At 38.6% G+C, this 144,179-nt stretch overlaps 2 pseudogenes; one reads left to right on the top strand and one right to left on the bottom strand.

Moving 5' to 3' along the window:
- The first annotated feature begins 24,690 nt into the window (after positions 1 to 24,690).
- On the top strand, positions 24,691 to 43,685 carry LOC149187270 (uncharacterized; annotated as a pseudogene).
- A 1,203-nt stretch (positions 43,686 to 44,888) lies between these two features.
- Positions 44,889 to 96,402, bottom strand: LOC149187271 (uncharacterized; annotated as a pseudogene).
- Positions 96,403 to 144,179: the final 47,777 nt, after the last annotated feature.

Here is a 144,179-nt window from a genome sequence, read left to right on the forward strand (position 1 = left end):
TTTTAGATTGGGTGAAAGGTTATACTTGTACACTTATTTATTGGATCAAAGGATGATTAAAATTATGGAGTTTATTAGAATCTTTAAGGTCATATCACTGATCACATTCATAGGGAATCAAATTCAAAGGTTGACAAATTATCGAAAAGGGGAGTGGGCCAACACCTCCTTTTGCAACACGACATGACCACCTATATATGTTGCAACAACCTTTCCAACTTATTTAGTTGGTTGCACATATATTTCACATTTCTTCTTCGTCTTGCAAAGTGGTAGTGCTAAGGAGAGGGTATGAACTTTGATCAAAGAATGTTCACTTAGTACCACTACCAAATTTCCTTCATGCAACTTGCATGATGATAAATGGATGACATTTGAATGTTACAAATGTGTAAGTAGTCCACATTCAACTTTGTTGTCTTCATTGTCCTTAGTAACAATGACAAGTTTGAATATTTCCTTTATTTATCATCACAAACTGTTGTGGGGAAAAGTATCCGATGCGGATGACCCTATCCCTACTCTAAAGGTGACAGTCTTTAGCAACAACTGAAAGTAAAGCTTTGATATTTTCCTTTATGAAAGTACAGAGAGGGGGAAGAAATGATCAACCAACCTGGTATCCTTCACTTAGTCGATCTTGATCCTTTCTCTTTGTCTCTTGTTCCTAGCTCCTTGCTCTCTTTGCCGGTCCAGCTACACACAAGCCCTGCACAAAACGAGAGAGGAAACTACAAGATACAAGTACTCATAACTGATGCATGGATTAGAGTGAATCAAATATACATGTAAATACAATACATCAATGCAATACAAGTATATAGGAGAACATGCAAAACTTTATTGATAGAAGTAACAGGGTTCTGAGAAGGTTACAACCAATGATGGCTCCAATCCAGCAGCACCTCCCCAGCAGCAAGAACTCTCCTCTTCACCTCTAGTAAAACAATCACCCAATAGCTCTAACTGTAATCCAACAGCACCTCCTTGCTTTACACAAAATTCCAGCCTCCTTAGACCTCATAGAAGAGCTCTATATATAGGATAGAAGAAGAAAGGATGAGTCAGCTTGAGACTGACATGAAGCTGCCTTGTGTCCTCTCCCTCTTCAGTTAATCTTCAGTTCTTGAGTCCACTTGGAGATCCTTGCTTACACATGGTGATCAAGTACCTCTTACTCATCACAGGGCGAATCTCATGAACCAAGTGTCAGTTTGGAAGCTTCCTGGGCAGTTGACACCTTGCAGAATGACTGTGCCACTTGGCCAATCTCGCCCAGCGCAGGTAGCCTTCATTAGATTTGACTTCCAGCGCAGGTACAAAGAGGAGCAGTTGACATTCAGCGCAGTTGCTCAGTTAAGCAGCTGACATGATCCAAAATAAGCCTGTTTTGAAGTGTTTTCAGGTGGAGAACTGATTGGAAGTGCTGTTGTTTGATGACCTTGTTCTTTTAGGGGTAAGAACAACATTTTTAGGGACTGAGGATCCCTGTAATTATTGACATTCCATGCTCCATGATGCGAGGCACAAAAATGTCTATAACAGTTGCCCCCTAAAGTATGAGGCCGTTTATCGGGTGAAATGCTTTATCTAGAGGATCCGAAGTTCGTTCCAGTGCTGAGGAGAGTGCCCTGTAATACAATACAATACAATACATTATTTTTCATTCATCATTATTCTCATGATCTAGCTGAGGCGGGCATTCCCATGCTCTGCTTTTTATAAATACATTTTGGTACATATGACAGACGATCGTCTGAAGATAGACTGATAATTTTCTGCTGAAATTATCATCCTTTGAGTAGGATGATCATCTGCTGCAATGATGTACATGGCAAATGCTTTTATATTTCCTGAATATATATCGCAGCCCGGATGGATGAAACTAGATCCGGGGTCTTCAAACTCGTTCGATCTTCACTCTAAGTACAAGTCGATCCATGTGAGAATTGCGCTGAAGTCGAACATGGAAAGACATCGCTTGATTACCGGTCAATAATGTAAACCGTTAACAAGCGCGAGAGGAATCACCAATAATGACGATGACCCTCAAGGTACTGCAGTACAATTCACGTGGCGCGAATAAAGGACTTGGCGTCGAACGCCACGCAAAATCTTCTGGTCGAAGGTCATTGATGTATACCTGTCGCCGGAAGTGAGAAACTTGCCATTGAGGCATGCAAGCTTCAAAGTACTGATGGGGGTTGTTCCTAGATCAACTTCTTGGATAATGAGTTGAAGTCGACAAGAAGCGATCCGTCAAAGGAGGGCCTTAATGAATCCCACATCAATGACACGGAACGGAGCTAATGACTTTAGTGGAGGTGAAAACAAACTGTGACATATGATTCAGGGTGGCGATCATGAATGGATGAAGGATAATGTATGGCAGTGGATGGGACACGGTTGACACTTTCAGAATGACCCCTCTTGAACATATAACGACACTGATGCGATGGATCGGTAGCATTACCCCAAACGTGGATGGTGTGGCGAGGACCATGGTGATGAGACCGGTGAATGAAACAACCCAACCCGATGTGATACGGAGGAAAAGTGTCATGTTCAAGAGTGACTTGCTACCATTAAACTTTGAATGTTCTCCCAATTTTTCCCCAGTCATTTCTGACCAGTACCTCTTTATTTTTGTCAAGCTTGAGGAGGATAACATATGCTTGTTCTATAACCTGCCCTTCGGGCAAGCCCATCGCTATGATTTAACGAGCCTAGCGATAGGGAAACTCGTTCTCGTCTAAAGACAAGTTTGTCGCTATTTAATCATTTTAACGAGTCTAACGACAAGGAAAACTCGGTCCTTTTCATTTTTAGAGAGTCTGAAAAGGTACAGAAAGTCAACTCCATGATTTCTTTTTCGTCAGCAAATCCCTTAAGTCCGAAAAAGTATAAAACAATACAGAAGGGATGGCTGTTCGGTACTTTTAACGAGCCGAACAAGACAAGCGCTCGATCCTTTTGTGCAATAATCCCTCAGGTCCAAAAAGATTAAAATTTAGAGGAGGGATAGCGTTCCGGTCATTTAACGAGCTGGAAGGCCAAAACTCGGCAAAATTTTCATATTTTACGAGTCAGTGAAAAGAGCTGAAAGAAGACTCGTCTTTTGAGGAACGAGTGATAAACATGGATAGCTACAGATTCCAGGTACAGGTTGGAATTTTCCAATCACGGCAGTGTCGCAAGGATGGCTAGGTGAAATCACTCTTCACAGCTGTTTCTCAAAAGAGGTAAACACACAAATGGAAGTGAATGATCGGCCAAATGAACAGTGGAGGTGATGGATGAAAACACGATCAAGGTTCTTATGGCTGATGAATTTACGATCTCAAAAGGTTATTTACCGGTTCATTTTTTCATGAGCTTGAACTCTAGGGGAAACTTTTGCTCACACTTCTCTATTTTTTAACGAGCTTAAATTCAGTCCTAAAACTGCTCGGATTTGCGTTTATTTTTTAACGAGCATGAACTATATGCTAAAACTGCTCGATATACCAGTCATATGAAGAACGCCTCTCGTAAGGACCAATTTTTATAGAGCTTATGCCTTACCACAGCTGTGCTCACTTTTGGCAAATTTTACTTCTGCCCCACAGGCTTTCTTTTATGCAAGTTTGGAAACGGCTAATCTTAAAACCAGATAAATAACCGCCCCTAGCTTGCACTCCAGAAAGTTTGCATGCCCCCAGGTATAGGATAGAATTTCGAGGCTGCCCCTCCTCTCCCCTACTTTTGTTTTTCTTTGGGTGTTCACACTTATTTGTCATCTTGCTAATCTAATGCTAACGATACTTGTCTTCTCGTTATTTTAAGGGGTCTTACGCAGTACTCAGGCTTCCCGTCGGCCCACTTTTAACAAACAGCTATTTGTGACAATAGAAGAACACTACTCAAAGACAAAACATTGGTATTATTGAGGGAGGCTTGCCTCTTTCTTATTATCCGAAGAGTGGTTCTATTCGCTGCCGCAAATCAATCTCTTTCTTCGGCGGTGTCTATCATTGGGTTGTCCAAAGATGGTTACCCTCTGTTACAACAATACGGTCTCCTTCTTAGTTGACTGCCCCTGCTTATCCTTCAAAACATATGTTTCGATGGGCGAGGCTTGAATTTAAAGATGGTGACTACTTGTTACAATAAGGGAATTCCTACTTGGGCATTGCCCACTTTTTTAGACAAAGGTGAATGATTCCCAAACACATAACTTTAACAAAAGATCATTATTCCAGAACAACCCCACTTCCTTCGGACGGGGTACGGACTAGTCATGTTCTTCTGCGGAAATTCTTCCTTATACCCGGAGTTTCTTCTGCCCGAAGCAGACCAGGGTGCATGCCCCCTGGGTCCTAGTCTTTCTTTCCGAATTACTCGCGCTCATCGGGAAGGAGGACTGGGGGTGGAGGCGAATCTTGAGTGAACAGACCATTTAGGATTGGTATTTGACTATTTGCGATGCGAGATCCCGGAAATGAAAGTTGGTCTACGAGCTTGACCACCTTTCTTTCATGTGGAAAACACATTACTCTAAAGAGTGAGGAGACTATCGCTCCCATGCAATAAATATAGTCGTGTCCAAGGAGTAGGTTATAATCCAAGGGTCCTTGAACTACCAACACGTTCATCTTGACGGTCTTCCCTTCAATGTAACAGGTACATCGGGGAGGATCCCTAATGGTCGACTGGTTCCTTTATCAAAACCTGAGAGATTTCTCAACTCAGGTAAAAGCGCCGGGGAACCCAGTGCTTTCCAAGCAACAGAGGAAAGGATACTCACAGACGCCCCTTCATCAATGATAGTACCTGCCATAATCATTCTATAGATCTGGACAATGATTCTGAATGGTACACTGGCTGGTAACCGGGGTCTGCCTAGTTGATTCCAATCAAAGGATACAACCAGGTTGCTTGGCGGTGGGACCGAATATACGGCCAGATACGACTCTGATGACGTTCCTTCCTGCGATAAAGGAATGGGCGCATTGCCCTGATGCTCATCGGAGTCGGTGCTGATGAAAAGAACCTGGATGGTGTCATCCTTGTTCTCATCAGTGAGGGTGTCGCATGAAGACGACTCTTCGGCGACGGTGTCATTTGAAGACGGGTCTTCAATGACGGGGTCATTGGACGATAGAACCTCTGAAGGAAGAACCGGGCCAACTGCCGTATCGACCTTTAGACTTTCGTCTAGTCTAGATTCAGTAGGTTCACTCTCAATGACCGACACTTCAGCTGACCACTTGAGTGGTTCAACCGGATTTTCAACTATCGAGGGACTAGGCGCGAGTTTTTGATATCCAGGTGGAAGTCGCACCGGTGACACCGGGCGATCTTCCAAAACTCTCTTGGCCTCATCTAAGAATGGACATTTGTGGATGGCATGATGACCTTCACACAATAGACAGGGTGATCTTGATCCCCTTCTTCGTCCTTCACTCTCGCTAGTTGACGGAATGCAATCAACTTGACAACCAGAGGTTGATGCTACCGGATTGTGCAACCTTGGGGACCAGTCCCTTAGTATCCGGGGAATACAAGGACAATCACGATGGAAATGGATCCCTTTGCAAATGACACATGGCGATTTAGGCCCGGTCGGTGCTGTGTGTGGGTTTTTGTCAGCTTTCTTCTTCTTGCCCCCAGTCGCCTTCGCCAGAGGCTCCTTCTGCTTCTTTTCTTTCTTCTTCTTTTCCTTCTTCTCCTTGGGAGGCTGACTTTTGCCGGCTCTACCTTGCGAAGATGAAGGATCAGAGGAAGTATCATAAGAAGTGGAAGGCTGGTGGGTAGTTCTAGATTGTTCTGACTGTTGATTCGACTGCTCAGGATTAGTGGCGATCTGGACTACATTAGTTGAAAAGAGCCATACAGGGAGACCAATTGTCAATCCTGGAAGAGACAATGTAGCCATATGAGGCGCACCAACATCTCCCCAAGAGGAGAAGGGATTTGGACTTCCGCCAAGGTTACTTCCTTGGTTGGTGGGCTCCATACTTTTCAATTGAAAGATCAACGTGGGAATAATAGGTGATTATGTTCCGCTTAAAATAAATTTTATTAACGACGCTTTTAGACACAAACTTGCTTTTTCATGTTTTAAGAGTCGAGAAAAAGCTAAAGATGACTCTAGTCGCCTTCGATGTATTAACGAGCCCGAAGTGACAAATGCTCGGTTGGACTTTTTCAGTTATAGAGTTTGAAAAAGGCCAAAAGAAACTGCTCTGGAGATCTAGGCAGAGGGTGTGCCAAACCTTTCGCGAAACCACAGAATACGTTTTACGGTACGGGTGGTCGATCTTCGTGAATGCTGTGTTCACTGCATCGCGATCAGTAGGGCGGCCGACACGGTTTCCTAAGGATAAAGGATAAAAACCTATAGGGGTCTCCCAATATACGCGACGGTACGCGGGAGCTCAAGTCCGTGTTAGTGCCACCGACTCTCAGGAGGAATCACCCACCTTCGTAGAGATCGACAGTCACTATGTTTAACGACGCCGGAACACGTCTCTACCTAGACCTCTAGATGTTTGCGTTAAATTCCAAAGCATTGTTATGTAAATTGAGTTTATTTTAATGTTGATCTTTCTTAACAGTTTGCCTTTCAGGTTCGCCACGAGATGTATATATACAACTTCCTATATGCAATCTAAGAATGAGAAGCAAATCTTTTCAATCTTTCAACTTTGAAAACCTTAATCTACTTGAGGGAAAAGAAGGACACAACTTTTTCCACATATCAAAGAACACACACTAAAATGCACATCTTCTTAAATCGTCAAGCATACAGTCAAATGCAAAATGCACAATGCATGTATTTCTTTTCGTTATCCTTAATGTTGATGCTAGACAAAAAGGAAACTGTTGTATAATTTTGAATCTAATTTCAAGTAAAAATAAACAAGCTTGTCCACAATCAAAAAGACACCTTATGATAGACTTGTTTAAAAACACGGGAAATGTCTAGATTCAAACCATGAAATGAAAAGCAAACAAACTCAAACAGCCATGAACAGTAATAAAACTAGCTCATAAGATCACAAAGACACTTTTACAGTTCAGGATCTAAGAGGCCACAGCTATACTGGTTCGCTTTTCACAATGGGAAACTGTAACTGCAACAAGAAATACTGAAAGAACATTCACAGTTTCATCACACAACTGAGGCAGAATAATGTCAAGGAGAAGTGGCTTACAGCAAGTACAATAACCAGCAAGCAATCAGCCAAAAACAAGTGCAAACAGGGCCAAGACACAATAGGAAGACTGAGCAAGACAAGGGCTAACTGGACCAGCGCAGGTTCTAGTTTGCCAATTTCACTCTCAGCGCAGTTCCCGAAGGGAGTACCTGCGCTGTAATGCAGACTGCCTGTGTACAGCCTGCACTGACTCACGAGAGTTTCGTCTACAAAGAATTCCGGGTCATAAAAAGCTCAAAAATGCACTGTTTTTGATGAAATAAAAAGCTATAGGTCAAGTACAGGCTAAGGGATGATCAAGAGGATGAAGATCTATCACAAAGAGTAAAGAGTCTTTTGTAGATAGGCTCTTCAAATCTTGAATTTGCTCAGCAAATGAGCAAGAGTAGCAGTCCCTCTACTTCGCTTTTGATATAGTCAAAAGCTTTTCGATTTGGTACTCTTTTCTTCAAGAAATGAATAGCAAAATACTACAAACACCAACAAGATACTAGGCTCCCCAGCGGAGTCGCCAGTTTGTTGTGGGGAAAAGTATCCGATGCGGATGACCCTATCCCTACTCTAAAGGTGACAGTCTTTAGCAACAACTGAAAGTAAAGCTTTGATATTTTCCTTTATGAAAGTACAGAGAGGGGGAAGAAATGATCAACCAACCTGGTATCCTTCGCTTAGTCGATCTTGATCCTTTCTCTTTGTCTCTTGTTCCCAGCTCCTTGCTCTCTTTGCCGGTCCAGCTACACACAAGCCCTGCACAAAACGAGAGAGGAAACTACAAGATACAAGTACTCATAACTGATGCATGGATTAGAGTGAATCAAATATACATGTAAATACAATACATCAATGCAATACAAGTATATAGGAGAACATGCAAAACTTTATTGATAGAAGTAACAGGGTTCTGAGAAGGTTACAACCAATGATGGCTCCAATCCAGCAGCACCTCCCCAGCAGCAAGAACTCTCCTCTTCACCTCTAGTAAAACAATCACCCAATAGCTCTAACTGTAATCCAACAGCACCTCCTTGCTTTACACAAAATTCCAGCCTCCTTAGACCTCATAGAAGAGCTCTATATATAGGATAGAAGAAGAAAGGATGAGTCAGCTTGAGACTGACATGAAGCTGCCTTGTGTCCTCTCCCTCTTCAGTTAATCTTCAGTTCTTGAGTCCACTTGGAGATCCTTGCTTACACATGGTGATCAAGTACCTCTTACTCATCACAGGGCGAATCTCATGAACCAAGTGTCAGTTTGGAAGCTTCCTGGGCAGTTGACACCTTGCAGAATGACTGTGCCACTTGGCCAATCTCGCCCAGCGCAGGTAGCCTTCATTAGATTTGACTTCCAGCGCAGGTACAAAGAGGAGCAGTTGACATTCAGCGCAGTTGCTCAGTTAAGCAGCTGACATGATCCAAAATAAGCCTGTTTTGAAGTGTTTTCAGGTGGAGAACTGATTGGAAGTGCTGTTGTTTGATGACCTTGTTCTTTTAGGGGTAAGAACAACATGTTTAGGGACTGAGGATCCCTGTAATTATTGACATTCCATGCTCCATGATGCGAGGCACAAAAATGTCTATAACACAAACACATAACTCTTTGTTGTCCCAAACATAGTTAATATCGTTGGTGTATGATATCTTAATTGTGGAATGGTCTCTTGATGATGATAACGAACTCTCAATCTCCAATGCTCATGAATACGATGAATGAATGATCTAATTCCTTACTTGTACAGACAATTTATGATTCATTTTCTATTTCTATTATTCCATTGTATATATGCTTCACTAGCATCTCATGCTATATGGTTAATTGAGCAAGCTTTATCTTTCATTTTCCAAGTATAATTTGGTTGCATGAATAAGCATAGTTGTGTAATTAAAATCATTCAAAATTTGGTAATAATTCATGGTTCGTTTGACTATTCGCACACGTATCCCTGACCTTTTAGTTTGAGAGTGAGCAGTGTCAAATCACTAGTCTTCGTTAAGGAACTTCCTTTCATTACTAAATGACCTAGCTTAGCTCGATATTTAAGGATTCCCCCTAGATAAGGCTATCCTTCTTGTATTCTAAAGAGTGAGAGAAGGCCACCAAGGTGACATTGGGTGGCTTTCTTGATGGGTGGGGTCAAGACCTTTTTTTTCTATGAGATTTTTCGAGTGGAGATACAATTTAAAAAATTCTTACAAGAAAATTAGTTTGCTTTATTTCCATCACCTAAACTACTTCCAATAAAATTATGTGCTTTTAATAAAATCTAATTTTGATAAATAATTAATTCAATAAAATTAAAAAATACGATTATTATTATTATTGTTATTTCTTTGTATATGAGAGAATAGACAACTATAGCATGTTTGTACTTAAGGATCGATTCTATCCACTACCACAATCACCTCCAAGTGTACCCACATTGCCTCACACGTGGCACACTGAGCTAATCGAAGTTTAAACCAATAACATCATAAGAAATGCCTTAACAACCCATTCTATCATCAACTAATCTACACCATGGGGAAAATTAAAAATAACTTTTAATATTAAAAAATATAGCCAATTTATTTTATTTGAAAATCAATTTTAACATCTAATTTGAGGAAACTCCGTAAAATAAAATTTAATGTGAAAAATGTTAAGCAAAATAAAGTTGGGGTAAATTATAAAAATAAAAATAAGTAAAGTGAAATATAAAATTAATAATTATAATTATAATTAATAATTCAATCATATTACTCCTAATTTACCAAGTGTAGACATAAAATCTCTTCATATACAAACCTTTTTTAAAGTGAAAAGAGATTTGATCCCCTCTGCCCTTGGTAAATCCAAAATTAAGATATAAAATTAAGATAGATCCAAGCTAGTTTTATATCAATTTATGTAATTGAAAGTAAAGAATTATTATTTTAATGAAAAGTTACTTTAAAAAATATTTGTAATTTCCTCAATTTTAAAATAAATCCAGCCTAGTTCCATCTTAACTCCAGATCTATCAAGCGACAAGAGGGATCACATCTCTTGAGGTGCAAACCTCTTTTTTGAGTGCAAAACTTGAGGAAAGGTTTGTACCTTGAGAGATTTGATCCCTCTCGGTGCTTGATAGATCCAGAGTTGAGATGGATTTAGGTTGGTTTCAGTCATGTGTGGCCAAAGAAAATCTAATGAACATATTATTATTTTTTATCAATAATACGTAAATTGATCTAATATTAATATAATCGTTTTAAATATGCTAGTATGTCTCAGATTAATCTGTATATTTTAATTTTAAATTTGCTTAGTTGCCTCAGTTTTTTGTGATGATAATAACTTTAATGATGAAAAATGATGAAATATAAATTTTGAATGTAAAGGGACAATGTAATAGTGTTGAATGATAGAAAATGTGAATAATAAGAATATAGTCAATTACAAATAGTCTTCATTGTGGTTAATCTAAAACTATTTTCTTCTATTATTCTTATTCTCACCTTTTTTTTTTTCTAGGTTAGGCTAATTCTATTACTGAAAAGATATTGTACACTGAGGCCTTAGCCTATGCATATCCATGCTTGAGTGTTGGCAAAAAACAACAGAAACAGAGTCTGGACTGCCCATAATGGGAAACCAGTTTGAATCAAAAAATGATTGCAAAAATTAACTTGCTGCCCATGCAGGGGAAACCAGCAATTGCGCACAATTTTTTATCAGTTTTTCAAGGTGAAATAGAAACCAACCAAGTAACCAAATACCATCAGTTTTTCCGGAACCCCCATTAAAGAAACTAGAAAGAAAAAATCCCAAAAACTTGAGAATAGCAGACACGTGGCAGGCTGTGTGGCAAACACGTGGCAAGCAGTGTGGCTGACTAGGAGCGAGGTGGAGACGATGGGTGTTCCTCCACGATGAAGCACCTGTAATCCTCCATGATGAAGCACCTGTAATCCTCCATGTTGACACCTGCCTATTGTGAAGCCTTCGTGTTGTCTGCTTAGTGCACCGGTGACTCCTCGATGAAATAGCGATAAGGATCCACGTCTTCTTCTTCATGCTGGTCCTGGTCCGTCTCCTTCCTGTTTGTCCCATCTCCTTCCCAGTTTGCAGCGTCCCTACTCTGTGGGTGCTCATCTGAGCCATGTCTAGTTCTGCTCTGGTGTGGCCACCACCTTCAGTGGCCTGCTCCTTAATTGCTCTGGTGTGACCACCCCCTTCAGTGGCCTGTCCCTCAATTGCTTGCTCCATATCGTGAAAGGTAATGGAGATGGTGGCAGTGATGATGGGCGTGTACACGGATGAACGAAAGGTGAATTGGGCGGAATGGAGATGCGGCTGTGGGGTGGATGGAGAGCCCTTGGGAGGCGAAGCAGGATTGGAAGGAATGACGTTGGGGGGCAAAGCAGGGGATGTCAAATGGTGGTGCTGAGGTTGAGAGTGACCTCTTCCACTACGGGTGTTTGGGTAGCACCCAGTAGTCTGCTGGGCCAGAGAGGAAGTGGAATCAGAAACCGGAGAATGAGGGGGACGAGTCAAGCTTCCTCTGCTTCCTCCCCTATGACTGCGCATACGATGACACATTCTTGGCATGTTGGCACCAAATGTTTGATAATTTCTTCCTGGATTAGGCTCAGAGTGATGCAAAGGCTCAATAGAATTTATGGGCGGCTCAGAGGAGGGACTAGCTACAGAGGCCGAGTGGAAGACGAAATGGCAAGCTAGGCTCTGAGTGAAGTGAATTCCCAGGCCTAAATCAATGCAGCAGAGGAGGTGGCAGTGCCTCCCAGTGGTAGTGCGAGAGCTGGGTGCTGCAGCAGCTTGAGGGCAGAGGCATTGCAGAGGCAGAGGATAATGGACAGGTGCAGTGGTAAGATTATCACCGGAGGTCATTTTTGCGTGGAGCCGAGGTGGGTGGTTGCAGACAGGTTGGAGACGACGCCCCCTTAAATTCCATTTTTAGACTGATGTGCCAGATTACGGAGGGCCATGTGGTCTGGCCACATGCCGTTCCGTTCTGCCACCACCTTATTGTCCTTGCTGAGCACCCACATCCAGGAGATGTGCTTCCTTGTGCACCAGGTCAGTGCAGGCTTGTAATTGAGCTTGGTCATGTAAAATATTGATTGTTCCAGATTGTAGGACCTGATCATGTTCAACTCCTATGTTTGCCAAAAGATCAGCCACCTTGTTGTTTTCTCTTTTGACGTGAATGAAGGTGGTAGCTCGTCTGTTTTTCATCCATTGCTCTATTAGTTTGAGCCTAGCCACTAGTCTCCAGCTGGTAGCGACTCTCGAAGCTGTGGTTCCCAGTTGTATTTGGGTAACCATGTGTATCAGAATTTGGGAGTCCCCTTCTATTATAATAGGATGAAAATTATGTTGATGCGCTAAGTTCATACCTTGCCACAATCCTTCCAGTTCTGCAGAGTTATTCGTGTCCCATCCAATTGAACCAAAGTATATTAGCAGAGGTCGGCCTTCTTGATCTTTGAAAATTCCACCATGTCCTGCTTTGCCTGGGTTGCCTTTTGAGGCCCCATCAAAATTTAGTTTGATCACATTTGTTGGAGGGGGGTTCCAATGTGATGGCTGCTTGTTGATAATGCTTGCTTTGTTGGGATCAATTTGAACCTGTGGGAGCTTTAATTTCCAGTTGTCCCATATGCTCTGTTCCTGTGCCTGAGTGGGAAAGTCCTCAACACTCCACTGTTGGAGAGCTAGGGTTTCTTGAATATTCTGACATAAATTGGTCCAGATGATCTCCAAAGTAGTGCTTTGATTTTTGAAAATTCTTTTGTTTCTTTCCTTCCAAATTGTCCAAAAAAGGAAGCCCGGGAGAATTGTCCATAGCGCATTTAGAAGTTTGCTTTTATATGGCGCAGGGGTCCAATTGCGGATGGTGCCTTTGATATCCCCTAAGATTCTGCAAGGTCGCTGACATCTGAAGGTGAGTTTTTCCCATAATTGGTTAGCCATGTAGCAGGAGTCCATGAGATGTTGAATAGTTTCTCCTTGTTTTTGACAATTAGGACAATAAGAGGGTCCCTGGAATCCTCTTTTAATTAAATTATCCCAAGTGAGAATTCTTTGATGATAGAGCAACCAAGTGAAGGTAGAGATTTTGGGCCATATTCCTGTAGTCCAGAGACGAGTCCAAGCAGGATCAACTGGTTCCTGTGTTTGGAGCATCAGCTTATATGCTTCTTTTGTTGTGTAAGTTCCCCTTGGAGTGTAACCCCATCTCAGAACATCTTTTCCATTGGTACATCTGATTTTCCTGCTGGTGAGTTCTTTGTGTAGATCTAAGTTATAGCCTTCGGTTTCATGCTTGTTATAGACATTTTTGTGCCTTACAGCATTGAGCATGAAATGTCCATAATCTAAGGGATCCAAAGTCCCTAAACATGTTGTTCCTACCCCTAGAGGAACAAGGCTAACAAACCACAACAATTCACAGAAGTTCTCCACCAGAAACTGCTCAAAAACAAGTCAATTCAGGATCATTTCAGTGGCTACACTAGCTGTTTGCGCTGAATGTCAAAGCCAACACTGGCTACCTGCGTTGAATGTCAAAGGGAACACTGGCTACCTGCGCTGAGCGAGAGTGGACATGTGGCAAGTTCATTTCTCAAGGTGTCAAAACCCAGGAAGCTTCCAAAATGACACTTGCCTCAGGGAATTCGACTGGTGATGAGTAAGAGGTTCCAAATCTCCAAGTGGAAGCAAGAACCTCCAAGTGGAATCAAGAACTGACAGAGGGAGAGGACACTAGTCAGATCTCAAGCTGACTCATCCTCTCTCCAAACATCTATATATGGATCTCTCCTCCATGAGATCTGGGGGGCTGGAAGTTTGTTATTGCAAAGAATTGCTGTTGGTTTGAGATTGGAATCATTGGGTGCTTAATGCTTTGAAGGGGGTGAAGATAGGAATTCCATTTGCTGGGAAGGAGATGCTGGATTGGAGCCCTTTGGGTTGTATCTCTTCCTGAACCTTGTTATTCATCAATAAAGCTATCTTGGTTTCTCCTATATACTGGTGTATTCTTGATGTGTGATTGCATTAGTATGTTTAGTTTATTTCTAATCCTGAACTAGTTATGAATATGAATCCATGTCTTGTGTAGTGTTCTTCTCTTGTGATATTGCAGAGACCCATTGAAGCTGGGCGAGCGAGAAGGCAAGTAGTTGAGAACTCTCAAAGAGAAGAGAAACTGGATCGAGAGACAAACGGAAGACACCGGTTAGTCCATCCATCTCTCTTCATTCTAATTCATAAAGGAAGAATACTAGAATAGCTGTCTCTGTATGTTGCTAAGGCACTGTCACACCTTAGGTGGATAGGATCGTCCTGCATAGGCATTTTTCCCCACAACAATGATGTATTATATGTTCAATAGGTTTCCATTGCCTAAAGCCTTGATTGGTACTTTGAGTCCAGTATTGTGCTACATGGTCAGTTTGGTTGAGGTTGTTTCCATCATGATTTGTAGGGGGAAGGATTTCTGCAATTTTTGGCCTCTATTGCCATGAGTCCATCCAAAAACGCACAGTCCTCCCATCGCGTATCTCCCAGAAGCTGTGCTTTTGTATTAGCTCTCTATGCTGTTTTGCTGCATTCCAGATTAGAGATCCTGTGTCTGTAGTGGTGATTCTAATCAGCTCTTCCTACGAATGATTGTTCGCATATTTTGCAGTCCATATTTGGGCCCATGGCTTCTGTGGGCTTGAAACCCACTGCCACCATATTCGTGCTCCCATTAATGTGTTACTGTGTTGCGGGTCTCGCAATCCTAGACCCCCCTGCTTTTTTGGTGTGCAGACCGTGACCCATTTTACTAACACCCATTTACGGTTTTGCCCTGTGGAGCCCCATAAAAAGTTGCATTGCAAATTTTTGATCTTTTTGAGTGCCCATTTCGGTGCTGCAAGAACTGAGAAGAGATAGAGAGGCATGGATTGTAAAACCGCCTTTATCAGAATGAGCCTGCTTGCCATGTTGAGAGTTCTGTAGGTCCAGGACGATAGGCAGCTTTTGATTTTCTCAATGAGTTGTTGCCAGGAGGCATGCTTTAAGGCTGAATCTATCAGTGGAGCGCCCAAATATTTAGATGGAAGTTTAGCTTGTGAGAATCCTATGATTCTGGCAATTATTCTTTGAGTGGCAGGAGGAGTGTGGAATTTTTTTTTTTGAGATTTAGCAGTATTAATGGTGGTTCCTGAGGCCCTGGAAAAGGTTTCTAGCAGAGCTTTGAAAGCACGGGCTTCACTGACAGAAGGATGTCCGAACAACATATTGTCATCAACAAATTGTTGATGAGTTATAGCAGAGGTTCCATGGGCAGAGATGCCTCTGAGGTCATGAGATTGAACAACATTCTTTATAAGGCGACCCAGACCTTCTGCCATAATAATAAAGAGGAAGGGGGATAAAGGGTCACCTTGACGAATTCCTCTGGATGGGGAGTAGGGTTTGGAGGGGATTCCATTAACTAGGATGGAGTAGAAGGAGGAGGATATGAGATTCATAATCCATCTAACCCAGGTCGGGCTGAAGCCAAAGGCAGTAAGCAATTGTTTTATATAAGTCCAACTTAGTTTGTCGAAAGCTTTAGAAAGATCAATTTTTAGAAGCATACCTGCCTGTTTGTTGCTCTTCAAGGAGTGAATAATTTCATGAGTCAATATGATGCCATCCAAGATTTGACGTCCTTCAACATAGCCAGATTGTTCCGGCGAAATAAGAAGGGGGAGAAGCGGTTTGAGGTGATTGGAAATGACTTTCGAGATGATTTTGTATATGACATTGCACAGAGCGATGGGCCTGAACTTCTCCGGAGTACTCGACTGATCTTCTTTGGGAATGAGAGCTATGAATGTTGCATTGAGAGAAGGAAGTAGCCAATGCATAGCTCGTGATTCTTCTACCACATTCCAGACTTCCTCTTTGATTAAATCCCAAAAGTGATGGTAGAAGTTAGAGGTGAAGCCATCAGGTCCTGGAGCCTTCCCATCTTTCAGTTGATCTGAAGCTGATTCTACTTCCATCATAGTTACCGGTCGCAGCAAGAGTTGATTGTGCTCTTCTGTTATAATTCTAGGAATATGCTGGAGTATTTCATTTATTGCAGGCTGTCTATCTATAGGCGGCTCTTGATGTACTGTTTTGAAGTGATTAGTGAGCTCTCTCTCAATATCTTCCTGTTTCTCCATTCTCTCTCCCTGTGGATTTTGAATATGTGAAATGGTATTATTCATTCTTCTTTGGATAGTTGTGCGGTGAAAGAATTTGGTGTTTCTTTCCCCTTCTTTTAGCCATCTGATTCTTGACTTTTGTTTCCAGAGCATTTCCTCTTGTTTCCTTCTTTCTTCTAATTGTGTGAGAAGAGCTTGTTCTTGACTTGCTAAAGTCTCGGTTCTGCCTCCTGTAATGATCTTCTACTGTAGCTCTATCATACTTTTCTCGAGCACTTTTTGACCTTGAAAGATATTACCGAATGTGGTGTGATTCCAGTGCTTGATTTGCCTTTTGATATGCTTCAACCTCTGCTGGAATTTATACATAGTTGAGCCGCTAGAGGGAGTAAAGCTCTCCCAAGCTGATTTGACTAAATTTTTGAAATCAGGGTGAGTGAGCCAAAAAGTTTCAAATCTAAATGGTTTCCTGTTTGAATTTCCAGGACCCGTCCATTGCAGGGAAATGGGCCAGTGATCTGAGCCTGCAATGGGGAGTATTGAGGTGGTAATATCACCTCCTAGATGTACTGAGTTATCTGAGATGAGGAATCTGTCCAACCTGGATGTGATTTGTTGAGAGCCTGACCTTTTATTATTCCATGTGAAAAGACCATTATCAAATGGTAAATCAATTAGCCAATTATTTTGAATGTATTCTTTGAAGTTGCTGCTTTCACTGTCCAGCTTCCTTCTGCCCCCTTGTTTTTCCTCCAGCCGAGTGATCATATTGAAGTCACCGCCTGTGATCTAGAGTGGATGTGTTCTTGTGGAATTGAGAGTTTCCAACGATTTTAGCAGCATATTCTTTTGCATAGTATCTTGAGGGAAGTATACATTTGTCAAGTGACCATGTATATTGGTTCCAATGATGTGAAAAGTGGCTTGGATAAAATGATGAGATGCATGGAAGTCTGTAAGGGAGATGTGCTACGTGTTCCAGGCTATAGCAAGCCCCCCCGAAGCTCCCGTTGCATCTACCGTGACAGTTTGGCATCCCGACCAGGCTTTGGATAAAATGGAAGCTAATGTGCTAGTATTACATTTTGTTTCCTGCATGAAGAAAATATGTGGTCTTTCATGCTGTATCATGTTCTTTATCATCCTGTATTTCCCGGGACTATTAAGTCCTCGAACATTCCATGAGATGAGCTTCATGGTTGACCAGTAGGTAAGGATCTGTAGTATTTAGTCAACTTGGAGCACCTACCGGACTCCACTAGCATTTCCCCAATGAGGATGGTGCGTTGTAAATCTGTCTTTCTGCCTCTTTTCTTCCCATCTTTGGTGATGTGTTTCCCATCCCAGCTGCTTCCTTGTTGTATGCCCAGTGTGTTGTGCTGGTGCACTCTTGAGAGTACTACTTCCAGATTTTCAAGTTGCCTGTCTGGTATTTTGTCGAACTCTTTCTTTTTGCATGCTTGTTCTAGACTGAAAATGTCTAGGTCTCCTAGATCAAAGCTTTCAGGTTCTTCTTCCATGTGACTTTGTTGACTGCTCTCATCCATGTGGTGGGTTGTGTTGTGTGGGTCTGTCAGCAAGTTGTCAATGTCCATTCCTTTTGTGGACCAAAGGGCTTTGTTGAGATCTTGAAGGGGGATAGGTTGCGAGGTTGTTGGTTGCGGATCTGAGTTATTCGCTAATGATGGTTGACTAGCATCATTAGGAGTAGGTACAACAAAAGGTTTGGTGGATGGCGCAGAAGTTGTCTTAGCTATATTGGAAGGATCTGATTCTGGCATATCTAGGTTTGACAGAAGGTCAAAACTGTTGCTGGAGGATGGTGCATCGGAGGATGGTATTACATTTTTTGGTGTTGTAGGGGGTTTTTTGTTATGCTTCTTTCTATTAGCAACTTTGGTAAACCCTTCCACATCAGATTTTCCCCCATGGTCTGTAGATTTAGGAGGGGCATTTAGAGGACAATCACAGAATAGATGTCCATGGGCATGGCATTTCCTGCATCTAAAGGGCACATGTTCATAATCTATGGGTTGAATCCATTCAAAGTCATCGTGAAGGAGACTTACTAAATCCGTAAGTGCCTTGCCGAGTTTCATATAAACGCAGATGCAAGCATATGAGGTGTACCGGCGAAGCTTTGTTTCCTCTGCAATATTTATGAATTCTCCTAGCCCGTTGCCAATAGCTTTGAGTGATTCTTCATCCCAGTATTCTAGAGGTAAGGAATACATGTGAATCCATACTGGTGCCCAGCTGAAGTCTTCCTTGTCTGGATTGAATCTTTCTATCCAGTCTCATAGATATAGACCCGCAGCATTGAAGAAATAGGGTCCTCCATCTAGAACGTGATTTTTGTCTTCAATGCAGTTGAAGATGGCTGTGAAAAAACCTTTGGGGCCTAGCTGTAGGGTTACATGTCCCTTGGGCTTCCACTTTGAGGTTATCCATCCTTGCAGAGCTTTTTCGGTAGGCCAGTAGCCTATAAATTTACCTATCAGCGCATGGTCTTTCATATATTGTATTTGTGCATTGATTCTATGACTGGGTAAATCAATCTTGGGTCATTCCACTGCAATGGGCTTGCAAGTGGAAGATGATGCCTTCTTTGGTTCTTCAGGTGTTGCAGGGTTGTTTTCTTTTTCATTGTTCAGATCTGCCGTTTCGTTCTTCTCCTGCTGCTGCGCAGGCTATCCCGATGGTTGTTCTGCTCTTCCAGTTGAGGGCTGTTCATTTTCGTCCCCATGAGGCTGATTTCCATTGTTGCGGCCTGTGGGGGGAGGCCTTGTGGCCTCCCCCATCGGGATGTTCATTGGTTGTTTCTACCAGTTCAACCAGACCCGCGCTGGCAGCAGTACTGCTTGATTCTGAGAGTCTGCTTTCTCTTTCTTTGCGTCGTGTAAGGGTTTGTTAGAAACCCTACTCTGCCATTTTCCTATGCTTGCATTACCAAGAATACATAGCTCACCTATCAATCTAAACATGTTTCTCGACATTAGTTGCATTCGTAGCAATCCTTTGTCACCCTTTTTACTTTTGTCATCTTTTTGTATTGATTGTCATATTTTCATATCGATTATATGAAAAGGACAGGTTAAACCATAAACCATTTAAATATTTAGCTCAATCTATTGTAGTAAACATCATTCCTTGTCTCTCCTTCTCTCCAATATTAATAGGTTGAATTACTATAACACAAAAATCAATGTAAATTGTCAATAATTTTTTGTGCTTACACTAAAATCAATGCACAATGTTAATCCAATCACTTTAAAATTAATGTACCATCATACATCCAATTACATCAAAATAGAAATCAACATTTACACTGAAATTAATGAATCTAATGCAAGCAATTAAATAAGATTAGAAAACAACATTTACACTAAAATCACTGCATCTAATGAAAGCAATCAAATAATATTAGAAATCAACATTTACACTCAAATCAATTCATCTAGTGCACGTAAGAAAATTGGATTATAAACCAACATCTACATTGAAATTAATGCACCTAGTGCAAGTAAGAAAATAGGATTATAAAGCAACATCTACACTAAAATCAATGCATCTAGTGCAAGCAATCAAATAGGATTAGAAATCACCATCTACATTGAAATCAATGCATTTAGTGCAAGAAATCAAATAAGATTAGAAATCACCATCTACATTGAAATCAATGCATCTAGTGCAAGCAATCAAACATTATTAGAAATCAACATCTACATTGAAATCAATGCATCTAGTGCAAGCAATCAAATAGGATTAGAAATAATCTACATTGAAATTAATGCATCTAGTGAAAGCAATCAAATATCATTAGAAATAAACATCTACAATAAAATCAATGCATCTAGTGCAAGAAATCAAATTGGATTAGAAATCACCGTCTACACTGAAATCAATGTATCTAGTGCAAGAAATATTCTTCCCTCTCTTCCCCCCCATATATATCTATATCTCTCTCCATCTTTCCTTATTTTCCACTCTATCTCAACCCCTCAAACACACATGCTATTTCAATTCATATCTATCAATCTCTTTGTCCCTCCCTCCCTCTCTCCATCTCTCTCTTCTTTCCTCTCTTCACTTTCCATCTATATCTCTATCTCCATTTGCCTCTCTATATCACCGCCAAAACATACACTCTATTTCTTCAATATATCTACCTATCCCTCCCTCCTCCTCTCCCTCCCTCTCTCTCTCTCTCTCTTCCCCTTCTCTCCCTCTCCCCCACTTCTATCTCTCTTCCCTACTTATTTCCTCTCTCCCTCTCTCTCCATCCTCTTTATCACTCCCTCTCTCTCTCTCTCTCCACCTTTATCTCTATATTTATTTCTTCTTACCTCTCTCTCTCTCCCCCTCCAACTCCATCTCTCTTTCCCTCCCTCACTCCACTCTCACATTGTATCTCTCTTCCTTCCTTTCTTTCTCTCTCTCTCTCTTACTCTTCAGCCTCCAACTCTGTTGCTATATACCTCCCTCTCTCCTTCTCTCCCTCATTCTCTCCATCTATCTTTCTTTGTCTTTATCTCACCCCCAAACATACACACTCTCTCTCCATCTCTCCATTGTTACTCCCTCTCTCTCTCTCTCTCCACTTCTCACTCTCTATGTATTTCTTCTTCCCTCCCTCTCTCCCCCTCCAACTCCATCTCCCTATCCATCCCTCTCTCCTCCTCTCTCCCTCCCTCTCTCCTCCTCTCTCTCAAATCTTCTCTCTCGTACTTCCTCTTTCTCCCTTTCTCTCCTACCTCCCTCTCTCTTCCCCCATCACTCTCTCTCTCTCTCTCTTTTCCCTCTAATCCTCTCTCTTACCCCATCACTCTCCTTCTCTCTCTCAAGTATTATCTCTCATTCTTCCTCTCTCTCTCTCTCTCTCTCTCTCTCTACCTATGTTACTATATCCCTCCCTCTCTCCTTCTGTCTCCTTCTCTCCCCCCTTCTCTCTATCTCTCCTTATTTATCTCTTTATCTCACCCCTAAACATACACTCTTTCTCTCCATCTCTCCCTTGTCAGTCCCTCTCTCTCTCTCCACTTCTCACTCTCTATGTCTTTCTTCTTCCCTCCCTCTCTCCCCCTCCAACTCCATATCTCTATCCCTCCCTCTCTCCTCCTCTCTCTCATCCTTCCTCTCTCGCCCTTTCTCTCCTACGTTTATCTCTCTTCCCCCATCTCTCTCTCTCTCTCTCTCTCTCTCTCTCTACCCTCCAATCCTCTCACTATCTCCCTCCCACTCTCCTCTCTCTTCCCCCTCCATCTTTGTGTCTCCCTCTCCCTCTTTTACCCTTCTCTACCTCTCTCTCTTTTTATTCCTCCTCTCCCCTCTCCTTCAGTTTATCTCCATCTCTCCCTTGTCACTCCCCCCCGCCTCTCTGCACCTATATAACTTTATGTCTTTGTTCTTACCTCCCATATATATAGAGTTAATATATATCGTGATATATTAATATATATTATAATATAAAAAATTTAATATTGGATTAAAACAAAGTTATTATATTTAATAATATCAATATTCTGATATATTAATACGAATATTAGATTTAATAATAATAATAATAATAATATTTTAATATTAATATTATGGTTAATAGTATTTTTTGCATGGTATTAATAATTATTTTGCCCATAGGCTTCACCTAAATAAAACTTATTTTTTGAGTGTTAGTAAGTGTAAAGAGGTTTATGGAGCAAATATAAAAAGAGGTTTTATTTATTTACCATACCTCTTGCTTATTTATTTTTTATTTATTTATCATATTTCTTTTATTTACAATGGTATTTGGCCCATAAGCTTGGTATGTAATTAGATGTTGGTTTCTAATCTTATTTGATATGTTTTTTTATTTATTTATCATACATTTTTATACCCCTTTTATATTTATTTATTTATCATACCTCTTTTATAAATATGGTAATTGGCCCATGGTATTAATAATTATGTGTCCACTAGGATCCACCTAAATAAAACCTATTTTTTGAGTTTTCATAAATATAAAGAGGTTAATGGAGTAAAGATAAAAATAGGTTTTATTTATTTACCATACCTTTGGAGTAAATATAAAAAAAAAGTCTTATTTATTTACCATACTTCTGGTTTATTTATATTTTTATTTATTTACCATAGCTCTTTTTTTTACTCTTCCTCTTTATATTTTAAATTTATGTTGTGTTTATACATAATAATAATTATATTGATTTTTAAATAGGGCCGACATTAGATTAACAATGTTAAATGTTAAATATTACATTTAAATTTACATTTAAGTTTATATGTTTACATTTACACTTAAGTTTACATGTTTACATTTACATTTAAGTTTACATGTTTACATTTTTACAAGATATCTACCCCATGGGGGCAATAATTATTTTATTTTTAATCTGAAATTACAAATAACTTTGAAAAATACATATAAATAACCAAAAACAATTTTGTATTAATTAAAATACAATAAATTTCAATTAATTGAAAGTTAAAATAATATTATTTGAATGAAAAGTTTCTTTCTATTTTCAAAGAGAGTAGAGAGATTTGTAATTATTTTATTTAAACTTTGAATTACAAATAACTTAATAATTTAAAAATTTAAACTGCCGTAAATTTGGGGTTTTGGGTGATTTTTCCAGAAGCCGTAGGGGTTATAGATCATCTTGCATTCATAATTGGCAATGTATAGGCATTGTTTTACATTTGGCACTATTTCTACCAGGGTAACACCTATCCAAATCTCTTGAGGATAAAAATGACCCAGATCGCGCGACTTGATTTTGAGTGGATTCATGTGTTTGGTGCCCCTGAAAACTGACATATCAACCATCAGAGTGATTGCAGATTCTATCGGCATTGAACTAGCGACAACTAGTTGGGAACGAGAGAAATAGAGATGCAGTGAGTTGCTGAAACCTAGAAAAAAACTAGTAAGTTTTTAGATTCGAAGTTCCTTATAATGGAGACATGGTGGGTGATTCAGATGTTGGTTACATGTTTGGCAGTTCGTACCATTTCCGACGGATCAATGGATGCCGAGGTTTCATGAAAGTCAGTCTTTGACAAAGTTGAGGAAACCTTCGGATTATGCTCGATTACTCTCACATTATTGTTGAGCTAAATCAAATATTCATCTTGCAAAATGATTGATCCAATTGTTATGCACTAGGGAAAAGGTCAACTATCTTGCTTCTTGGCCAATCTAGATACTGTGTTAGATCTGGTGAGTAACTCTTAACAAAGTGTGAAAAATCATTTCGTAATTAATTTTAGCTTTTCTGGAGTATTTCCATATTAATTTTTTTTTATTAGATTAGGTTTTTCATCTATATCTGGAAGATGACTTTAGATGGTTCCAAAACTTAGATTTGACATTTTTTAATTATTTAAATCATATTTATTTGGTTTTTTTTGGAGCTTCTCTACATTATTTATTTCTCTTGGGAGATCAGATCTTCCATATATGTCTTCAAAACATCGACCCAAAAAACCATTATCATTTTTCTCTTAAATGTGTTATTTTTTTTTTGAATTCAACTTGCTAATATCGGCATACATGGTTGTGAGTGAAACTTTAGCATCCATGGCCAAACACGTAGGAAAGCATGGATTAAAGGTTTATCAGGTTGCTTCTTCGGTGGTAAATCCCATAAAAATTCAAGAATTTTAAAAAATAATATTTCAACATTTTAAATGTAATCCGTACATTGATCGCAAAGGAAACCTAGTAAAACTGTTGAAGTAATTGACCTGGGTTAATTATGGGCAGTAGTTAAACTTAATTTTGAGGAATATAAGTGGAATTTGAAAAGTTAAAAATTTATTCATGTAAATTTTACTTTGCTTATAATGTATTCATATAATCTTTGTTCAAGGAGTAGATTTGTTATTTAATATAAAGAATTATGGTGAATCATTGCAAAGTGATAGTCATATTGTAGATAGTGGGGTTGTCAAGATCATCTAAAAATATATGTTACAAGAATTGAAGCACATGAAAAATATCTATAAGCCATATGCATTCTACGAAGGAAGGTGAATTATGTGCAATGGAGATGAAATAAAAATTTATTGGTGTTCTATTGTTTTAAACATTTTGATTGCTAATGAAGAAAAATAAATTAATAATTTTTTTACTATATTTGTGCACAATTGATACAATTCTGAAAAATTGTTTAAAGAGCTCTCTGAAGATGAACGAGACAATTTCAGATTTGATGTGAAGATGAATGAGATAGTTTCAGATTTGATGTTAAGATTATCCAGTGGAAAAATTACATTAGAAATATTCATATTCCCTGACTTGGTGAATATATCTTAAATGGGTGAATATGTATTAGTGGATCACAATGGTTGCAATGGCCATGAAGACATCAATTTTCACTTCACTGGGTTCACTATTTCTGGGAGAGTGATGGGGGTTGTTGGAGCAAAAAGTTGTCCAGATATAAATGGAGGTCGTGCCAATGTGAACGTTGAACTCATTTCCACCAGCAATGATATCATTAATGATGTGTTTACGTCACAGGGAGGAAATTACACGTTTACAAATATTACTCCAAGGAAATATAGGTTGGTTGCTTCCCATCATGAATACATAAACTTCATCAATCCTTGAGTAGTATACAAATATCAGGTCATATCAAATCCCACTACATTTTTTTCAAAAAGGAAAGGCCATGATATTTTTCTCTCTTTGCCTTTGTTTGATACACAAAATAAGTTTGGAGATTCCTTAAGGATGAGTGTCTAGAGGACACAGTAGCCCTCCATGAAATCAAATGTGAAGAAGTGGAAAGAGCGGGCTCTGTGAGCCAATTGTTAAACATAGGAAGAAGATACAAGGTCATACCTAATGTCGATCCTAGCTAGGATGGCGCTACACATGAGGTACAATGATTGAGGTTTATAGAGTATACTTTCTATAATATTCTCTTTCAAAGACGTGATTCTCATGTTCTCTTAACAACTTTCCAAAGAGGCTCTCCAAAGATGGAGTTGGGCTTTGGAAATCTGGTAGTATATGACATATTTTATGTACCAAGATATGATATGGATGGCTTATTTGTTTCTTAGGGTAACCCTATTTTAGGTGTTCATGTATACCTTTATTCAGATGATCTCCATAAGGTGAAGTGCTCTCAAAGAAGCTACTTGGCCAAATCAAGTGCTTTCTCATGCAATATCTGATGCATATGAGAAATTTGCTTTTAATTTTATTCCATGTGGAAAATAAACATTGTTGCCATTCTACAAGGGCGAGAATACAATATTTGATTTTTCGCTTCCATATATAGAGGTTCTTATTGAGCATATTCATGTCAATATATCTCAGCCATTTCAGGTCACAGGTTTCTCAGTTGGAGGACTTGTGGTGACTTTGGAAGGAGTCTGTTTTGAAAGTGTTAAGATATTAGTTGATGGACAAGAAAGATCTACAACAAATGTCTAGGGATATTACAAACTTGATCATGCAACATCAAAATCCTACACAATCAAGACAAAAGGATCACTTCGGGTTTAGCAGTTTGGAGAATTTCATGGTTGTGCCAAACATGGCTTCAATCCCAAAGATAGAAGCAACACATTATAATATTTGTGGTTCCCTAAATTTAGTGACTAATGGATATTACGGCAAGCGTTAAGTTGGCTTGACACATGGGCCAGATAATGTTAAGCCTCAACTAAAGAGGATTGATGATATGGGAAACCACGGGGGATTCACTGACAAAGCAATACCATATCACGTGCGTTCATATTGGGGCATAAAAAATGAGGAAAAAATGAAATAATATACTGATCATATAATAGGAGGGTAAAAGTTTTTTATATGTTGTATAACAATATGTGTATTATAATGTATTTTTTATACAATACATTGGCCATGCAGAGGCCAAAAACAAGTGGGATGGAGAAACAGAGGTTCAAGAGTATTGTGGGAGTTTCGAGAGTGGGAGGGAGAAAGAAAAAAATATGGTAATATTAGGTCCATAGTAGTATAATATTCAAATCTATGGCCCTAGTATTGACATGCAATTCATGGTAATGTTAAATTCTTAAATTTTTAACATTACCATGAAATGACTCAGGATGTTTGAGAGTGGTTCTAACCTCATTAGATTTCATATGGAGAAAGTAGAATTTTAGATCTCACTTAAAATCCAGCAGACTTATTAATTTTTCAGGATTTCAGGATTGGGGGGATTGCAATGTTTCCATTGGATTTTGTCATGTACTATGGTATGGAACTTGTATTTAATCAAGAGAACCAAGCCCTCTATGTGCCTTGATTACAGTGACATTGGTTGTCAAACTCCTCTATCATGACCCTACTAAAAATGTACTTGTCACTCAAACGAAATATTGACTTGACATGCTACGTTTTTTCTATCTTATGTTAATGCTTAAAGGGTGATATTAAAGACAAAGATCCCAAGATAGGAAATGAATTTGATGATATGTAGGGATTTTTTGTTGTTATCGGGAAAACTAGTGTCTATTCAGAACTGCTAGTCCCACTAAGACTGTTGGGTCCTATAATAGTAGTGATTACCCCATTACTATTGTAGTTGTATCCCTTATTAATATTGTTGTGCCCCTATTATCCCCATATTGTTATTATTGTGCCCCATAGAATCCCTCTATTGTTATTTTTGTGGCTTTATATTATTATTGTTAGGTCGGCTGGGTTATATTGTGACTCCTTAGACTCCTATATATAGAAAGGAGGTTTTGTCATTTGTATCATCCAAGAATTGTTCATTTATGTAATGTAAAGGAGGTTGACCCCTCGAAGAGGCTGAATTCTAAGGCGTTGTTCTATCTTTTCTATCTTTTCTTGAGCTGGTTTCATAACATTTGGTATCAGAGCTTTGGATTCTAGGGTTTCGCTGCTCCAAATAGGTCATCGTGGCATTTTCGCTATAACTTTTTTTATGCGATGTTTCAGAAGCTAAAAAAAAACCCATTTGAGAATAGCTTGCGCTGAATCTCGGGTCCGAATTTCAGAGATTTTTGCACTATATTTGTGGAGATATGATCTGAGAAAGTTGGTCTTTTTGCAGACTTTTGAATTACATTCCAAACGGGTGACCTGGGGAAAATCGTCATAACTTTCTCTCTGAGCATTGGATTAGAATTTCATCAGAAGGTACAGAAAGAGGACGGACTGTAGTTTCTTGTATATATTTTTTAGAGCCAAAGGTCGAAACAGTGACTCGTGGCACATCGTACAAGTTCGCTCTACTGAACTAGTCTATAATCAGGTCATCTTGGGAGATTGTGCATAACTCTTTCTTGGAGAATCCAATTTGGATCAGACTACTGGCATTGGAAAGAAGACATAGAGGGCTACTTCAGGGCACAATTTCAAAATTGGATGATCCAAAATTGCAAAGATACATCAGATTCAATATCAAGCTTCTACAAAGTAAAAAAAAGGTGTGTAGTTTTTTTTAAATTTTTGCATAAGCTTGGTTTGAAAAATTAGTTTGAATCGGTAATTGATGCCCCGAGGAAAGAAAATGAAAACACCTAGTAAGCAACCTGAAATATCTAGCATGACTCATGAAGAAGAGGAATAAATGCAACATGATATATCAAAATTACGAGACCAAGTGCAACAAGTGTCACTTGCACAAAAAGCAACAGAATCTAAGATGGATGGTTTAAGGAATGTAGAAGCTAAGATGGATGGTTTAAAGAAAGGTGTAGAAACTAAGATGGATTGTTTAAAGAAAGGCGTAGAAGCTAAGATGGATGGCATGGAAGCTAAGATGAATGGCATGGACGGTAAAATTGATGGCATGGATGATAAGATGGAAGAATTGAAGATAAATATGAATAAGTTGCTACAAGAAATGGTCACTAATGGTGAAAGGGTAGTAAAGGAAACTCATGATGAGAACAAAAGAAATGTTCATCATGATTCCATAGACTCTAATGTTGGATCGAAGACCCACAATATTCCAAAAATCGATATGAGGAAGTTTGAGGGCAAGGATCCCACAACATGGATATTACAGATGGAGCAATTTTTCGATCTCAATAATGTGCAAAACACACAAAAGGTATGTATTGCAACTTTATATTTGGAACCAAATCAGTTTGTATGGTATCAATGGATTTGCTCTCGTAAACAAATTATCACTTGGGCAATTTTTACGGAAGAATTGACAGCACATTATGAGGATACAAAAAGCAAAACTTTTTTTAGCCAATTGATAAGTCTCAAACAAAAGGGTTCAATAATGGAGCACATTGAGGAGTTCCAAAAATTGAACATAAGGGTAAAAATATTCCAGAGGAGCATAGGATTGATGTGTTCATAGGGACTTTAAAGGATAATGTCCAACATGATGTTCACCTTTGGGAACTTGATTCATTAGAGAATGTGTTCAGGTTAGCAAGAAAAATGGAAAGCAAAATTATGGCAACTAGGAAGCATACCACTCACAACTATAAAGATGTAATTGTTGTTGCCCCTAGTCTTCCACAACCTATAAAGTTGACACCACAACAATTGGAAGAAAAAAGAGCAAAAGGGCTTTGTTACAGTTGTGACAGAAAATACACTAAAGGTCATAAGTGTGCTGAGAAGAAATTATTCTACATAGATTGTGAAGAGGAAGAAGAAAAGGAGCAAGAAAGGTCAAAAGAAGAGGATATACTCCAGGAACAAAGCCTAGATAAAGAAGAAATGAATCTGACCATATCTTGTAATGCATTGGCGGGAATTACCACTCCTCAAACCATCAAGATAGAAGGACAAATCAAGAAGAAAAAGGTAATAGTGTTGATTGATTCAGGAAGTACCCACAATTTTATTCATTGTAAGGTAGCAAAAGAATTGAATTGCTTCTTATATCTAGCACCAGAGTGTCAAGTGATGATTGCAAATGGAGGAACAATAAATTGCTTTGGAAAGTGCCATAATATCAAGCTATCCATGGGAGAATATGTATTGACTAGCCCAATGCTTTCCATTCCAATGGGAGGTGCTAATGTTGTACTAGGAGTCCAATGGCTACAATCCTTGGGTACAATAGCTTTTAATTTTCAAGAAATTTTCATGAAATTTTCTATGGAAGGAAAGGAAGTTGAATTAAGGGGTATTGCAGGGAAACTGGGAAAGATAATCAGCTCTAACGGTATGACAAAGCTTCTAAAAAAGGAACAAAGAGGTGTAATTGCACAATTATGTTCGCTAGATGTTTCCACATTGGAATCATCTATTTCTCCAGATCTCCAAAAAGTCTTGAACAATCATTCCAAGGTATTTGAGACTCCAAAGGTCTCCCACCTATTCGTGATCATGATCATGCTATTCATCTGATTCCAGGAAGTGTTCCTCCAAACATCAGGCCGTACAGATATCCCTATGCCCAAAAGAGTGAAATTGAACGTATGGTTGCAGAAATGCTAGAGGCTGGTATAATTCAACCAAGTCAAAGTTCTTTCTCGGCTCCAGTAGTATTGGTGCACAAGAAGGATGGATCATGGCGCATGTGTCCGGATTATAGGGAGCTCAACAAGCTCACTATTAAAGATAAGTTTCCCATTCCTGTCATTGATGAATTACTGGATGAATTGCATGGATCAATTTACTTCACCAAGTTGGATCTTCATTCAGGATATCATCAAATCAGAATGAAGACTGAAGACATTCCAAAAATAGCATTTAGAACTCATGAGGGTCATTATGAATTTTTGGTCATGCCTTTTGGCCTTACCAATGCACCTTCAACATTTCAAGGTTTGATGAATTCATTTTCAAACCATTCCTTAGAAAATTTGTGTTAGTATTTTTTGATGATATACTAATCTACAGCAAGTCTTGGAAGGATCATGTTGAACATGTTGACAGGGTGCTACAACTATTGGAGGAGAAACAATTATATGCAAAAAGATCCAAATGTTTCTTTGGAGTACAAGAGGTGGAATATATGGGTCATATTGTATCTCATGAAGGAGTTAAGGTAGACCCTAGCAAAATTAAAGCCATTAAGGAATGGAAAATTCCCACATCCATAAAGCATCTGCGAGGATTTCTCGGGTTGACAGGGTATTATTGCAAGTTTGTTAAGAATTATGGGAGAATAGCAACACCTCTAACAACATTATTGAAGAAAGATGCATTTTCATGGACTCCAGAAGCAACAAAGGCCTTCGAACATCTTAAAGAGGCAATGTGCCAAGCACCAGTCTTAGCTACACCAGACTTCACAAAAACCTTTATTGTGGAATGTGATGCTTCAGGAAATGGAATTGGTGTTGTTTTAATGCAAGATGAAAGACCCATTGCTTTTGAAAGTCGTCCAATCAAGGGAAAGTTTTTACACAAAGCTATTTATGAGAAGGAAATGTTGGCAATACTCCATGCACTTAAGAAATGGCGACCCTACCTAATGGGAAGACACTTCAAGGTAAAAACGGATCATGATAGCCTTAAATACTTTTTAGAACAAAGATTATCCTCTGAAGAGCAACAAAAGTGGGTCACAAAGATGTTGGGTTATGACTTTGAAATCATCTACAAAAAAGGGAAGAAAAATGTGGTGGCAGATGCACTCTCAAGAAAGGATGAGGATGTGGAAGCATTGTTGTGCGCCATTTCTATTATCCAACCAGATTGGATAAATGAAGCAAGGGAGGAATGGAAGAATGACGAAGAAGTGTGGGCACTTATTCAAAAGTTACAAAAAGATTCCAGTATGTCTGATACATTTAGCTGGCAAAATGATTCGTTATGGTACAAAGATCGCTTATACCTCTGTAAGAATTCCCAACTAAAACAAAAGATTCTTATGGAATTGCACACTTCTCCCTTAGGAGGGCACTCAGGATTTTTAAAAACTTACCACAGGGTTAAGAAGGAATTTTTTTGGGATGGCCTTAAATCAGATATTCAAAAGTTTGTGGCGGAATGTTTGGTTTGCCAACAAAATAAAGTTGAAACAATTAAGACACCGGGTCTATTACAACCTTTATCCATTCCAAGCCAACGTTGGGAGGAGGTTTCAATGGATTTTATCACAGGTTTACCCAAGTCTGAGGGAAAGAGTGTCATCATGGTGGTAGTTGACAAACTTACCAAGTATGCACACTTTTGTGCATTATCACATCCATTTAAATCCAGTACAGTTTCTACTGCATTTATGGAAACAATTCAAAAGCTACATGGAAACCCAAAGATTATTGTAAGTGACAGAGATCCCATTTTCACTGGAAATTTTTGGACAGAATTATTTTCTTGTCTTGGTACTCAGTTAGCTCATAGCTCATCTTATCATCCTCAATCTGATGGGAAAACTGAGATAGTAAACAAATGTTTGGAAGGATATCTTCGTTGCTTTGTATCTGATAAACAGACACAATGGGTCAAATGGTTGCCTCTAGCTGAATGGTGGTATAACACTTCCTTCCATACAGCAAAAAAAATGACCCCATTTATGGCACTTTATGGATATCAGCCACCATCCATCACATCATATTTAAGAGAAAATTCTAAGGTTCAAGCAGTGGAACATCACATCGAACATCAACAACAAGTCCTCCAACTCTTAAAGGATAACCTCGTGTTGGCACAGAATAGAATGAAACAACAAGCAGATCAACATCACAGTGAAAGAAGTTTTGATGTAGGTGATTGGGTATTCCTACGGCTACAACCATATAAGCAAATGTCCCTCAAGCAAGCTAAGAAGGATAATAAATTATCACCAAAGTATTATGGTCCGTACAAGGTGTTGCAAAAGATTGGTACTATGGCATACAAATTGGAGCTTCCTGCAGCTTCTTGATTCCCAGTTTTCCATGTTTCATGTTTAAAGAAGGTTATAGGCGACAAGCTCCCAGTTCAAACAATATTTCCAGAACTTGATGAGGAAGGAAAAATTATATTGGAACCAGAAGCAGTCACAGAAACAAGAACTCGACAGCTACGAAATCGATCAATTTCGGAGTATCTTATCAAGTGGAAGAACTTATCCGCTGAAGATTCCACATGGGAGGAAGAAAATTTTATACAGAAGTATCCAGAACTACTCAAGCGTTGAGGACAACACTTTTTTGAAGGAGAGGGGCATGTTGGGTCCCTATAATACTAGTGATTACCCCATTACTATTGTAGTTGTATCCCTTATTAATATTGTTGTGCCCCTATTGTCCCCATATTGTTATTACTGTGCCCCATAGAATCCCTCTATTGTTATTTTTGTGGCTTTATATTATTATTGTTAGGTCGGCTGGGTTATATTGTGACTCCTTAGACTCCTATATATAGAAAGGAGGTTTTGTCATTTGTATCATCCAAGAATTGTTCATTTATGTAATGTAAAGGAGGTTGCCCCCTCAAAGAGGCTGAATTCTAAGGCGTTGATCTATCTTTTATATCTTTTCTTGAGCTGGTTTCATAACAAAGATGGGTAGCTATCTTAGAAATAAACAAACTAAAGTCACTTGTGTTTTCCTTTTCGAGAGATAGATGAGAAAGAAGCAGAGAGTACCAACCTCAGTCTTTCGCTTGGCTCCTTACTTGTTTCCTTTCCCCTTTGATAGAATCTCGCCACTCCCTCCTTACTTGTCCCGCTTCAGAGAGAACCTGTAGAGTCAAAGCAGCATAATACCATCAAAGCATAGAGATCTATCACTATAAACAACATAGGATCAGATATATATTCACCATACAAATGCATATAACAACACAATATTCAGAGATATACAAGAATATGGAGGAAAACTCAAATAGCTTTATTGATATAAGTAGTAGAAGAGAGAATTACAACCACTTGGTCTGACCCAGTGCCATCCCCCCATCATGAAAGCCCTCTTCACCTCATACAAAGCAAGATCACCCCACAATATCTTCAAAGAGAAACCAATAGCACTTCCTTGCAAATTACAAAATTCCAGCCTCCAGCCTTTGGATCTCTTGGATGAGGGATCCATATATAGATGTTTACAGGAGAGTGAGTCAACTTCTGGGATTTTGATTAGTGTCATTGCACTGATAGTTCTTGGTTCCACATGGAGATTTCAGATCTCTTACTCATCCCTGGGTGAACTCAGAAGGGCAAGTGTCAAATGGGCAGTTTCTAGAAGATTCTCTGGGTTTCCACCTAGCAAACTGCTTCTGTCATTTGTCTACTCTCGCTCATCGCACCCTATAGAAGGGCTTTCCAATATGCATCGCACTTTTTTCATGTGGTAGGTGAGATGCATCGCACCTTTAGCACTGGGCAGTCTGTATGGTCCTGCTTTGACCAGTTCTGAGTAGTTTTTCATGGAGAACTTCTGGGAGATGATGTAATCAGCTGACCTTGCTCCTTTACGGTATGAAACAACACTTTTAGGGACTTAGAAGCCTTGGTTTTATGGACATGTATTATTGGGGTTGCAGTGCCCAAATATGTCTATAACAGTTGTAGCATGATTTCTTTGGATGTTATAGGCCATCGAGAGCCTATTTGTTGATGTACTTTTTGTTAAGAGATGGGTTGCATTAGATTTTATTTTGGTTATGTGCACAATTACATGCTATATAAATGAGAACTTGTAATTATGGACCTGTGGTTGATGAAGATTATAACTACTAGATGAATGATGTTATATGGTTTGATCCATGTTTTTATGTTTTTAATCATAAATTCATCATTCTACAAGCTTTTTTTGACATATATGTATCAAAAAATATAAAAAATATATATATTATATAAAATTCACTCCCAAAATCTCTCCCAACCTGGGAGCTTTTGAAAATGTCACTCCTCTCTCATGCTTCCACTCCCACTTCCCGCTTCTACTCTCGCTTCCTGCTTCTGCTCCCGCTCCCAAACAACCTTTCTCTAGAATAAGCATGCATCACATTACTAATACCTCTATGATATATGTCTAATGTGTGTGTTAAGATTTTTTACCTGTTTCTACGCTAGTGATCCTCCAAATGATGGGGCAACAGAGAAGATAACAAATATGGTACCTTCATCCTTTCCTTACATTAGTGACGAATAGGTTGAATGAAAATGAAGGAGACAGTGATACATACTATTGCTTGGTGGAGGGAACATGCATGCCATATGAGATAGTAAAATAGACTATTGTTTGGAAGAGAGTGCATGCATGCTAAGGGCATGCATGTCACACCTTCAATTAATTCTAGTTTAGATGTTGTTTCAAATTTAGGAATTTCAGTTTTGGATAGATTTTTTCTATTATAATGTTAAAATTAGTGTGTTCTATGCTAGAGCAATTTATTTAAATTTTCACAGTTAGCAATCACATTAGCATTACGATAAACTGCAGATAGAACATAAATATAATATGCAGAAGACAAGCCAAGACAAGAGGACACAAGATATGGCGCAAGCCAGGGACAAACCCCACAATGTGTGGGGAAACCCTTTGATCAAATCTTCTTTTATCTTCAAAGTTCAACAGAGAAAGAGAGAGAGAGAGAGAGTACAATTACAACAGAAGTCAACACTTTGACTTGTCTAGATCTAAGCATAGATCATCTTCTATAACAATGAGATCAGTTGAAGACATTCTGCTTCAACTGATTCTCCAAGGTGATGACTTCACCTATCGTAGTGCTGCATCTATGTCCTTGCTGCACCACTACATATGACACCATGTTGCACCAATCATCATGTTGCCTATGTCCATGATCTTATCATGCTGCCCATGTCACCGAGATCCATATACCAGATCTCTAATCCTCTTTTCCGTTGCTGCTGAGATCCTCCTTATTTCAGCACTAAGACAGTCATTACATTATGTCAATGAGTTCTTCATTGAAGTCATCATTATGTGGACTGTAGCAATATACCTTTGTCATCACTGTATATTTGTTGAGACAGTGATTCTCATTACTACTTTATTATGTAACCTTTATGCTGTTGAGACTACATCATTCCTTTATCATTTGTACCAAACAATATGATAAATCCTGTCGAGTGGATCTACTCCAATACTCACATGAAAGTATGTGAGATAACTCCTTCAGATCATAGGTATGCTGAGACTCTTCTTCACTATGATGACATTATTCATTGCTCCTAGCATCGAGGTTGTGACTGCACCGAAACCCTAGGTGCAGTCAAACCTTACTGCGGCTCCTTTCTATGAGATTGTGGCTTGCAACGTATTCCATATCTGTGTATGACCTGAATTTGTTGCGTATGACAGTGTATACAAGTATATATAAGAGTAGCATATATATGTTTCCACGATGTCAGATCCACTGCGTGCCTTTTGTGTAATCATGCTGCCAGATCCACTGCGTGCCTGTGAATGTCTTCTGGACAACGTTTATCATGACTGCGTATATTAGTTTCCATGTATAGCCATGCTAATAGATTCACTGCGTGCCTTGTGTAACCACATTGCCTGATCTACTGCGTGCCTAGGTATATCTTCTGGACAGTGTATATATGTTTCCACGTATCCGTATAAGTGGTGTGTGTAACCGTCACCATTACATGTGTATATATATGTTTCCAGGAGCAGCTTATATATCTCTGCATGAACAACGTATGAAAAGCGTGTAAACTAGTCTTTATATATGCGTTGAATATCCTCTATGATTTGCGCAGAGGTATCATCAATAACCAGCATGTCTTGAACAGCGTATAGGGTTGACCATGAACAGCGTATGAAAAGCGTGTAAACCAGTCTTTATATATGCGTTGAATATCCTCTATGATTTGCGCAGAGGTATCATCAATAACCAGCATGTCTTGAACAACGTATAGGGTTGACCATGAACAACGTATGAAAAGCGTGTAAACCAGTCTTTATATATGCGTTGAGATGCCTTAATGACTGCGGCTGGGTCTCATAATTGTGTATAAGGTCTTCCATTCCAGCGTATGAGATTTGTTGCATAGATCGACCTGCGGCTAGGGAATCACCATGAGGCCAGCGTATTACTCTTGGTGTCTCACTCCTTCTCCAAAAACCCAAGACGTGGAGAGGAGGAGATCACTCAAGAATGTGTGTTTAAATGACATAAAATCCTCATCTATTTATACTAAAAATGTAGAGGTTGAATAGACACGTCGGTTGGGCTTCTAGAGCCTACATATGTGCTGGTCGGCTTGATAATAATTACATAAACAAAATAAATTCATATCTCTATAAATACTTATCGGAATCGGATGATCTTTGGATCAATCCTACACCTCTCGACGAGAGGGATCCAATAAAAATATCAGCTGCCAGAAATAAGCCAACCCACATGGAGTTTGGCCCTAGTTGCCAATTCAACACTCCCTCTCAACTAGGGAGAATCCATCCGGTGATCCATATGTCCAACTGTACTATCTTGGCCACTAGTGCCTTGCACTGCTCTGCCTAGCTTTGCTCAGCTCTGCTGGCTCTGCTCTACTCTGCTCAGCTCTGCTGGCTTTGCTCTGCTCTGCTCAGCTCAGCTCTGCTAGCTCTGCTCTGCTAGCTCTACTCTGCTAGCTCTGCTAAGCTCAGCTCTGCTAGCTCTGCTCTGCTCAACTCAGCTCTGCTAGCTCTGCTCTGCTCATCTCCGCTGAACTATGAAGAAGAAGAATTGATCGAGAATGTCTCATACCATTCTCCACTGACCCGAAGTCAGACTCAGAGTGCGTACCACTAGTCCCAGACCAGTCTCAACCGACCCAAAGTCAGCGTCATAGTAGGTACCACTCCTGGTCCCAGACCAGTATCGTAGTCTCAGAGAGTGTACCACTGGTCCCAGACCAGTCTCAGCGGACCCGAAGTCAGCGTCATAGTATGTACCACTCTCACTGGTCCTAGACCAGTACTGCACTGACACGAAGTCAGTCTCGGAGTATGTACCACTGGTCCCAGACCAGTCTCAGCCGACCCGAAGTCAGCGTCATAGTATGTACAACTCCTACCACTGGTCCCAGACCAGTATCATTGATCCCAGATCAATGGAGGACATCCTAGCGTAGGGAGTACGGTAGATACAATGATGCGTCCATCGATACTACTATGGTCCCTAACTTCATTTCCCTGCTCATTGATCAGATGAGAGGTACTTCCCATGAGTCCGAGGCTGCATGGGTAGGATGCCTCGACAGGAGAACTTAATCAATCCTGTCCTCACAGGAGAACACATCAATCCTGCTATAATTGCCATGGAGAACACATCAATCCAGGCTGCCATGGAGAACACATCAATCCAGGCCTCACAGGAGAACACATCAATCCTGCTACAATCGCCATGGAGAACACATTAATCCAGGCCTCACAGGAGAACACATCAATCCTGCTACAATCGCCATGGAGAACACATCAATCCAGGCCTCACAGGAGAACACATCCATCCTGCTACAGAAGAGAGCGAATCATCTTGTCCCACAAGAGAGCGAATCATCTTGTTCCAGTGCGTACCACCAGGGGAGGGTGAGTCACCCTGTGGTCGTATGTTGCTCCAATAGAACTGCAAGCCCCCCAAAGCTCCCAGACCTCAATGTATGCAACATGCAGGACCCTTTTACAAAGGTCTCTCGATGACTCCAAGTCATTCGGGAAAATCACAAATTTGATCTTTCCTCAGGGCTCTGTCCTGTACATCATCTCAGTGCGATGGAGCCTCCTTGATCATCGACTTACCATATCCCAGATAAGGCAGTATTTGATGTCTATCTGCTGGAGAAATTGTCAAATACGAGATTCCTCAATAATCGAATCCCATCTCTGGTTGTCACAGAGAATCACAGTGGTATTCATCATGTGTAAAAACAGCTCACTGAAGAGCTTCAGCAACCAGACTGCCTCACAGAAAGCCATACTATCAGCAATGTATTCTGCCTTGGTGGTGCTCAGAGTCACCGACTTCTGCTTCCTGCTCATCTAGGATATCGAGGCAGATTCCAAAGAGAAACAACACTGAGAAGTGCTCTAGTGATCCTCCATACTGCCTGCCCACTCATCATTCGAATAATCATGTGGTTTCATATTTCCGGCAGTGTATATCAATCCATGAGAGATTGTGTCCCTGAAGATATCTCAGAAGATTCTTGGTACCAATCCAGTGAGGCTCAACCAAATATGAGCTCACCATGCTAACTGCAACACAGATGTCCGGACGGAGGTTCTCCAAGAACATCAACGCGAATGAGTTTATGAAACTCAGAGGCATTTCCCAAATCTGGTCCGACATCATTACCATATAACTTCTGAAAGTTAAGATCCTCGAGGTAGTCACAAGCTTGCAGCTTATCTTCTCACATTCAGAATCCAACTCCCTCTGTCTCCTATAAATGAGAGGGTCTGCACTTGTCAGACATAGGTGCCGGTAGGAGAGGTTTACAATCTTCGAGTAATGGTTTGGATCGGTTTCACTCCTAGTGAATCTCAACTACATTAGACAACTATCAATCCTCTCATACTATGCCCGAGGTGTTTTTCTTCAAGCCATAGAGGGCTTTCTTCCACCTGTATACATGAGATTCCTTGATCATGATTCTCAAACTCCTCGGGTTGTTCCAAACCTATGAACCTGCTGCATGAGGGGAATGGTCCCCTTATAATATTTTCCTTCGGTACATTTCAGACATGTACCTTCATGCTTCTTTTTGAATTCAGGCATCCTAGTCACCATCTGTCTCATAGACCTCCGGTGCTGAGTCAATGGACATGGTCCCCAGTGGACTTCCTGCAACTTGATACAACCCTGAACTCAAAAACATCTTTAAAAGATCTATTTTCAAACATGTACCTTTCCATCGATAAGTGCCACCCTGCAACCTTTGACTTCCATTTCCGAGATGGACATCAGGTTCGATCAGGTACATAAAATATATTTTAGGGTTCCTTGCTTTCGTGGAAGAGTCAACCATTTCCTTCATGACCTGCATTACCAGTCATTCTTTTGATCATTGAAGATGTCCCAGGAATGATTGTTATCTTCATCAAGAGATGTGTCTCTGCGATTCGGACACTCCTTCGCATAACGGCTGAACTTATTTCAACAAGGCATCTGCCTTTCCTTCCACCCTTAGATCCGAACTTCCCAATGAAGTGATCTTAAGATGGACCAACAAAATATTCTGCTGCGCCATTCTGATAACATTCTTTGCTTTGAATTCACCCTCGGTGAAGTATGAGGAACCCATTGATCCTTCTTTCTTGTCCCAACTGTCTTCGGTGATTGCTATTTCACTCTTGCTTGGGCATTGTCTTCACCTAAGCTCTGATACCATGTTAAAATTAGTATGTTCTATGCTAGAGCAATTTATTTAAATTTTCACAGTTAGCAATCACATCAGCATTACGATAAACTGCAGATAGAACATAAATATAATATGCAGAAGACAAGCCAAGACAAGAGGACACAAGATATGGCGCAAGCCAGGGACAAACCCCACAATGTGTGGGGAAACCCTTTGATCAAATCTTCTTTTATCTTCAAAGTTCAGCAGAGAAAGAGAGAGAGAGAGAGAGAGTACAATTACAACACAAGTCAACACTTTGACTTGTCTAGATCTAAGCATAGATCATCTTCTATAACAATGAGATCAGTTGAAGACATTCTGCTTCAACTGATTCTCCAAGGTGACGACTTCACCTATCGTAGTGCTGCATCTATGTCCTTGCTGCACCACTACATATGACACCATGCTGCACCAATCATCATGTTGCCTATGTCCATGATCTTATCATGCTGCCCATGTCACCGAGATCCATATACCAGATCTCTAATCCTCTTTTCCGTTGCTGCTAAGATCCTCCTTATTTCAGCACTAAGACAGTCATTACATTATGTCAATGAGTTCTTCATTGAAGTCATCATTATGTGGACTGTAGCAATATACCTTTGTCATCACTATATATTTGTTGAGACAGTGATTCTCATTACTGCTTTATTATGTAACCTTTATGTTGCTGAGACTACATCATTCCTTTATCATTTGTACCAAACAATATGATAAATCCTGTCGAGTGGATCTACTCCAATACTCACACGAAAGTATGTGAGATAACTCCTTCAGATCATAGGTATGCTGAGACTCTTCTTCACTGTGATGACGTTATTCATTGCTCTTGGCATCGAGGTTGTGACTGCACCGAAACCCTAGGTGCAGTCAAACCTTACTGCAGCTCCTTTCTATGAGATTGTGGCTTGCAACGTATTCCATATCTGTGTATGACCTGAATTTGTTGCGTATGACAGTGTATACAAGTATATATAAGAGCAGCATATATATGTTTCCACGATGTCAGATCCACTGCGTGCCTTTTGTGTAATCATGCTGCCAGATCCACTGCGTGCCTGTGAATGTCTTCTGGACAACGTTTATCATGACTGCGTATATTAGTTTCCATGTATAGCCACGCTACCAGATTCACTGCGTGCCTTGTGTAACCACATTGCCAGATCTACTGCGTGCCTGGGTATATCTTCTGGACAGCGTATATATGTTTCCATGTATCCGTATAAGTGGTGTGTGTAACCGTCACCATTACATGTGTATATATATGTTTCCAGGAGCATCTTATATATCTCTGCATGAACAACGTATGAAAAGCGTGTAAACTAGTCTTTATATATGCGTTGAATATCCTCTATGATTTGCGTAGAGGTATCATCAATAACCAACATGTCTTGAACAACGTATAGGGTTGACCATGAACAGCATATGAAAAGCGTGTAAACCAGTCTTTATATATGCGTTGAATATCCTCTATGATTTGCGTAGAGGTATCATCAATAACCAGCATGTCTTGAACAACGTATAGGGTTGACCATGAACAACGTATGAAAAGCGTGTAAACCAGTCTTTATATATGCATTTATATGCCTTAATGACTGCGGCTGGGTCTCATAATTGCGTATAAGGTCTTCCATTCCAGCGTATGATATTTGTTGCATAGATCGACCTGTGGCTAGGGCATCACCATGAGGCCAGCGTATTACTCTTGGTGTCTCACTCCTTCTACAAAAACCCAAGACATGGAGAGGAGGAGATCACTCAAGAATGTGTGTTTAAATGACATAAAATCCTCATCTATTTATACTAAAAATGTAGAGGTTGAATAGACACGTCGGTTGGGCTTCTAGAGCCTACATATGTGCTGGTCGGCTTGATAATAATTACATAAACAAAATAAATTCATATCTCCATAAATACTTATCGGAATTGGATGATCTTTGGATCAATCCTACACCTCTCGACGAGAGGGATCCAATAAAAATATCAGCTGCCAGAAATAAGCCAACCCACATGGAGTTTGGCCCTAGTTGCCAATTTAACATATAAGAGCTTTTCTTTTGTTATTTTTAGCATGCGTGATATATTATTACTAAGAGGCTACATATCCTTAGTAAATTAGAATACTTATGCATGATAAATTCCCATCTTAGGTAGAGGACATAGATCTCAAGGAAGGGATGCATTATTGCATGCTCCAATTCATCTTTTGATGGAGACACACTTACTTGGCACTCTTACCATGCAACTATGGTGCACTAGGTGATCATGTTAGGGCTATGATTTGACAAAGTCCAACTAGATAGGATTTTTCATGTGTCCATATTCATTGTACTTTATCTCCTCTTCCTATTCTATAAGCAAGATGAAAGGTGTGCCATTGTGTTGGTTATCGAGGTTTTATTTTGAACTATTGTAGTGTATCTTTTTTAGTATTCAATAGAAGATAGATGTAATTGAGAGTTCAAATATATGTATTTTCCATTCAAATTTTCCACAATATGTATTTGTAAATAAACCAACTTATATCTGCCTCTTTTTTATTGAAACTTTCAAGTTTTCAGCTACCTTGTATTTAGGTTATTCTTTCTAGGTGTAGAATCTGCTTACCATTGTTAATGAAAATAAAGGGATATAAATATAAAGGGGCGTAAAAAATGTTAATGAAAAAATGAATACCTACAATATCTAGTGAAAGTAGGGGCTTTTTAAATTGGGAAGGTGTATTGGGTTAGTATTGTTAGGGGGTTAAATAAAGTGATTTTTAGAGGTATTTTCCAATATGTAGTCAAATTAAGGGTATTATTTAGTATACCACAAATGCACATGCTATGTTAGAGGTTCATTGAGTGAAGCCCCTGTGTGGGAAAATTCTTCTTCGAGGTTCAACCATGTTAATATCGAATATCCCCACTGACCACAACAGCAGAACGTGATTCTGGTATTCAATTTTCACCATCACATATTGATGTGACAGTAACTAGACCAATGTTTGGAATTGAATTTATAAAGGCCCTTGTTGATATTCATGGATCGGTGGTATGTAAGGAAGGATATGAGTCCTCAGTTTCTATATCACTTACTTCTCTAGCTGTTGAACTATAGGTTAAGAGAAACCTAACTCTTTAAGTTTAATAAATGAGAGCAGTGACTTCATATTTGAGAAAGTCCTGCCTCATGCATTGCGTCTTGAGGTAAAACATGGACCTTCATCTTATTTGTTAGATTGGGATGATGACTGGTGTTGGGAGAGAAAGGTTATTGATGTCAATGTTGGTGTTTCTGATCATTCAGAGATAGTGTTTATCCAAAAAGGCTATTGGTTGTGTATTATGTCTACTCATCCTGTGGCTTCTTACATCGTACAGCCAAACAAAGAACCAATGAATTTGTTGATTGAGAAAGGATGGTAGCAAATCTTCTTAGAAGCTTCTCATGTGCACATGCTTCATTTCTTGAACTCGTGCATTTTCTTTGGAATGTCTTCATTAGAATTCAATGTATTGAACCATAAGCCTATATATTTGACTGGTGAAAAATATCTACTAAGTGGTGAAATACATGTTGATTCAAGTTCTTATCCCAAAGAAAATGAGTTGTCTCGAAGCATTATTGTAGACATATGGCAAAAGGAGGGTGCATTTATAGATATGATCAATAATTTCAAACTTGTTTCAAGTGCTAATGGACCAAGCAACATTTTTGTATATCAGTACACTCACTGGGCCAATCTTGAAGATGAAATGGTCTTTGTTCTGAGAGATAAAAGGAATGCTAGTGAGAAAAATAGTTTTGAAAAGGTCTTGTTTTATCCAAGAAGTCGGCACGTTGCTGTTAAAACTGATGGGTGCCAACCTGCTATTCCTTCTTTTGTGGGGTGCCTAGGAAAGTACATTTAGGGTTAGTGCTGCCAGAAATCCCAAGTGTTGACATTAAAATAATTTCTCAAAATGACAGTAGCAATGGTCTTCTGAAAAAGGGTGACTTGGTTCTTCAAACTTCGATAGGATTAGATGGTCTGTTTTTGGGTGGTCCTTTGTATGATGATACTGAGTACTATGTTGAAGCTTCCAAGGGATATCATTTAAAAGCACTTGCATAGGACCCCTTTTGAAGCTTAGCTGTATGCTCATCCAATTTGATTGGACACCCCACTCGACTAGCCAAACCATAAAGAATATTTGATCGTCAGTATTCGACCTTCTGTGCACTCCCTACGTTTGTGGTCCTCAGTAGAGGAATCACTAAATTTGCATCAAACAACCACTAGATATGGACAAAACCTCTTCAATCGCATTGCTTCAAACTACAACCATGTAAGTTTGTATTTTACTGTTACTTTCAATGCTTTACAATGAAACAAGTGTAAATGCAGGTTGTATGTGGATAAAATATAAACCACTGTAAACATAGGTTGTCTTGTATGTGTATGCAGGGGCATACATGATAAAATATTTGAGAGTGAATGGGATACGGTTTCAAGAGCTTTCATGCTCTATCTTGAGACTCGATATGCAACATGGAAGAAATTTGACCGTACTGGAAATGGACTCATATCCCGATAATGCATACAATTTCTTTGTGGACATATTGATTGAGATGATGGAGAGCTTTAAATCATTAAAGGATCTGGTCATATGTGTTGTGCCTTTGCTTAAATAAATATGTGTCTTCTCATTTTTTTGTTCGAGAGGCTTCCTAATATCCAATGTTTGTTAATGGGTGACAACCTTATCTTGGTAAAAACAAAATTTATTCTTTTCTTTTACACGTGCAACGAACAACATGTTTCAATGTTTAAAAATGTTTGCATTTGCTACTTTTTTTTTTGTAAGCTTGGTAGTACTTTCTCTATTAATATTATCCAACCATAATCATATTTTTCCAATAGTATCAGGTGGCCTCAACCTACCCGTAGGAAACCAGGTTGGCCACCTGTCAACGTTAAAAGATGTCCAAAATTTAAATAAGTCTTTTTCTACCATCCATGCAACATTTTCTATTCTATCTATAATAAACATCAACTTAGGAAAGTAAAGGCTATTCGTCATAAAAACAAAATTTTGTCTAGCACCCTATTTTACTCATCATCCGAGGACTCCACCGGGGCTGGGGCTTTAGCGCTGGACCCCGGCATCTCGCTTCTCCTCATGTCCTGTAAACTTTGCTCTATCCTGCTCAGAGCTAAGTTGTTTTGGTAGACTTGAATTTGGATTGCTGTTATCTCCCTGTGGAGATCCTTCTTGCTGGGCTCCTTCGTTTTGGCTTCCTCCTGTACCTCCTGTTCCTTGTTGAGTGTCATAGCTCAGGCCACTATGTTCTTCATAACCCAGTATTGCTGGATTGTTTGTCGGAATAGAGTATGGCGGCCGTGGGTGTTCCCCGGATCTTGCACCATGGCTTCCCACTCTTCTGTCTCAATGTCCTGGTTGGTGATGTTGTCATTGAGTTCCCTCTCCCATCCAGCTATTTGTGCTCTTACCTCTAGTGTGTTGCCAGCCATGTATGCACTGATAAGAGTCTGCATATGCTCCTTTCCAGTCTTCCTGCCTCGCTTGCATTGGCCTCTGCTGGAGGTTGCATCCCCTCCGGTGGTTTGTTTCCCTGCCTTTCCAGTTCCTCTACTACCTCATTTAGCCACCTCTTTTCCTTCTCTAGCCATACTTTCTTTGTCCTAGCTATGATTTTCTTTGCCTGATTCTTTCTCCTCTGTAGGATTGCTCGCTATAGCGCAATGCATGATCTGGGCCTCTAGAGAAACTGCACTTGGATTATTATTAAACCTAAAACAATAACATAAGAAATATCAGCAGTTTGTATGTATACACCCCAAACTATCATATTTTTATATGCTCCGGGTTTGCCACTCACCCAAGTCTTGGAAACTTGGGTTTTCCCCCCTTCTCCCTCAATCCCCTCTTGACGGCTCTTGGGTTAACATTCTTCGGCCTCTCAAATATTCTCCTCTTTGATTCATCCCTCCCTGGCAACCCACAACCTGCTGGTCCACCTTTATAGTCCTACAGGAGTCCCTACATTGGGTTTCCTTATCCCTGTTCTGAGTTTCAAAAGGGTTCCCCTTCCCAGCCTCTCTCCTCTCTGGTATCCCCACTCGAATTGTGCCCCTGGATAGCCCCTGGGTCTTACTCTGGAAGTTCCGGTTTGGTTTCGCATCAAGCCAGGCTATCCATAGCCTTGCTTCATTGGCCCCTGGAAAACCCTCCACTCTGTCTCGGCTACCTGATTTATCCCTTCCGTGCCTCAGGTACCACCTGGCCAGGGCTGTTATCTTTTTGCGCTCTCCCTTAACGGGATCCCCATTGTCTCCCCGACCTCCCTCATTCCCTCTCTGCTCATCTTCCCAAGGCGACCCTTTAACTTTACCATATCTCTCCACTTCATTATCATTCTAGACCAGGTTAGAGTTCCAGGAACCCCTAGTCTCGACTCGTTCCAAGTCCTGGCTTTCCCAAGCCCCCTTCCCCAATACCTTTGAATTAAACATTACTACAATTCTATTATTTAGGGCATTGAGGGTGACATACCAGCGATTTTTGTTGACCCATCTACATCCACCGGCCTACGTCTGCCTCCTGCATCCACCACCTTTCTTTTCTCGTTCCCTCACCTTCGTTCTCTGCATGCAACTATCCCCTTTCTCAATTGCCTTTGCATCTTTTTGTTTTATCCTGCTGTCCCTGCTTTCTTTCGTCCCACCTCCCACATGTCCTCCTAATCCTCCCACCACCCATTCTTTCATTCCTTATCCTCGGAATGATGAACCTCTAACGCTTCCATCTCTGTCCTTCATTAACTCCCTTGTGCCTTTGTCTGCTCCTACTGTGGGTACCTATCTATACTCATACCACTTGCCAGCTCTGTTCTGCCCGCCCTCTTGCTTGCCCCCAAACCTTCCTCTCTCCCTACCGTTCTCAGCCACACATGTCCTCGTTCTGTACCTTCCTCCTCCTTGCCCTGTCCTTCTTGCTGCCCTTCCCGCTATCGCAATCTCCCACATCCTAATGTCCCCTCTGTCCTTAGGCCCAAGTGGGTGGTTTCTGACACCTCCACCTCCCATCCCCTCTGGCCCACCTCGACTTCACTATCGCACCTCGATCGGGGGTTTTCCTCTTTCTCCTTGTCTTTTTCTAGGATCTCCCCTAGTTTCCTCATCCCCTCCATTTGTAATAACTCTTCTCCTCTTATATCCAGGTTTCTACCTACCTGGCCGCATCCCTAGTTAGTGAGATTGTCCGCTGCCACATTGCCCATCATGCGGACATGTGTTGGGATGATGTACCTGATTTGTCGAATTAGCTTGTTGATCTCTTGGACAAGCCTTGCTGGCCTCCAGCTTTGGCTGATTTTTTCCCAGTGAGTCCCTTGCTGGAGATTTTTCACCATGTCTATTTCCATTTTCGAATCTCCTTCCACATTTTCATTTGCTACTTAGTTGTCACGTATAGCATAAAAAAAAATATACAAAGCATATATTTATGTAGCTTAGGTTGACTATTATGTTTTGGTTCATTATTATGTCCTATTTGCAGATTCAGTATATCCAATAGATATGAAACAAAACTAAGTAACGACTTTGTTTCATATCTATTCCTTAATGAAAATCTACACTACCTAGATTAAAAAAGTTAACCTGCTATAAGATGTGAAAAGACCATAAAATTCTTCCAAGGTTTTTTTCCATGATGTTCATAATGAATATTTATGTCTTTTACCTCATAAATGAGTGCATAGTTGGATTATTCTAGTTTTGAAATGCAATGCAGGAACCTTCAAAATATCCCATACCTTGATGTCTCAGATCCCCACTCTCTCATCTCCGTATATACAAGTTTATGTAGACATAACTGAATTTCATGATAGGGAAATCAGTGTATTAGGTTGCTTCCTTCAGAGCACCCCTGCTCTAGAGATGATAGAACTTCGTTTAATTGATGACTTGAATTATGACGATCCACGATAAGTAAAGTTTTTGGAGGAAGTGATGTATTTTAATAGAGTTTCAAAGCAAGAAAAGATATTGGTATGAGAATATTCTTTTTAAAGACACACTTCAAAATCTTTAAATCGTTGAATAGTAAAAAGGCTTTCGGGCTTCATTTTCTTTTATTTTTTTCTTTACGAAAGGGTATGACCAATTCAGGTTTTATGTGGCTACTGTGGATACAAGGATGTGGACACTAGTGGAATGGCTTGCTTAGTCTTGGGCAACATCGAGTATGGAAGCAGATGGTAGTCTTATGGAGTGGGTATGCGAAATTTTTCCCCATTTTCATTTTGTTTATCATTCATTGTTTGCGCTAGTTCTAATAGACAATTTTAATTATTTATCTTTTTGTCATTTATATCATTAACATTCCATGTTTCCCAGGCAGGGTAACATCTTCAGTTGGTTTAGATGAGAAGCCTTTAGGATTAGGATGTTCCCAATGAGTTTTTAACATTTGTCCAATATGTCTTGTCAATTTTGGATTGTCATTGTGGGTTATTGCTTTAATTGTTATCTAGTTTGACATCTGATTGACAACGAAATTCCATGATTTTATAAATTATTTGTATGTTAATTTTTAAAAGTATTTAAGAAATTTGTCTTCAGTAGCCACACTTTAAACAATGGATTTCACACTACTAGGTTTAAGGTTTGGGTTATGTATTTGGTTAAAATTTCCCAAGATTTATATCATATCTCAAGTGTCAGGTTTGGGTTATTTATTTGGTCAAAATTTCCCAAGATTTATATTATATCTCAGTGTTTTGAAATTCATGCATTCATGCCATTCAAATGTAACACATCACAACAAGGATGAACCCTTTAAGCTCACCAACTCTATTACTATGCTTCATGAATCATAATTAAAATGGACTTTGAATTTGGTTCTTTTCTTGACCAAACAATATTAAGAAAAATCCTCTAATTCAAACTCAACCCGAAGTCATACTCAAAATTTTGACATGTGAATAACATTGGCTCGGCAGCAAGTTTGATACCCAAGTCCTTGCAAGTTAGACAAGACTGTCCATTTAAAAAGAAAATTGATCATATCCATAAATTGTAAGCCCTTGGACTCCTTCATTAAAGAAAAGATCATTCTATGATCTTGATAACTGGTTTATCGAAAGGTGGATGGGGCAAAATATGAGTTAAGGAGTAGAGAGAGAAATTTTCCTTGACATTGCCTAGAATATTTTGAACTTTTGGGGGCACATCACGTGACACTACTGTCACGACACCAACACTTTTTGGTAAAGTTCCACTCCAAGAGGCATGTACTCATTCACGTTCCTCAACCCGTGATTGTAAAGATGATTCTTCCTGAGCATTTTTCCTAGATGATGATAATGATATATAGCCCTTATCATCATAAAGTATGGATTTTCTTTCTTCACCCATGCTCCACCTTCCCCCTCCCAATTGTATATAAGCATTAGTTTCTCTTGCATGCTTCCCTCTGATTGCAAAGTTATACCCATACCTGAAATCCTCATCTTGATCTTGGTTCTTATGCTTCTCTTCTTCTAAGCTAAACCATTTTTCCTACACTATCTTTCAAGCTCTACGAGAGGAATACTAAACAATTCTTGAGTTGTTGCTCCCTCTCCAATCACCATAACAACATCTTGATTTGGACCAGATCCATCTTTTATATCCATAAGATTGGATTCAGAACTATCAAGGTCCTTCAATGGTGGGGCATCTCCACATATTGAATGAAAGGGAGGGACACCTGAATTTCCAAACCGAAGAAAGGTAGCTCTCCATCCATTCACATAAGCATATGAAAGGAGAAACCAGTCTGACCAAACCTGGAGAACTTTCATCACTCTCTCCTGCAAGGATGCCATAATATAAATGTAAAAAAATTCACAAAAGATCCACACAATCATTACACTAATTATGATATTTTTTTTTACGAGTAAAAATTACCAGCTACCTTTCTAATTGATGACCAATAAGGGGCTTGATCTTAATACATGATCTATTTTCATCATTACTATCCTCAACATGTTCTATTATTTAGAGTGAGATTTTGTGAATTGGCAGGCATGTTTTTCCACATTTCTGTTTTTATATCCCACACAATTGGAATCCTGCTACATTTGGCCTCCTCTACTTCCCTAGGCTACATGTGTTAAAGAGGGTACAAAACAATAATGATATGTTCCTTTGCCATAAGTTCTTCTCACTTTTTGGATGAATTCCATGGAAATTTTATTCATGCCAATTATGTGGCAGGAAATAATGTTCCATTATTCCTTTTTATCATCTCTTGTTTATCAGATAGCATGCTTCTATTATACTAGTTCATTACGACTATGTCATGTAAAGATCAAGTTGAGTGGGTTTTACATTTGATTTCCACTGTAGTCAACAACTGAATATATAAGTTTTATGTTAGGTTGAATGATGGGACAACACACTTTGATTTCCATTAGTGCTCTCTTTTTCATATACTATAACAAGTGCAAAAATAAAAACTCACTTTTCTTTTTACCTAGATAATAAAATGATGACAACTTTGTATTTTGTAGTGACAAGGATAACTATGTATTGGACCTAGACCTTCAGCCCTTCAATTCATCCTTTCCTTACCCAACACGGCCATCTCCTATTGGTAACAGAGTTCAATTTTTGAACCAACATTTGTCTTCAATACTATTTCAGTATAAAGAAAGAACACAACCATTGTTGGACTTACTTCGAGCACACAAATACCAAAGCCATGTCGTTTTTCTTTCCTTGGTTAATATATTGAATCATTGTGTTTGATAGTTAATTCATTATTATTCTATGCCAATAAATCTCTATCAAATAGCAGAGAAGGATGACTTGGTTGTTTTAGAGATATATAATATGAAATAATTAAAAATTCACAGGGTTATTTCGATTCTCATCTTTCTATTTCACTTCTTTAGAGAAAACTATATTTTCAAATACCAACTCAACTCAAACCAAAATAAAATAGAGAATCCTAGTTACGAATATGTTTCTCACTCCATACCTTATACTGACATTATTTTTTTGAATTATACTTGAAGTTCACCCATAATAACCTGGATTTATATATTTCTTTTAGCACCAGATTGAATTAATGGTAAAAATACGAATGTCATATTAAATATGACCTAAAGATGATTCAAAGAATATCACCTTTAGTTTGAGCACGTGGCAGAGTAATTTCTGAGGTGTGAAGTTTTATTAGAGGCATTGTTTGTTCATTTGTTTTGGTTAGAAAATGGTTTTCTCTTGCTTTTATGTGACTTTGAATTTATCATATCTAGCATGTTGATAAATGGGAAAGAACAATGTGTGACATTTATCTTGCAGAAATTGATGTTGAATGAAAGGATAAAGAGTTTAATCAAGCTACAATCCTCTTTGGTAAAGGTAGAGGGACATCTTAAAAATTTATCTAAGAATACACCATATACGTATTTTGAACATAAGTAATATATGGCTTTTTCGTTTGCAGATATGTTCTTTTTTCTATCCAAGATATCACAACAAGATAAATATTGATATTGTAGAAATTGTTAGAGGACCTCATTGAGTTCAATTTTTTTGATGTTCTACTTGATTGATACATTCTCATGACAAGAAGGATTTAAATACGAATTAATATGTTACCAAACCAAATTATATTCAAATTTTATACATATAAAAGATAAAAAAAAATGTCAATTCCTTCATTTGATTGTTACTTGACTCTGGGGTGGGCAGGTGACATGAAATGTGATTGGAAGAAGGATGGGGAGACAATATAGAGATCATGTCTTGGATATGATTCATTTGTTTTTGGAGATCCTTCACGCACTTCAGCCATCGACTTTGGAAATGTTTCTAGTAAGTACTCCCATGGTTTCTAATGTTGTGATTCTTTCATCTCATGGTTATTTTGCGCAAGCAAATGTTTTAGGAATGCGTGATAAGATATCGATGGATAGGTAAACAATTTTTTTATAATTGCAATGTCCATTCCATGATATCCTCTCTTTATTGTTTGATTGTATTTTGAACGTTTATTTCGATTTTTCTTTAAACAACAACCAAAGCTTGAAGATGAAATTAATATTACGCGATATTGATTGAAATCCTTTTAATTGTTTTGTATTGAAAGATTTTCATGATTATTAGAAAAGTTTACTTTCATGTTTTTATTTGAGAACATGTTGCTTATATACTTGACCAAGTTCATGCATTAGACAAAAAACTGTTGTTGCGAATAAAATGACAAGGATTAGACATCACACTTCAGATTATTTGATTTAACAAGTTATTTACAGCTTGATATTTTTAGCATGTAACTTAGTTGGCATGATTGTGCCTAAGCTTTCCTTGAAGGTTGAATACTAAGTTACTAAGGTGTTCTTTTCTATGGTGACTTTAATTTGTTTATACAGGTCATCTGGCCACATAGTGGCCACTATTGCTCAACTGAAGAAAACTTGTTCGAGTTTCTTGCTCTTATGGGGAAGAATGGATTTAACATTGTTGATGTTGAGGTATATGTAATATAAATCCTTTATAGTCTACTTTCATTTATATTCTACTGTTCATCGTCTTTCATGTCTTACACTCTACATTATAGGTTCTTTTGTTTTCAGAAAAGGAACTCAGTATTGATGGTAAGCAACATGATTTGAAGAAAGAGGAGAACACTAACACTGGAGTGACAAATGCAAAAAGAGAGAGAAGAGAACTGGTCTAGTGGTACCCTTAAAGCCAATATCCCGCATAAGACACACACATAGAGACTGATGTTCAAGTCTTCATAGTTGGTGAATTCACCTGCAATGACTTGACAACACAATGATAATGTTTTATAGTGATGAAACAACATTTCGTGCGTAAATTGTAGTCCAGCCAATGTAAAGTTGGAAACTCATATTGTAAATCTCGACATTTCATATAATATAATTTTTGTGGTTGAAATTATTTATAGTTGCACTTGATATTGTTTAGTATTTTAACTAACATATATAATTTTAATTTTCATATTAGATGAACCAATTCACATTGTATGATGTTTTTTTAATTTAGTCACAAAATCATACTAATTAATTTATGTTGATTAATAATGAACACATAAAATCAATCTAAAACTACTAAATTAGTAGTTTATATTGATTAATTATGAACACAAATAAAATGAATATACAACTAAATTAGTCATTTATAATGATTATTAATGAAAATAAATGAAATAAATATAAACTACTAAATTAGTCGTTTATATAATGAATATGAAACTACCAAAAAAATATAAATGACTACTGCAAATGATTAATTTTTCATTACAAATGACAACTAAATTTTGCATATATACGATTATTAGTAGCTAATCTACAATATCTTATAACATGACAAAAAATTAGTCATATTTCTTTGGTCATTAATTGGTTTCAAACAACGACTAAAATTTTCATATATATGACTATTAGTAGCTAATTTATAGTATCTTATAACACGACTAGCATTTGGTCATATTTCTTTGGTCATTAATTGGTTTTCTCAGATGATCATATAGTAATATATTTTGTTGTATATTTGGTCATTAATTGTGGCAATTAATGACTAAATCAATAACTAAATTAATGACCAAATTTATGACTAAATATACTGCTAGATGATAAAATTGAGACAATCAATTAATAACTAAGCTAAAAACGACTAAAAGTTGGTCGCATTATAAGATACTGTAAATTAGTTACTACTGGTCACTGACTGAAAAATAGTCATTTATATGCAAATTTTAGTCATTGTTTTAGTAACTAATTAGCCATTTTGTACTAGTGCTTCTCTCGTTCTCCAATACGCACTGGAAGGTAGCTCCAACCCCCTCATCTCGTTTACCGACACCCACAGGAAGGGAGCTCCTACTCCCTGATCTGATTTTCCATCTACCACTGGAAGGAAGATTTGACTCCCTTACTTGCGGCTCCAACACTCAGCATATCCATGGAACATGTTTCATAAATTTTCATACTGGATCCACCTGCTACAAAACATCACAACTTGTAGGCCACGTTTCATGAAATTTTCAGACTAGACACACTATCATAATTTAAGGCCAATAGCAATTATCAAAACTGAAACTGTGCTACAACAAATTACTCAATAATAGAACCTGTTGAATCAACCAATCACTGCACCAACTCAGACCCAAATCAATCAACTTATTCTCAAAGAACCAGAGAAATTATATCACTATAACCAGAATACCAACACTGAACCCATACACTGCATCAACTGAAAACCCTGATCAATAAAATATCATAATATATACCCTAATTTAATGTAGCAAACTCACGTGTATAAACGACTTCCTTGAAGCATCCCTGTGTACAAATCTCAAAACACTGAACCCTGAAAATGAATCACTGTCATTCTGAAATAAACTATGAGTCCCACATAGAATCACTGAATCATTGTGAAATAATCACATAACCATCATTGATCTTCAATCACATACACCACTAGTATTGTCATTCTTCAATATATCAATCCTTAATCAATTCATCTTCAAACATCCTTATTAAGCCGAGATCATCAAGTAAGACTTCGTTGAAATATAATAGAAAAAACAAAAAGAATGAATAAACTATTTAGACATCTGTTTCAGCAAAACCCTATCTTATATACACGCTTTCCACAAAGCATTTCTGCATGTATATGCACTTCTCACGAATCAATCTCACGTACAAATATGAAAATATATGTGACTTACATGTAATAAAACCATGTGTGTATGTGCCTTTCAAGTTATCAAACTCACGTACAGATCTTAAATCACTGACAAGAACCTTCGCTTCACAATAGAACTTTAGACATACCCAAATCTCTACATACAAAGAATAATCACATGTCAAAACATTATCATCACAGATCAAATCAGGCCATAATCAATATTTTCATTTCATATCTATTGCATCTAATCCATCACCAAATTCCTAGGTGAAATCATAGTTTCAGATCAAGTAAATCATTAACAACCCATTACATTCATACTTGCTTTGGATCTAAATATTCATGAAATATTCATTACTTGGACACCTAAAACACTTTGATCTTTATCTCCTTATATACCTTAACCCTTATACAATACCATAAGTCAAAACCATACTAGTGCCAATGGTATTCTTGGATAGGATCAAATATCCGATGTTGGGCTCAATACCATAGGTCAATACTATGGTAAATACCCTTGATATTTTCGGAATATGTACGTGCCTTTTCTTCTTCATGCTCATGTGTGTACGCATATTTTCTTCACAAAACACATTTATACTTATTGAAATTTCATCTTTATCATTCCTTTATCTTTGAACTATTATGCCTTTGACCAAATGCTCTGTCACATGTTGACACATCCTGTTGAAATCTTCATCAAGTAGGTTTCCATCAAGGACAACACATTAGTCATAATGCCATTAGATAATGTTTGAACATCATATTCACTTTAGTTGAGCGATTGGATGATCAAGGTAACATTATTGTTATGTTTTGATAAAAATAGTTGCATATGAGAGTTGATGTGTAGTCTATTTTGTATTTCTATGTTTTTGTTCAAACATTCAATTTGCATTTGTTGTTAAATGATGAGTCTGAGTGACAGAGACAAATATACCTTTCAATACAGAAGCTTTTGGATGAGAAAAATCAGAGGTGGGAAGTTGTAGGATGTGATGATCTATGCCACCCTTAATGGTGATGGAGGAGGGAGATCTGCATTTTTATTGGTTGTGTATTGATATGTTGTCTATAATGATAATAAATTATATCCATTTTTTTCTTTTTAATTTCTTTCTTTTATTTTGCAAGTTGATCATTTAAGAAAAAAATTCTCATCGATTAAATTTTGGTTTGAAATATTAATTCATTTCCGCAAGAAAGAAGGATCGGCTTATGCCAAAACAATAATCATAAAAGTGAAGTAAAGGAAAAAGAAATAGAGAAGTATATTTAAAAAAAATTAAATGATAATGTTATACAAACGTATTTTTTCCCTAAATTGCTAAATCATCAACTCCTTATAATAACCCACTTTAAAAAATACAACTTTTATAACACACAAGTTATAGTGTATATAATACTCATAAAAAAGTTTGGGAAGGAGTAATTTATTTAGAAACTATTTATTCATTAAATGATGCTCAATATAGTCATCAACTAAAACGTAATTAAGCTCCTTCAATATTAAAATTACTCATGATTGTATTCAATGATTACAAAAGTATGTTGTGGTATAGAAATTAAAAAGAAAATATTGATAGACAAAAAGATTTTACAATCATAAAATTAGGATGGATTGAATCTGTGTAATGAAGGGAACTTCACTAATAGGTCTAAATCTATGCATCAAAATTTGGTCGGCGAGGGTCTTTTGAGTGTCATATCCATTCTCCGCATAAAATCTTATGTGGCTGACGACCTCAACCTCTTTTTATTTCATTAAAAGTTAGATTTTAATCTTTCTCGTTACATAAATTATATTTAAACATTTATTTTGTTTTACTTTTATTAAATTATTAATTAAACATATAATCCATTTTAATATCATGTCACCTATTTCACCTATTAATTTATTGTATTTATGTGATTAAAGCTTTATGTTAAGTTAGGAGCATAAAATAGAGCCAAAGAGTAAATGGAAATAACCTAGGAAAAATATTCCAATTTTATAATATTACTTACCATGTATGTTTAAAAGTGGGTTTTTATTTTATTTAGAATAGCTTTTATAATTTTTTTTTATTGCGACATTATAAATATACCTTCACAATATTTAGTTATTATTTCATCACCTTTTTATAATGTGATTATGGACTTTTATCCTATGTTATTTTTTTAACTTAGAGTCATGTTATATATATATATATTAAAAATTATATATTTATGTAAAATGTATAATAAGTTAAAATTGGATATTATTATTTAGGGGAGAATGATATTATATGATAAGAATATATATTGATGTGACAATGATTGAACCATGTCAACACTTAGGGATAATAAAAATAAGCTTTGCAATAATTTTGTGATAGCTAATTGATTGGATCTAAAATATTTGCTTAATAATAGTACACACTAGTATAAAATGGCTAATTAGTTACTAAAAAAATGATTAAAATTTGTATATAAATGACCTTTTTTAGTCGGTAACGAATAGTGGCTAATTTATAATATCTTATAACATGACCAACTTTTAGTCGAATTTAGCTTAGTCATTAATTGATTGTCTCAATTTTATCGTCTAGTGGTATATTTAGTCATAAATTTGGTCATTAATTTAGTCATTGGTTTAGTCGTTAATTTCCACAATTAATGACCAAATACACAACAAAATATACTACTACATGATCACCCGAGAAAATCAATTAATGACAAAAGAAATATGACCAAAATGTTGGTCGTGTTATAAGATACTATAAATTAGTTACTAATAGTCATATATACGCAAATTTTAGTCATCGTTTGAAACCAATTAATGACAAAAAAAATACGATTAAATTTGGTCATGTTATAAGATACTATAAATTAACTACTAATAGTTACTAAAAAATGACTAAAATTTGCATATAAATGACCATTTTTTAGTCGGTAACGAATAGTGGCTAATTTATAATATCTTATAACACGACCAACTTTTAGTAGAATTTAGCTTAGTCATTAATTGATTGTCTCAATTTTACCGTCTAGTGGTATATTTAGTCATAAATTTGGTCATAAATTTAGTCATTGGTTTAGTCGTTAATCTCCACAATTAATGACCAAATACACAACAAAATATACTACTACATGATCACCCGAGAAAATCAATTAATGACAAAAGAAATATGACCAAAACGTTGGTCGCGTTATAAGATACTATAAATTAGTTACTAATAGTCATATATATGCAAATTTTAGTCATCGTTTGAAACCAATTAATGACAAAAAAAATACGATTAAATTTGGTCATGTTATAAGATACTATAAATTAACTACTAATAGTCATATATACGCAAAATTTAGTCGTCATTTGAAATCACAAATTTATCATTTACAGTAGTCATTTATCTTTTTTTGGTAGTTTCATATTCATTATATAAATGACTAATTTAGCACTTTATATTCATTTCATTTACTTTCATTAATAATCATTATAAATGACTAATTTAGTTGTTGTATACTCATTTTATTTGCGTTCATCATTAATCAATATAAACTACTAATTTAGTAGTTTTAGTTTTAGATTGATTTTATGTGTTCATTATTAATGAACATAAATTAATTAGTATGACTTTGTGACTAAATAAAAAAAATGTCATAAAATGTGCATTTTCATCTAATAAGAAAATGCAAAGTTACATATGTTAATTGCAATACTAAATAATATCAAGTACAACTATAAATAACTTCAACCACATAAATTATATTATATGAAATAACAAGTATTACAATATGAGTTTCCAACTTAATATTGGTTGGGATACAATTTACACATGAAATATTGTTTTGTCACTTCAAACCATTATCATTGTGTTGTTAAGGCATTGCAAGTGAAGTCACCAACTCTAAAGACTTCACTATTAGTATGCATGATATTGGCTTTAAAGGCATCACTATACCGGTTCTCTTCTCTCTCTTTCTGCATTTGTTGCTCCATTGTTATTGTTCTCCTCTTTCTTCAATTCACGCTTCTTACCATCAATACTGAGTTTCTTTTCTAAAAATGAAAGAAGATACAATGTAAAGTATAACACATGAAAGACGATGAACACTGGAATATAAACTAAATTACACTATAAAATATTTATATGACACGTACCTCAACATAAACAATGTCAATGTCATTTTTCCCCAGAAAAGCGTGAAATTCGAAAAAATTTCCTTCAGTTGGGTGACAGTGGCCACTATGTGGTCAGATGACTTATATAAACAAAGAAAATAAAATGTCGCCATAGAAAATAATAAATTACAAACATAGTATTCAACCTTTGGGAAAAGCTTAGGCACAATCATGCCAAATAAGTTACATGCTAAAAAATTCAAATTGTAGATAACTTGTGAAAAACTTGTGGAGTGTTTTGTAGTTGACTTAGTAATAAAATCTTTGAAATTTATTTTGATTGGCTTTCCAATTTTTTCAATGTAAGATTTTTCACAAAAGTTATATACTTAAATATTTCGCGAGGTTTGAAAATTTTTGTAATATTCCTATTATAAATATTCTAAATATGATAATGAGTATACAATGGATATACATAAGGGAAATTAGTGCTAGGAGTGGGATAGTAGAAGGAAATGTTCTTGATTTCAAATGGAGAGATAAGTAAAAGTCTTTGTCAATTTGAGGGATGGATTAACTATTGGTTATGAAGGAGTGAACGAGATGGTTTTTTTTCTCTTTTAAAGCTCTAAATGGCTTGAGTAATAAAGAATTTAGAATAGATTTTAGTTGGGTAGTAATGAGAATGATATATATATATATATATATATATATATATATAGATATATATCAATTTATTATCAAAATAATTATAGACAAAAACATAAAAAAAAAACCAAAACCTTTTCATTATTTTGACTTATATTTTAATAGTAATAAAATATCAATAAGTTTCGAGTGTAGCTCAATTGAAAAGTACCAACCCAACTTAATTTCCCTTTTCCCTAAATACAAAATATATGTAGGTATAAAATTAACATTTAAAAACTACTTCTTAACTTAAATTTCAAAAAAAATAAATTTCAATTATTAAAAAATTATATTTACAAATTGAGCATTCGATATTTATGAATATAGAAAATAGAAAAAAGAGTTTTATTTAATGAAAATACATGCATTTATATTAGGTCGCACAACCAACAAAAATAAAAATGAATGCTGCACATGATGAAGGTAACTTCGTTAAAAATAATTGAGGAGAAACACCCATAAGGTGGGCACTTCAATTTGTATGTCATTCATTTTTTATGAATATAGAAAATACAAAAAAGAGTTTTTTAGTGAAAATACATTAATTTATATTAGGTCACGCAACCAACAAGAATGAAAATGAATGTTGCATATGATGAACATAACTTCGTTAAAAATAATTGAGGAGGAACCCTCATAAGGTGGGCACTTCAATTTGTATGTAAAATTGTTCGCCAATGTAGTGGAGGTGATTGTCAGCCAAGGATCAACCTCATTAAACAGTTAGTCATCATGTGTGGAGTATATACGCTTGCTCTCAAATTTATGTTTACAGTATCAATCCTGTGGTCTGCACTGCGTGCGCCAAGTTCATCAACTAGTTTTGCTACATTGAGTTCATTTCCTACACTGAATTCATCAACCAATTTTCAAAAGTGAAATGAATCCTCACATGAATGAATTAAAAGTGATTAAAAAGGGATTAAAGGACAGTTACAGTTAGACCACGAATTGGGAGTATATAATTAGTGGCAACGCTTCCCTATTTTCATAGTTCATTGCAATCCCCCAAAGAGAGTCTTTATTTTTTAATTATTTCAACATCACTTATTTCACAGCATATGTAACTCTCGGGGTCTTTAAAATAGGCTACCTTATCTTCTTTACTAGCCATAAAACAAAACTCCATTACAGGCCTCAAGAATATATCAAACGACACTCCCAGAGGCTCTCCATCCACTTTAAATTTGGTGAAGAACCCTTCACAAAAGAGGTTAGTTTGATCTAAACGACTAGAAATCACATCCCTAATTGATAGGGGCTTATTCTAGTCTTGGAGTCAATGTTAGACCTTATGAAACAGATATTAAATCTATATCTTGAATATGAAATTTATCATATTTGGTTCATGCAATCCACACAACCTTGAAACAACAATTTTAAGTCAGACATAACAATTCTATTCAAATTTTATTATTTATATTCCTCTGAAATAACAAAAATAAAACCCTGAAGCAACAGTGTTATGAATGCTAACCATCCTACAAAGTCTATTAGACCATTCAAGGGAAGCAATTTTCATCCCAAAGAGAAACTCAGAAAGAAAATTTAAAAATTTAAAGATAATAATAATAGAATAGTCGTGAAGAACTTAAACCAAGGGATTCAACTATAGGCCAAGCGAGAGAAAGGATAACCGAGTTAGAGCAAGACTCAAACTACCTCTAATAGGTGGAAAATGTGAAAGAATGTTTGACATCAAATGGTGCCTCCTCAAAATATTGCATATTGTAAAAATCAAAATTAGAAAATAAGTTATGAATAATCAATTGAGAACTTGGAAAACCAACATAAGATATCAAAGAGCCATTGAGATTCCATTTCATGATTAAATTGCATCTTTTACACCTTTCCACTATATTGTATTGATAGGGCCAATGCTTACCAGATAGAAGACCAAAACGACGCGAGTGAAGTGGCTTAGTTCTTTCCATCAAAGTTAAAAAATTTACCCTCCAAAAGTGTTATTGTGTCCCTATGAATTCAACCCCCTCTTAAAAACAATACAGAGCTCCTCTAATGAGCATCCTACTATTAGAAACTGGCTGAAACATTTTTACCTGCTAAAATATACATTTACTAGTTATAAATCAAATTTGAAGGAAAAACATTGACAAAGACACCCAGTTGTAAGTACCATATTTCTTGCCTCTAAAATTATTCTCCTTTATTATGACTAACTCTAGATCTGCACTTGAATGGTTTGCATTATAAACATGTTGGGACTCTTATTTTCCACCCAGAGTATACTTGGCATCATTGGTGCTTGACCTCTCTTATGAGGACACTATGATGAGATTTTTTTCTTCAATTCTAAATGGAATTACAAAGGGTTAGGTTTAGAACCTTGGCAAGGGAAGGTTGCGAAGGAAGTAATTTCTCCCCATGTTGAAAAATATAAAATTTTCACCATGTTGAAGAAGACTGTGGACCTTAAAGTTGATCAAACGAGTCAAGAAGAAATAATTTTTGGTCCTCCATTTGAAAGTGATGAGAAGCAATTGAAAAAAAAAATCCAAGGTCACTGGAAGGTCAAGAAGAAAGCATTTTTGGTCCTCCATTTGAAAGTGGTGAAGAAGCAATTGAGGAAAATTTCCAAATTCAATGCAAGGTCAAATTCTGGTTCTAGGCATAGATCTTAAAATATTCTTAGGAAAGGTAGATATTGCACAACCTATGTCCACGTCCAACCCAAATACAAGCCCTCTTTTGTTCGAGGAGTAGACCCAAGATTCAGTTTTCATAAAGGAATTGAGTAATTTTGGTACAAATTTGAGAATTTATGATAACATTATGTAACATGATGATTTTGGTACAGATTTGGGAATTTCTGATAAGAATTTGTCACATGATGGTTTTGTCCCCTTTGAAAATCAGTTTTGGTCCAGAAATTGTAAAGAATGCAAGGTGAAACCTCAATGAGTAGACTTGAGCCTATTCAAGATGCATTATACATTAACACAACAAACAAGTCATCCCTAGTCATGGATATGAAAACAGACTGATTATTTTAATATTTTTTAAGTGGGGGTAAAAGATGACGCATGCCATAAGGTGGAAAAACTTTTTCTTATTGCCCAGATTTTGCAAATCATGAAATCAACAATTTCTCACACATGCATTATCCTATGCCTTTTGCTTTGATGATATGTCGGTATTTGACATTGAGTGTGATAGTGAACAAAACATTAATTTCATTACAGTCATGTTCCAGGGTACCAGTGAAATATAGACAAAAAACTTTGTGGTAGATATTCACCTTGAGAAATAAATGGGTCTCTTTTAGGCAATCGATGAATATGTTGGCTTTGTGAATGAAGAAGATGTTGAAGAATCTAGGGAACGGAGTTAATGATATTCTTCTTAGCATGATAACTATTTGTGAGATATTTAACATCTAGCTTATTAGCATATTCTTTAATGTTAGTGTGTCTTTTTTAATTCATCAAATAGCTACCATAACAAAGAGACAAGAATACAAATTGTTGGCTTTCTACCAGGGCCAAAAACTCTCCCTCTTGTAGAGGAAAACCCGCACAAGAATCTTCTTATATAGATTCCAATTGATGAATACCAAGATCATGACCCTTGACTTACTGAGCCACTCCAAGACCAAGACACCAATCCCCTTCTTTGTCATTGTTGAGATCATCATCACTGCTGCTTCACTGAGATCATTATTACTGTGCCTTTACTGAGATACTCATCATAACAATGAGATCATTTATGTTGCATCGTTGCTCCATCTTCACACATATCATTGTTGTAGCACTATCATTATTGTTTTATCTTGGTTGCATCTTGTTGTACTAACACATATATCTTCATTAGAACACCTCCGAGACCATGGTTGCAACTATACTGAGATCATGACTGTGTATAATCCTCTCCATCATAGATACACCAAGACTGTGAGATCAACACTGTGACTGTGTTTATAATACATATAGACCAAGGTAGAGTATGAATGAGATTCTCCTTACATCCTGTATGCCAAGACTGTAACTTTTGAGGTAGCAAAGAATGTAGTCACTAAAACCGTGAAGTGACCATGGTCATGAGGCTATTGTAATTCACTGTGATCATCAACGAAGATAGCAGAGGCATCTGAAGTTATTTATCACACAAATATCACAGAGGAATATGAGATTTTGTGTCACTGTGCTTGTCCGATATTATAGATTTCTATGAAAATATGTTACTATGCTTGTCCCTGATATTACAGAGGTTTTTTCATCATCCAAAGTTATAGAAGTTTGTCTGACATTCTATCTTTCTGTGGTGAACCTAGCTGGGTATATATAATTGTTACGTCTCCATAATAAGCTGACTTGACCAAGTGAACCATTGTGTCTCCTTTTGCAAGCCAACATGACTTCTATTTAATTCATTTTTTGGCCAACATGAAGAGGATTGTGCTTGTCATTACTGGAGGGTTGTTAGACACCATTTTATAGACTTGTATACATTACATATATTCTCAAGAAGAGATATTTACACATGTCTTTGACTCTTTGACTTTCCTAGACCTATGGAATAAGAAAGAAACTCATTCTTATAATTTACAAAAATAACATTTCTTTTTCTTGACAAGTACAAAGATCAAAATTACATTTGTAAATAGCGAAACTAGTTACACTTTCTTCAATGGTCCCTCTTAACTAGGGAGGTATTTATAATGGTACTTGTTGTTGGGCACCAAATGTGCATACTTTTTCCCTCCATTTTCACTCTCTCTCTCTCACTCCTTTGTATCATTAATATTCATTAATTTCTCTAAATGAACAAGGTAAACCCCCTTCAATTGTCTTCCTGGAATGTTTAATTAATGAAGTAATAGTCATGGGGATTTTACCTACGTGAGTTACTAATTCTATCATTTCCATAGATCCGGTGGTCAAAGGTCGCATATGCAGATCACAGGAGCAACTTCAAGCTTACAACACAATTTCGGCAATGCCATAACAACATAATAGATTTTAGACCTATTCCAGGCCTTTCTTGTTCTCTCTCGGCAACTAGTTTGGCCATTTCAACAATTGTATATTTGTAGACATTAGTTGCCAGATTCGAGGAAGAGTTTCTTTGAACAATTGTATAAGAAGGGTTTCAAGACTTTGAATCAGGTTAGTTGTGCAAGATACCAAGATTGTAACAGAAGAATGTTTATTTAATTGAATGCAAGCTATTTTGTTGTTCTCTTTATAAGCTGTGAATCCATCGCAACCCTGGTCAGAGAGTTGGGCCCGCTCTTCTGATCAAGTGCTGAGTTATTTCTTTGTGTTGTTATTTTATTTCTGTTGGTTCATTTTAATTGCTGTTACAATACTTTACTTCAATTGTTGTGAATGCTTTTATAATTCTGCAATTTATTCTTATTTACTGTCACAGTGGTTCTTTATTTAATTTAGTTATTAAATCCGTGATTGATGATTGGATTGTGTCATTGTTACTTGCATATATTTTACGCGTTACCTTGAAATAATATACGCACCCAGATTGATAAATTAAATATGGAAAAGGGTTGAATGGTTATTCACACTTGGACACCAACATTTTGGCACCATTGTCGGGGAGGATAACAAGGCGCAAGAACATGATCCACATTGATCTACAGATGAAAATCTCGTCTTAGGGAGGGAATTTGATACCCTGATGTAAGTCCTAAGTGTAGTGTTATTTTTCTTTTTCTTTCGGTCGCTTTTTGTTATGTTGATTTCCTAGAAATCAATCTCTCCTTCTGGGGAGGGAATTGTTACCCTGCTCCAGATCCTGAGCCCTAGCCGGTTTTTTTTTTATTTTTTTATTTTTTATTTTTTATTTTTTTTATTTATTTTTTTATTTTTTTATGGGGCCCTGATCCGGATTTAAACATGAACGCAATAGATTACAGAGATAACCATAAATATAGAGATGCGATAACCATAAATACAGAGATGCAGCGGAAATAATACTTCATTTCATTATTGTAAAATATTGAAATATGCTTACAAACAGAAATGGAAAGAAACCAGCTAGGGCGATGGTAGCTTATCTCTGAGAAGAGATGTGGCGGCTACATGCCTCTGAACTGTTCCGAACTATGTTACAATGAGGCTCGAAGGCCTATTTATTGTTGAGAAACAATGGAAAACCCTTCACATCCTGAAACCTAACCCTAGAAGATGAAACGCCAAATTGTGGGCCCCGTTTGGGTAAATTGGTACATCAATTTCCCGGGGTCGTAACTTTGGCATACGATCTCCGTTTGACGCGCATGATAGCTCGTCAGAAAGATCTATCCGAGTAATACCACTTTGGGAGGCAACATGGTCCATGGCAACATGGTCCATGGACCCATGTTGCCCCAGAATCCCAAAAAAACGTCGTTTAGGGCCTCAAAACGGCTCTGGAAGTTCAGGACCCGAAAAACTGCTAAAAATAGTAAACTGTGCTGCAATTTAGGAAACTTAAAAGACTGAAAGAGACAATTGTGGGGGTCCAAATGGGATAGGTGGGTGGCCACCAACATCCACCTGGATCATTCCTCCCCCTTTAGGAAGCAATGGTCCCCATTGCGTTGAGTTCCTCCATCTGCTGAACTTGTCCTGCAATCTCTGATGTGTCCAGTGATGGTGGGAAGCATGGTCGATGACGGTCCACATTGAACACTCGATGCAGGTGAAGGAATGGAGGAATGCTGTGCTTCAAAGCATTGTTCCCCATAGCCTTGGTACTGCTGTAAGGACCATGTCGGAGTGGTCTGAGTTTCTGATGGGTTCTGGTAAGGCGTTCTCTCTGCAGATGCAACCAGACTTTGTTGCCCACCTGAAACTTGTGTGGTACCCATGTGGGTGAGGAGAAGTTGTTCCTATGTTCTGTCATGACCGTATCCCTTTGCTGCTGCTGCTGCGTAGAGGAACCCTTTGCAGGGGTCATGGATGTAGCAACAATCTTCCCCTTATTTTGGGAGTGAACCAGACAGATGAATTTCCTGGTCTGTGATATGAGCTTGCTGCCTTTCTTGGTAGTGATCAAGGATGTGGCAGTAGGTGGGGCTACCTCTGGTATCCTGTATAATGAATTATTCAAAGAAATAATGACAGCACGAGGCCTGGACTCATACACAGCATGTCGCCTCCACAAGTATGGCTGGCCTAACAATACATCACAAACATCCAGAGGTGTAACATCACACAATACCTCGTCTGTGAATGGTTTGATGCTGTAGGGAAGGCGGCACTGCTGGCGAACTTTGAGATCTCGTCCTTCGTGAAGCCACCCGATACTGTATGGCTGCGGGTGTGGTGTAGTCGGTAGGCCCAACCGCTTCACGACCTCTGCTGAAACCAGGTTCTTTTGGCTGCCACTGTCGACAATGAATTGCAGCGGCGAACCCTTCACCCACATCTGTGAGTGGAAAAGACGCTCCCCTTCCTCTGGATTTTCGGGCTCATCTTTCTGGATCTTGGCAGTGGCAACAGTGGCGCTAGGATCCGCATCAATGATCTGTTTCCCTTTGCCATTACCCTTGTCGGGTTCTAGCTCAGGGTCAGAACATGCATATGGTTCGGAAGCCTTCAACTCAGCCACCAGCGACTGCTTGGTCCGACACTCACTTGTGTTATGAGTGGGACTCTTGTGGAACTCACACCACTTTCCTGTGTCCTTCTTCGGCTTCGTGGTGTTGTTCTTTTCTTGCGGCTTCGACGGGTTGTCTTGGGTCACCCCGCCTTGGCTTTGTCCTTTGGGCTTCGGATTTGCAGATCCAAAGTCTCGCTTCTTCTGTTTGAACTTTTGCTCGATTTTGACAGCGTATCGGTATGCTGTGCCGAGTGAGGAGATGTTCAAGAACACCATCTCTTCCTGGATGTATTTGTGCAGGAAGCCATGGTATTTGAGTACCAGATGCAGCTCAGAATCTTTAATACCCAACTGTGTACGAAGGGTATGAAAAATGTTTGTGAACTCCGGCACATCTTGGTCTCGTCCCTGCCGCAGTGTGGTCCATTTGATGTATTTGTCCTCATAGCTTCCGACAGGGTAGTACTGCTCCTTGATGGCATCCCGGAAGTCATTCCAAGTGGGTGTGGCTGAAAATAGTGAGCCTGTACTTTCATCCTTCTGCTCGCAATAGGTTTCCCACCAGTCCTTGACGTGGGGGGCTGCTTTAAGAAGAGCGAAAACGATCTTTTCCCGACTTGAAAATTCATGAACAGAAAAATACCCATCTAGCAGATTTAACCATTTATCTACGGCATCTGCATCTATTTGACCCTCGAAGATGGGGATTTCAAAATTAACTTGTACCTTAAACGGCGTGGCATTTCCAGAGTCGCTGTTGGAAGTCGATGCGTCGCCTCTGGGTAGCCGCTGAAGAATCTGCGCAAAACTGTCCATCATCGCGTTCCTTTGCCGCTCGAGTGCTTCTTCGAGCAAGATTTTGATAGGATCTCCTGCTCCCTCGTCTTTCTTCTCATCCGCCATGGGAGGTCGTCGGGATTTGCGAGGCTGGTCTTGCAAAGGTTCGACCAGTTCAAGCCCTAACTCCTTATATCCCGACCTCGTTGGGGACATGCAAAGAAAAACAGAGAAAAAGCAGACCGCTCTGATACCACTGATCCGGATTTAAACAGGAACGCAATAGATTACAGAGATAACCATAAATATAGAGATGCGATAACCATAAATACAGAGATGCAGCGGAAATAATACTTCATTTCATTATTGTAAAACATTGAAATATGCTTACAAACAGAAATGGAAAGAAACCAGCTAGGGCGATGGTAGCTTATCTCTGAGAAGAGATGTGGCGGCTACATGCCTCTGAACTGTTCCGAACTGTGTTACAATGAGGCTCGAAGGCCTATTTATTGTTGAGAAACAATGGAAAACCCTTCACATCCTGAAACCTAACCCTAGAAGATGAAACGCCAAATTGTGGGCCCCGTTTGGGTAAATTGGTACATCAATTTCCTGAGGTCGTAACTTTGGCATACGATCTCCGTTTGACGCGCATGATAGCTCGTTAGAAAGATCTATCCGAGTACTACCACTTTGGGAGGCAACATGGGTCCATGGACCCATGTTGCCCCAGAATCCCAAAAAAACGTCGTTTAGGGCCTCAAAACGGCTCCGGAAGTTCAGGACCCGAAAAACTGCTAAAAATAGTAAACTGTGCTGCAATTTAGGAAACTGAAAAGACTGAAAGAGACAATTGTGGGGGTCCAAATGGGATAGGTGGGTGGCCACCAACATCCACCTGGATCAGGCCCACTCTCTCATACTGGGGAGGGAAATATTTTTATCACCCTACTCCAGGTCCTGAGCTTTAGTTTTCTTTTCGCTGGTTCATTGTTTTCGAATCATCCTCTCATCCTGGGGAGGGAAATAATTTTTCACCCTGCTCCAGGTCTTGAGCCGTGAAAGTTTTAATGTTTTCTTTCCAATAAATGTATGAACAAGGGTTCGAATAAAAGGGGCAGAGGAGGAACCCATAGGCAAGGAAGGAATGATTTGGGGAGGAATACCTATATCAAGGAGATTATTGCAAAAGCTGCATCAAAAGAATCTTCACGAGCTATTGCTAGGGTGAAAGTTCACACAAAATCTGAGGGGCATTCTATGGAACAACCTATACAGCCTCCAGGGGTGGAAGTATCCCTTTCAACAACTAGAGGAGAAGCAGGAAGTAGGGTATCAGAGGAATCAGAAACACCTCCTCTAGTATCAGACAGGGAGGAAGTGGCTAGTAGAGGGTAAGAAGAAAAGATCCACGCAAGGATTGAAGAACAAGACTTTAGAGGATTCTCTTCACCTCGTGATCAAGGGAGTGTTGTTAAACTTCCACAACCATCAGTTGTTACACAAAAAGAACCTGTTGAAGTTCCAAGTGAGTATTGGAAGGTATTTATGGCACCCGCAACATCTTCAATTGAATTCCCAATTGGGGATATCATGGGTGATGCACCAATGAAGCCTATTCCACTGACCGCATTGCCAAACTTCCATGGGCTTTCCATGGAAGATCTAGACACTTTCCTATTCGAGTTTGATATCGTTTGCAGAGGATATGACTATGTCAATGATGCTCAAAAGATGAAAATTTTTCCTGCTACATTAAAAGGGACAGCGTTGCGATGGTTTATGGGTCTAGGAGGAAAATCCATCTCTACCTGGGATGACATGAAGAAGGCCTTCCTGGAAAAATATCAGGATTACTGTAAATCCCGGGATATTAAGGAAGAAATTTTAAATTCATGCAGAAGGAGGATGAAAATATGGAGGACTGTGTGGAGCATTTTAAGTACACTCTCCAAAGGTCTGGCCACAGTGACCTAGATAAGGATATCCTGAAAATTATTTTTCTTCGGGCCCTGAGGGAAGAATCTTTGGAGTTGTTAAACATAGTAGGTAAAGGGGATATATCTAAAGAATATTTTGACACCATATGTGAGCTCTGTATTCAATGTTCAAGGGGAGCTGCAAGGAATAAACAGGGAGTCTGGACCTTCAAAGCATCAAGTGGAGGAATCACAAAAGCAGAAATTGGGAACCTGTTGGATAATTTGAAAACTGATATCCTAAGCACATTATCCTCCCAAATGGATACATTGCAAGAAAAGCAGAAGCAGATGGAGTTGGAAAGAACCATGGCTATTTTTTGCCCTCGGTGTAGAAAGAAACATCCACTAAAGGAGTGTCCACTAGACACTATAGAGACATGTGCTATTTGTGAATAGAGTCACTCCACCGGTGCATGTCCATCTCTTCCAGCACTAAAGGCAATATTTCAAGGGACGAATGAAGAACGAGATCAACTATGCTTTATGGGGTCTAAGAAACCATGGCAGCCATGATCACCAGGCTTATACCCAGGTACGTCTCAGGATACTTTTCAATATTATAATATGAATCCTCAGCTAGTTCCTTTTTGGCCTCAATACTATTAGTACCCACCATGGCAACCATGGTGTACTCAACCTAACTCAAGTTCTTCATGGTCTCAAATCTGGCATAGCCCTGCTCCCTTTGCTTCTCAATTGTTTCAACCTACACAACAACAATAGTTATAACTTCCCTCTAACGTTTCCTCCAATAATCCTCCTCTTCGACCTCAACATCCCATTCAACCAAACCCAAATCCAAACAATAAGGGCACTAAATAAGCAAACACCCTCAACCTTCCTTCGTATAGCATTTCTACCACAGGGTTTAATGAGATAAATTTGTGATTTGGTTGGGTAGTAAATGCTCCTACATTGCCCGTTATTGTTGAACATCTTGACGATGAAAATCCAGAATATCAAGCAGTCAGGGATGAGACAATCCAACCATCTGTGGAACATTCTCCTTCTCATTTGACTATTACTTAGGTCTGTCAAGCTAATCCTCCTTATGAATAACGATTAGCCCTGAGTAAGCGGGTCCCTCAACTGAAATTTGATCTTTCAGGAGAATTGCAGAATTTGTTTGTAAAAATCCCCCCTGCTTCAGGCCATGAAACATGTACCTATTTACATTAAAACTATCAGAGAATATTGTTCCAAGAGACCTAGGAAGAAAACAAACGATCCACTTGCGATTCATGTTATGGGGAGATTATCTGACGTCATGCTGGGAAAAGTTATGCCTATAAAATAGGGGGATCCTGGGAACCCGATTCTAATAGTCCAGATTAATCGGGTAGATATTTCAAATGTACTGGTATATTTGGGCACTACAGTTAATTTAATTAATTTTGAAACCATGCTTACACTGGGATTGTGTGATCTTAAGCCTACCCCTACAGTCTTAGAGCTAGTTGATAGATCTACAATTAGACCAATAGGGAAACTGGAGGAAATAACAATCTCAGTGGATTCTTGGCGATATCCTGTTGATCTCCTAGTCCTTCATACGCAGTCCCCAGCTAGTGGTCATCCCCTTATTTTAGGACGACCTTGGCTTGCAACTGTTGATGCCTATATTGGGTGTCGGTAAGGAAACATGATAATTTCTAATGGGGAAAATATGAAAAATCTTATTCTCTATCCCCCTGCAAAACCAAGTTCATAGAAAAAGCCAAAACATAACTCTTTGTCTTTGGATGGGATCAAAATTGAATATCAGGAACTCCAGCTAGTGCTTACCATGGGGAAAGCCCTCTACTTTAAGAACAAGATAGAGGATGATACTATTAGCACATTTATTAGTAGCCCTCATGTTGTTCCGGATCCAATTCGCCAATTTTTGGAATCTACCATGAGATGTGAAACATAAGAAATTATCGGATTAGAAACCACAAAAGAAGATATTCTTGTAACAACATTCTCTGACAGCATACCGATGGAGATCGAGCCAGTGAAGACACTAAATATCAACCCGAATCTTTCACCAACCCAGATTGAACAACTCCTGAAGATCCTTTGAGAACAGAAAGAAGATTTTCACTGGGATTATATCGACATGAAAGGGTTCCTGCCAATTTGTGTACTCATCATATTTATATTAAAGAAGATTATCGACCTGTGAGACAGCCTCAAAGAAGGATGAACCCTGCCTTGAAGAACATTATCAAAGAGGAGCTCTAGAAGTTATTGGATGCAGGATTTATTTACCCAATCTTGGACAATCAGTGGGTATCCCCATTGGTCATCATTCCTAAAAAGAATGGAAAATGGAAGATTTGTGTAGACTATAGGGAGCTGAATAAAGCAACCTTGAAAGATCATTTCCCTCTACCATTTATCGACCAAGTCCTTGATACCCTGGCCAGGAATAAGTTTTTCTCTTTCCTGGATGGGTTTAGTGGGTATAACCAAATCCAAATAGCTCCTAAGGATCAGGACAAAACCACCTTTACATGCCCTTGGGGAACATTCACTTACCGAGTCCTTCCGTTTGGTCTTTGTAATGCGCCTGCTACCTTTCAGAGGGAAATACTGGGGATTTTTTCTGACTTACTCGATGATAGTGTTGAAATCTATATGGATGACTTCATGCCATATGGAGGGTCATTTGAAGAAGGATTGGAAAACTTGGAGAAAGTTCTTAAAAGGTGTAAACAAATGCATGTTTCTCTGAGTACAACAAAATGTCATATGATGAGAGAAGAGGGAGTAGTGCTGGGACATTTTCTTTCAGTTGCTGGAATACAAGTTGATCTTGCCAAGGTAAAGGTAATTATGCATTTTCCTATACCCAAGACATCGACTCAGGTACATAGTTTCATTGGTTGCGCTGGTTACTATAGGCATTTTATAGAAATTTTTTCCAAGATAGCATTCCCACTTTTTCAGCTGTTAACTAAGGATGCAAAATTTTTATGGATAGATGATTGTGGAGTAGCTTTTGAGAAAATCAAAGAACTGATCTGCTGAGCTCCAATATTGCATGGTCCTAACTGGGAACTTCTGTTTCATATCCATACATATGCCTCTCAAACAACTGTAGGGGTGGTGTTGGGACAGTAAGAAGATAAGAAGTCGTATGCGGTCTATTATGTCAGCAAGAATCTAACATCTGCTGAGCTAAACTATACGGTAACGGAGAAGGAGTTCTTGGTTGTTATCTATGTTGTTAATAAATTTTGACATTACATTACTGGGTATCCTACTTTTGTACACACTGATCATGCAACAATTAGGTATTTGATGAATAAACTTGTAACTCCTGGGCGTATAACAAGGTGGTTGTTACTACTTCAAGAATTTGATATCACCATTATAGATAAACCAGGCAAGGATAATGTAGTTGCTGATTTTCTATCTAGATTAAATGCTGATAATGAAGGAGAACCTATAGAAGATAGCTTTCCAGATGAACATTTGTTTGCAATTTCTACTAATACCCCTTGGTATGCAGACATTGCTAACTATTTGGCTACAGGAAAAGTACCGCAGCATTTGTCATACAGGGAACAGTGGAGGATCATTCATCATAGTGCCTGTTACTCATGGATAGCAGGATACCTCTTTTATACAGGGGGTGATCAACAGATCTGTCATTGTGTAGCAGAAAGTGACATCTATGAGATTTTGAGAGCTGCTCATGATGGCCCTTGTGGGGGGCATTTTGCAAATAAACGGACTGGCCACAAGGTGTTACAGATGGGATATTATTGGCCCTCTATCTTCAGTGATGCACAAAACTATGTTCGAAGATGTGATAGCTGCCAATGGATGGGTCAACTTGGTCGCTTAGATGAAATGCCATTACAACCACAAGTAGTTCTTGAGCCTTTTGAAAGATGGGCTATTGATTTTGTAGGTCCATTTAACCCACCTTCAAATCATAAAGTCCACATTTTATTCTGCACATATTATGTAACGAAGTTGGTAGAAGCCAAGGCTGTAGCGAAAGAAACAAAGCAGGTTGTCTCAGGCTTTTTATTTGAATTTTTTTTTCTAGATATGGTGCTCCTAGAGAGATAATTTCAGATGGAGGAGCGCAGTTCATGTCACACATGATAGAAAATCTTATGGAAAAATATGGAATCAAGCATAGGATAAAAACTCCATATCATCCTCAGGCGAACGGTCAAGTGGAGAGCACAAACAAAGTATTGGAAAACATTCTCACCAAGATCGTGGCAAATCATCGTCAGGATTGGGCTGAAAACCTTCCTGAAGCTCTTTGGGCATACAAAACAACATGGTGGAACACAACAAGATTTTTTCCATTTGAACTTGTCTATGGAAAATACCCATTTTTCTCGGTGGAATTTTAAATCAGTATGCTTAGAACAGCTCTGGAAGTAGGATTGGACCTCTCAGAAGCCCAGAAACACTGGCTGGAACAACTAAATGAACTTGATGAAATTCGTTTAATGGTTGTCCAGCGGATTGCTGCCATACAACAACAGAGATAAAAATGGCATGATAAATCTATTAAAAATAAGGCTTTTCATAGAGGGGATTGGGCATTACTGTATGATTCCCATTTTAAAATTTTTAAAGGAAAGCTTCGCTCGCGATGGTTGGGACTGTATGAGGTTGATAAGGTATTTGACAATGGGACTATTAGATTGGTCACAATCGATGATTCACATGTTTCTTATATTTTAAATGGACATCGACTTAGAATCTACCATCGCCCAGCCTCAAGAGAAGCCTTCATCAAACATCTCTCTGAAAAGTCTGGATTGAAGGTTGTTGGTGTAGAAGATTTCTCCTCTGCATCCTTGAATTAAAAATAATAATAATAATAATAATAATAATAATAATAATAATAATATATATAAATATGTAAATAAAATGTTGTTACTACTCACTTGTTTGTCTTTTTTCAGGAACTACTATTGAGGCACAATGTTGTGGAGCTGAAAATTTCCCGAGTAATTGGAGCTGTCACTCCGCCAATACTGATACTCCTGAAAATTTTCTAAGTATTTCTTGTTGTTACTCTTGAAGATTTTCTAAGTGTGAGATGTTGTTACTCCTTGGGTATTGTTATTCCACCACTGCTGTTACTCCTTGGGTGATGTTACCTTGCCGCTGCTATTACTCTTGAAATTTTTCTAAGTGTCGGATGTTGTTACTCCTTGGGTGTTGTTACTTCGTCATTGTTGTTACTCCCAAAAATTTTCTAAGTGTCGGATGTTGTTACTCCTTGGATGCTATTACTCCGCTGATGTTGTTACTCCCAAAATTTTTCTAAGTGTCGGATGTTGTTACTCTGTTGATGTTTTTACTCCCAAAAATTTTCTAAGTGTCGAATGTTGTTACTCCGCCGCTGCTGTTACTCTAAAAATTTTTCTAAGTGTCGGATGCTGTGACTCCTTAGATGTTGTCACTCGTCGATGTTGTTACTCCGACGATGCTGTTACTCCGTCGCTACTCTGCCAACTGTCACCTTCCTCAGGTAGGTCACCAGGTACATCTCCGTTGACTTGTATGGATTTAATTAAATATTCCATGGACAAGACATTGACATGCCACAGATGACTATTTATAAGTTGGGGGGGGTGCTGTCATAATTAAACGACGACATAATTAAACCACACTAATGATCAACCTAATACCATCATTAAACCTTGTGTCGGTGGTACGCTCCACGATCTTCACCATATTTCGCATAATCATTAATGTGTGTTGGGATTTGAAACACGTACATTTTTTCAACCGATCAGTCCCTTCTGATTTATGCGAAATAATTACTATTTCATCCACGTACTTACCATAATTCGCCATGATTTTCTTCGTTTCCCGAGAAATCGCCTACCGTATTTATCGTCATTCCACTTCATTTTTCACCATGTTGTTATTGCAAGAATTTGTTGTTGTCACTCCTTCCAATGGTCTGCTGCATCTAAAGTGTTGTTATAGTGTCTACAGGATGGGTAGACTTGTTGTGCATCATGAACCCAAAGATACAACCCTGGTCTGTAGCAATGCAGATGTATGGTCGGTTTTCGTAGACGTAGGATGGGACATCTACTTCAATAGGTTGAAAGGATTCGATGAAGGGATCATGGTGGAATTCATACTAAATTTGGACGAGAATTTCTCTTGAGTCAGAGGAATGGAAATTCCTGTCACGAAAGAGGCCATTGCAGAAGTCAATGGGTTAACACAACGAGGATAGAATTGGTTCTCACGGAAGGCTCCCTTGCCAGAGTTTCCAAAACTATATTTGCAGGCTAGAGAAAGCGTTGCCTAGAGAGGAAGGGGGTATGACCGTAAATCCTTGCCGTATCGATGGAATGAGGTAGTAGAATTTGTTATGAAATATATAACCTGTGAAGGGCTTTTTACCACCTTGTTCAAGTACCATTTCAGAATTCTAGCCCATCTTCAATTTCCACGGGCACAGGTTCATTCTTTGAACATTCCTTTCTTTTTGATGAAAAATCTTCAACTTATGGCGCAGTCCACTCGGCACTCATGCCAAGTGCTAGCCATCCTTACAAATCACGGACTGGTTCGACTATTGGTCATGCATGCATTGGGCCAATTCCAAGTTCCCTGGGCACAATTCCTTGAAATGTCAGAAGAGGAAGTAGCAACTATTATAACTGCTAGGGAAGAAGAGCCAGAGGAATTGGAGGAAGAACCAGCATCTCTTACTGGTTTAGTAGGAGAAGAAGAAGAGCCGAAGGAATTGGAGGAATAACAAACATCTCCTACTGGTTCAATACGAGAAGAAGAAGAGCCAAAGGAATTAGAAGAAGAACCAACATCTCCTGTTGGTTCAACAGGAGAAGAAGAAGAGCCGGAGGAATTGGAGGAAGAAGAAGAAGAGCCGAAAGAGATGGAAGTAGAGGAAAAAATTGATGATACAATCGAGGCTTCCATACAAGAACCAGCCTCGCCTATGGAACCTATTGATGAAGAAATGGAGGCAACGGATGGATTTGATACTGTCTTGTAGGAATCGACTTTCATCAATGAAGTACAAGGAGAAGAAATACCGGTCAAGGGGTTGGCGAGTGATGTTATTACACAAGAACCAACATCACTTGCCCATACAGATTTGGATGTTGAAATGGGTAGGGGTATCACACAAGAACCACCACCAACTCAGTCAGAGCACGAAAATGTGGAAGGGACGAACCCTGAGGTTGACAATTCTCCACAAGAACTAGTGTCGATTGCAGGTTAAGAAGCAATGCATGAAGAAGGCTTAGTCCAATTAAGAGATGAAGGTGATGGAGAAAAGAAATGAAAGGTAGCAGAAAGACCAGTATAGACTAGGTAGAGAATATCTTCTACTCTCCTTTTCAGGCGACAATGCCAAGAGCAGCAAGAGGGTTCCATTCCCCCCAATGTTTAATGGAAGAGATCATTGTTCCTCCCATATTAAATTCCGTCGATTCAAAGAAGGGTGCATCCATTGTTGGCTCATCACTTGCTGATTCCCAGCAAGGGCTCCCTGAGTATTAGATTGAAAAAAGAAAATTTTATAGAAGAATTGAAGCAGAGAACGGTTGACGAAGGTGTTTTCCAGGTGACAGATATTCTTGAATTAAGAAGAGGCGAAGGAGAGAGTGCTCCCAAGGAAAGAAAACCAAGTAAGGAAGACCTAGTAGAGAAGCGGGTTGATTCCTTTAACGGAAATCCACTGCTTTCTAAACTAGTTGTAGGGTTGGGAAATGAATTTATTGTCAAACAAGATTGGATAGAGCAGTGTGAGAAGAGGAGACCACCTCTCAAAGAAAGGTATCAACTTCAGTTTAGAGAAACCATGCGACTGAAGATGGAAGTTCAGAAGTTGAGAAAGTAGGCATCTCAGCTAAAGAAGAAAACAAGGAAGTATAAACGAGAGGCTGTAAAGCCCAAGGTTGAGGTTTCCTTAGTAGCTGTACAGACAGAAGATGTTCCCACAACTTTTGCTGCCACACAAACTGGCCCTATTGAACATCTGTTCGAGGCCCGAGAATTCTTCCTAGCTGCTGAAATTTAGAAAAGATAATCTGCCGCGAGTTAACATAGGAAGGCGATGAAGAGGGTTCGGGAATGGGCCACTGAGATTATTACTGGGTATGTAGACTAGTTAGACAGAGCAAGGCAGAGGCAAGAGAAACAACAGAAAAATATGAAGGACTTAGAGGAGCAGGTATAGGTGTTGAAGGTAGATAAAGAAAAGATGTTTACCTTAGCACAACAGGTAATGGCCTATCGACCTCCTGCCCATAGTTATGCTTTATTTCTTCATGAACAATTCTTTTTCTTCTGCCTAGAAAGTATCTACAAGGAGATCAGCCATGAGATTGAGGACCTGATACAATTCCTTCGTATTATAAGGATTCATGATATCATGAGCCAGCACTTGATGTGCGAACTCTACATGCATGGTTATTTCTTGAGGGATGATGAGACCTTCAATTCGGTTCCATTCGTGGGGGACGTTCACCTGAGAGCTTTCACCTCCTACACTATTAACTAGGTTAAATGGAGGAAGGCTTGTGATACTTTTGAAGAAAATCAAGCTACAAAGCCACTGATGGTAAGGAGGGAGAATGGTTAGGAAGTGACTATTTATAACAAGCACTCCACCTTTCTACATATTGAGGGATCTAAAGAACAAATGCTAGCAACACAGAGGTGGTGTACTGACCTTTGTGTCAGACAGATAGTCACTTTCCAAGATGAAGCCCTTGACAATTGTCAAAGGAGGTGGATGATGTCATCATCAGCTGTCAGAAATCGGGAACCTTTTGGAGCACCCAATTTTGCACGAGCATTAGAAAGAGTGCCACGTTTTGTTGCATGCATTCATATCTGTGGGGTCTGGTGGATGGGGCTGAGGTTTTAGTTTCCCCTCATTTGTTTGCCATCAGATGATTACACTTCGGCATATAATGTAAGCAATGATTGCTGGAAGGATGTCCTTATGACATAATGATATAAGCCTCCGGGAACAGAGATTGTCAAAGAATATCACCTTGCTCAGCTTCATGCTGACCACAGCCGGTCCAACCTAGACCTGAAGAGACGGTGAGCTGCATGAGGGCATGCAGAAAGACCAGTTGGGGGGAGATGTTGGGCACAAAATCTGCATACATTTTCCCTCCATTTTCACTCTCTCTCTCACTCCTTTGTATCATTAATATTCATTAATTTCTCTAAATGCACAAGGTAAACCCCCTTCAATTTTCTTCTTGGAATGTTTAATTAATGAAGTAATAGTCATGGGGATTTTACCTACGCGAGTTACTAATTCTGTCATTTCTGCAGATTTGGTGGTCAAAGGTCGCATATGCAAATCATAGGAGAAACTCCAAGCTTACAACACCATTTCGGAAACACCATAACAACATAACATATTCTATACCTATTCCAGACCTTTCTTGTTCTCTCTCAACAACTAGTTTGGCCGTTTCAACAATTGTATATTTGTAGACATTAGTTTCCAGATTTGAGGAACAGTTTCTATGAACAATATTATAAGAAGGGTTTCAAGACTGTGAATTAGGTTAGCTATGCAAGAGACCAATATTGTAATAGAAGAATGTTTATTTAATTGAATGCAAGCTATTTTGTTGTTCTCTCTATAAGCTGTGAATCCATCGCAGCCCTGGTCAGAGAGTTGGGCCCGCTCTTCTGATCAGGTGCTGCGTTATTTCTATGTGTTGTTATTTTATTTATATTGGTTCATTTTAATTTTTGTTACAATACTTTACTTCAATTACTGCGAATTCTTTTATAATTATGCAATTTATTCTTATTTACTGTCATAGTGGTTCTTTATTTAACTTAGTTATTAAATTTGTGATTGATGATTGGATTGTGTCATTGTTACCTGCATATATTTTGCACGTTGCCTTGAAATATTATACGCACCTGGATAGATAAATTAAATGTGGAAAAGGGTTGAATAGTTATTCACACTCGGACACCAACACTTGGTCATTCTCAATCTGAATAATTTCTCATAAGAAGAATCGAATTGGTAACCCATCTGTATAGCATCATAGTAACCAACAATGTTTCCAAAACAACGCCTTGAATGATAGCTCTATCTCTCATTAGATCAGAGCACAGTGTTGGCGAGACCAATGACTATAGACACCTTCATCATTGTCTCTCAAGATACATACCCACCCAAGTGTTCACTGAGTATGAACTTCTAGGACTATTCTTATCTTGGGTTCCCAACCCTCAAAGAATATCAGTCCTCTTGCCTACTCTTGTCTTGAATGCCCTACACATCCTCAAAGAGAATCACATGCTACATGGTTACCCAATCCTCCATTCTTCCTCCCTAGGTGAAGAAAAGAATGTTGTGTCTCTCATGTGTCTACATTTCCATTCATGGCCTTCACTAAGACTTACGGTTGTTAGTCCTAGTCTAGTGCATGACACATGAAATGGAAAAACACATCTATCACTCCTTTTTAATCAGGGGTGACTCAATCTAGGCTCCCTCTTAATTAGGGATTCTCCTTTCATCAGCAACTTCTTTTTCGTGGGTCCTTCAGTTACTTGATCAACTTCTTTCCTTGATGTCATGAAATTCAGTTAAGCTTCTTCCTTGTAGGGCAATGTCCATCGATCACTTTCTTTCTTATTCTGTCATGTCATTCCTTTCTTCATGGAAAGTGGCCTTCTTGGTACATATCTGGAACCTTCTTCATATGGCTACTTATTTCTCTTCATGCTTCTTTCAGGAGTTTCCATCCATCGCATGAAAGTATTGTTCTAGTAGCCCTGCATGAACTTCACCTAGATATTATTAAAAAATCAAAACATAGCATTAAATAAAATCGTACCTTTCGAGATGGCTTTTTATCATGAAATATTTTCAGTAGGTATCAACAACTTGCATACTTGTTGACACATTTCCCAAAGATATGAATTGTCAAGGGTCTCTATCTTTTCTAGACTTTCATCAGAGTCTTCATATCTTTCCGAGAGATTTCTTAGTCAATTCTTCTTGGTCTTTTGGATGTTGATTGCCTTCATCATGGTTGCATATTTCATGATTTCTTCCTTCCTCACACATTACATTCTCAGGGGTTTCTAATCAGAGTTCTATAATTGTAGTCAACCACCTCATACTTCATATGAGGACATATTATGTTGATTTCATCTAGTGTGACTTATGCCTTTCTACATCCTTTCAGAGGAGGATATCCTTTTCCCTTGATCATGCTTCTTAAGATAGAAGTAATGATCCATATTACCTGCAACCATACGACATGACATTATAAAATTTAAACATAAGCATGCATACCTCATTTTACCATTAAGTCATCTAGGCTTCTTCCAACAGCTTCCTTGATTGAAGTGTCTTCAACCCCTTGATCTGCTTCTTTTCTTATGTCTTCAAAACATCATCCATGAATTCAATAAGTTGGAGTTCTTGATGAAACAATTGCTTCCTATTTATATTAGTGAATCCTCTTATAAGGATTCCATCAGAGAATCTTGAGGATCTTCCATATCCCCATCTGGAATATGTTTCCTTTTTGACTTGATGTATGATGAGACCTGTCCTGGATGACTCCTTCCTTTCCTTCAATGTCCAATGAGGTTACCAAGAGTTATATCCTTCATGTTTAACTGCCATGGATTTAGTCCTTCATGATTCCCAAGGTGTTGTCACGAGCTCTTGTTTCTAATGTTTCCATGATGCCACGATGCATCTTAATATCATGGTCATATCTAGAGATTTAGGAGCTTATGATAGGACCCCTTTTGTGAGGGAGGCCATCTAATCATAGTGGAGATCTGTTGCTCCCTCTTTCCTTGGCCCTTTTCTTCAACTTCCTCCATCTTTCTGGCAATATGAACTTTATTTTCAAAATATTTCCATAGCACTGTTTTTTCTTTCTTGAGGACCAAAATTTTCTTTCTTTTCTGCAAATATTTAAGTCCTTTAACCTTCAACATTTTCTCCTTCAAATTGTCTCTCTCTATTTAGCATAGAGATCACATAATTTTGAATGAGGTAACCTTCTTGTTTATGAACATTTGTTGCCTTGCTTATCATCTAGAACAATGATGATTGTCTACTTATAATCTTTCCCAGATCTGTCAAATTAAGATCTCATAAATATATTCCTTCATTCTTTGATACCTTCAAGCAGCTCTAAGTGATATGACTTTATTCACTGCATTTCATATATCTCTTTTATGTCTCGTTTCTTGCTACGTAGGGATGAGAGGACCTTAATAGTTCCTTCCCATGAATTCAAAGGAGACTGTTGGGTCCCTATAATACTAGTGATTACCCCATTACTATTGTAGTTATACCCCTTATTTATATTGTTGTGCCCCTATTACCCCCATATTGTTATTTCTGTGCCCCATAGAATCCCTCTATTGTTATTTTTGTGGCTTTATATTATTATTGTTAGGTCGGCTGGATTATATTGTGACTCCTTAGACTCCTATATATAGAAAGGAGGTTTTGTCATTTGTATCATCCAAGAATTGTTCATTTATGTAATGTAAAGGAGGTTGCCCCCTCGAAGAGGCTGAATTCTAAGGCGTGGATCTCTCTTTTCTATCTTTTTGTGAGCTGGTTTCATAACATTTGGTATCAGAGCTTTGGATTCTAGGGTTTCGCTGCTCCAAACAGGTCATCGTGGAATTTTCGCTATAACTTTTTTTCTGTGACGTTTCAGAAGTTGCAAAAAAAACCCATTTGAGAAGAATTGGCGCTGAACCTTGGGTCCAAATTTCAGAGCTTTTCGCATGATATTTTCGGAGATATGATCTGAGGAAGTTGGTCTTTTTGCAGACTCCTGAATTACATTCAAAACAGGTGACCTGGGGAAAATCGTCATAACTCTCTCTCTGAGGATCGGATTGAAATTTCGTAAAAAGGTACAGAAAGAGGACGGACTGTAGTTTCTTGTGTGTGTGTTTCAGATTCAAAGGTTGAAACAGTGACTCGTGGCACGTCGTACAAGTTCGCTCTACTGAACCAGTCTAAAAGCAAGTCACTGTGGGAGATTTCACATAACTCTTCCTTGGAGAATCCAATTTGGCTCAGACTTGTGGCATTGGAAAGAGGACGCAGAAGGCTACTACAGGTAGCAATTTCAGAATTGGATGATTCGAAATTACAGAGATACATCAGATTCAATATCAGGCTTCTATAAAGTGAAAAAAGGTGTGTAGTTTTTTTTTAAATTTTTGTGTAAGCTTGGTTTAACGGAATTCAAAGGGCATAGTAAAGCATTATTATCGGTAACTGATGCCCCGAGGAAAGAAAATGCAAACACCTAGTAAGGAACCTGAAAGCTCTAGCATGACTCATGAAGAAGAGGAAGAAATGCTACATGATATATCAAAATTACAAGAACAAGTGCAACAAATGTCACGCTCACAAAAGCTAACAGAAGCTAAGATAAGTGGCGTGGAATCTAAGATAAATGGTGCGGAATCTAAGATAAATGGCGTGGAATCTAAGATAAAGGGCATGGAAGCTAAGATGGAGGATTCGATGGTAAATTTGAAGATAGATTTGAAGACAGACATGGAAGAATTGAAGAAGTTGCTACAAGAAAGGGTCACTAATGGTGAAAAGGTAGTAAAGGAAACTCATGATGAGAACAAAAGAAATGTTAATCATGATTCCATAGACTCTAATGTTGGATCGAAGACTCACCATGTTCCAAAAATCGATATGAGGAAGTTTGATGGCAAGGATCCCGCCACATGGATATTACAGATGGAGCAATTCTTCGATCTCAATAATGTGCAAAACACACAAAAGGTACGTATGGCAACTTTATATTTGGAACCAAATCAGTTTGTATGGTATCAATGGCTTTGTTCTCGTAAACAATTTATCACTTGGGCAATTTTTACGGAAGAATTGATAGCACATTATGAGGATACAAAAAGCAACACTTTTTTTAGCCAATTGATAAGTCTCAAACAAAAGGGTTCAATAATGGAGCACATTGAGGAGTTCCAAAAATTGAACATAAGGGTAAAAGATATTCCAGAGGAGCATAGGATTGATGTGTTCATAGGGTCTTTAAAGGATAATATCCAACATGATGTGCGCCTTTGGGAACCTGATTCATTAGAGAAGGCATTCAGGTTAGCAAGAAAAATGGAAAGCAAAATTATGGCAACTAGGAAGCATACCATTCACAACTATAAAGACGGAAGTGTTGTTGCCCATAGTCTTCCACAACCTACAAGGTTGACACCACAACAATTGGAAGAAAAAAGAGCAAAAGGGCTTTGTTACAATTGTGATAGCAAATACACAAAAGGTCATAAGTGTGCTGAGAAGAAATTATTCTACATAGATTGTGAAGAGGAAGAAGAAAAGGAGCAAGAAAGGTCAAAAGAAGAGGATATATTCCAGGAACAAAGCCTAGATGAAGAACAAATAAATCCGACCATATCTTGTAATGCATTGGCGGGAATTACCACTCCTCAAACCATCAAGATAGAAGGACAAATCAAGAAGAAAAAGGTAATAGTGTTGATTGATTCAGGAAGCACCCACAATTTTATTCATTGTAGGGTAGCAAAAGAATTGAATTGCTTCCTATATCCAGCACCAGAGTGTCAAGTGATGATTGCAAATGGAGGAACAATAAATTGCTCTGGAAAGTGCCATAATATCAAGCTATCCATGGGAGAATATGTATTGACTAGCCCAATGCTTTCCATTCCAATGGGAGGTGCTGATGTTGTACTAGGAGTCCAATGGCTACAATCCTTGGGTACAATAGCTTTTAATTTTCAAGAACTTTTCATCAAATTTTCTTGGAAGGAAAGGAAGTTGAATTAAGGGGTATTGCAGGGAAACCAGGAAAGATAATCAGCTCTAATGGTATGACAAAGCTTCTAAAAAAGGAGCAAAGAGGTGTAATTGCACAATTATGTTCGCTAGATGTTTCCACATTGGAATCATCTATTTCTCCAGATCTCCAAAAAGTCTTGGACAATCATTCCAAGGTATTTGAGACTCCCAAAGGTCTCCCACCTATGCGTGATCATGATCATGCTATTCATCTGATTCCAGGAAGTGTTCCTCCAAACATCAGGCCGTACAGATATCCCTATGTCCAAAAAAGTGAAATTGAACGTATGGTTGCAGAAATGCTAGAGGCTGGTATAATTCAACCGAGTCAAAGTTCTTTCTCAGCTCCAGTAGTATTGGTGCACAAGAAGGATGGATCATGGCGCATGTGTCCAGATTATAGGGAGCTCAACAAGCTCACTATTAAAGATAAGTTCCCCATTCCTGTTATTGATGAATTACTGGATGAATTGCATGGATCAATTTACTTCACCAAGTTGGATCTTCGTTCGGGATATCATCAAATCAGAATGAAGATTGAAGACATTCCAAAAACGGCATTTAGAACTCATGAGGGTCATTATGAATTTTTGGTCATGCCTTTTGGCCTTACCAATGCACCTTCAACATTTCAAGGTTTGATGAATTCAATTTTCAAACCATTCCTTAGAAAATTTGTGTTAGTATTTTTTGATGATATACTAATCTACAGCAAGTCTTGGAAGGATCATGTTGAACATGTTGACAGGGTGCTACAACTATTGGAGGAGAAACAATTATATGCAAAAAGATCCAAATGTTTCTTTGGAGTCCAGGAGGTGGAATATTTGGGTCATATTGTATCTCATGAAGGAGTTAAGGTAGACCCTAGCAAAATTAAAGCCATTAAGGAATGGAAAATCCCCACATCCATAAAGCATCTGCGAGGATTTCTTGGGTTGACAGGGTATTATCGCAAGTTTGTTAAGAATTATGGGAGAATAGCAGCACCTCTAACAACATTATTGAAGAAAGATTCATTTTCATGGACTCCGGAAGCAACAAAGGCCTTTGAACATCTTAAAGAGGCAATGTGCCAAGCACCGGTCTTAGCTACACCGGACTTCACAAAAACCTTTATTGTGGAATGTGATGCTTCAGGAAATGGAATTGGTGCTGTTCTAATGCAAGATGAAAGACCCATTGCTTTTGAAAGTCGTCCAATCAAGGGAAAGTTTTTAAGCAAAGCTATTTATGAGAAGGAAATGTTGGCAATACTCCATGCACTTAAGAAATGGCGACCCTACCTAATGGGAAGACACTTCAAGGTAAAAACGGATCATGATAGCCTTAAATACTTTTTAGAACAAAGATTATCCTCTGAAGAGCAACAAAAGTGGGTCACAAAGATGTTGGGTTATGACTTTGAAATCATCTACAAAAAAGGGAAGCAAAATGTGGTGGCAGATGCACTCTCAAGAAAGGATGAGGATGTGGAAGCATTGTTGTGTGCCATTTCTATTATCCAACCAGATTGGATAAACGAAGCAAGGGAGGAATGGAAGAATGACGAAGAAGTGTGGGCACTTATTCGAAAGCTACAACAAGATTCCAGTACTTCTGATACATTTAGCTGGAAAAATGATTCGTTATGGTACAAAGATCGCTTATACCTCTGTAAGAATTCCCAGCTAAAACAAAAGATTCTTATGGAATTGCACACTTCTCCCTTAGGAGGGCACTCAGGATTTTTAAAAACTTACCACAGGGTTAAGAAGGAATTTTTTTGGGATGGCCTTAAATCAGATATTCAAAAGTTTGTGGCGGAATGTTTGGTTTGCCAGCAAAATAAAGTTGAAACAATTAAGACACCGGGTCTATTACAACCTTTATCCATTCCAAGCCAACGTTGGGAGGAGGTTTCAATGGATTTTATCACAGGTTTACCCAAGTCTGAGGGAAAGAGTGTCATCATGGTGGTAGTTGACAGACTTACCAAGTATGCACACTTTTGTGCATTATCACATCCATTTAAAGCCAGTACAGTTTCTACTGCATTTATGGAAACAGTTCAAAAGCTACATGGAAACCCAAAGATTATTGTAAGTGACAGAGATCCCATTTTCACTGGAAATTTTTGGACAGAATTATTTTCTTGTCTTGGTACTCAGTTAGCTCATAGCTCATCTTATCATCCTCAATCTGATGGGCAAACTGAGATAGTAAACAAATGTTTGGAAGGATATCTTCGTTGCTTTGTATCTGATAAACAGACACAATGGGTCAAATGGTTGCCTCTGGCTGAATGGTGGTATAACACTTCCTTCCATACAGCAACAAAAATGACCCCATTTATGGCACTTTATGGGTATCAACCACCATCCATCACATCATATTTAAGAGAAAATTCTAAGGTTCAGGCAGTGGAACATCACATCGAACATCAACAACAAGTCCTCCAACTCTTAAAGGATAACCTCGTGTTGGCACAAAATAGAATGAAACAACAGGCAGATCAACATCGCAGTGAAAGAAGTTTTGATGTAGGTGATTGGGTATTCCTACGGCTACAACCATATAAGCAAATGTCCCTAAAGCAAGCTAAGAAGGATAATAAATTATCACCAAAGTATTATGGTCCGTACAAGGTGTTGCAAAAGATTGGTACTATGGCATACAAATTGGAGCTTCCTGCAGCTTCTCGATTGCACCCAGTTTTCCATGTTTCATGTTTAAAGAAGGTTATAGGTGACAAGCTCCCAATTCAAACAATATTGCCAGAACTTGATGAGGAAGGAAAAATTATATTGGAACCGGAAGCAGTCATAGAAACAAGAACTCGACAGCTACGAAATCGATCAATTTCAGAGTATCTTATCAAGTGGAAGAACTTATCCGCTGAAGATTCCACATGGGAGGATGAGAATTTTATGCAGAAGTATCCAGAACTACTCAAGCATTGAGGACAACACTTTTTTGAAGGAGAGGGGCATGTTGGGTCCCTATAATACTAGTGATTACCCCATTACTATTGTAGTTATACCCCTTATTTATATTGTTGTGCCCCTATTACCCCCCATATTGTTATTTCTGTGCCCCATAGAATCCCCCTATTGTTATTTGTGTGGCTTTATATTATTATTGTTAGGTCGGCTGGATTATATTGTGACTCCTTAGACTCCTATATATAGAAAGGAGGTTTTTTCATTTGTATCATCGAAGAATTGTTCATTTATGTAATGTAAAGGAGGTTGCCCCCTCGAAGAGGCTGAATTCTAAGGCGTGGATCTCTCTTTTCTATCTTTTTGTGAGCTGGTTTCATAACAGAGACCTTTTTCTTGATATGTTCAATGACTTCTTTTATCTATGATGATTATGACAATCCTCCTAATTTCATTCAAGGACTTTTGATGACCTATCCAACCCATAGATCTCCTTGCAATCATGAAGTCAATTAACCAAACTTGGTTATTAAAATTTAAGATACGTACTTGACAAGTGAAGATGAACTCTTCTACTTGATCACTTTGATGTTTGTTGGAGAATATGTATTGGATTTTTCCTCTTGGATGATCTTCTCTTTGATGGAAATCCTTTCTCCAATGGAAAAGGTTTCTACTTTTGATGAGGATAATATGTTGCTTTCCTTCGATGATTTTCTTCTAGGGAAAGGAAATGATCCTTGCTTTCATAACCTTGAAGATGATGACAATGCTTCTTCTTCTTCAATATGCTTTGCCTTCTTTTGTAGATGAGGATTTATGCTAGGGTTTCAACTTTCTCCAAGTTTATGTGATCTTCATTTTGAAATCCTTCAAGCTATCTTGTTTTGTAGAAATCTTGATGAGGATCTTGGTCGCATTTTGATGATGACTGTCAAGACACAAGTTCTTGCTATTGTAGACTGTATCCTTGATTGCATAGACAAAAATCCTTGCCGATGTAGACTGTTGTTGTAGATTGCTAGGGTTTGATCAAGATCAAGGTTTATCTCTTTAATGTAGATCTTGATGTCCTTGATCTTGATTTGATGCCATACTAGAAACTTGATACTTGAAATGTCTCTTTTCTTCCCTTCCTTTGACTGTAACCATAGATTTGATACCATGTTGAAGAATCTAGGGCATGGAGTTAATGAGATTCTTCTTAGCATTATAACTATTTGTGAGATATTTAACATTTATCTTATTATAATATTCTTTAATGCTAGTGTGTCTTATCTAATTCATCAAATAACTACCATAACAAAGAGACAAGAACACAAAAATTTGGCTTTCTTCCAGGGCCAAAACCTCTCCCTCTTGGAGAGGAAAACCTGCAAAAAATTCTTCTTATAGAGATTCCAATTGACAAATACCAAGACCATGACCCTTGACTTACTGAGCCACTCTAAGACCAAGACACCAATCCCCATATTTGTCATTACTGAGATCATCATCACTACTTCTACACTGAGATCATTATTACTATGCCTTTACTGAGATACTCATCATAACAATGAAATCATTACTGCTACATCATTGCTCCATCTTCACATAGATCATTGTTGTAGCACTATCATTACTGTTTCATCTTGATTACATCTTGATGTACTACCACAAATATCTTCATTAGAACACCTCTAAGACCATGGTTGCAACTATACTGAGATCATGACTGTGTATAATCCTCTCCATCATAGATACACCAAGAATGTGAGATCAAGATTGTGACTATCTTTATAATACATATAGATCAAGACATATTATGGTTGAGATCCTCCTTATAGCATGTATGATGAGACTGTAACATCAGAGGTAGCTAAGACTATAGTCACTAAAACCATGAAGAGACTATGGTCATGAGGTTGTTGTAATTCACTGTGATCATCACTGAAGATAGCAGAGGCATACAAAGTTATTTATCCCACAAAAATCATAGAGGAATTTGAGATTATGTGTCACTGTGCTTGTCTGAGATTACAGAGATCTATGCGAAGATGTTACTATGCTTGTCCCCGATATTACAGAGGTTATGTCATCATCAGAAGTTACAGAAGCTTGTCCGAGATTCTATCCCTCTGTTGTGACGATAGGTGGGTATATATAGTTGTTATGTCTCCATAATAAGCTCACTTGACCAAGTGAACCATTGTGTCTCCTTTTGCAAGCTGACATGACTTCTATTTAATTCATTTGCTTGCTGACATGAAGAGGATTGTGCTTGTCATTACTAGAGGGATGTTAGACACCATTTTATAGACTTGTATACATTACATATTTTCTCAAGAAGATCTCTTTACATATGTATTTGAATCTTTGACTTTCCTAGACCTATGGAATGAGCAAGAAACTCATTCTTATAATTTACAAAAATAATATTTCTTTTTATTGACAAGTACAAAGATCAAAATTACATTTGTAAATATCAAACCTAGTTACACTTTCTTCAACATAAGAGAATGGTGACAAATAAAACTTCTATTTGATAACATTTATTGACAAGAAATAAGAAAAAGAATGATTCCCTGATGGAATTCATTTGTAGGACATGATCTACCCTATTTTTCCCTACCCTTGTTCCACATAAGAGAGAGAGGATGACCCCTTGCAAAGATGAGGGTATCTAGTGTGTAGGTCCTTAAGAAGATGTTAATCAGGATGATGGTGTCAAAATTGGATCTGGAAGGCCATATAAATCAAACGCAGATGGACCCACAAGCCAACCCAATGGCCTTACTCCTTCACTTGGTAACAATTGAATGAGATATTTGGGATATGGAATATGGATAGATCAATAAGGTAACAACCTCAATCTATAGGAATTTTGAAACATAGGTATCCTCTTGTTTTACCAATGACACTTTCCAGCTTTCAAACCTAAAAAATCCATGCCCTTGATCCGTGACTTCTAATCTCTGTGATCTAGGTGATAACATTATGACTAATTTGATGCATATGAAAGGATCTAATTCCATGATGAATCACTACCCTGAGAAACAAATGGCCCCTGGTTTTAGAGCAATCAGAGGGGATGATGTTTGCATTAGTTTTCCTGACCACATGGGATTGGATTTTGGAAAAACAATGATGAGAGAAAGGGCTTTCTCTTGTGTTTTCTCTGAGGTGCATATAACTAATCAGTTCATCATGTATTATTACATTAATAAAGAAACATCGATTGGTTGGTGGCATAAGCATCCAATGGAAAATTTTGTGGAGGAACGTTGTTGACAAAGATATCTGGGATATAAAATATGGAGAGCTCGATCAGGTAACAACCTCAATCAGTAGGCATATTGAAACAAAGGTCTCTTCTTGTTTGACCAATGACACTTTTCAGCTTTCAAACCTAGAAATTCCATGCCATTGATCTGTGACTTCTAATATTTGTGATCAGGGTGATAACATTATGACTAATTTGATGCATATGAAAGAATGTAATTCCATGATGAATCACTTCCCTGAGAAACCAATGGCCATTATTTTTAGAGAAATCGGAGGGGATGATGTTTTATTTATTTTCCCTGACCACATGTGCCTAGATGTAGAAAAACAATGATGAGAGAAAGGGCTTGCTCTTGAATTTTCACCTAGCTGCATATATTTGATTAGGTCATAATGTAGTATCACATTAATAAAGAAACATTGATTAGCTGGTAGCATAAGCATATAATGGAAAATTTTGTGGAGGTAAACACAACCACCCATTCTGGTGGCCCTCATGTTTATGATTAGTCACATAGAGGTGAAAATCAGGTGTTAGCTATCTCTAAATAAAATACAAGTGGCTTTATACACGAAGCCCAAAATGATGTTGACAATTTAGATATTGGGTAGAAACACTCATTCAAACCTGTAATTGATGAAATTGTTTCTACAGACCAATCTTTCCCTAGGGAAATAGTTCAAATATGTGAAGAAAGGTTTATATGGAATACAATTCATATAAATTCGAGCAAGAATGTTGAGATAATAAATGGTCTCCTCTTTTCCAGATCTTCATGGAAACCTATGAAAAGACTTGAGGATACCTAGGGAACTATGGTATATCATTGGTTTTGATTTTAGTCTTCAACACACTTATTTTTTGAGTTTGGCACAAGAATATATAGTACTTATATGACAACATAGTTTCATATCTACTTGGGATAAATTATTAGTATACTAGATCAGTCCTCAAGATAGAGTTGGAAGCAAAGTAGGGAAATATTTTGTGGTTTGATTAACATAGCCCAATGCAAGGGTGGATCAACAAATCCTGTATCATTTCATGTCAACATTTGACATAATAGAATATTTTTTTGATTGGCAGATACACAGGCTTATTCACAACAAAGTAGTGACAAAAATTCCAACTTGCAACCATCCATATTTTGACATCTCACTGTTTCACTTGTTTATGAAGCACATACAAAAGGGATAGTGGATTGATGAAGTATTGAAGTGGTTGCAATGGCTACCTGACTTCACCTAGCAGCTTAATAGAGCACAAATAGTGGTTTTCTCAATCTGTTGGTTTTGTCTTATTAATTTGGCAGAAAAAAACTAGGAATTTGATGGGTTTCCACATATATCCAAGAGGATAAACCTTTTACATGGTAATATGAACATTTAACAAAATATATAGACAAATATAAGTTCTTCAACATCTTACATATGGATATGGATGCTTAACCAAATGACCAATCTAGGGTCATCAACTCAGGTCTTCAACAAAATACCCATTATCATTAGTTTTGTCATCATTCCAATAGCTTGCAAGATATACTTTCTATGGTGTAGGAATGCCAAGGGAGGTAAAAATTGAAGGGTTCCAATCGAATATTTAGATATAGCTATAGTAAATTTCTCCACAAAATGTTCATGGTGCAAAAACAGTTAACGAGTTGACCTCAGCTAAATCAATTTTTAGTAATCTAAAGAAGTTTTTTAATGTAGGAAGAAAAGTATGATGCGGGAACAAGCATGTCCAAAAATTAGTACATGGTTAAACCATTTCCTATCCAACCATGTAGACAATCAACGTTGAGTCTCCATCATATATTCAGACCAAAAGACTGCTTAGCTATCATACATCCACCCAGTGATGGAAGAAAAAACTACTAATCTTATATAAAACTTGGTAGTAACTTGACATTGAGTACTTATGTTGTCACAAAATACATGTATGTTCATGATTCGAAGGAGAAATAGAATAGCCTAAGGATGAGATATTGACATCAAAATATAGGACAAAGATAACTAATGGAAGAAACATGAATTACTACCATCTATAACCAAAGCAGAAATATATGACATGAATGGTGTGTAGTCATATACACATTTTCATATAATCTTGTTTTCAAATAAAAAAATTGTGCCTACATTTCATTGAAATCCCTAGGTCATATTAAATTTGTCTCTCTGTAGGTCATTGATATCTAAAGAAACACATCATTAATGGTTAGACACCAATGCAACAATTATAAATAGACAATGCCATTTCTCATTTAACTGGGCTACATATCACACAAAATTGGAATGGACATGGTAATCATTTTCCACTGGAGTAGTAAATGCTATCAATACCATATAATAAGAACAACCAACATATGGTCAGTAATAACTACCCTATTTAGGATCTCAACATCCAATTCAAAAAATTTGGGACAACTAACACGAAACAGGCATGGCCTTTTCTTGTTTCTCAAAAGACATACTAGAATTCCTACTTTCCCTCACAAAAGCCAAGGCTTGGTTACAAATTTTTCTACCAATTGGTTTAAGCAAGTCTTTGGCATCTTGCCTCATAAATGTTTTCACTTTCCCCATATATCCATTTCTATTGAGAGTTCTAGTACTAGGCAAACCATATGAAACAAATAAAATGTGTTGATTCACATTACCTCTGTTAAACTCCACCATGGATGACGAGGCTCTTTCTTCAGTTTAATTATTCTTATTCTTGTTATAGCCATCTGGAAGAGCAACATAACCTAATATATCAGAGAGATTTGAATTATTACACCGATTTTTGTTTGGCTTCACTTGAGGTAAAAAATAATTCCAAAGGACCAAATCATCATCTACAATAGGAATTGCTCCTATCAAAGTGTTTATAGCAAATTCCAAAGAAGGATCTCACCAGAAATTTCCAAAAGACGAGAAAATTGGTGAGTCATCCCCTTTTTGTTCAAATCAATTTCTCCTTCAACGCTTTCTTTTGTTAGTCCTTTAGAAGGACAAACATTCTCAAAAAGAGCAGTTTTCAATTGTTCTTCACCACCTGCAAGTCAAAGTATTAAGCAAGGCAAGCGGCATAAACTAAAACTGCTGAAGGGAATTAAACAAGACATAAGAAACACAAAAACGACAACAATGTTGCAGCTATTAAAATTCATCCCTAAAAATATTTAAGGATATCAATACAAGGAGATTTAACTATTAAAAGGAGTGTAATGGATGGCTGCAAAAAATGACATTTACATCAGTAAGTGGTCTGCAAGGCTATGTGAGAAAGAAAATGGTAAGAGAGAGAGGATGACCTCTAGAAAAGATGAGGGCATCTAGTGTGAAGGCCCTCGAGAAGATATTAATTAGGACGATGGTGTCAAAATTGGATCTGGAAGGGCATATAAATCAAATGCAGATGGAACCACAAGCCAACCTGATGACCATACTCCTTCACTTGGTGACAATTGAATGAGATCTATGGGATATGGAAGATGGAGAGCTTGATCAGGTAACAACCTCAATCAATAGGCATATTGAAACAAAGATCTCCTCTTGTTTCACCAATGACACTTTCCATCTTTGAAACCTAAAAATGTCTTAAACTTGATGTTATCAGGGTTCAAAATTCCCGTGGTTATATGATTAAAAATATAAAGGGCATTAAAAATAGGGCATAGACACAGAATCAAACCCTGAGCATGGTCTCACCCTTAGAAAATATATTTGACATTTGAAGCACCAGATAGACATGATTCTTTGAAGATAACATTTGCATGGTGAAGTACCATAAGGTGGCCATTATAAAAACCCCAAACATCTTCTACCCTGGAACACGTTGTTGTTATTGTTTCCTCCCCATAGGTGAAACGAATTTCTTGCCTCTTGCAAGTGATGCCATGATACTTAATAAGATTAATGAATACTATTCCTTTCAAAATGTTGAGATCGGCTCACAGATTGAAATCATTGCAAACCCTGGAAAAAAAATCAATGGAGTTTTGGGAAAAAAGAGGAAAACTGAAAAACAATCAATGGGGTTTTCAAGAAAGAGAGGAAAACTAAACTCAAAAGGAAGCATGGAAGCATTGTCCAAGTGTGAGTCGAAAGTTAACATGGATTTTTTGTACTTTCCAGCTATCGAAAAATCTCGCTCAAATTTAATGTGCTTGGAAATATCATTCAAATTTAACGTGCTTGGAGGGATTATATTTCCCCTATTATATTTAACGTGCTTCGAGACACCAAAAGAGATCCATATATTTCCCCCTAGTTAAAAATGGGTCAACAATCCATTTCCCTTTATTTAAAAGGTTACCAAACCTTCGAAAACATCATTGTAATATTGAGGGAGCTTGTAGGAGTCTACTAGGCACTGCATTCCCCATTCCCTAAGGGGATTTTTGTTTTGTCTCATTTTCGTGGTTTCCTCAATTTGGTTAAAATTTAACTTAAAAAAATTACCAAGAGCACTCTCCACAACATTTGACAACATATTTCATTGGGCCACGATTAAATTTTCCGTAGTTTCTTTTCAACAACACATGCGTTTAATTTTGGCATTGGTCTATCTTGTTATTTAAATTTGTCATTTGATTATCTGCTCGTCAATCATATAAATTATATGTTGTTGGTTAATGTATGTTTGTGTATCGAATTAACTCCTAGAGTAATTTATTATTTTTCTATAGCTTAATCAACCTCAATTATATTAGGGACTACCCCAATGACATACCATGCTCTCCTTTAAGGTCTTTCGTAACTTTTGCTCTCCTTTAAGGTCTTTCATAACTTTTAACAAACGATTTCCAGTCAAGTGATCAGTGCTCAAATCGAGGATCAACCCCCGCCGATAAACACATGTTTTCACCACAATTGAGATTATGTGGAAGTCCCAGCTACCTTGAAAGCCCAAGTAAAAATATCGTTGACCTCGACAGCCCATGTATGTGGCGGATTTCAGTGGACCCCTTTACAAACAAAAAAGAAAACATTTAACTACAGTAAATTGAGGACTTGTTGCTACAAACTCAGGAATCTTTAGTGAATTGAGTTTTTAAAAAGAATTATATTTGTGAATACTCGAATAATAAACATACTTAAAAGCACAACCTAGTAATTTGCAACCCTACCTACAAGTCATTAGCTTATACATGTCATGGTTTTCCTAAACATTTACATATAAGAAATTTACGGCTTCTTGCTATAGTGAATTGAGCATTTTACAAAGTTTCTTGTACTGGGTATTCATATTTTCACATACGTGTTTCACAGAACCCTTGTAACGCTAAAATTTTGAAAACCTTAATTAACCTAAAAATTGGAAGAAAAATTCAAGTTGGTGACAACTAACCATAATTTAGCTCGCTTGGTGTCGACAAGTTGTGGCTCTTTGATCTTCTTCCTCTTCCCATTCTGTTGAAGCTTGAGGGCCTCCTGCAGTCCATCCTTGACCGTAGACTCAATGAACTCCATGGCCTTGGAAGCTTCGGTCTTGTACTTCTCCACATCCCTAGCACCCTCGTTGGAGCAGGGATCACTCTTCTTCATAATCTTCACCTACTTATTTAGGAAATCCTTCGCAATCTTTTCGAGTTCCCTTTCTAGCGCCTCCGACTTTCACTCCTCTAGCTTCTTCTCGACGTTCACGTTGTGGAGCCTCCTTTTGCTCATATTGTGGCAAGCATTGAAGTTGGTGGTATTCTTCTGGTCAGCCTTGGTGGTGACGCCCCTCAGAAGAGAGCCAAAACACCCTTTTTCCCCTCTTAGCCGAAGGAGGAGATGTAATTGTGGCTACAGGTCATCAAGGGGCAGTAACTAGAAGGGCGTCATCGACGATCTGGCGGGTGCCCGAAACGAGCCTCTAAAACTATGGAGGGATTTTAATCAGATCAAAGAGCCTATCCTTCAGATCTGAGACCGCGAGGTGGGGTGCAGACACCTACAGGAATTTTGTTCTTCCATCCAAACCCTTGACGAAGATTTGATACATGACAATAGATGGTCTCAAGTTCGAACCCTGCAATGCCGAATTCAAGATTTTTTCTACTGATGGGGAAGAAAACACAATGCAGATAGATCTTCTCATAAATTATCTACATTTCCACAGAGGAAGACTCTTTGTCTACCAATGTTCATGTAAATATATTAGGTTGGCTGGGTAGGCTGCGTTGTGATGAGTCGATTAGATTTATAGACAAACTTTTATGAAAGTGCCCATTAGAAATATTTATTAAAATAGAGAATGATTAAAATGTTCCAGTTAAGCCGATTAAAATATTTATAATAAAGAATTTAAAATGATAAATATAAATTTCCAAAATGATAATAATAATAGGATGAATTTATGTTGTCATTAAAATTAAAATGGTGTAAAATAATTTTTATCTATTAATAATAGTCTTGGTGTAAAGTTTTATTTATTTATTTTGAAACATGTAATCTTACAATTTGATTTCCATTTTCAATTTAATTTTAATAAAAATTAAATCCCATGAAAATTGATTAATTTATATTTTTTCAATAATGGGAAACCCTATTATAACTCAGTTTTCAAACCAGAAGTGAGGACATCCATCTCCAGCTGCTATCTACGAATGCATCCTAACTCACCACTGTTATTCAAGGAAAACCACATCACCTGGAATGACCCGTTGGTGGTCCGTAAAGGGGCAGGATTTCATGCCTGCCAGATGCCTTTGTGTCTTGGCCCATTAACATGTTTCCTTATGTTCAACGAAGATGATCTCTTAGCCAAGAAGAAGCAGTTTTAGGGCATATTCCAGGCCTAATCGATTAATTTATATTTCAAAGAATATATTAAAATTAATAGTTAATTTTTATTTATTTATCGAATTCTATATTAATACGAGTTGTCTTTAGTGCAAGATTGGCTAGCCTTACATTGATGAAAACAACCCCTGATTCTCTTGCTATTGCCTTTTCAAGTAATGTTTTCCTAGTTCCAAAAGGGCCATACACCAAAACACCAGAGGACTGAGGAACTTGCACTGCCCAAACAAATTAGGCCTCTGTAATGGAAGAATAACCAACTCATAAAGTTCCTATTTAACCTATTCTAACCCTCCAATTGAGTCAAAGGTTACATCAATATCATCTATATTTATAACATAACAAGCTATCACAACATGTAAGAGAAAGGAATCGCAATCCAAAAAACACAGTGCACAATTAAAATGACTAACATAAATGACTAATTTGTATTATTGTATTGCTTTTTAAGTAGTCGTATTTTTGTTCCTAAACTAAATTAGTCATTCACGTTAGTCATTTTTAGTTGCATTTCTTTTTATCTAGTCGTATATTTTAACCCGAGACAAATTTAGTTGTTTATGTTAGTCATTTTTAGTTGGGTCACTTAAGATTTCTTGTTTTTGGTAGTATTTCACTTGGAAAAGTTGTGGTGACTAACTTTTTTAGTCACGTGATCACTAATTTCATCATTTTCTAATAGTGACATCAATGATAAAGAAATTTTGAAACTTGAGAATATGTCCCAAGAAGAGATAATGTAAACACTTGAGTTTAATTGGAGGGTTATGGCTAGATTCATCAATGAGAGAGAAAAAAATTAATTATGATAATTAATAAATGCGAACATGATTTATTTTAAGTTTCCAAGGTCTATTTACTATCCGATGGAAAATGGCAAGTAGGAAAATGTTTCTTTAAGGAGGGTCAATTTGAGCTACAACATTGCCAAAATATAAAAAACATTATTTGTAGAATTGAGGGACATTACAAGTACATAAAAACTCATCAATCATACCTAGCCTCAGTTGTTATGAGGAATTTGGTATCTACGGATAAATACTAATTCCCTAGGTAGGTAGCTATACCTAGAACAATATATTTAAAGCGCTTATACTTTTTTTATAGATGATAAATAAGAGAAGGGAATCAAAGGACCTACTTGTTCTTTTGCTTTCCTTTTGTCTCCTTTGTATGGCTCCCATCGCTCCTTCTCGAACTTAACTCGCTCAAAAAGTACTTGCAAGCATAAACAAAAGACAGAGAACCAATCAAAGCAAGAGATCTATCGAATATAAGTAAATGGAATCAGATACATTCACACATATAAACATCATATATCAAGATAAGCATATGGAAAAAGGTGTAAACAACTTTATTAAGTAGAAGGAAGAATTACAACCATGAAGTCCAATCCATTGTCACTCTTCTAGCTTGGGTTCCAACCAACATCACATCAATAGCACAACACTCTGGCAGCATAACAATACTTGCTTATAATCTCAATCCTCACACCAACAGTATCTCCTTACAAATTCTCAAAGTCTAGCCCCTGATCACTTAGATGAGTGCTCAATTTATAGGAAAATGGAAGAGGTTTGTTCATAAATGAGGGTATTGAATGGCCTTCCAAACTTAGAGTTAGTTTCCATGGAGGAAGGGATGAGAGGATAGGAGGTTACTTAACTCATTCCCTATCCAATTTTGAGCTCATAGGATATGATAACTGTGGAAATCTTCTAGATGGCTCCAGAAGATAAGAATATTCCTAGAACCGTATGTGAATTTCGCTCAATCTCGCCCAGTGCAGGTCAAAGTGGGCCTAGGTGCTCTGCAGAGCACCCTGACATTGGCCTACCTGCACTGAAGCGCACTTACCCCTATCCAAGGCTGTGTTCGTCCCTCAAGAAGGCAATTCTGGAGGGTTTCAGGCAAAATAATTCTCAGGAAAGGAGGCATTCAAAATGATGACTTGTTTAGGGCATGCAGAAACTGAATCAGGGTTTGATGAGACCTAATGATATTGATCTGAATGATGGGAGTGATGTGCCCAAATGGATTTGTAACAACTGCCCCCTAAATCATGAAGTCGAAAATAATGATGTCGAGTGATATGCTTTACGATGTGATGAGGAGGTTCCGAAGTGGTTGGTGACCTCCATCGATTACAATACATAATATCACGATATTTTTATTTTTTCTCATGAATCACTGAGGGAAGGCATACCCATGCTCAACATATAAACTTTCATTACAAGTATAAAGACAATCATCTACAGATATAGACCCATGATAGGATGACCATCAATGTAAAGCCATTATATGGATGATTTGGTACATTTCCTGAAATTGCAGCTCGGATGGATGAAACTAGATCGGGGGTCTTCTATATCATTCAATCGTTCACTCAAGTACGAGTCTAACCATGCGAATATGCAATCTGAAGTCAAACATGGGAAGACACCATCTAATTACCAGCCAATGATGTAATCCGTTAATAGACGCAAGAGAAATCACCAATAATGATAATGATCCTCAAGGTACTGCAATACATTCTACATGGTGTGAATGGATGTTTTGATGTCGAACACCATACAAAGTCTTTTGGTCACAGGCCAGTGATGTCAACCTATCGCCAAAAGTGAGAAATTTGCCATTGATGTATGCAAGCCTCAAGGTATTGGAAGGGTGTTTCTAAGTCAACTTCTTGGATAATGTGCTGATGTCGACAAGAAGCAACTCGTCGCAGGAGGGCCTTGATGTATCCCACATCAACGACACGAAACGAGTGTAATGATTTTGGAGACAAAATTTGACTGACGACACAAGGTTCAGGAATGGCGGTCATGAAAATGAAGGTTTATGAGTATTGCAAAGGATGAATTTTAAACTGAGTGACTTCTCTTGAACATGTCGGTGACACTAAATGGATTGGAAGCATTGACCCAAAACAAAAGTAATGGATGGTATGATAGACCAAGGTATGATGACCATCAAGCAGATAACCCAACCCAAATAGTCACAATGATGAAGTGAAAGTGTCATGTTCAAGAGCGACCTGCTGCCATAAAGTGGTTTACCCATTTTCCCATTTTCCCTAGTCATTGTTGACCAGTACCTCTTTATTTTTATCAAGCTTGAGGAGGATAACATATGCTTGTTGTATAATTCCACCCTTCAAGTGAATCCATCGCTATGTGATGTTTTAACGAGTCTAGCGAAGGTGAAACTCGGTCTTGTCATGATGGACAAGTTTGTCGCTATTTGATGTTTTAACGAGTCTAACGACAATGATAACTCAGTCCTTTTCATGTTTAGAGAGTTTGAAAAGGGACAAAAAGAAAACTCCACAAGTTCTTTTTCGTATATTTGTCTCTCAAGTCCGAAAAAGCGTAAAACAATACAAGAGAGAACCTATTGACCATGTTCGATCAATGTGTTCCTTTTTCGTAAATAATCTATCTCAGTCCAGAAAAGGGTTAAACTTATACTGAGTAGATGTCATTTCCAATCCGTTAACGAGCTGAAAAGGACAAGCGCTCGGCAATCTTTTCATATTTCAAGAGTCTGAAAAGAGCTTAAAGAGGACTTCGCTTTGAGGAATGAGTGGTGTCTAGGATAGCAACTAGTTTCGGTGATGTTGGAACTTCTAAAAACATGTTGATTTATGTGAAGAGGTTGGCTAATAAGACCACTTATTGCAACTATTTCCTCAAAAAGGGTAAAACAACCAAGTGAAAGCATATGATCGACCAAGCAGATAGATGGAAGGAGAACAACCAAGGCTCATATGATGGAAAAGGCTGATACAATGGCAATCACAAGGGTCAAAATGGAGATGGTTTCATTTTTAAACAAGCTTGAACCATAGGGAACTATGCTTGGATTCATCTTCAAGTTTACACAAGCTTGAAACAAAAAACTATGCTTGGATTCAGTTTCATTTTTACACAAGCTAGAAACAAAAAACTATGCTTGGATTCAGTTTCATGTTTACACAAGCTTGAAATGAAAAACTGTGCTTGATATTGGTTTAAATGCCCCCAGCATGATGACTCAATTCTAGGTGCATGCCCCCCAAGCTTCATTGCATTCACCTAAGTAGACTACTCGTGGCTATGAGGTGGATGGAATGAAGGTTCATATATGAGATCAAGTGAAAGACTTGACTGGGATTTTATGAGATCTAATAAAAGACTCGAATTGGAACTTTGCTCCAGGGGACCTTGTTTCATTTTTTAATGAGCTTGACACAAGACGAGGAATTCTGCTTAGATTCCTTATTTCACTTTTTAATGAGCTTGACACAAGACAAGGAACTATGCTCTAGGACCTGTTTCACTTTTTAATGAGGTTGACACAGTAAAATAACTATCCTCACATTCCTTGTTTCATTTTTTAACGAGCTTGACACAAGACAAGGAACTGTCCTCATATTCCTTGTTTCATTTTTTAATGAGGTTGACACAAGACAAGAAATTATCCTCATGGACCTATTTCATTTTTTAATGAGGCTGACACAGTAAAAGAACTATCCTCATGTTCCTTGTTTCATTTTTTAATGAGATTGACACAAGACAACGAACTATGCTCATATTCCTTGTTTCATTTTTTAACGAGGTCGACACAAGACAACGAACTATCCTCGTATTCACTTGTTTCATTGTTTAACAAGGTTGACACAAGACAAGGAATTATCCTCACAAACATGTTTCATTTTTTAATGAGGTTGACACAGTAAAAGAACTATCCCCATGTTCCTTGTTTCATTTTTTAACAAGCTTGACACAAGACAAGGAAATATCCTCATACCCTTTGTTTCATTTTTTAATGAGGTTGACACAAGACCAGGAACTATCTTCATATTCCTTGTTTCATTTTTTAACAAGCTTGACACAAGACAAAGAACTATCCTCATATTCCTTGTTTCATTTTTTAACGAGGATGACACACTAAAAGAACTATCCTTGTATTCCTTGATCACAACCCATAAGAGGTCATGACTTCTAAGAGGTTCTCATCAGATGGGATAACAACGCTTTGGAAGGGATCCGTAGCAAGGAATCCATTAGAGAGATATGGTTCCAATGCCCCTAGTACATAATGTACAACATCACTGAATTGATCGACAGTTGATGTAGGCATGGAACAGGTTGTCGCATAATTAACACGTGGTGGGGATGATACCATTGGTACAAAAGGACCATTTAAGGAAGATGGTTGACTGGAAGCCATATTTGGACCAGGAAATGAAAGCTGGTCAATGGTGACAATTCTGCCTTAATGCGGGAAACAAATCACCCGAAAGAGTGTTGAAACAATAGCTCCCATGTCATAAACATAGTTGCGCCCAAGAAGTAAATTGTAATCTGAAGGGCCTGGGACCACCATCACATTGAGATAAACAATTTTTCCTCCAAAAGTTATAGGCAACTAAGGGAGGATCCCTAATGGTTGACTGGTTCCTCTGTTAAAAGCCAACATATTCTAGGTAATAGGCACAAGCGGCGGCGAACCGAGCACTTGCCAAACAGTGGAGGAAAGGATACTCACAGATGCACCTTCATGTATAATAGTGCCAGGTACAATCATATTACAAACCTATACTATGATCTGGAAAGGCACATAAGAAGGAAGATAGCATCCTGCTAGTCGATTCCATTCGAAGGAAGTGACCAGATTACTTGGAGGGGGTACTGTAGAAACGGGAGAATTAACCCCTTGAGTTACGAGAAAGGGAGGATTTTCCTCCTGTCTTGATGGAACAAGAGGATTTCCCCCAAGATCATTGGAATCTAAAGAAATGAAAATAACCTGAGTGGTATCATATTCACTCTCTTCGGGAAAGGTACGATTAACTGAAGGTGAAATCGGTTCAACTCTTTCCTTGACCTGTGATTGGTCAGGTATAGAATCATGGGATTCACATTTAGAGAGAGTGGGTTTGACAGACAGTTGATTTGGGTCAGACACTTTATCAACTAGTGAAGGACTAAGGGATAGTCTCCTGTAACCAAATTGAGGTTGCCAATTTGTTATGAGGAATTTATTATCTACGGATAAATACTAATTCCCTAGGTAGGTAGCTATACCTAGAACAACAGATTTAAAGCACTTATCCTTTTTCTATAGACAATAAATAAGACAAGGGAATCGAAGGACCTACTTGTTATTTCACTTTCCTTTTGTCTCCTTTGTATGGCTTCCGTTGCTCCTTCTCGAACTTAACTCGCTCAAAAAGTACCTGCAAGAATAAACAGAAGGCAGAGAACCAATCAAAGCAAGAGATGTATTGACTATAAATAAATGGAATCAGATACATTCACACATATAAACATCATATATCAAGATAAGCATATGGAAAAAGGTGTAAACAACTTTATTAAGTAGAAGGAAGAATTACAACCATGAAGTCTGATCCATTGTCACTCTTCCAGCTTGGGTTCCAACCAACATCACATCAATAGCACAACACTCTGATAGCATAACAATACTTTCTTATAATCTTAATCCATACACCAATAGTATCTCCTTACAAATTCTAAAAGTCTAGCCCCTGATCACTTAGATGAGTGCTCAATTTATAGGTAAATGGAGGAGGTTTGTTCATAAATGAGGGTATTGAATGGCCTTCCAAACTTCGAGTTAGTTTCCATGGAGGAAGGGATGAGAGGATAGGAGTTTACTTAACTCATTCCATATCCAATTTTGATCTCATAGGAGATGATAAGTGTGGGAATCTTCTAGATGGCTCCATAAGATAAAAATATTCCTAGAACCCTATGTGAATTTCGCTCAATCTCGTCCAGCGCAGGTCAAAGTGGGCCTAGGTGCTCTGCAGAGCACCCTAACATAGGCCTACCTGTACTAAAGCACACTTACCCCTATCCAAGGCTGCGCTGGTCCCTCAAGGAGGCAATTCTGGAGGGTTTCAGGCCAAAGAACTCTCAGGGAAGGAGGCATTCAAAATGATGACTTGTCTAGGGCATGTAGAAACTAAATTAGGGTTTGATGAGCCCTAATGATACTGATCTGAATGATGGGAGTGATGTTCCCAAATGGATCTGTAACATTAGTTCAACCATATTTTCTTCTTTTTTGAATTCTTCCTTAGATTCCTACCTCTTCTTATAATCTTTCTTGAAATGTCCTAACTTATTATAGTACCAACATTTTATGTTTACTCTTCTTTCATTTTGACTTTTATCTATATGTACCTCTTGATTTGTCACATTGTTTTTTGATTGACCATATGTAAGGATGGATTGCAGACAATTTCCTAACATTCTATTTACTCTAGTCGAGCCACTGGATGATCAAGGTAAAATTGTTGGTATGCTTTTTTATGTGTAGTTTATGTTGCCTTTCGATGTTTTTGTTCGAACATGCATTTGATGTTAAAGGATGAGTCTGAGAGCCTAAAAAATATATATATTTCTATGAAGAAGACTTTAAATGAGTGAAAGCAGAGGCGGGAAGTTGTAAGATGCGATGATCTCTGCTATGCTCAATGGTGATGGAAGAGGAATATATGCATTTTTATTGGTTTTGTATTGATATGTTGTCTATAATGATAATAGATTAGGTCCATTCAGTTCTTTTTATTTTCCTAAATTTATTTAACAAGTTGATCATCGTGATGCTATACCAAAATGAACTTATATTCTTAATTTTGTCTTGGGATAGGGTGAATATGCAAACCATTGGGGCATTAGTATAATTTTAGAAGATTAGTAACTACTTGAATTCCAATAGAAAATTATTTCTAATAACAACTAGACCTCTATTAGAATTATAAACTATCACAAAAGTTTATCTAATCTAGTAGTTGTGAGATAAGATAAGTTCTAATATAAACAATCATTAAAAAGTTAAGAAATATCTTAAAATGACCAATTGATTATGTAATAGAGATTCCTATAAGATTCACCTTAAAGAGGGGATAAATATAGTGTTGAGAGCTACAAAATGGTGGAAAATAGGGAATGTGGTAAGGGAAGGGTGGGATTCTAGAGTTGAGAAATCTAACAAAATATAGGATCAACATCTCTCGCACACCTAAGAAATTACATGTCATCATGCAACATACTACTAGAAAAAAGGATTATTTCCCAAGAGCTTAAAAAAATTGGCAAAATTGTACCTAATTTCTATGTCATTCGTGCTTTGCCACCTTGATCTGAATATCTTATATGTAGAGACAACGTGAGCTTGCTGGCCCCTATTTTTTTTTTTACATGATATTGACCTTTAACCTCCTCTTAAAATAGTTTAGTAGTATCATTTTCTTGTGCCGCATTTTGGCCTTTTGAAATAGGGATTTGTATTTGGAGGCTAAACAACCATCTTTCTTATTTATTCAAGCACTCCTCTCCTTTAATATGTCATTTTAACTCATGATATGGCTAATGTAAGAGCTCATATTCTTTAAAATACTATTTAGGTTTCTTCATACTTTTATTCTTCTCCCTCAAGTTTGATGAATTACTTTTTCCTCCTAGTGAACTATATGACTAGGATGGATTATTTCCTAATGTCATAAAAAATTTCAAAATATTTAGATTTAAAACAAATGGGGTTTAAACAATGTCTTTTTTTAGTTGATTATTACTTACATCCCTGGATGCACTAAGCTTTGGAATTAGATCCATAGTTTCTTCGAGTACTAAATAAGGAATATCCTTTGTGTAAGAGTGAGTGTGAGGTCTTATTGGTGCACTCTTGATGATAACTACTTTGTCCTCTTCATCATTATTCCTCTACTTAGTTTCTTGAAGTGTTTTATTAGATCAACTTATTATAACCATGAGTCCATCTACCTAAACTATTTATAACTCATCTATTTTTCCACCCTACTAGCTATCTTAAGAGATTTAACCTTTTGTTTCTTTTTCCTAGTAACCCTAGAGCTAGTGATTTGTAACTAGATAAGAAATAGAAGAAAAGATAAATTAAAGACTTGAAAATAAGCCTATTTGAGGGGGAAACCTCCTTTTACATCACACAAATGAACAATTCTTCGATGACACAAATGAACAATTCTTCGATGACACAAAAGAAAAGTCCTCCTTGGTATATATATCAATCTAAAGGGTCACAATATAATCAAGACCTACATAACAATAATAATGTAAGGGCATAGAAATAACAATAGTGGGATTCTATGGGGCACAAAAATAACAATATGGGGGATACGTTGGGCACAAAAATAACAATATGGGAGCTACACTAGTATTATAGGGACCTAACATGCCCCTCTCCTTCGAAAAAGCATTTTCCTCAACACTTGAGTAGTTCTAGATGCTTTTGTATGAAATTCTTATCCTCCGATGGGGAATCTTCAGTGTCTAAATTCTTCCACTTATTGTGATACTCTGAAATTGATCAATTTCGTAGCTATCACATTCTTGTTTCGATGACTGCTTCGGGGTCCAGTATGATTTTTCTTTCCTCATCAAGTTCTCGCAATATTGTTTTACTAAGATCTTGTCACCTATAGCCTTCTTTAAGCATGAATAATGGAAAACTAGGTGTACTCGATAAGATGCACGAACCACTAATTTGAATGCCATAGTACCAATATTTTGCAATACCTTGTAAGTACCATAGTACTTGGGTGATAATTTACTATCCTTCTTAGTTTTCTTGAGGGACATTTGTTTGTATGATTGTAGCTATAAAAATACCCAATCACCTATGTAAAAACTTCATTCATTGTGATGTTGGTCATCCTGTTGTATCCTTTGATTTTGCGCTAGAGTCAGGTTATCCATTTAGAGTTGGAGAACTTGTTGTTGATCCTTGATGTCATGATATTCCACTTCCTGAACCTTAAAAATTTATCTTAAAGATGATATGATGGATGGTGGATGATATACATAAAGTGCCATAAATGGGTTCATTTTTGTTGTGGTATGGAAGGAAATGTTATACCACCATATTTCCAGAGGTAACGACTTGTTCCTTTTTTTTTTATCAAATACAAAGCAACGGAGATATCCTTCCAAAAATTTCTTAACTATCTAAGTTTTCTAATCACATTGAGGATGATAAGATGAACTATGAGCTAATTAAGTACCAAGACCAGAAAATAATTTTGTCCAAAACTTTCTAGTGAAAATGGGCTCTCTTTCACTTAGAATAATCTTTGGGTTTCCATGTAGCTTTTGAACTGTTTCCATAAATTAAATAACAATCGTATTGGATTTGAAAGTGTAACATCCCTGGTTAAAAATACATGTAAAAAATGAATAAGACCAAGGTGATGGGACACGTATTCCAAGTTGAATGGTGGGAAAAACATCCTAGTGGGGTGTCACTTCAATTTATTAATGGCTAAGGAAAATGACAAAGGAAATGGAAAAGGCTTTGGAAAGGCATGAGGTATTATTTCGCATTTATTTAAGAAAATAATGGAAATTAGGAGAAAAGGAAGGTGAAGAGTCACAGGTTGCATGTGAGGAGGAAAATGAAGGAAAATAATGGAAAATGAAGAAAATAGAGGCCTCAATAATAAAAAGGCTTTTGAGCATCAGTTGGAAAGCTTCTTGTCAAGTTTTGGTGAAGCTCCCTTTTATTCTCTCTCTCTCACGTAATCTTCAACACTTAGAGTTTCTTGGAGCACTCTTGGAGGAGTGTGGCATACTTGGGATTTGCAGCAAGAAGGAAAAGGAAAGCAGGAAAGCGCAAGAGGAAATCATGATCAACAACTACAACTGGATTTCTTTTCAGGTATCGATTTGCATGTATGGTTTCCTTGATATTTTTGGCATGCATGGCATATGCATGCAATTATTTAGTCATGATCTGTCATTGGCATGGAGGATTTCCTGGATTGACACTAGATTGCTTAGCCTTGCCATCTCCTAGATATCCATGGTGTTGTGGGTTCCATTTCTGTTTTCTAGTTGGTTCTCATGTTTCTTTAGCTGTGGGTTGAGTTATTAGTTCCTGGAGCCTTGGCTAGAAAAACGTTCTAGAAGCCCTGTAATGGCTTCGGTTGAGTTACTAGTCTTGGAGCCTTGTTTTGAAAAAAGCTCTGGAAGCCCTGTAACAACTTGAGTTGAGTTACTAGTCCTCGACGCTTTGGTTAGAAAAATGCTCTAGAGCTCTTGGTGGGTTGAGTTACTAGTCCTGGAGCCTTAGTTGGACAAATGTTGTGGAGCCCGAAAATAGCTGTGGGTTAAGTTACTACTCCCGGAGCCTTGGTTGGGAAAATTCAATCAAGCCCAGCAACAACCGTGGGTTGAGTTAATAGTCCTGGAAGCCGGGTTGGAACAAACTCTCTAGAGCCCTAGACAACTTGGGTAGAGACCGATGTGGTGATGGTTAGTGATTTTCGATTGAGAGGTGGAATAAATGGTTGAGGGTTGAGGTGATTTTGCCTATTGAAGCCCTGGATGGTTTTGATTGATTTTTTTTATGAGATCTCACATTCATGCTTGGAATATGGCACGAGGGTGAATGGCTGAAAGAAAGATTTGGCTCAGCCTAGTCTATGATTGGGTGGTTCATGGAAATCCCATACATGGTTGGCTTATGAAATCATCAATAATAGCTATATTTCTCCTTGGTATTTTATGGCTAAATATACTTGTTTATATGTGGTTTATAAGCCTGTTATACACTTGATATTTCTGTTGGTTATATGCTGGTTATGAATGAGTTTTATGACAGTCATGATGTATGGATTTCATCATGTTTTGATTAGTATGTGAAACAATAATGAATGGATGACCTAATGTATGATTATACAGCTAATGTGAGAAGGCATAAATCCTTCTTGATGATTCTCAGATAAGTATGATACCCCTATGCTCAGATATGTTGTTGAAACATCTAGATTTCATTTTTGGGATATGTTTGACGAAATCACTGTCATTGTTAGGCTTGGTCAGGTCTATTCCTTGATCAAGTTTTGTCTTAGAGGCTTTGTATTAGTGTCATTATTGTCTCGGAATGTCTCATCAAGTTCTGGGCAATGGTTTGGCATTATGATGCATGTGTTGTACTTGATGGCAACCCACTCGTAGAAGAAAAACTCACTTATATATAACTAGATGAATCTATAGAAGAGATATCAGATGTGATAGAATACATGGGATGCAGGACAGCTCAAAGGAATCAGATGACAGTTCTCAGTATGACAAGTTAGCTTTGCCATCAAGTCCAAAGGGGGAGATTGTTGGAATTATGATACAAGTGTTGTCCTTGATGGCAAGATGACAAATTATAGTGCAGCAGGTCAGTAGCAAAGAATTGATGATAAGACTACAAAGAATGAAGAAAGAAGAGTATATACGCAGGTTCACTATATACCAAGTCGTGTACACACGCAGGTTCACTATATACCAAGTCGTGTATATACACAGGTTCGCTATATACCAAGTAGTGTATACACGCAGGTTATACATGCAGGTTCACTATATACAAAGGCGCATATACACGCGGGATTGCTGATCAAAAGTAGTGTATGCGTATGCACACACTTTCATGCATGGAAAAGCGCATACATGTGGGAAAGCTTATTTTTGGGTCCATGGTATTTAGACCTATGGTTTTGGACCTTGGTATTGCGTCCAAAGTTTTGAACCCAGGTATTGGGTCCCTAGTATTGGTTCTAAATGGTTTTGGACCATGGTATTGAGTAAGGCCTAAGACTATAAAAGGAGAAGAATATAATTAGGCAAAGGTATTGAGAAAGTCTTGAATATCTGATGAAGTATGACATCTAGTATGCAGGTTATGGGTTCATGATGCTTTGCTTGATCTGAGCTAAGGAGGAATCTCAGCGGTTGATGGAGAATAAGATCTAAGGATAGATCAGGATCTAATGGCTTGGAATGAATCATCTCTATATGGTTTGATCATGCTTATTATAGATTTGTATACTGACGCATATAATGTTTTGTAAATATTATGATCTGGGTATAACTCAAGTTTGGAATAGCTGCAAATCATGAATGAATATTTACAGATGTATACGCTGGTTGACTTTGATAAAAGTGCGTATATACGCAGGTTAGATACATATAAGGAGCGTATACAATATGAAATATGATGTTTGAAGTTTTTGGTTGTTGATACAAAGTTTGAGTTCTGGTGACTGTTTACTGGTGTCAGTATTCTGCATATTCAGATTGGTTGATTATGTTTAGCTTCAGTGTTGATGGATGAGATCTATAATGGATCAGGATCATAATGACTTATCTTTATGGGATCTGATGGACTAGATCTGGTTGCTAACATACATATTATCCTTGTATATGTAATGATCTGGGTATGTCTGAAGTCAGGAAGTGCAGTGAAGTTATAAGAAAGTAATTGATGACATATACGCTGGTTCACTTTGGTGAAGTTGCGTATACACGCTGGTTCGGCTCTTCCAAGTAGTGTATGCACTCTGATGCATGATTTCTGATGATACAGTTGGTTCTGAATATTGTTGCAGAGTTCTGTGTTCTGCTCTGTGTTCTGGTGACTGCATTTTGTTGACAGGTTTCAGCGATTCAGTATTGGGTGATTCAGAGATTAATGATGCAAGTGATGATTGATTGTGTGCTTCAATGATATTGATGGGTCCAGTATGAAATTTGGATGAAACGTGGCCTTCAAATTATGGTGTTGTACTTCAGGAGTATCTAGTCTGAAAATTTATGAAATGTGGTACCTGGAGGAAGAAAGAGAAGGTTGTAGCCTTTTGTAGGTCGGCACCTACGTACTAGTACATCAGCTAGTACAAGAGCTAAGGGGGTGGTATCTCCCTTCCAGTAGCAGCTGGAAAATGAGTGAAGGTTGGAGCATTTAGTAGGCCGACACCTACGTACTAGTAAAAGGATCGGCTAATACAAAAGCAAAGGGGGTAGCAGCTCCCTTCCAGAAGAAGCTAGAGAACAAGAGAAGGTTGTAGCCTTCTATAGGTAGAAGCCTGTGTACTGGTATAAGACTGCACCAGTACAGAAATATTGTAAAAATAAGTTTCTTATTAAAAGAAGATAGAGACGACTTGCAACAGGTGGTTTTCACCCACATTGGGTTTCCACCTTATATCATGGTGTTCATGTGTGCTTCTTGTGTGTGTGATGATCTGTTCTATCTTACTGCTCCTGTTTACTGTTCATATGGTTAATAATGTTCTGATGCACTCATTAAGGATCAACTTACTGAATCATAAGTTTACTGGATATACGCTAGTTGCATTAAACATAGTTGCATATACACACGATTTGCCTTAATTGAAGTAGCGTATATGAATCTCAATATGGAAATGAAAAAGTTATATTGATTTGATAATACTGATTCACCCCCCCCCCCCCTCTCAGTATTATTTCCAACAATTGGTATCAGAGCGGGTCCTTTGGTAGAAGCTTGATCGCTTGAAGGAGATCCATAGAACAATGGGAAAGAAGCTTAAGAAGAAAGCGCCTAAGAAGAAGAAGACATCTCAGAAGAACTATGACATTGGGAGAATCGATTGGGGAATATGTGAAAGAAGTACTTCAGATTCAGAATCACTTCAGAATGAAGATGAACAAGAAAAAGAACTATCAGGTATGAAGTTGTTATCCTCTGGTGATACACTTATCTATCCATTTGAAGATGATGAAAGTTATAGTGAAACAACTGAATTTGCTGTTATGGCTGAGAGAGAAAGATATCAAATAGAGGTAGAATTTAAAAGGCTTACAGACAAAATTAGAGATCAACAAGATCTGTTGAACAAAAGGGAATGTGCCTTCAAAGAAGAAGCTACCAAACTAAAAGCTCAACTAGAGGAAGGAAACAAGGTAAGGAAGTTATTCAAGGACAAGGAAGATCAATGTCAAAAGTTGCAAGATGAGGTGACATCATTAAGAAATGAAGTCAATGAAAGGAGCACAACAATCAAGAAACTCAAAGATAGATCTAGTTACTATGAAAGTCTTGAAGCTATGATCCTCTCGCTAAAAGAAGATATTGAAGAATCAAATAAGCAGAATAAAGAACTACTCCAGGCTCTTGAAAAGCAAGAAAATGAAGTTCTTGAACTAAGACATTAGTTGGAAAAAGGAATAAAAGCTGAAGAAAACATGAAGAAGCAGTATCATGAAAAGGAGGAGCAACATCAGGTTGAGGTAAATATTCTAAAAGATAACTTAGAAGAAAAGGATAAGCTCTTACGATTTCAAGATAGTACTAAGATCTTGGATGATATTCTTAGTAGTCAAAGGTCTCCTGCTATCAAAACTGGCCTTGGTTTTTATGAATCTGTTGAAGATGAATCTAGCTCACAAGGAGAGGCAAGGAACTCTAATGCACAATCTGAAATACTCAACAAGGAGATGAGAGGTCAATCCCATCAACAACCAAGGAAATAAATTCTTCAAAGAAATTATTTTTCTCCTCTCATGAATAATGTTGAATGTTATGTATGTCATAATCTTGGACATGTTGCAACCAGATGCAGAAGTAGAATGGTTCAAGACCATCACAAAGAAAGATCATCACCTTCCAGGTACTTTAAGGGATATTGTTTTTCTTGCAATATGTTTGGTCACAAAGTTGTTGATTGCTACAGAAGGAATATGAAACATGTAAGATGTTATGCATGTAACAAGCTGGGACATATAGCAAAGGAATGCAGGAACAAAGTACGGGCACCATACCAAAAGGAGAAAACATCATCACACTTGAAGATATGGAAGAAGAAGGAAGTACAGTAAAAAAGATGTGGCACAGCACAATGTACAGACATAACAGACTCAGAGGAAGATGAAAGTGTAAAACTTCAGTGTTCTCAATCTCATACACAAGTTTCATAAAGAGAAGTCGCGTATATACGCGAGTTAGACAGTGAACAGTCGCGTATATGTCAGTTTGAGAAAAGCAGTGGGACAGGCTCAGGAAAAGGGTCTGATATGATTCAGTCCATTACTTGCTCTATTTGATAATGGTTACAATCTGCTGATGATGTGTGGAAATGTCTTGATACTTGTAAGATGTTTAGAAGTGTTTTGATCCTAACTTGTTGATGATGATGCCTTGATACTTCTTGCTGATATATGCATGATCAGATCTGACAGTAAACAAGATGGCACAGGTTCAGGGGGAGCATATACTTTTGATAATGCATTGTTGGCATTATGGTTAGTAGTCCTTGGTGATGATGCTTATATATCTTGCTATGATATGGTTATGAGTTGTCCATCTCATATGATTCTTGGGGTTACATAGTTGGTGTTTAGATCAGATTTGTGGTTGATTCTCTGATGATGAATATATGGTGCTTACATGGTGATCTTCATAAGGATAAGGAGAAGTACAAAGCTTGAACAACTTCATTACTTGATGATGAGTCACTCATATGTTGCTGTCGTCAAATGCATAAAGATCATATAATACTGTTATGATGCAGGATTCCTATAGTTCTTGGTGCTCATGTGGATGAGGATTGTTGTTGTTGATGATATCAAGAAGTCGTGACAACAGATATTGAGCTCAAGATACATAGTGCTATATACAGTATGCTGGATACATGGATGATTACTCGAAGTTGCATTGTTGGAGACATGATGATGATGAGTTCTTACCTATATGATGATAGGTTGATATGTTGATTGATGCAGGTGAGGGATGTTCCCAAGTAATGATACATGGATGGTATATAAGATCATGCATATCTTGATGACTATGGTGTTTTTCACATATAATATAATGATTTTGTTGTCATATGCCGAATTCATTCATGGAAGGCTATGATAATGTTCAAGAGGATGAGTTGATATCTATATGCAGACATACCTTGATTACAGGTTGATGACTTCTACACTAATGGACATATACAGGTTGCTAATCTAGATGCTGTTGATAGATGCTTATGGAGCAGATCATACATTGTGTATGATAGTTACTGATGACTATCATGGTCTTATTTAGATGTTTGGTCTCTGTTATAAATGTCATGTAAAGGTCATATCAACAATCTTGATGTAATAGCTTGTCTCTATCTATTGTAGTCATTTGATGAATCCCTTTTGGTCATATGTTTTAATTTTTACCCCCACTATGCATGGGAAGGATGATGTAATATTTCAGTCGTGTATAAACAATTGGTATCTGGTGTATCCCCACTTGGTTGGGAGATGGATGTATGTATGAGTCTTGGTGATAGGAAGGTCATTTATGATAGAGTCATGTTCTTCTTTTAGAACATCTTTTTGTAGACATTGCTTACAGTCAGGGGGAGCATGAACAACACACTTCAGCAGAGCAGAGATTTCAGCATGTACTCAGAGGGAGCATGGATAGATTGGTACACCTTGGCATATACAAAGGGGGAGCTCATTCAGAGATTTCAGCAGGTACTTAGGGGGAGTATGGACAGCGGAATGTTTATCAAGGAAAGAGGATATCTTGGTCTGCCCTTTGCCCTTGATGTCAAAGGGGAAGAGTGATTTGGTGTTGTTGCCATCAAGTCCAAAGGGGGAGATTGTTGGCATTATGATGCATGTGTTGTACTTGATGGCAACCCACTCGTAGAAGAAAAACTCACTTATATAACTAGATGAATCTACAGAAGAGATATTAGATGTGACAGAATACATGGGATGCAGGACAACTCAAAGGAATCAGATGACAGTTCCTAGTATGACAATTTAGCTTTGCCATCAAGTCCGAAGGGGGAGATTGTTGGAATTATGATACAAGTGTTGTCCTTGATGGCAAGATGACAAATTATAGTGCAACACGTCAGTAGCAAAGAATTGATGATCAGACTATAAAGAATGAAGAAAGAAGAGTATATACGCAGGTTCACTATATACCAAGTCGTGTAAACATGCAGGTTCACTATATACCAAGTCGTGTATATACGCAGGTTCGCTATATACCAAGTAATGTATACACGCAGGTTATACATGTAGGTTCACTATATACAAAGGCGTGTATAGACGCGGAATTGCTGATCAAAAGTAGCGTATGCGTATGCACGCACTTTCATGCAAAGAAAAGCGTGTACATGTGGGAAAGCTTATTTTTGGGTCCGTGGTATTTAGACCTATGGTTTTGGACCTTGGTATTGCGTCCGAAGTGTTGAACCCAGGTATTGGGTCCCTAGTATTGGTTCTAAATGGTTTTGGACCATGGTATTGAGTAAGGCCTAAGACTATAAAAGGAGAAGAAGATCATTAGGCAAAGGTATTAAGAAAGTCTTGAATATCTGATGAAGTATGAGATCTAGTATGCAGGTTATGGGTTCATGATGCTTTGCTTGATTTGAGCTAAGGAGGAATCTCAGCGGTTGATGGAGAACAAGATCTAAGGATAGATCAGGATCTAATGGCTTGGAATGAATCATCTTTATATGGTTTGATCATGCTTATTCTAGATCTGTATACTGACGCATGTAATGTTCTGTAAATATTATGATCTGGGTATAACTCAAGTTTGGAATAGCTGCAAATAATGAATGAATATTTACAGATGTATACGCTGGTTGAATTTGATAAAAGCGCGTATATACGCAGGTTAGATACATCTAAGTAGCGTATACAATATGAAATATGATGTTTGAAGTTTCTGGTTGTTGATACAAAGTCTGAGTTCTGGTGACTGTTTACTGGTGTTAGTATTTTGCATATTCAGATTGGTTGATTATGTTTAGCTTTAGTGTTGATGGATGAGATCTATAATGGATCAGGATCATAATGACTTACCTTTATGGGATCTGATGGACTAGATTTGGTTTCTAACATACATATTATCCTTGTATATGTAATGATATGAGTATGTCTGAAGTCAGGAAGTGCAGTGAAGTTATAAGAAAGTAATTGATGACATATACGCTGGTTCACTTTGGTGAAGTTGCATATACACGTTGGTTCGGCTCTTCCAAGTAGTGTATGCACTTTGATGCATGATTTATGATGATACAGTTGGTTCTGAATATTGTTGCAGAGTTATGTGTTCTGGTGACTGCATTTTGTTGATAGGTTTCAGTGATTCAGTATTGGGTGATTCAGAGATTGATGATGCAAGTGATGATTGATTGTGTGCTTCAATGATATTGATGGGTCCAGTATGAAAATTGGATGAAACATGGCCTTCAGATTATGGTGTTGTGCTTCAGGAGTATCCAGTCTGAAAATTTATGAAATGTGGTACCTGGAGGAAGAAAGAGAAGGTTGTAGCCTTCTGTAGGTCAGCACCTACGTACTAGTACATCAGCTAGTACAAGAGCTAAGGGGGTGGTAGCTCCCTTCCAATAGCAGCTGGAAAACGAGTGAAGGTTGGAGCATTCAGTAGGCCGACACCTACGTACTAGTAAAAGGATCGGCTAGTACAAAAGCAAAGGGGTAGCAGCTTCCTTCCAGGAGAAGCTGGAGAATGAGAGAAGGTTGTAGCCTTCTGCAGGTAGAAGCCTATGTACTGGTATAAGACTGTACCAGTATAGAAATATTGTAAAAAGAAGTTTCTTATTAAAAGAAGATAGAGACGACTTGCAGGAGGTGGTTTTCACCCACATTGGGTTTCCACCTTATATCATGGTGTTCATGTGTGCTTCTTGTGTGTGTGATGATCTGTTCTATTTTACTGCTCCTTTTTACTGTTCATATGGCTAATAATGTTCTGATGCACTCATTAAGGATCAACTTAATGAATCATAAGTTTACTAGATATACGCTGGTTGCATTAAACACAGTTGCGTATACACACGATTTGCCTTAAGTAAAGTAGCGTATATGATTCTCAATATGGAAATGAAAAATTTATATTGATTTAGTAATACTGATTCACCCCCCCCCCCCTCTCAGTATTATTTCCAACAATGCTCAGATATGTTGTTGAAACATCTAGATTTCATTTTTGGGATATGTTTGATGAAATGACTATCATGGTTAGGCTTGGTCAGGTCTATTCCTTGATCAAGTTTTGTGTTAGAGGCTTTGTATTAGTGTCATTATTGTCTCAGAATGTCTCATCAAGTTCTGGGCAATGGTTTGGAGACTAGCCTTGAAAAAGGGGTTTAAATATCGCAGTCTCTGGCAGAGAACTAGCTGAAAAAGACTGTAGCCTCTCCCCTGCAGGCATTTGGGAGTGACTAGAGGGTCCCAGTCACATGCATGCCCATGTCATGGGAGCATCTAGGGTTTTTTCAGTGAAAAGGAAATTTGACTCAAGGCTTGAACACCTGGAGTGGTGATTTAGCTTTTGTGGGTCATGTAGCTCCTAAGGAAGGTAAGTAAGGTTTTGTTGTGTCGATTCCACTTCCTTAAGGTGATATAGGAGGTTGAATCATATCATAGTAACTCTTCATCACATGTTTACCCTGGTGGGCCAGTTACTTGGGTAGATGTGGGAGGATGGCATTACATAGTGGTATTAGAGTGAGTTTTGTTCTCTTTGGGGAATGTCTAGTTTCTGTTCTCTTTGGGTGTAATCTAATACCACAGAGTGGTATCAGAGAAAGTTTCATTCTCTTTTGGTGGTGTTTGGTTTCTGTTCCCTATGTGTGATATTTGATACCAGAGGGTGGTATTAAAGCATGGTTCAACACATGGACTGGATGGGCAGAATGTGTTTGTCATGCATGCATGTAGGTTGTATATGTGCTTGTTATGTATGCATGGTGGTAGTCATTGTTGTACTTGTGTTTCCATGTAGAATTTGATGATGTTGTTGTTGAGATGTGTTTGTGATGAATGCATGTTAGTTGTATATGAAGTTTCTATGCATGACATTGTCTATAGGTTGTTGTGCGTGCATTGTTATGGTTATGGTTAAGCATGCATAATAGTTTAGATATGCATTGTGAAGTCATTGTATGTAGTTATGTCATCATGATGTTGTTGCTATGATTCTAATGTGTTGACTGAGATAGAGAAGGAGATGGAAACCATCAGGGTGAGGTTGTAGCACTAGACTTTGGATGTGGGCTTAGGGGTTCTTGGCCCAGGTTCAGAGTTAGTTGTGCCAACCAACAAATCCTTACACTAATGTCCCTTTCAGCAATAACCCGCATAGCACAGGTTGTAGTCTCACCTGCAGTAGTATGGGGGATGAAATAGCCAAGTTTCTGCATCCAGAGATGAGTGTGATGTCTTTTAGCGCCTCATATCTGCCTTTGCGTAGATTGATAAGACCTTAGGGCTCGATACTACAACCTTACTAAAACAACCTACATACCTTCGCAAAGGTCTACGATCAGCTTTTGCAGACCCTTAATAGTTGATTTATCCACTTACGCGCATTAGAGAACAATCCTGAATTAGTGTTCGTGCAGATTTACCTAAGTTATTTAGTAAACATAACAGAATTCATCACAGTCTTCGCGGAAGTCCTTAACATGCATTGCATACATTTATTAAGACTTATTCAAGAGAATCACACATCATTAGATCAATATTCCATAAACAAATTATTTATCCACAGCATATATCGTAAACAGAAGTAAACAAAGATAAACAAATATACACAGGATTTATTCAGTAACTATCTTTATTTATGTTCAATTCAAATTTATACACTCCAAACTACCTGTGCACTTAGCTGCAGACTCTACCTAGGCCTCTGCGCACTCAACCGCGGAGCCTTTCTCTCCTATTTGACCCACTTCTCTACACTATCACTTCTAAGAATCCATTCGTTATCCACATAGACCTGCCTTAGACTCTCTAAGACACACTTATTTATCGCCTTTTACATACAATCCCATGGTCCGCGGACCATTGGTAGATCTCAAAACCGACTCAAAATTTAAATAAACAATGGGCTAAAACCCCTTTGACTTCAAATAATCTACATGCTCCGCATTCACAAATCGTGGAGACTTTACATTACTTACAAAAATATATCAAAAATCGGGTTATTTTAACCCCAAAACTGACCCAGGGGACCCCATCCCAATAGGCCCCCAACAGAAAGATTATGACTCACCCTCAACTCACTCGGCTGGCGTTGTGCTATTGCTACAAAGATCCCCTAGCTCTACCTAAATTACTGCAACTTCGGTAGCACTCTGCATAGCTACCTGTTTGACTTCCTCAATTAACTTCTTTGTAGTTGGTCCTTCTGCGACTAGCCTCATTGTCTGTTGTGTCTCTTGCAAGCCTTTAATATTGTCCTAGATGGTGGTCGTGACTTGATAAGCCTCTTTTAACCATGGCTGCAACCTCGTCTTAAGCAAGGCTTCCTTTTTCTGTGCTTCCTTTACCTGTGCAAGGAGGTGCTTCCGGCCTATAATTTGGCTAGGCGTTGCGCTGGTGCAATGGAGCGCGTTGTTGCCCTAAATTCGTCATACTGTCGCTGCAGCTCCCTTACTTCCATATTTAGTGTCTGCAGGTTCGGATCCTCCTACAGATTTGTCACCAACTCCATGGCTTGCTCAAATAATGCTGAACAGTCAGCGACTGTGGCATCTAGGGTGGCCATTCCTTATTTTATGGCAGCTTTGCGCTGCTCCCAGACCTCAGGCAGAGTTGTGGGCTGCAATTTTAATTGTAGCTCGGTGATCTTCATATTGAGTTCAAACTGAACTTGGCCAACCTCTGCTTTGGCTTCGCACACACTAGTGGCTAATTTTCTGATCTTCACTTCTGGCTATGCATCCTCAGGAATATGAAGCTCTAGCACTTTTTGGCATGCCTCTGCAACTGTTGACTCCAGTCATGAACTTTGTGCCTGCAACACCTCTTTTTCTTTTAAGGCCTGCGTCTTCTTAGATAACATATGCTCATTGTTCACTCTATATTCGCTGATGAGGTTGAGAGCGCGCTGCTCCTGAGCTCTCAATTCCTCTGTCACCCTTGCATGCAATGCATGAAGAATCTCGTTGGGGAGCGTTGCTATGTTCAACCCAATGTTCTTAAGTCTGCTCAGGATGATGCAATCATCGACTGACTCCACACGAAGGGACCCATCTGGAAATGAAACAGGCCTAAGGTATAGGGTCCTTACCAACTCGGCTGCTTGGCTCATCCTAGGTGCCATGCTTGCTTGTTCTGCGCTCGCTTGACTGACACCCACCTATATTCTATTTGCATGGATCTGCAACTAATGTAGATCCTTTTGGATGCTCCCCAGTGTCTGCATATATTGCTGCTCGAACTACTGCAACACTTCAGTTGTGGTATCTCTGATTTTATCCCCGATCTTATCGAGATTGTCCTCCTTCCAGACCATGGGATCACCCTGCGACTTGTTCGATTTTTGTTTCTTCCTTGTATCTCCCTGATGTTCCTTACCGTGTCTCTTCAGAATAAATGGGGTGCTCTACCCCTCATCTCCTCTGTTGCCTTACTTTGAGAGTTCTTCCTCCTCAGTTTCGAGTGAAGGGGACTTGCCACTTCTTTGTGACTCGCACTTCTCCTGTTCTGCCTACTCCTTGGCAGCACGCTCTTTCTCCACGTGAGACTTCTCTATGGATTCCTTCTTTTTATTCTCTGTAAGTGTGCATGCAGCTTGTTCAGTTGCCTCCTTTCTCTTCTACGCTGCCGAACTTCCTATGTCCTTGCTTTTTCTCGTGTCTAAGTCTAAGGGAGCACACCACTTTGCAGGCCATCTCGCGATCACTTCCTACACATTTGTCTCCATCACCAAATATGGCAAGTCATGCCATTTCTATTGTGGATCCTTCCACGCCTGAATGTATACTTTGTGGAAGTCAGCCTTGAATGCTACATAGGCTGACAACTGCGTGTACAAGGTCGGGGACAACCTTGGATGCTGGTTAATGGCCATGTGGAGACTTGATTCCATCAGGACCCAAAAGATCTTCATCTCTGTGATCCGCACGGGGTCCTTTGTAGCCCATAAGGAAGCAAACTGTGCTGCTTCTGGTAATCCTTCTTCAAGTGGAGGAAACTGGCTATCCTCTAGTAGTTCCCATGTAACCAACATAATAGACAGAAGTAACCAAGTGTAATGAGGCGACTTGCTTTCATCCTGGCCTCGCGAAAATTTGAGAGGAATTCTTGGCATAGATATTTGGACAAGTTGAATTATACACCTTTCACGCACTAAGTAGCGAAGGATACTACGGGAATCAAAACTTCATCTGCACGGGACTTTCTCATCACTTTCCTTGCTAAGATTTATGTGGCGATTTGAACTATTGGGTTTTTTATTGACAGGATGGAATACCCTCGCGCCTTCTTCACGAGGTCGAATTCTTTCTTCATTCTTTTTGCAAGGTCCTTTTTCCTTGTCTTTCGGCCAAACTCCTTGGCCGGATTCAGTCCTTCATATGGTAGGTACGTGATCCTGTGAACGAGCATGTCAGTGATGGGGATAGGCCCTCCTAGCTATAAACACCCATCGTGCTCCAAAGTGAGCAACTGGTGCACACAAATTGTCTTTATAAGGGTCTGGTGATAATGGGGCACCCACAACAGGTTAAGTAACCCTGAGTTCTCCACACTGCGAATCCATTCCACTGTCTCTAATGCGGTAACACCTGACTTCACGTAGTAGATGTGCTTCATGTACTTATCTGTTGCTAAGTGTGGAAACCTAGCATGATCTGCGAGGTCCCAATCCTCCATTTTTAGTAGTGGGATCCGTGTAAGCCACAGACCTTCAAAGGGAACCTGCTCAGGTAGTAGGGGCATAGAAATGGAAAACTTCTCTGAATCTGGGTCCTTTGTGACCTTCGCCTTTCCCTTCCATGGAGGGATATAGTTAGGTAGCTTCATGATGGGCTCCACTCCCTCAGCATCTATGTCTTCTATACCCTGGCCTTTTTTCGCTTCCAGGTCAACTACCTTCTCAGGTTGCTTATCCTTCTTTTGTTTCTATGTTGTAGAATGCTTTTTTGGTGATTCGCGCACTAGTACTAGCTTTTTCTATTTATTCTTCTTTGGTTTGACTGTCTCGGTTTCTGTGGCAGGAGTAGGCTTCGGCCTAGGCAACCTCGGCGTCGTATGCATAGGAGCTAAAGCTTCCATACTCACAAATTCTGGGGCAGCTCCTTCAGAGGCAACATCGCCACTAGTACTCACAGTTTCTGTAGGGCTTGGTCCAAGCATATTTTCAAGAATGAATTTTTGATTCAACTCAGACAACTTAGCAAATGCAGGGCTCGCAACTAAATCCTCCCAATACAATTGGTCATATGCGACGAACAACAAATCTCAACAACAAATCTAAGGGCACAAAGTGTTCTCTATTGGACCGACACTCGTAATTTATAGGGGGTTTTGAATTCAAATTCGAGAGTTCCCCCCAAATTTTGACAATTAATGGTATTTTGGTGGAAGATATTGAAAGATTTTTTCCTTAAATGCCACCAAATCGCTCCTCATAACCGTCTTCTGGCTGTCAAGTCATGAACAGTGACTCCAATGGTCACTTTTCTGCTATGGTGCGCGACACCTTCCTCTATAGCGCAGCTTCCTATGCGCAGCTTCCTGCACGCAGCTTCATATGTTGCAACTTCACCATTTTCCGCGCAACCAGCCTGCTGCGTAGTCCTCCAAACCTGTCAGTGTTGTTTATAGTCCCGTGCTCCCTTGCAACTTCCTGTAATACTGTTCTGCCGCCATATAGTCATTATGCAAGATCCCTTGTATACAACTTCAAGCGACTCCCATTCACTCTTCACGGAAAAGGTTCTCCATTCAGCTTCGCGAGCTGAACTGCACCTCCATCTGTAATTTATTTGATAATATATGTCCCTAGCCAATGCATTTGAAATTTCCCCGAAAACTTAGTGAATTTACTATCATATAACAAGACAAGATCATTTACCTTGAATTTGTGAAGCTTGATGTGGCGATATTGCCATGATTTTTCACGTTCCTTATGTACTTACTGATGGAATCCTACCAAGAATCGGTCCTCTTCAAGCTCCATCAGTTGCGCGAGTCATTCCTCCAAGGCTTTGCAATCTGTCATACCTGTGAGAGCTGCTATGCGTAGACTAGGCACAATATACTCCATCAACATTATAGCTTCGAAACCATATACCAATCTAAATGGCGTTTGTCCTGTCATCTTCTTGCAAGTAGTCCTATAATCCCATAGCACTGCAGGTACGCGCATGTCCCAATCATTTTTCTGCACGTTGTAGATCTTTGTCAGTGCATTCTCCAATTTTTTTTTGAAGGCTTCAATAGTACCATTGGCCTGTGGGTGATATGGTGTACTTTTCTGGTGGTAGACCTAGAATTCTTCTGTTAATCCGCTAATTATTTCATTCAGAAAGTTCTTACCTCTGTTGCTCATCAACACTTTTACGCAACGAAATCTTGTTAAGACATACGAAAAAAAAACTTTGTTGTTGTAACCCCTGTAAAATCCTTAATGGGCTGTGCTTTCGCCCATCTAGTTAGATATTCCATTGCGGTGATGATATAGCATGCACCAGTTTTCTTCCCTAGGCGCTAAATAGGCCCAACAAAATCAATTTCCCATTTTTAAAATGGCTACAAAGATACTTGTGGTTGTAATGGCAATTCATCCCTTCGCGATGGTCTTCCTGTTCGTTGACATGCATCACATGCTGTATAATATGCTTTGGAATCATTGTGCAGTGTTGGCCACCATAGACATGCGCGCAAAATCTTCTGCGCAGTCACCTTTCCTGCATAATGTCCTCTTGTAGCCCCTCCATGAACTTCAACAAGAATGCTATCTCTCTCAAAATCTGGCAGATATGTTCGTAATATTTCATCATCACCCATCTTATACAGATGTCATGCAATAACTAAGAAATATTCTACACGCACTGTGAGTTCCTTCTTTTGCTGACTTGTATACCCTTCCGGTTCCATCCCCATAGTGAAGAAATGAATCATATCTGCAAAATGGTTATCCACTACACGCACCACAAAGAACTACGCATCTGGTAACCCTTCCTCCAGATTATTGGGCTCCTCTCCTGTTTCGATTCGCGATAGATGGTCAAGTCCTGCATTTAGCCTTCCTGGCCTCACAATTACTTCAAAGTCATACTCCTGGAATAGTAGCAACCATCTACAGATATACCTCCCCAAGACAGGCTTATTGACTAGGTATTTCAAAGTAGAATGATCTGTGTACATTTTGAAATTCCCTCCTAACAGATAGTGCCTGAATTTCTGTAGCGCATATACCATGGCCAGTCCTTCACGCTCAGTCGTCGAGTAATTCTTCTCAGCCTTTGATAATTTCCTACTCGTGAAAGCTATAGGATGGTCCATTTCTCCTTCACCAGCTTGTGTTAACACTGCGCCCAATGTAATACAAGAGGCATCCACATGTACGTGAAATTCCTTCTTCCAATCCGGGAATACCAAGATTGGCGTGGTGACCATATTTTCTTTCAAGACATCTAAGTTGTGCTGACATTCTTTGTCCTAACATAATTTTGCGTCCTTCTTTAGCAGCTTCTCCATGGGCGCAGTAATTTAAGCATAAGCTTTGATAAACTTTTTGTAATATCTCATATGTCCCAGCGTCGCACACAGTTGCTTAACATTCCTTGGGGCCTCCAAATTCACTATCACTGTAATCTTTGTAGGGTCCACCATCAGCCCTTGCTGGCACACTACGTGACCCAGCAAGATTCCAAAGGGAACGCAGAAGATGCATTTCTTCAGGTTCAACGCGATCTGGTATCTGCAACACGTATCCAACATTAGGCGCAGACTTTCTACATGGCTCTTTACTAGTTCGAACACTATCCAGTCATCAAAGTACACTTCCAAGAACTTATGAGTGAACTCTTTGAATGTTGTGATGACCACGCGGGAAAATATCGTAGGTGTATTATTGAGTCGAAACGGCATCACAATATATTGAAAACAACTCCATTCTGTTGCAAAGGTCATTTTTTCTCCTATCCTCAAGCATGGTCTTAATCCAATGGTACCTCGAGAACCCATCAGTGAATGAATAGGCCTCATGCCCTCCAACATTGTATAATACTTCATCGGTAAATGACGTTGGGAATGGATCATGGACACAAGAGTCATTAAGCTTCCACAGATCTATGCAAATCCTTATCTCACACTTCTACTTCTTCTCTTGTACCACCATGGGGCTCACCCAATCAGATTCTTCAACTGGTTCTATGATGCCTGCTTCTAGCATCTTATCCACCTCTAGGTGAACATTTTCCTTATATTTAGGATTAAGGCGATACAACCTCTGTTTAATAGGCTTCACGTTCGACTTCAGAGTGATTTTCATAATGCCCAAGTCTCCTACTATGCCCTTCAAATCCGAAAACTTGGTAGGGAACAAATCCTGATATTCACGGAATAACTCAACAACTTTATCCACAACAGCATCGTCCCAATAATCTCCAATATTTGCAAAGTTCGGCTCTACTTTAGTACTGATGTTTACCTGCTTTGTTTTCAACAGCGCGGTGATGTCCGGGTTATCAATTTGCTATCCCTCGACTTTGTGATTCCCTTCTGCCTCTGAATATTAATATTTATTGGATCGTCATCCTCCTCTTCAACGGTCACATTATAGCATTCCAGTGCATGGTGCAGCTGGGTGCTCCAATTTTGGCTGGACCCACTCGATAGGTTCTTGCGGCATTTTGAAGATAACTACCTTAATCTTCTAGAGAGCTTCATCGATGCTCGCGAAGCCATCTTCAAAACTAAAGGTCAATAAGAACCCTTCCCTCAATATATCCCACTCTGCGGTGCCATGGCAGAGCTCCGTTCTAGATACCAGTTCATGGGAATTGTATCCAAAGTATGGCAGAATATGTGTACCCACTCTGGCTGCAGTTCTGTCCCCCATGCTTTAGTCCATTTTGCTAGGTGATCACGCAGATCATCCTTCCCACTATATTTCTCAGTCAATCTAGTGTTAGGACACCCAAACTGTAACCTCATCATTCTTCTATAATCCCGCCATCCATCAAAGCTATCCTTGTGCGTACCCCACCATCATGTAGGCATAGCGCGCAGTGCCAAATCTAATGCTTGGAAGTGGTGATCCTCAGGGAATTCATGTTCAAATGCATCCAAAAACTTATCCACGTCAATTAAACCATCATAATAAGGTAAGTTCCTTACCTCCGATGAAACACATAGTAGCGATTTTTTCATCATATTGCATCGCAGCGTGGATACTTCATGCAAATAATTCTTCAAGTGTTCTAGTTCTTCATCCGAATTAGAGGTACAGGAACTCTCCCGATCCCATGCAATCCATCCATCTACCATCGGATTGATCCAGTCCTGGTCTTGCGCTATTATTTTTTAGATCCGATCTAGTTCAACATCACTTTCTTTATAGTCGCGAACAGGTTTCGTGTGGTGTGCTGCTTCTGCAGGGTCCAATAACACTACAAACCGAAGCGATTTCCTTTCAAATGACATTTTCCTCTTCTTCAATTTGATCACCCCATTCATGTCAATGGCCGGGTCAATTCCTAGGAGCATAGTGTATGAATTACTGTCATCAATGATTTCTATCAACTCAAAGTCAGCCATCACACTTGCACCTTCGATATCAATAGTTACTCCATATAACCATCCCACAGTGATGATCTTCTGCTGGTTGGCAATTCAGAGTTGAATCGGAGACCATTGCAACATAGGTCTCCCCATTCTTTCCCATGTTTTCTTTGGTACTACATTCACATCAGACCCCAAATCCAAGATGACCTGGTCCATCTCATAATCTCCGATGCACGGTGAGCATCATCTCACGCCTTGTTCTGGCCTTATGTTTGCCAATTTTTCTAACTATGCAGTGTTCATCAAGGACATTCTCTTTGCTGACGCATTTGTTTATTAACTCCTGTAGGCCTTTCACATCTTTGCTATTATGCAACAATTTCATGCAGGTCTCCAAGAATGTGGAAAGGACAAAGGGGTCAACCTTTGTAGGCGTGTTCGTTTCTTGAACTTTGTTCTGGCTTCCTGAGGTGGATGCCTCAACGAAGCTTTTCTTGGCCTCCATAAATGTTTCATTTATGTGATTCATATCAAAACTCACTTCATTCTCTGAGGCTTTGCGGACCCATACGTCCTCTTCAAGTTGTTTACCTTTACCATCGCAAGTCGTTATCCCGCTTCTCAGCACTATATTCATGCTTTGATCTTCCTCGCGGGGCTCAAATTTCATCATCTGTAAGTTTTGTGTAGGTTTCTAAGGTTGCGCCTTCTTCTCCTACATCTTAGCTATCAGCATTGGGCATTCTTATATAGTGTGGTCAAACTAGCTGTAGTATTAACATGGCGGGCGTGTCTGATTCTGACACTCCCGCGGGTAGTACCCTGGTGTTCCACAGTTGTAACTGATAACTTGACCCCGACCTCTACCAGGTCCTCCTCCTCCTCGACCTCGTCCTCCTGGCTGATAACCTCCGTGCGCTCCTCTGGCGCCCTGCTTTGGAGGCCAAGTTTCTGCTTCCATCTGGTATGTAGGTGTTCTTTCGATCATTAGCTCATAGCTGTGATAGTGGCGCTTATCATGGCCCACTAATTTGCAGAAGTTACAGAACAACTATTGTAGTGTCTGGACGAACTTTTCAAGCAAATGACAGTTATTCATCGCATGTTGTCTAGCCACTTGGAAAATAGCGCAGCCCCTAAGCTCGATCCTTCTGGAGCTTTTGGCCTCAGGAGAATTGGTCCCCTTCCTGTAATATAATTCACGAATACGAGACAATGGTCTTTATCATGCCCCTGGCTCTTACACTTCAGACACTAGACTTCCACGTGCACCTCTGGTTTAGTCTCCTTGTCTTTCTTCAAGCTCTGCAATTCCAAGCAGAGGCTCTGTAACTGAGAGTGAATCTGTTGTACCCCCAAGGTCGCATCCTAAATGGGCATTGCATGCAACCTCATCACGATTTCCAGGGCTTCCTCCTAAGTTCCTATCTTCTGTTGCGGCAGAGAAATCCTCAGGTGAGGCAGAAGCAAAGCTATAAATCACTCACGATGCTGACCATCTGTGAGCTACATGTTAGCTTCTCGAATCACACATTTCAACCTTTGATCTAATTCCTAAGGTGTCTTATGAACCCTCATCATGATTTCCTTAAATCCATCTACTGATAGTGAGTCAAGCTTAGGCTTACTAAACTCTTTTTTTAAAGCATCCTTAGTCTCTACTAGCATTGCCAGAGGATTATCAGAAAAATACTTAATATACCAAGTCAGCACGTGATCCTGTAGAGCGGTAACCAATTTTTCCTTCTTTATAATGTCATCAGTAATCTGTTGCGCTATCCATGTAGCATTCACACCAAACAAGAACTGCTTTGTATCTTCACTCCCTATGCCCTTGAAAATCGATAGCTTCATTGTGTTCGACATGTTGAATGGTGATTGTGGTGGTGGAGGTGTGGGTGAAGGTGTATGTGGTGGAGGCGGAGGTGGAGGTTGTTAGGTCCCTATACTACTAGTGTAACCCCTTATTTTTATTAGTGCAACCCCCTTATTATATTTTTGTGCCCATGTAGTCCCCACAATTGTTATTATTGTGCCCCATAGAATCCCACTATTGTTATTGTTGTTCCCTTACATTATTATTGTTATGTCAGCTCTGATTATATTATGACCCCTTAGACTCCTATATATATAAAGGAGGTCTTTTCATTTGTATCATCCAAGAATTGTTCATTTGTGTAATGTAAAGGAGGTTTCCCCCTCAAAAAGGTTAATTTTTAAGTCATTGATCTATCTTTTCTATCTTTTTGTGAACTGGTTTCATAACATTTAGTATCAGAGCTTTGGATTCTAGGGTTTCACTGCTCCAAACAGGTCATCGTGGCATTTTCAATATAACTTTTTCTCTATGAAGTTTCAGAAGCTAAAAAAAGACCCATTTGAGATTCAATCATTCTGAACTTCGGGTCCGAATTTCAGATCTTGTCTCTCTATAGTGTTAGATATATGATCTGAGGAAGTTAGGGTTTTTGTAAGCTCCAGAATTCCATCTCAAACAGGTCATTGTGGACTTTTCACTATATGTTTTTTTCTCTGAAGGTTCAGACTCTGAAATTAAAATCCATGTAAGCCACAATTGTGGTGAAGCCGAAGCCAAAATTTCAGATCTTGTTTCGCTACAGTTTTGCAGATACAATCCAAGACATTTAGGATTTGTGCAGGCTCCCTAATTACATCCCAAACAACTGACCTGGGAAAAATCTTCACAACGTTTTCTCTGAGCATCAGATTGAAATTTTGTAAGAAGTTACATAAAGAGAATGAACTGTACTTGTCTGTGTATTATTTTCAGGTCCGAAGGTTGAAACAGTAACACGTGGAACTTCGTACAAGTTTTCTCGACTGAAAACATATATAAGTAGGCCATCTTTGGAGATTGGGCATAACTCTTTCTTGGAGAATTCAATTTCGATCAGACTAGTGGCATTGGAAAGAGGACGCAGAGGGTTACTGTAGGTCACAATTTAAGACCTTGGAGATCTGAAATGTCAGAGATACAATAGATTCAAGATCGAGTTGCTAAAAGAAGGAAAAATAATGACTCGAATCAATAAAATAGAAATACCTAGTAAGCAAAATTGGATGGAGGATTTGAAGAATGTGATGGAAGCTGAGATAAATAGTTTATATGTGCCAAGGAAGCTAATATCGATGGTAGGGAAGCATATTTTAAGAAAGGCATGGAATATTGGAAGAAAGACATGGAAGGTTTGAAGGAAGGTGGGACAAAGTTGCTAGAAGAAAGGCCTCGTAATGAAGAAAATACCCACCATATTCCAAAGGTCGATATGAGGAAGTTTTATGGCAAGGATCCCATAACATGGATACTACAGATGGAGAAATATTTTGATCTACATAATGTGAAACTGTTACAAAATGTATGTATTGCATCTTTATATTTAGAACCAAATCAATTTTTATGGTATAAAGGTATTTTTTCTCGTAAACCACTTGTCACTTGGTCAATTTTCACTGAGGAAATGATAGCACATTATGAGGATACACAGAAAAACACCTTCTTTAGCCAATTGATAAATCTAAAAAAAAAGGATTCAATGGTAGAGCACATTGAGGACTTCCAAAAATTGAAGATAAGGTTTCCAGAGACTCATAGGATTGATGTCTTCATAGGGACTTTAAAGGATAACATTCAACACGAGGTTCACCTTTGGGAACCTGATTCATTGGAGAAGGCATACAGGTTGGCAAGAAAAATTGAAAGCAAAATTATGGCAACAAGGAAGCCTACCACTCATAACTATAAATATGGAAGTGTTGTTTCTCCTAGCCTTTCATCACCTACAAGGTTGAGACCACAACAATTGGAAGAAAAAAGAGCAAAAGGGCTTTGTTACAATTGTGATAGAAAATACACTAAAGGTCATAAGTGTGCTGAGAAGAAATTAATTTACATAGATGGGGAAGAGGAGCAAGAAAAGTAATAAGAAACATCAAAAGAAGAAGATATACACCATGAACCAATCCTAGAGAAAGAAGAAATGAATCTTACCATATCTTGTAATGCATTGATAGGAATTACCACTCCTCAAACTCTCAATATAGAAGGGCATATCAAGAAGAAAAGGGTAACAATGTTGATTGATTCAGGTAGTACCCATAATTTTATTCATCATAAGATAGCCAAGGAATTGAATTACTTCCTATATCCAGCACCAAAGTGTCAAGTAATGGTTTCAAATGGAGGAACCATAAATTGCTCTAGAAAGTGCCATAATTTTCCTTTTTGCTGTAGTATGGATAAATTGCACAATTATGTTCACTAGAGGTACCCACATCGAAATCATTTATTTCTCCAGATCTCCAAAAATTTGTGGACAATCATTCCAAGGTATTTGATACTTCCAAAGGTCTCCCACCTATTCATGTTCATGATCATGCTATTCATTTGATTCGAAGAAGTGTTCCCCCAAACATCAGGCCTTACAGATATCCATATGCCCGAAAGAGTGAAATTGAATGTATGGTTGCAGAAATGCTAGAGGTTGGTATAATTCAACCTAGTCAAAGTTATTTCTATGCTCCAGTGCTATTGGTACACAAGAAGGATGGATCATGGCACATGTGTCCAGATTATAAGGAGATAAACAAGCTTACTATTAAAGATAAATTTCTGATTCCTGTCATTGATGAATTGTTGAATGAATTACATGGAGCAATTTACTTCACCAAGTTGGATCTTCGTTCAGGATATCATCAAATCAGAATGAAGATTGAACACATTCCAAAAACAACATTTAGAAATCATGAGGGTCATTATGAATTTTTGGTCATGCCTTTTGGCCTTACCAATGCACCTTCTACATTTCAAGGTTTGATGAATTCCATTTTCAAACCCTTACATAGAAAATTTGTGTTAGTATTTTTTGATAATATACTAATCTACATGAAGTCTTGGAAGGATCGTATTCAACATGTTGACAGGGTGCTCAAACTATTGGAGGAGAAACAATTATATGAAAAAATCTCCAATTGTTTCTTTGGAGTACAAGAGGTGGAATATTTCGGTACTCAGTTAGCTCATAGCTCATCTTATCATCCTGAATTAGATGGGAAAACTGTGATAGTGAAACAATGTTTGAAAGGATTTCTTCGTTTCTTTGTATCTGATAAACAGAAATAATGGGTCAAGTGGTTTCCTCTAGCTGAATGGTTTTATAACACTTCCTTCCATACTACAGCAAAAAGGACCCCATTTATGGCACTTTATGGATATCATCCACCGTCCATCACATCGTCTTTAAAAGAAAATTCTAAGGTTCAAGTAGTGGAGGATCACATCGAGCATCAACAACAAGTTCTCAAAATCTTAAAGGATAACCTCACTTTGGCGCATAATAGAATGAAAGAACATGCAGATCAACATCGCAGCGAAATAAGTTTTGATGTAGGTGACTGGATATTTATAAGACTACAACCATACTAACAAATGTCCCTCAAGAAAGCTAAGAAGGATGATAAATTATCACAAAAGTATTATGGTCTGTACAAGGTGTTACAAAATATTTGTACTAAGGAATACAAATTGGAACTTCCTGCATATTCCTTAGTACACCCAACTTTCCATGTTTCATGCTTAAAGAAGGTTATAGGTGAGAAGCTCTCAGTTCAAACGATATTGTTGGAACTTGATGAGGACGGAAAAATCATATTGGAACCCGAAGAAGTCACATAAATAAGAAACATACAGCTACAAAATCGATCAATTTCAGAGTATTCATCAAGTGGAATAACTTACCCGCTGAAGATTCCACATGGGAGGACGAGAATTTTATACAGCAGCATCCATAACTACTCAAGCATTGAGGGCAACACTTTTTGAAGGAGAGGGGAATGTTAGGTCCCTATACTACTAGTGTAACCCCTTATTGTTATTAGTGCAATCCCCTTATTATATGTTGTGCCCATGTAGTCCCCACAATTGTTATTATTGTGCCCCATAGAAGCCATCTATTGTTATTGTTGTGCCCTTACATTATTATTGTTATGTCAGCTCTGATTATATTATGACCCCTTAGACTCCTATATATAAAAAGGAGGTCTTTTCATTTGTATCATTCAAGAATTTTTCATTTTTGTAATGTAAAGGAGGTTCCCCCTTGAAGAGGCTGATTTTTAAGTCGTTGATGTACCTTTTCTATCTTTTTGTGAGCTGGTTTCATAAGAGAGGTGGAGTGGATGGATGATTTGTCCACGAAAAACCCTATGTTATTAGCTGAACAACACTCCGCAGTGAAGCCTGTAACTCTCCCTCGTCGTCACTCGAAGGAGGTCTGATCAATAGGCTATATTCAAGACCTGATCTGTCTCGATCTCTTAATAGTTTTCCACTTCGTGTAGCTCCGAACATCAAGGCAATGTCATAACCCATTTTTCACATAACAACATTTTAATCCAAGTATTTAAAGATCTTAAATACTTATCTCGCGGTCCCTTGAAAAATCATCACTCCGCTTCGCTGTAGTTGACTGAGGTATCAACTACAAATTCTATAACAAATCCTCCTATAATTCAATTGAGCCAGTGATTGACAGCCCACGCTATCTTGTCTTCATAGGCTTCTAATCATCATACCAGTTCTGGAGTCCACACTATTGGATTGTCAAGCTTCCACCTCCCTTGACCGTTTGCCAACTTAGTTAACCACTCGTATAATTAGAATGGGAAGGTGCAGAAGAAGATTTTGTGTATCTCCATATACAAATATCTATCCGACCATTGCTCCTTTGATAGGTGTGGATTCCTATTTTCCTGCGTCGCGAATTCGTCAATTTTTCTATTCAACCACTTTTCAATTTCTTTCTTGGTCAGGTTCCATCAATGTGACATCACACATTTCTTTCAAGTAGATTCCGGTCCCGACAACCGAACCATTTTTTGGCTTAGGGGGTCTTGACCCAGTTTCAGATTTAGTTATGCCAACCAACAAATCCCTACACTATTGGCCCTTTCAGCAACAACCTGTGTAGCGTAGGTTGTAGTCTCACCTGAAGCAGTATGGGGGGATGCAAGAACCAAGTTTCTGCATCCAAAGATGATTGTGATGTACTTTAGCGCCTCAGATATGCCTTCACACAGATCGATAAACCCTTAGCGCTTAGTACTGCAACCCTACTAAAACAACCTTCAAAACTTCGCGAAGGTCTATGATAAGCTTTTGCGGACACTTAACAGTTTATTTATCCACTTATATGCATTAGAGAACAATCATAAATTAGTGTTTGCACAAATCTACCTAAGTTATTTAGTAAACATAACATAATTCATCACAGTCTTCGCGAAACTCCCTAACATGCATTGCGTACATTTATTAAGACTTATTCAAGAGAATCACGCATCATTAGATAAATATTACATAAACACATTATTTATCCACAACATATATCGTAAACACGGGATTTCTTCAGTAACTTTCTTTATTTATCTTCAATTCAACTTTACAAACTCCAAGCTACCCTACGCACTCAACTGCAGGGGAATGCGCACTTAATTGTAGACTCTACCTAGGCCTCTGCGCACTCAGTTGCAGAGCCTTTCTCTCCTATCTGACCCACTTCTCTGTGCTATCACTTCTAATACTCCATTAATTATTCACATAGAGTTGCCTTAGACTCTCTAAGTCCCACTTATTTATATCCTTTTACATACAATCCCATGGTCCATGGACCATGGGTACATCTCAAAATTGACTCAAACTTTACATAAACAAGGGGATAAAACCCCTTTGAATCCTAATCATCTATGCACTTCGCATCCAAAAATCGCAGATAATTTACATTACTTACAAAAATATATGAGAACTTGGGTTATTTTAACCCCAAAATTGACTGAGGGGACCCCATCCCAACATTGGGGTAAGAGAAGATCGTCATACAAGTATTGTATGTTTGGCATGTAGATATGTTAGTTAATGGATTTTTATATGCATTAGGGTTATATACATGCTTTCCATTTTAGTGTTGTTGTGGTTACATGCATGGTAGATGTTAGTGAATAAGTGTGTTCATATGCACATGTGTTGAATAGTCATGAATGATAGTAACTTGTTGTTATATGCATTGTTGTTGTTATTTTATGTTAGTTAACTTGATGATAAGGGTTATTTAATTAAGATTTTGATGTTGTATGTATCGTGTTGACCTAGATTTTTCTATGTAGATAGTTATGGTTATGACATTCAGGTACGAGATGATATATTTGTGATATGTGTTGTACTAATCTAGATCGACAGTGCATATGTGATTGTTATCCATGAATGACAATTGTTTATGAACTTATGAGGTCAACATGTTGGCTAGTTACTATTATGGATATCATGATCTTAATTATGTTTGGGTTGATATGTTGTGAAGTTATATCATGCTAATCTAGATTGATTTTGCAGATAAGATAGCCTCCCCTGAGATACAGTCAGGTATGAGTTTTCTTATGTATCCTATTTGGTGTTTGAGTGTTTGGTGTCTATTATTTCATCTAGTTGATTTATCTAACATGGTACGTTTATAATTTGTTTAAATGTTTGATTAATTGCATGATATGAGTATGTGTCTGTAAGATTGCATGAAGAAATGATCTTCTTTTAAGATGGTTGTACTAATACATATGTGTTGATATAGTTGATATGTACTTGAGTGTAAGCAGGTGATAGTTGTACCATTAATGAATGTGAGTTGATTGTTGATTATGACATGGTTGTTATACTTGGTAAAGTTTGATTTCAAATTAATATATATGTTGTCTTGATCTTTGGAACATGTGATTGACATGTGTGAGAAGTTGCAGGGAAATAGACTTGGTATTAGCATGACAAGGTAATAGTTGATGTGTTTATATAACTAAACATTGGGTGATGTGACCGTCCATAGTAAGACTCGACTGCAACAAGGTGAAAAGGTAAAAGAATGGAATTGGGTTATAATTCCTTTGACTATGTTTGGATACTGCAATTCCAAAAAAATGAATGCTTTGAATACATCTATTCTTCTGAACCCTAATCTTGTCTGACATTATGTGGATATGTGCTAAATTCATGAACATGTATTTGCCAGGTATATTAGCTAGTTTCTAGTTATATCTAGATCTGTCAAGGGAATTGGAGTCCTTTGAGAGATGGTGTGGATGTACAGTTGCAAGGCAACGTGCTTGGCACAACAAGATAAGGTAACTAGTATGTTGTTATGTTTTTTTATGCACTGACAATTATGTGTTTATGGAAATATGATGCAGGGGATTGCATGGCAAAGAAACTGCCATTAAATTATGAAGAAGGCTAAGGTTGAGCTTTCCTTTGAAAGCACTGGGAACCATGGGGATTGAGTCATGGTTTTTGTTTCCAGTCTTGTGATTTTTTTCTTTTGTGATTTTTTGCGCTTTATTTGCGACTTTGTTTATTTCTAATGTATGGCCATACCACTTTGTTTATGGTGTCATATTGTTATTGGTTTTCATGCTTTTGTTTTCATTTGTTCTTTCCTTTTATGTTTTGAGGGTATTGTGAATTGGTTGGGAAAGAGGAAAGTTAATGGATCTCAGGGAGAAATGAATGGAACCTGATAGGTAATGTAATACTAAAATGAATCTCGGTGCATGAGTAAGGGAAGTTGAAGGTAAGAATATGACAGTTGGTTGGACTGGTTGAGTCCATTGTGGTAAACGAACAATGGTAGGACAATAATGAGAAAAGTAATCGGGAGAGTTAAAGTAAATGGATTTTAGGCATCAGATGCCCTGTCTTGGGAATTGTTGTTCTCAATGTTGTGCATGTTATGCATGGATAAAGGGAGTTCTCTTAACCTTGACCTAATCCTATTTGGTAATTATGTTGTGATCATGATTACGTTGATGTCTATATATGTATACATGTATGTATGTATGTATGTATGTCGTTGTCTAACAAGATCATGATTGTTTTGTGCTAATGTTTATATATATGTATATATGTATCTATGTATGTCATTGTCTGACAGCATTGTCAAGGATCATGCCTGTGGAGGAATGATTTATAGTTATGAAGGTGAATGACATAAAGATGTTCTTGTTTTATGAGGAATCAAGTGGGAAGAGTAGTCATGACAAATCTATGAGGTCAGTATCATGTGGATATGAATTGATATTGTATGCTTGCATTATTCCTATTCTTTATGTTATGACAGGTAACTCTGAGACATACATAAGTTGAATGAAGCAGTGTGATCCGCGACATGCTAAGGTAAGCATGGATGACAAAGAGAAGCTGGAAAGAAGATTTCCTAGTAGAGACAATGTGGTATCTGGATGTATGGTATTACTGTTGTGTATGTGTTGTGAATAGTTTATATTTAGTGATTGTACCTATGGTGTTGAGTGTTTGTTGTATATATGGTGTTGTGTGCATACTGCATATGTAGCGTTGGGTATAGATGGTTCTATGTACATGTTGGATATGCAGTGTTGTGTACATATTGTACTATGCAAATAATGGATATGCGGTGTTGTGTGCATGTTGGATATGTGGTGTTGTGTACATATGCTTCTATGTCAATGTTGTATATGTAGTGCTATGTATATATGGTGTTGTGTGCATGTTTTACATGTGGTTCTATGTAAATATGGTGTTGTGTGCATTGTTGGAGAGGTAAATCCCCTCTACGGATAGAGGCGATCCCTACTAGCCCAGCAAGGGTCTAGCAACAATCAAACAATGCTGCTATGCATGTTCCTAATTACAATTAAACAAGAGGTAAAGAGCACCTACTTGGATTCCAGCGCTGTTGTTTGACGAAGAGATGTTGCCTTCGCTCCTTCGCTTTGGCTGGTCACAATCCTCCGCGATCCCCGCGAATGGATACCTGCACACACGAAGAGGAAACAAACACAAGCGTGAAATCTAGTAAAAGCAACCATACATCGGTCAGAAAAGATGTAATTCACATTTAACCATTGCAAGTACAAATGGGAATGGAACAATAATAGCAGTCATCTATTATTAATCAGAATAGAGAAGAGTACAACCAAATGTTCTGACGTCGGTAACCTTCTCAGGAGGGGCCAGTCAGCATGTATCTCAAGCATTCACCTTTGAGGATGATTCTCCCAAGACAAACAACTCTCTCTCTCACACAAGAAACACAAAACAACCTTCCCTAAGCAATCAATCACTTCCACACCTAGCACACCAAATACCTATAGTAGCAATAATCTGAGCACTATAAGCTCTATACAATCCAAGCTATGTCTAACTAGCTGCTCATGGTAATGGTGGAAGTATATGTAGGAGAAGGAGCCTCCTAAGAGGGTGGAAGGATGAGCTTATCTTTGAGGGAAACGGTTGCAAAGGGTCGAACAGTCATGCCATAGAAGGGAGTCGACATTCACAAAGCTAACAACCAAGCCTGGAGTCATCTGGAAGGCTGGTTGTTTGAACAAATTCGCCCAAACTGGATCAGCGCGGATTATGAGGATACTGCCGCGCTGTCGGCGCATCTCAATAACTGGGACAGTCATGTCAGCGCGGAAGCACACGGGAAAGGCACACTGTAGGCCATCACAGAAAAGTGATGTTCTTCCGCGCTGGCAGCGCACAGCATACACTACAAGGCGCCTGTCATCGCGGTTATTTTAGGGACAGACGCGCTGATGAACAAAACTTTGGAAAAATGGGTTTTTAACCAGTTCAGGGAGCAAGAACTTAGTGATTGTGGAATCTGGGCACAGCAGGGTGACTGACAGGAAGGCAGTGAGAAATTACTGTGTAACAGATGCCCCCTAAAGCATGAAGACCGAGAGAGTGGGAGGGGTGAAATGCTTTACAACACACGCCGAACTGGAACACCACCAGGAAGGACCGAAATATCTCTGATAATCAAGTACATGCAGTCTAGGCATGGGCGCAGCCATCCACGAAGACATGCGAAAAAGGTCTGTGGAATGGACGCAGCCACCCAGCTAAAAAGACCATAATAATGATAAGGTATGGTCGCAGCCATCCATGAAGACTCAGGTATGGGCGCAGCCATCCATCAATGAGTCATGTAATGATCATCCACAAAATCGCAACCTGGCCCTCAAAGATAGGGATCCAGGGTCTTGCATTCCGTCCCGACCCGAACAAAGTACAAGTTCAAGCATGTGAATATATGAGTTGAAGTCGAACATGCATGAACATCGTCTGATTACCAGTCAATGATGAAAATTGTTAACAGACGCAAGAGGTACCACCAATAATGACAATGGTCCTCAAGGTACTATAGGTACAATCCGCGGCATGTGAATCAATGAGCTGGTGTCGAACACCCACGGAATCATTCGATCGGAGGCCAATGATGTAAACCTCGCGTCGAACACGAAGAACCTGCCATTGAGGCATGCAGGTTCTAAGGCACCTGAAGGGAGTCTCTAAGTCACCTTCCCGGATAATGAGCTGAAGTCGACGGGAAGGGACCTTGATCGAAGGTGGGCCATAATGTTTCCCACATCATCGACGCGAGACAGAGGAAAAATGATTTGTGTGAGATAGCAGATGAGGTTGTATTATTGCAGAGGTGAACTTCTCTTGAACATATCGGCGGCACTGTAGCGGGTTTGGCAGTATTTGACATCAAATGAGCAAAGGGTATAGTGATGATGGCAATGGGCAGATGAGAGGTCGAATAGGATAACCCAAACCCACGGAGGCCAGTGAAAAACAAGATGAGATGGTCCCACCCAGACACGAAGCAGAAGAGTGCCATGTTCAAGAGCGACAGACTGCCGACACGACTATGATTACAGTTCCATTTTCCCCACCATTTCTGGCAGGTACCCCGGTTATTTTTGGATGACAAGCTTGACGGGGATAGCATATGCTTGAAGAGTGTCATTTCGACAATATCCGATGTCATCAAGTGTTTAACGAGCCTGAAAAAGGAAAAACTCGGCGTCTTTTCTTGTTTAGAGAGCCTGAAAAGACAGCAGAAAAGAAGACTCCAGGGGGGTCCTTTTTCGTACAGTTGTGTCTCTCGAGCCCGAAAAAGTATAAAACAATGCTCGAAAGAACCGCCCGACCATTACGATCGAGGAGTACTTTTCGTAAATAGTGTTCTTGCCCTGAAAAAGTAAAAAAGCGGTCGAAGACACGTCGTTTTAGAGCCACTAACGAGTGCGAAACGACAAACACCCGGCAATCTTTTTAGTTCAATCGGTCGAAAAAGAGCTTAAAATGACCGCTTTTCCTTCCTTTTAACGAGCTGAAAAGAGGCTCGGCTATCTTCTCTTGTTTACCGTCGGAAAAGAGCTTAGAGACGACATATATGGGGATCATGCGAACAGAGGATCATTACGACCAAGTTACTTCATCTGGACCTGCACAAGAGCACTACCCGCATAAATCCATTCGATATGTATAAAAACATATTAAAACATGCATTTAACAAATTCAGGGCTAAAGTTATGGTTAAAAATGGCAAAAACCCAAAAATATGGCAATTTATGAGTTTTTTACTATAAATAGGAGGGAGTAATAAGTCATTTTCACCATTTCACTATTTTGGAACGTGAAGGACGTGGAGGAGCCAGAAAGTTGACGGAGCGATTTCCAGCCCGTACAGACACCGTTTTCCGATCTGCTTCTTCCAGGTAGGTTCTCGTTCCCTTGCCCTGCATTTTGATTGTTTTCAGTAGGATTTTAACGGTTCATGCTGCCCAATTGGGCGATTTTTTAATGCATGGGTGCGCGCTCGGTCAGCGCGGATATCCCCCACGGGTCCGCGCTGACCGAATTGGAACACAACGCGGCCAACTTCGGGTCAGCGCGGAAAACCCGTGTTCTTCCGCGCTGACCTCGAAAATTATCGAAGGGCTGCCATGGTCAGCGCGTCTGTTTTTAAAACAGCCGCGCTGGCGCGGAAAAATTATTTTAGTTTAATTTGAACGTAAAAAATCCAACTCCAGCACTTCTAAATTCTTTTCATGGTTCCTGCAGGACGTAATGGCTTTCCAATGGCAGGAAAGAGTGCACGATGTCGAAGATATTGCTGCTTGGGCAAATGTGGATTGCTGCAATGCCATGCGGGCTTGCGGGTTTATGAAATTTTTCCTCACACCTCGCCTACGAGCTCAGCATGATCTTCTCGAGCTACTGATCAGGGCATGGAACCCGGTGGATATGAAATTCACTATCCGGGGCCAGGATATCGAATTTGACCACATGGATATCTTCTTTTTGACCGGGCTGTCACGCCGAGGTGCGAGGCCCATCATAGGGGGGCAGCGACCTAGCGGCGGCACGCTAGATGATCTGATGGCTCGGGCATGTCCGGAGGCTGAGAAAGCGCGAAGTGGAAAAGTATCAATCCCCACAGTGGGAAACATAGTGCTTCGCACCATTCTGTTCATGGTGGCCCGGGCAGCGGGTAGTATGGCCAACCACGAGGCCTCAAAGACTCACCTCTTGTTAGCCCTCGAATGCCTTGAGCCTACAGTGTTTGATTGGTGCACAGCAGTGACCAATAACATGAAGAGGCAGCTGAGCAACTGTCGTCGCGGGGAGACGAAACAGTTCGGCTACGGGTCCATCTTAGTCCCGCTCATTCTGGAGCGAGTGCCAGCCATGCGGCTGCAGACGATGGCCGTGGATGCTCCCAGGGATCCTCGAGAGACGAGGGCCTCACGATGGGCTCGAATCATGCCACGCGGAGGTGGCGGCCGGCCACATAGCTGGGGAGCATTTTTCCGAGACTGGCTGGATCAGCAGGAGATCTTTGTGGAGGACTGGCCATATGCGGGCATGGATTTCCGCAATGACCCTGATCTGGTACTGCCCCAAGGTGAACAGTGGGATGATGCAGGTATAACACTTTGACTTTTGAATTTTTTAAATGTTTTTTGGATTTATTCTATTTTTTTATGTACATGTCCTAACAAATGTCATGGTATGCAGATGTGGGGCCTACTAGACCAGTTGGCCTGGCTGCCACGGCACGGAGAGAAGGGCAGGGAGATGGGGTCCTGGCCTTAGCCCCTCCAGGGGTTGATACGTCAGAGGCTGTGGCTCGCAACCTTGAGGGGTTGCTGGAGGGGGTGCCTGACTACCAGGGGGTCGAGGAGGTCCCCATAGAGCATCAGATCCACACAGTGGGGGTGCAACCCAGGGTACACCGCCTTCTGAGGCGGGTGGCACGAGCAGCTGTGTACTACAGAGAGCATCATCCAGCCGAATAGTCGCCTAGGCTTTATTTCCACTGTTATTTTGAGACTTCATGACTCAGACATACTGATTTTCGGACATATACACTTATTTTTGAGCGCCTTAGTGCGCCACACGATATATATATATACATACCGGTTTTTGGATGGATCATTGTTACATGTGATGATGTTTTGTTTATGTTATACATTTATTCAATACAATTGTGATCTTATGTATGAATTTGCATGACACATGACCCATGGATTTTACATTTTTTGATGCAAGCTTAAAAGCATCTATATGCAAACTATGCTTGAAATGATTTATTTACATATGCTTGACTTTATTATGCTTTCTATGTCTTCTTGCATGATGTTTATCTGTTACGCAAATGTCTATCTAACACATGATTGGCCAATGCGTCAGTCAACGTATTTAATCGTCTCGGAATGTGTTGATAAGTAATGTAATCAAAGTTCCGTTCTAACAATCTTACACGTAGGTACAACCTTAATATGCGCTGGTCTCTGACGGAATATTGCCCGTTGAGTTGATGGACAACTAGCTGGGAGTCTAGGTTCACCACTAGTTCGCGGATGCCGAGGTCAACCGCTTCGGCAAGTAATTCAATTACAGCGCTGTATTCGGCAACGTTGTTAGTGGTACGACCTAGGCAGACCCCCTGAAGGTCTAACAATTCTCCGTGAGGATCGTAGATCACCCATGCCGCAGATGACAAATTGCAAGTACTACGGCAGGCGCCATCAGCGAAACCAACATAAGGTGCACTAGACATCTGCACAAGGAGAAGAAAACACAATAAGAGGAAAACACGCTTGCACACTAAGGCAAAATGAAAACATGCACAACACACAAAACACACGTATATACACAGTGAGTGCGCGAAGTTATGCATAATATTTCTTCAGATACAGCCCGTTGCGGGGCTTGTCAAGAGGATTTCCTTCATAATCAATCAACTCATACGCGCCCTTTTGTAAAACTCTTTTCACAATGTAGGGACCTAACCACATAGATTCGAGTTTCCCTGCCCCCAGCTTATCCTTAGCTTGATCGTAGAGCAGTACTAAATCTCCCTCAACAAAGGAACGAGGATGAATATTCTGGTCGAAGTGAGCCTTGACTCTCTTTTTCTGTGCTTCGATAGCTAGAGAAGCCAAACGACGAGTCTCGTCTAACCGTTCTAGGTAAAGAAGCCGTTCCTCCACCGGAGTGGTGTTGGGGAGTAACTCGACAGCTAATTTTAATGAAGGAATCTCGCATTCGACGGGAAGGGTAGCCTCCAGTCCATAAACCAACTGGAAAGGAGTGAAACCGGTGGCATCCTTCACGGAAGTCCGGTAGGCCCACAAGGCTGGGAAAAGCATAAGGTGCCAGTTAGACTTGTGCGTATTGACGGTGCGCTGAAGCATGGTGATCAAAACTTTGTTCACGGCTTCAACTTGACCGTTAGATTGTGGATAGTACGGTGAAGAACTATCTTGGCGCAAGCCTAGCTGGGACGTTAACTCCGTCATCATATGATTTCGGAAATGTTTTCCATGATCTGTAACAATAGCCTGAGGGACTCCGAAACGAGTGATAATATGATTGAATAGAAACTGCGCCGCTGTGTGACCGTCTTCGTTCAATGTAGGCATCGCTTCGGCCCATTTGGTGAAATAATCCACAACAACGATAATGTACCCATGCCCCCCGGCCGAACGAGGGTTACAGGATGTATAATCGATGCCCCATTTGGCAAATGGACCTACGGTTACAACAGGGTGCAGTGGTGCAACAGGTGCACGCATCTTCCGGTGGTAAACCTGGCATTCGTGACATGCACGTACAGCAAGGATACAATCCTTGAAGATGGAAGGCCAGAAATAACCAGCCCGGAGGATCTTCTGAGCGGTAGCATATCCGGACATATGGCCGCCACAAGTGCCAGAGTGGCAGTCATTCAAGACTCGCTCAGCCTCCTCGAGAGTTAAGCAGCGGCGAAGAACAGAATCGACTCCAAGGCGGTACAGGGTATCGCCCAAGATACGATATGGTTGAGCTTGGTGACGAATTCGTCGTCGAGCATCTTTCGATACGTTAGGACGGAACGAAGACGTCTGTAAATATACGATAATATCCCCGTACCACGGGTCGAGGGTGCTAATGAGAAACAAAGTTTCATCCGGAATGTGCTCCTCTGAGGGGGATGGTGCAGAGTTAGATGGTAAGGAACAGAGCAGTTCAGCAAAGACCAGAGATTTCTTAGACTTGGCTGCAGTAAATTCCAAGTCGAACTCTTGGAGGATTACAATCCACTTCGAGTATTTGCCCCCCAGCAGCTGACGTGATAAAATGTAGGTCATGGGGTTGCAATCAGAGATCACGGTCGTTGTGCGCAACAGGATATAATGCCGGAATCGTTGGACGGCACAGACAGCTGCCAATGCCAAC

Source organism: Pinus tabuliformis, chromosome 3_1, assembly GCF_031772625.1.
Source record: "Pinus tabuliformis cultivar Carrire ecotype Pingquan chromosome 3_1, CPIR1, whole genome shotgun sequence".
Taxonomy (NCBI): domain Eukaryota; kingdom Viridiplantae; phylum Streptophyta; class Pinopsida; order Pinales; family Pinaceae; genus Pinus; species Pinus tabuliformis.